We start from the raw sequence: 144179 nt of genomic DNA, 5'->3' as shown, positions 1-144179 counted from the left end.
AACATCAACTCAATGTTACTAGAGTTAAGTGGAGAAGTGAAATGTATGTATACCTATGCCATTTGAGAGAAGCTGTGATCGCTTCAATGGCACATGAAATTGCTTTGTCCAAGTTCACTAACTGAGCCCTTACTTCTAAATCTAATGGATCCTCTCAGATGTTATCTCCCTGAGCTCCTTTCCTCCCCTCCACCTTCTCCTCCCCCCCCACCCCGTCACTCCCTCCCTCCCTCCGCCCTTGGCCCTGTCCTAATACCCTGACAACTTCTTCCTCCATCCCTCTCTCAACACTGCTTCTGTTCAGACACCAGTCATTCCCCACCAACACTGGGACAGGTTTTAACTTGAATCCCTACTTAGTCCTGCCTCCAAAAATTGTTCTCCATGCTGCTTTCAGATGAATTTTGCTAAAATACACGCGGTGACTTGTCTCTTCTGCGCTTGGCTGTCTCTAGTGACCCTGTCACTGCAGCAAAGTGAAAGCCATAAAAAGCCCTGTCCTCTCCCTTGCACCCTCGTCTTCTGCACACTTTGCTCACACTTTGCTCCAAGGGACTGAACTCACCGTGGCAGCTGTCAGTTACCAACTCACAATGTTCCATCGTGTGACACCCTCACAAATACCCTGTGAGCTACTATTATGATTTGGGCATTTCAGGTGACATTCAGAAGGGCTCAGTAACCCCTATTGGATTTTTGTCCAAAATCACATGCCTGCCCTAGTGGGGTGGAAGCACAATTCTAACCCAGGGATCACACCCCAAGGCTGTGAACTTTTCCCTTTGCCTTGCCGTCTTTTCTGACAATTTCCTGAAAGGATTTGTGCATCTCTGTGCTTTTGCACAGAGCTCCTTCCTCTCCTTTCTCAGCAGTAACCTCATCCCTCCCACAATGGGCCCACGTATGACCCTAAGTTCCTCACCTCTCTGTGGTCAGCTCCATCTACCGAGCACACTCAATGACCCATTATTGGCTCAGGTCCTTCTGCAACTTTAATATTTGTGTCCTTAGTGCTGGTGACAATCCTAACATAGAAACCATGCTCGGAAAGTGTCTGCTCAAGTAAGAAATGAACAAATGTGAAGGGCCCTGAGGCCTTTGGGAGGTCGCTGCAGGCCAGATGCCAGAGGGGGACAGAGAACGCTGAGACCCAACCCAGCTTTCCACCTCGGGACAACCAAGCCAAGGAGCAAGGGTGTCTACTGTCCTTTGAGGTCTCATCAGACTGAATTTTACAACCATCAGCAACAACCCCCTAGACTTAGCGTCAAGCATATTGCATGTTTGCATTCATAAAAAGTACTGCAAAGAACAATATTGCATTGTGGGCATAGCTAAGCAAGAATTGTCTAAAAATATCTTTCTAACCCTTCCTCTTGGACACTTGAAAGATTTTTACCCAACTAAATTCCCTGCACTTATTAAGGAATTTTCTATTCCTGTGATCTCTATTGTATCATTTAAATTTTGATTTAGATTTTAATTAATGATCTGTAATTACTAAGAGCTCAAAATAGTATTATGAATTCACAAGAATTACTGTCCTGTTTGAGGTGCTCAGAGCTTAAAGCAAGGTGGGCAATTTCCTTTACAGTGGCCTGCCCTGCCCAGGCCACTATGTCAGCTGCCATTTGTTAAGTCAGACCAAAGGCAGTTCAGACCTGAGTGTCTCCTAATGTGATGCTGGGACCTCCTGCCTGGTAATGGTGTTTGGACCTCAGTCATTCCCCAGAAATTCCACTTATACTACAGACAGCTCATCAGTGAATTGCTTTTCAAATAGACCATGGTTTCTTTGAGGACAGAGGTAGGGGAGTGTGTGATGTGTGGTTAGCTCTGTGCCTGCAGCACAGTGCCATGCTCAATGGTCTAATAATGTTTGTCCAATGAATACAGTGAATGAGTCAACATAATAGTGGACATGGGACCACCAACATCCCCAGATGACACAAAATTGGCAGCACTTGATTCAGATAAGGAAACTGAAGTCACTTTTAGTTGGCCTGTGAAAAATTTCCACATATATATATATATTTTAAAGTATATATATATTTATAAGTATAAATATATACATTTATAGTGGAAATATCAAAAACAGCATTCAAAACTACATGGCTACCAAGACATGGAAACAACCTAAATGTCCATCGACAGATGAATGGACAAAGAAGAGGTAGAATATATATATATATATAGATAGATAGATAGATACATGGAATATTACTCAGCCATAAAAAAGAACAAAATACTGCCATTTGCAGCAGCATGGATAGACTTAGATATTATCATACTAAGTGAAGTCAGACAGAGAAAGACATATACCATATGATATCACTTATATGTGGAATCTAATATATGACACAAATGAACTTATCTATGAAACATAAACAGAGTCACAGACATAAAGAACAGACTTGTGGTTGCCAAAGGGGAGGAAGTATGAGGGAGGGGTGGCTTGGGAGTTTGGGATTAGAAGATGCAAACTATTATAATGGATAAACTACAAGGTCCTAATGTATAGCACAGGGAACTATATTCAATATCCTATAATAAACCATAATGGAAAAGGATATGAAAATCACTTTGCTGTACACCAGAAACTAACACAACACAGTAAATCAACTATACTTCAATAAAATAATTTAAAAAAACACCTACATGGCTACCTTTTGCCTTTTTCTTCCCCCACCCACCCACGCAGCAAAGAATTGAGGTTTGCCTTCTCTGCAGGGTAGCATAAAGCAGTCCTGGATGCAAGTTCAAGAGGTTTGCCTGTCCTCTAATTTTTGAAAAATACCTCAGCTTTTCTGAACAGGCTATAAAAATCTGTAATAAGTAGTCTTTATATCATGTAGTTTTAATTTCATAATTGTTATTATAACAGTAGTCCCTTAAGATTAGGGTTTCCAAAAGCTGGTGAAATATATTAATAGGCTCTTAATATCTAAAGAAAAAGTTAAAATGATCATCGGAGCACTTCTTTGTAGAGACCAGGGGAAGCAAGGTGTGGTGTCCATCCACAAAGGGATGTGATCCAGGACCCCAGAGCCCCTGGTCAGCAAAGCTCTTTAATATCTTGTCTAAATGCAAACTTATTATATTTTGTTCCCTTAGTAATACAAGTTCCTTTTGAAATCAGTTACTAGAGTATTTTAATAAAATACATTTTAACTGAATCTGTGTGACCGGTTGCAGTGGGCCATCTCCGTGAGAATAAAACTGCAGCCATGTTTAGCTGGTAATAATTTTTGTTAGAAGGGTCATTTTTGCTTAAAGAAAGAGGTTTCCTGCAGCAAATAGGAAACAGTTGCATGAGGGAGCAGAAGTAGCACCTACACTGTCCCTGTACCACACGGTCCTCTGCTCCCAGGATTAGAGCCGTCCAAAGAAGGCATGTTCTGGGGACAGCCAGCTCTATCCTCCGTTGGTACTATTGAGATCAATGAAATGCAAACAACCCACCCCAATGTCATGAGACATGATGGAAACTGACCGGGAGCGGGGATCTCGGACAAGAAGGTGAGACCATGGAACAAGATACTCTCCTGTTTCAAACCCGAATAGAAACAGTGGGAAAGTGCTAGGTTTAAAGTGCTGAAACATGGTGATTGGGTCCAGGAGGAGAATGGTAAGTGAGGGCAGGCGGCTCCCTCCTCTTCCCGCTCAGGGCAGCGCTGCCAGTGGAGACACAATGGAACCTACACCCTGCCTCTGCCCCCAGGGAGGGCCTAGACACACTGATGTGCAAAGGGGTCCCTGCTGGTTGACAACTCAGAAACCAATTATTGACAATGACACCGAAGATCAGAATGTCAGTTTAGTGGGTTGTAATAGATAATAGTCTGACCTTAGTCTACATCCTGGCTATCTCAAAAACCCTATGTCTCTGGGACTTGTTGGAAATTGACTGAATCTAGGACTTTGGGGCAGGGGGCATAATTGAGACTGGCCTCATCCTGCTACTTGGATACTGTTGACAGTAGCCTTAATTAAATACTGTATGGGACATGTCAAAAGGCTTTGGTCCCTGCATCAGCTGGCCAAATTAATCAGAACAGCTGGCAGAATGGCATACTCTTGGAAATTTGAGTTTGGGAAAGAATATTTTGGGACCAGCGTTGGAATGATCAGAAGACTCTCCTTACTTCCCTCTAAACACACAGGCACAAATTCTCACTGGGAACTTATATTTCAAGTTCAAAAAAGCTTTCAAGAACCTGAGAAATAAAGTAACCATCTTGCTGTATGATAGTTTGGGGCACAAACTCTGTGAGAATCATTCTCAAATGACAGCACATGGGTTCTCCTTCTACTTAAGCAGCCGGACGGAACTTGCTGCAGAATTGTCAGTGGAAATGGTTCCATTTTGGAAGTTTTGTATTTGGAGAACAATGAAACCTTTCGTGAAGTTGACTCTGATAAATATATGATGTTTGTATTGCCATCAACAGGGTTACCCTCAATGGAACCCTCCAACCTATTGGAATGTGGCAGGAGGGGGAACTCGAGAAGGAGGGGGGAAAAGGGGGGAAATCCCATTACCATTGAAGAAAGGAGTCAGGGCTGCAGTTTGGAGATGGAGACTGTAAGGACTCTGTAGATTTGGGCATCCTTTCTAACTTTTTAAAAGTTTGTTTTGTTATTTTATTTTCCTCTCCTTGATTCACTTTCGGGCTTAGCACTACATGGTTCAAGTAAAAATGTGCTTGTTTTCAGAGAAAAAGGAAAGCAGGAGTGGGAAAATTGTATTCCAATTGGGCTCCTTGAACAAGGAACCATTCCCTAGGAATAGAGTGGGTAGTCACAGGTGCAGAGAAGAGAAAAACAAGTTAAACTGTGCTCTGCAGTGAGCAGGAAAGGGTGGTTGGGGACTGAGCTTGGCCAGAGAAGATGTTTGCTGGAAAGCTGATGGAATTTTCCAACATGAACTAGAGGAGAGGGTACCCCCTGTATATAAACGCTAGTCAGTTCCCACTAGGTCAGCTAGTGGAGACTTATGAAATCCCCTTCCGGGTATCTACAAAGAAGTCATTTGCTCTCTCCCCTGAAGGGCAGGTCTTTTCCGAGTCTCTTAGGGATGTCTTCAGTTTTAATACAGCATTAATTTATTTCACTTTGTTAATTGGTTTTGTGGCTGGCCCCTGGGATACCAATTAGCTTGATTTTATAGTTAGAAAACAACAGGACCATTAAGATGATAGCCTTATGGTTTGCCAGACACATTTCATATTTTAATTGTAATCTACTATATTCATTGTTTCATGAAAGCTTTTAGACAAACCATCCCTTTGACCAGACCACACATGAGGCTCTGCAATACCCATTATTCCAACTCAAACACCTGTGCATCTGCAAGTCTTTTTCAGCACATGACACTTACCAAATGTCATGCAAAAAACATAATTAATATATGGAGCTGTAACCTCCAGTATACTTGGAGAATTAAATGTCCATCTGTAACTATTTGCTAATGTTGAACTAATAAAAATGAAGAAAAGGCAGTTTGACTGAGGAAATCCATATTAACTGTTGAGTAGAGGGGAAAAGGTAGTTTACTGCACATAGAGAAACATCAGGATGTTATTTCTCCTAAAGAAAGTATTATGTCTATTATATTTGTTAATTACACCTAGGGTTTTTAAAGACTGGGAAAAATGTTAGCATGTTATTTTTTAAAGATTCTATTAGAATGAGTTTTTAACATTTTCCCGAAAAGGAAGTCTATTATAAATGTGTGAAGCTGTTTTTAGGGACCTTTTTGGAGCTAAGTAAGATCTTAACTCACAGAATAATTTTCAAGTGGAAACTTGGCCTGGACATGGGAAAGATGTGAATTCATTGAGTTAAATCTGTGGGTTGTCCCAGAGGGTCAGTGGTGAGCTGGAGTCTCCCCCTTTCACAGGACAAGACTTTGGTCTAAGAGGTTTGGTGATTTAATGAATATTTTTGACACTTTGGGCAGTAATGACTTTTACTGATTTCTCTAAATTCCATGCAACCCTTCATCATCAGATGATTTAACAAGGCCCAGAACTTAAATCACATCTTTGCTGTGAGCAAGAATCCTGAGTATAAGTCAACAAACATGCTCAGGTTTCTGTAAGTTAAATGTCTCAGTAGAAGGAGGCCTGGAGCACCAGGCTGTAGAGAGAGATACAGGTACAGACATTCCAAGATATATTATTATTATTATTATTAAATTATTATTATTATTATTATCTGTACTCTGTGATTATCTAGCACAGAACTTTGCACATGTGGAACTCAGGAAGAGTTTTTGAATTGACTGATTTAATGAATTACCTGAATGACCTTGTAAAAGTAGTTTGCCTTCTCTGGATCTATTTTTGCACATGACAAATTATTTTTTTAAAGTTCTTTACAAAAATAATTTGGAAATAGGAATCAGAAGATCTGAGTTCAAATTCTGGGCATGTCATTCACTTGCTTTCTGCTCATGGACAAGTTACTTAATCAAGTTACTTCTCTGAAATAAACTCAACAGTACCCTCCTTCCATTGTTGAGAGAATTAAATAAATTGGATGACCCCAGTGCCTACAAGGTGCTTGGCATATAGTGCAAATTTCATAGGCACTCATCCACTCCTTTTAAGCTGTAATATTCTCTAATTCAATTCCACTTAGGAACTTGAACTCAGAGGAAAACAAATAGTTTTAAATTATTAGCCCCTTTCTGCGCTGTAAGAACTACATGACATATTCAAAGACACAGAAATACATTTTCTCATTTGGAAGACTGAATGGAGAAAGGCCATTTCATTTCCCTTTCCTTTCTGAGAACTCATTTGACTTTCAAACAGTTACAAATTTCTACTTGTCGGTGATTGCTCTCATATAGCACATGGGAGATGTGGGTCCTTGTAAATTGCCATGCCATGGCTTCAACTGGTTGTTTCCATTTCTACAGGGTTTAATGATTCAATAAAGTCATCTCATACTCACACTCCAATGTTCTTCTCACAACTGCGCTATGAGGTGGGCGGAATTGTATGCTTCTTTTTTTGAAATGAAGACATTAAAGTATAGGGAGCCAAAGAGATTTCCCTAAATTCATCTGATAAACATGGACAGGGAAAGAACAATCCGTATTGCCCAATGAGCCCATGAACTCACTCCTAGATGAAAAAGGGAAAAATAATTTGCAGTTTTATAATAATTAGTCTTCTCAATATCACCATCCAAATGTTTAATATTAGGTGGTCTTTTCAAATAACCAGACCTTGTTTTTCATATATATGTGAATGTGTATAAATATACATGTGTATGTATATCTAGGTCTATGTCGATATGACTGACAAAATATTATGATGCATGCTTAATTATTTAAATAGTCCTCTTCAAAAATACCAAGTTCAGGTAGATGGGGTAAGAATAGGGTTACCATTACTGAGATGCAGCAGTGTGCATTGGAAAAGAAATCATATTTAACTCTACCTTTACTTTTTATAGGTAGTATGTAATATACTTAACCACTCTGAAACTCAGTTTTCTCATTTGCAAAATAAGGTTAATAATGCTAAAAGGATCAAAGGAGGTATGTGTCTAACTAAATTAGAGTGTATAGTAGATGCTTAATCAAATGCCAGCCCTTCCTTCCTCAATTTTAACTTTTTAAATGGCAAAGTGTGGTACACTTACAATAAAGAGCAAAGACATAAAGGAAACGTTTGATAAACTATTACAAAATGAGTCACTAAGGTTAAGAAGAAGAAGTTGGCAGCACACGGAAAGCCTCTCTTGTGCCCACTTGGAGGTTTAAGCCCTTCACTTCTCCCCAAAGGTGAACTCTATCCTGAATTCCAGAGTTAAGTTTTTCCTGTTTTTGAACTTTATAGAACAGAAATGATACAATACACATTATTTTGTGTCTTGCTTCTTTCACTCAATAATAGTATGCTTCTGATACCACCCATGCTGTATGCTGCTACATTTCATTAATTTCATTGCTGTGTATTCTCCTATATGTATGTTCCACCATTTATTGATCCTATCTCATGTAGAAGGACTTATGGGCTGTTGATGGCTTGGGGCTGTCATGACTATGCTGCCTTAATTGTCCCAAGTACTTGTCTGTCTTTGTACACAGGCACACTCCTGTAGGGCTAGTGTTACTTAGTTACAGGATATGCATATTTCCAACCAGAGCAAGTAATAAACAAAACTGTTTACCCAGTTTTGCAGGATACATCCTCACCAGCTGCATACAAGAATTCCCTTGTTTCACCTCCTAACCAACACTTGCTACGGTCAGTCTTGTAAACCTTAGCCATTACGGTAGGCTGGTGGTGGTACCACATTGTGGTTTTGATTTGCATTTCCTGATAATGAAGGAGTGTGAACACCCTTTCACATGTTTATGGACTGAATGTTTCTGTCCTCCTAACATTCATGTGTGGGGCATTTGGGAGGTAATTAGGTTTAGATGAGGTGGCGAGGGTAGGGTCCCCATGATTGGATTAGCACCCTCATAAGCAGAGAAAGAGACCAGAGCGTGTGCTTTCTCTGTCATGTGATGGCACGGCAAGAAGGTGGCTGTCTCCAAGCAAGTAAGAGGGCTCTCACCATACTCTGAATCTGCTGGCATCTTGATCTTGGACTTCTGAGTTTTAAGCCATCCAGGCTCTGGTATATTGGGATAACAGCTTGAGCAGACTAACAGACTCAGATATCCTCTTACAAAGTGCCTGTCCAAGATTTTTGTTCATTTTTCTATTGGGTTGTGTTTTACTTAAAGACTTCTTTGTGCATACTGGATACAAGACTTTTCTGTTTGCTTATATGTTTTGCTAATATATTCTCCCATTCTGTGTCTGAGACCCCAAACACAGTAAGTTAAGCCTTTTAACACTCTTAACACTATCTTTTGTTGAACTGAACTTCATATTTTAATAAAGTCTAACTTATCAATGTTTTTGTTTATGGTTAGTGCTTTTTGTGATTTAAAACATTTTACACCCTGATGTCATAAAGATATTATCCATATCATGTTCTAGAAGAACTACTGTTTTGGCTTTAGATCTACAATCTACCCAGAACTGATTTCTGTGAATGATGTAAACTAAGGTATATTAGCTTGTGAGGGCTGCCATAACAAAGTACCACAGACTGAGTGGCTTAAACAAGAGAAATATATCATCTCACAGTTTTGGAGGCTGGAAGTCCAAGAACAAGCTGTCAACAGATCTGGCTTCTTCTGAGGACCCACTCCTTGGCTTCGGCTGTCCGTTCCCTGTGTCTTTTCATGGACTTTCTCTGTGTCTAAATTTCCTCTTCTTACAACACCCGTCATATTGGATTTGGGCACACCTTAAAGCCCTTATTTTAACTTAATTACCTCTTCAAAGACCCTGTCTTCAAATACAGTCATATTCTGAGGTACTGGGGCTAGGATTTCAACATATGAATTTTCAGGGACATGATTCAGCCCATAACTTAGGGTCATTTTTTTTTTTCTTATGTATGTCCAACTGACCTCTTACATTCATTGAAAATAATGTTTTTCTTTCTTATTTTGGTACCAAATTAATCAGAAATTAAGTATCCATACATATGTGAGTCTTATTTCTCAACATCCTCTTCTGTTACTGTCTTCATAAGTCTTACAGTAACAATACTGTTTTAATGACTTTGGGTTTTTTATGTCTTGCTACTCATGGAAAAAAAATCTTTCTACTTGTCCTTTTTCTTTAACAGGATCTTGGCTAATCTTTTTCTTTTTTCTTTCAATTTTTAAATTTTATTTATTCTTTTATACAGCAGGTTCTTATTAGTCATCAATTTTATACACATTAGTGTATACATGTCAATCCCAACCACCCAACTCAGCACACCACCATCCCCACCCCCTGTGGCTTTCCCCCCTTGGTGTCCATAAGTTTGTTCTCTACATCTGTGTCTCAACTTCTGCCCTGTAAACCTGTTCATCTGTACCATTATTCTAGGTTCCACATACATGTGTTAATATACGATATTTGTTTTTCTCTTTCTGACTTACTTCACTCTGTATGACAGTCTCTAGATCCATCCACGTCTCAACAAATGACTCAATTTCATTCCTTTTTATGGCTGAGTAATATTCCATTGCATATATGTACCACCTCTTCTTTATCCATTCATCTGTCGATGGGCATTTAGGTTGCTTCCATGACCTGGCTATTGTAAATAGTGTTGCAATGAACATTGGGGTGCATGTGTCTTTTTGAATTATGGTTTTCTCTGGGTATACGCCCAGTAGTGGGATTGCTGGATCATATGGTAAATCTATTTTTAGTTTTTTAAGGAACCTCCATACTGTTCTCCATAGTGGCTGTATCAATTTACATTCCCACCAACAGTGCAAGAGGGTTCCCTTTTCTCCACACCCTCTCCAGCATTTGTTGTCTGTAGATTTTCTGATGATGCCCATTCTAACTGGTGTGAGGTGATACCTCATTGTAGTTTTGATTTGCATTTCTCTAATAATTAGTGATGTTGAGCAGCTCTTCATGTGCTTCTTGGCCATCTGTATGTCACCTTTGGAGAAATGTCTATTTAGGTCTTCTGCCCATTTTAGAATTGGGTTGTTTGTTTCTTTAATATTGAGCTGCACGAGCTGTTTATATATTTTGGAGATTAATCCTTTGTCCATTGATTCATTTGCAAATATTTTCTCCCATTCTGAGGGTTGTCTTTTCGTCCTGTTTATGGTTTCCTTTGCAGTGCAAAAGCTTTGAAGTTTCATTAGGTCCCACTTGTTTATTTTTGTTTTTATTTCCATTACTCTAGGAGGTGGATCAAAAAAGATCTTGCTGTGATTTATGTCAAAGAGTGTTCTTCCTATGTTTTCCTCTAAGAGATTTACAGTGTCCGGTCTTACATTTAGGTCTCTAATCCATTTTGAGTTTATTTTTGTGTATGATGCTAGGGAGTGTTCTAATTTCATTCTTTTACATGTACCTGTCCAGTGTTCCCAGCATAACTTATTGAAGACACTGTCTTTTCTCCATTGTACATCCTTGCCTCCTTTATCATAAATTAGTTGACCATAGGTGCATGGGTTTATCTCTGGGCTTTCTATCTTGTTCCATTGATCTATGTTTCTGTTTTTGTGCCAGTACCATATTGCCTTGACTACTGTAGCTTTGTAGTATAGTCTGAAGCCAGGGAGTCTGATTCCTCCAGCTCCGTTTTTTTCCCTCAAGACTGCTTTGGCTATTCGGGGTCTTTTATATCTCCATACAAATTTTAAGATTTTTTGTTCTAGTTCCATAAAAAATGCCATTGATAATTTGATAGGGATTGCTTTGGGTAATATAGTCATTTTCACAGAATTGATTCTTCCAATCCAAGAACATGGTACATCTCTCCATCTGTTGGTATCATCTTTAATTTCTTTCATCAGTGTCTTATAGTTTTCTGCATACAGATCTTTTGTCTCCCTAGGTAGGTTTATTCCTAGGTATTTAATTCTTTTTGTTGCAATGGTAAATGGGAGTGTTTCCTTAATTTCTCTTTCAGATTTTTCATCATTAGTGTATAGGAATGCAAGAGATTTCTGTGCATTAATTTTGTATCCTGCAAATTTACCAAATTCATTGATTAGCTCTAGTAGTTTTCTCGTGGCATCTTTAGGATTCTCTATGTATAGTATCATGTCATCTGCAAACAGTGACAGTTTTACTTCTTCTTTTCCAATTTGGATTTCTTTTATTTCTTTTTCTTCTCTGATTGCCGTGGCTAGGACTTCCAAAACTATGTTGAATAATAGTGGTGAGAGTGGACATCCTTGTTTTGCTCCTGATCTTAGAGGAAATGCTTTCAGTTTTTCACCATTGACACTGATGTTTGCTGTGCATTTGTCATATATGACCTTTATTATGTTGAGGTAGGTTCCCACTATGCCCACTTTCTGGAGAGTTTTTATCATAAATGGGTGTTGAATTTTCTCAAAAGCTTTTTCTGCATCTATTGAGAATATCCTATGGTTTTTCTTCTTCAATTTGTTAATATGGTGTATCACATTGATTGTTTTGTGTATATTGAAGAATCCTTGTATCCCTGGGATAAATCCCAGTTGATCATGGTGTGTGATCTTTTTAATGTGTTGTTGGATTCTGCTTGCTAGTATTTTGTTGAGGATTTTTGCATCTATATTCATCAGTGATATTGGTCTCTAATTTTCTTTTTTTGTAGTGTCTTTGTCTGGTTTTGGTATCAGGGTGATGGTGGCCTCATAGAATGAGTTTGTGAGTATTCCTTCCTCTGGGATTTTTTGGAAGAGTTTGAGAAGGATGGGTGTTAGCTCTTCTCTAAATGTTTGATAGAATTCACCTGTGAAGCCATCTGGTCCTGGACTTTTGCTTGTTGGAAGATTTTTATTCACAGTTTCAATTTCATTACCTGTGATTGGTCTGTTCATATTTTCTATTTCTTTCTGGTTCAGTCTTGGAAGGTTATACCTTTCTAAGAATTTGTCCATTTCTTCCAGGTTTTCCATTTTATCAGCATAGTGTTGCTTGTAGTAGTCTCTTCGCATGCTTTGTATTTCTGCAGTGTCTGTTGTAACTTCTCCTTTTTCATTTCTAATTTTATTGATTTGAGTCCTCTCCCTCTTTCTCTTGATGAGTCTGGCTAATGGTTTATCAATTTTGTTTATCTTCTCAAAGAACCAGCTTTTAGTTGTATTGATCTTTGCTATTGTTTTCTTTGTTTCTATTTCATTTATTTCTGCTGTGATCTTTATGATTTCTTTCTTTCTGCTAACTTTGGGTTTTGTTTGTTCTTCTTTCTCTAGTTCCTGTAGGTGTAAGGTTAGATTGTTGATTTGAGATGTTTGTTGTTTCTTGAGGTTGGATTGTATAGCTATAAACTTTCCTCTTAGAACTGCTTTTGCTGCATCCCATAGGTTTTGGATCGTCATGTTCTCATTGTCATTTGTCTCTAGGTATTTTTTTGATTTCTTCAGTGGTCTCTTGCTTATTTAGTAACGTATTGTTTAACCTCCATTTGTTGGTGTTTTTTACGTTTTTTTCCCTGGAATTCATTTCTAATCTCATAGCGTTGTGGTCAGAAAAGATATGATTTCAATTTTCTTAAATTTACTGAGGCTTGATTTGTGACCCAAGATGTGATCTATCCTGGAGAATGTTCCATGTGCACTTGAGAAGAAAGTGTATTCTGCTGTTTTTGGATGGAATGTCCTATAAATATCAATTAAACCTATCTGCTCTATTGTGTCATTTAAAGCTTCTGTTTCCTTATTTATTTTCATTTTGGATGATCTGTCCATTGGTGTAAGTGAGGTGTTAAAGTCCCCCACTATTATTGTGTTACTGTCGATTTCCTCTTCTATAGCTGTTAGCAGTTGCCTTATGTATTGAGGTGCTCCTATGTCGGGTGCATATATACTTATAATCGTTATATCTTCTTCTTGGATTGATTCCTTGATCATTATGTAGTGTCCTTCCTTGTCTCTTGTAACATTCTTTATTTTAAAGTCTATTTTATCTGATATGAGTATTGCTACTGCAGCTTTCTTTCGATTTCCATTTGCATGGAATATCTTTTTCCATCCCCTCACTTTCAGTCTGTGTGTGTCCCTAGGTCTGAAGTGGGTCTCTTGTAGACAGCATATATATGGGTCTCGTTTTTGTATCCATTCCACAAGCCTGTGTCTTTTGTTTAGAGCATTTAATCCATTTACGTTTAAGGTAATTATCGATATGTATGTTCCTATTACCATTTTCTTAATTGTTTTGGGCTTGTTTTTGTAGGTCCTTTTCTTCTCTTGTGTTTCCCACTTAGAGAAGTTCCTTTAGCATTCCTTGTAGAGCTGGTCTGGTGGTGCTGAATTCTCTTAGCTTTTGCTTGTATGTAAAGCTTTTGATTTCTCCATCAAATCTGAATGAGATCCTTGCCGGGTTGAGTAATCTTGGTTGTAGGTGCTTCCCTTTCATCACTTTAAGTATATCATACCATTCCCTTCTGGCTTGTAGAGTTTCTGCTGAGAAATCAGCTGTTAACCTTCTGGGAGTTCCCTTGTATGTTATTTGTCGTTTTTTCCTTGCTGCTTTCAATAATTTTTCTTTGTCTTTAATTTTTGCCAATTTGATTACTATGTGTCTCAGCATGTTTCTCCTTGTGTTTATTCTGTATGGGACTCTGTGCCCTTCCTGGACTTGGGTGGCTATTTCCTTTCCCATATTAGGGAAGTTTTTGACTACAATCTCTTCAAATACTTTCTCAGGTCCTTTCTCTCTCTCCTCTCCTTCTGGGACCCCTATAATGCGAATGTTGTTGCATTTAATGTTGTCCCTTGAGGTCTCTTAGGCTGTCTTCATTTCTTTTCATTCTTTTTTCTTTATTCTGTTCTGCAGCTGTGAATTCCACCATTCTGTCTTCCAGGTCACCTATCCATTCTTCTGCCTCAGTTATTCTGGTATTGATTCCTTCTAGTGTAGTTTTCATTTCAGTTATTGTATTGTTCATCTCTGTTTGTTTGTTCTTTAATTCTTCTAGGTCTTTGTTAAACATTTCTTGCATCTTCTCGATCTTTGCCTCATTTCTTTTTCCGAGGTCCTGGATCATCCTCACTATCATTATTCTGAATTCTTTTTCTGGAAGGTTGCTTATCTCTACTTTATTTAGTTGTTTTTTGGGGGTTTTATCTTGTTCCTTCATCTGGTACATAGCCCTCTGCCTTTTCATCTTGTCTTTCTTTCTGTGAATGTGGTTTTTGTTCCACAGGCTGCAGGATTGTAGTTTTTCTTGCTTCTGCTGTCTGTCCTCTGGTGTATGAGGCTATCTAAGAGGATTGTGTAAGTTTCCTGATGGCTAATCTTGGTCCTTGTTATTTCCACACAGAAAGGAATTTTGTCAAGTCCCCCGAACTCCCCAAAACAAACTTGTTAGTATTTGATTAGGATGGCATTGACTTTATTGACCAATATGGGGAAAATTTACATCTTAAAAATACTGAGTTTTCTGATGTGTCACCTTGGCACATGCCTCCATTATTTAGTTCTTTTCTAATTTATGTTAACAGTATTCATACTCCCCATGTAGAGATTGTGCACATTTTCATTAGATTTATTCCTGGTTTTGAAATTTCTGTTACCATTGTACATTGTATCATATTGCAAAATTTTATTTTTTAGTGGTATGTTGGTGGTATGTAGAATTTTAGTTAATTTTGTTTCTATTGACTTTAGATTACCAAACTTGCTGACCTCACTTATTAATCAATAATTTACCTGTAAATTTCTCTGAATTTTCTAGAAATATAATCATAAATGAGATGACTGTTTTATCTCTTCTTTTCTAATCCTCCTAATTTTCATTCCTTTCCCTTGACTTACTGAATTGACAGTTTCTTTTCTTTTTTTTTAACGTTTTTATTGGAGTATAATTGCTTTACAATGGTGTGTTAGTTTCTGCTTTATAACGAAGTGAATCAGTTGCACATATACATATATCCCCATATCTATTCCATCTTGTGTCTCCCTCCCTCCCACCCTTCCTATCCCACCTTCCTAGCTGGTCACAAAGCACTGAGCTGATCTCTCTGTGCTATGCGACTGCTTCCCACTAGCTATCTATTTTACATTTGTTAGTGTACATATGTCCATATATACACTACCACTCTCTCACTTTGTCCCAGCTTACCCTTCCCTCTCCCCATGTCCTGACGTTCATTTTATAGTAGGTCTGTGTCTTTATTCCTGTCTTGCCCCTAGGTTCTTCATGACCATTTTGTTTTAATTCCATATATATGTGTTAGCATACTGTATTTGTTTTTCTCTTTCTGACTTACTTCACTCTGTATGACAATCTCTAGGTCCATCCACTACAAATAACTCAATTTCGTTCTTTTTTATGGCTGAGTAATATTCCATTGTATATATGTGCCACATCTTCTTTATCCATTCATCTGTCGATGGACACTTAGGTTGCTTCCATGTCCTGGTTATTGTAAATAGAGCTCCAGTGAACATTGTGGTACATGACTTGTTTTGAATTATGTTTTTCTCAGGGTATATGCCCAGTAGTGGGATTGCTGGGTCATATGGTAGTTCTATTTTTAGTTTTTCAAGGAACCTGCATACCATTCTTCATAGTGGCTGTATCAATTTACATTTCCACCAAAAGTATATGATGGTTCCCTTTTCTCCCCATCCTCTCCAGTATTTATTGTTTGTAGATTTTTTGATGATCACCATTCTGACCAGTGTGAGGTGATACCTTATTGTGGTTTTGATTTGCATTTCCCTAATGATTAGTGATGTTGAGCATCCTTTCATGTGTTTGTTGACAATCTGTACATCTTTTTCGAGAAATGTCTATTTAGGTCTTCTGCCCATTTTTGGCTTGGGTTGTTTGGTTTTTTGATATTGAGCTTCATGAGCTGCTTGTAAATTTTGGAGATTAATCTTTTGTCAGTTGCGTCATTTGCAAATATTTTCTCCCATTCGGAAGGTTGTCTTTTCGTCTTGTTTATGGTTTCCTTTGCTGTGCAAAAACTTCAGTTTCATTAGGTCCCATTTGTTTATTTTTGTTTTTATTTCCATTTCTCTAGGAGGTGGGTCAAAAAGGATCTTGGTGTGATTTATGTCATAGAGTGTTCTGCCTATGTTTTTCTCTAAGAGTTTGATAGTGTCTGGCCTTACGTTTAGGTCTTTAATCTATTTGGAGTTTATTTTTGTATACAGTATTAGGGAGTGTTCTAATTTCATTCTTTTACATTTAGCTGTCCAGTTTTCCCAGCACCACTTATTGAAGAGGCTGTCTTTTCTCCATGGTCTATTCTTGCCTCTATCAAATATAAGGTGACCATATGTACATGGGTTTATCTCTGGGCTTTCTATACTGTTCCATTGATCTATATTTCTGTTTTTGTGCCAGTACCATATTGTCTTGATTACTGTAGCCTTGTAGTATAGTCTGAAGTCCAGGAGCCTGATTCCTCCAGCTCCATTTTTCTTTCTCAAGATTGCTTTGGCTTATCGGGGTCTTTTGTGTTTCCATACAAATTGTGAAATTCTTTGTTCCAGTTCTGTGCAAAATGCCATTGGTAGTTTGATAGGGATTGCATTGAATATGTAGATTGCTTTGGGTAGTAGAGTCATTTTCACAATGTTGATTCTTCCAATCCAAGAACATGGTATAGCTCTCCATCTATTAGTATCATCTTTAATGCCTTTTATCAGTGTCTTATAGTTTTCTGCATACAGGTATTTTGTCTCCTTAGGTAGGTTTATTCCTAGGTATTTTATTCTTTTTGTTGCAATGGTAAATGGGAGTGTTTTCTTAATTTCACTTTCAGATTTTTCATCAGTAGTGTATAGGAATGCAAGAGATTTCTATGCATTAGTTCTGTATCCTGCTACTTTACCAAATTCATTGATTAGCTCTAGTAGTTTTCTGGCAGCATCTCTAGGATTCTCTTTGTATAGTATCATGTCATCGGCAAACAGTGACAGCTTTACTTCCGCTTTTCCAATTTGGATTCATTTATTTCTTTTTCTTCTCTGATTGCTGTGGCTAAAACTTCCAAACTTCTCCTAATTTTCATTCCTTTCCCTTGACTTACTGAATTGAAAGAGTTTCTAATCCATGTTGAATTGCAGTGGGGAGAAGAGGCATTTCTTGTCTATTTCCCAGTGTCACAAGAAATGAAACTGAGTGATGTTCTTCATCAGATTAAAGGCATTCTCTCCTATTCCTAGGAGGCTAAGAGGTTTTATATTAATGGGTGTTAGATTTTATAGTTTTTTGGCATCTATTGAAATAAGTATGTAATTTTTCTTTCATTCTGTTATATGGTAAATTAGAATGATTGATTTTTTTTAACATCTTTATTGTAGTATAATTGCTTTACAATGGTGTGTTAGTTTCTGCTTTATAACAAAGTGACTCAGCTATACATATACATATATCCCCATATCTCTTCCCTTTTGTGTCTTCCTCCCTCCCACCCTCCCTATCCCATCCCTCTAGGTGGTCACAAAGCACCAAGCTGATCTCCCTGTGCCATGAGGCTGCTTCCCACTATCTATCGGTTTTATGTTTGGTAGTGTATATATGTCCATGCCACTCTCTCACTTTGTCCCAACTTACCCTTCCCCCTCTCTGTGTCCTCAAGTCCTTTCTCTAGTAGGTCTATGCCTTTATTCTCGTCCTGCTCCTAGGTTCTTCATGACCATTTTTTTTCTTTATATTCCATATATATGTGTTAGCTGGAATCTAAAAAGAATGATTGATTTTTAAATCAGTCACTTGTTTTAAGTTAATCTTGCACTTATGGAATCCATAAACTTGGTTCTGCGGAATTACTGTTTTTGTGTAGTGCCAGATTTTATCAGCTGTTATTTTGTTTACAATTTTTGCAGCTGAATTTATGAAAGTGTTGGACCTGTAATTTTCTTTTCTACTAATTTTCTTTTTCCCTTGTCAGATTTTGGAATCAAAGTTATGCTGGCTTTATATAAAGCAATAATCTATTTTTTCCAGTTCATGAAATAATTAAGCAAGATTGGTGTGGTTTTATTTCTTAAATTTGTGACAGACTTAACTGGTAAAACCAGATGGGCTTGGAGATGTCTTTGGTGGAAGATTTATAGTTACAGTTTCAATTTCTCTAATAATTGTAGGATTCCACATTTTCTATTGTTAGTTGTATTTTTCTATTGTTTGTCCATTTCACCTAAATTTTCAAATATGTTGGCATTAAATTCCTCCTATGATATTTGTAATATCCTTATGATGTCCTCATTTTAAAAATCATTATGATCTTTGTGATGATCTCCTTTTTATCCTGATATATTTTCTTCTTGATCAGTCTCTCCTGGGGTTTATTAATTTTTTAGTCTTTCAAAGAATTAAATTTCATGTTGATCTTTTCTATTGCACACTTGTTTTCTATTTCATTGATTTCTGCATTTGTCTTTATTATTTTCATCCTTCTTCCTTTTGGGCTAAATTTGCTGTTCTTCTTTTTAAAACATCTTGTGATGGGCTCATTAATTTTCAGCCTTCTTTCTTTTCTATAAATTTTTCTCTGTATCTCATTGTTTTGATGTAAGTTTTACTCTTAAAAGTTTTACTCTTTTCAAATTGTTTTCTAGAAATTTGTTGGAATTTCTTCTCTGACCCATATATTTTTAGATGGATATTTTTAAACTTCCATAAGTGGATTTTCTAGTCTAAAAGTCTTTGATGTTTTATTGAAGTATTTAGTCAATTTTAAAATAGATTTGCATTTAGGTCTACCATTTTATTACTTATTGACTATTTTCAGACTATTATAAATTCATTTTTCTTCTTTCTTACCTTCTTTTAGAAAAATTTTTATCATTCCATTTTTTTTCTATTTTCTTAGAAGTTTTTTGTTCTTTTTGGTATTAGCCTAGATTTTTGACTTACAAATATCTAATATTAACCAATAATTTTCTCTCTCCTAAGACAACACAAAAACATTAAAACCCTTAAATATCATTTACCCTGAACAAGGTGTATATGTAATTTTAAATTCTATGTATTTATGTGTATGTGTGTGTATAAAATATTAAGATCTATATCTTAAATTCTATAAACTATCATTATTTTTTGATATAGTCAATATGCAACTAAATTTACCCAAATAGCTATTGCTTCTTATTCCATTTTCAATTTGATCATCTCTCTGGGAGCATTTCCTTTTGCCTGAAGAGTACTCTTTAGTATTTCCTTTAGAAAAGTATGCAGTAACAAACTCCTCAAATGTATTTAATTTATCTTCTTTCTTAGTATTTATTTTTATTTTCTTCATTGGTGCTGGTAATCACTCTATGGAGATGGGTCGGGCCCCTCACTCCTAATTTGGTTTGGATGTTGAGATTGAAGACATCATATACCCCAAGATGGTATGACAAAGTTTATTACCCACCATAGTGAGGATTTCTGGGGCCAGCACAGCAAGCTGCTAAGGTGGTCCAAAAATGGTTTTAGAGGTAGCAAAAAGTGCACTGGCTTGATATTTTTTTGGTGATTATGAGGTGAGTCAAGATGAAGGTTCTATTGCACAAGCTAGGGGCTTGTACAGATTGAACCTACCCTCCCAGCGCCCAAGGACGGAGCACCAGCCTTTCTCATCAGCTTGCCCAGTTGTGGGATGGAGGGAAAAAAGGATGAGTGAGGCTTAAAAGATGTTTTAGCAGTCAAATATCAAAAATGGAGTCAGACTTCATTACAGTTGCCCTTTGATTATTCCTCTTTTTACTATTCTTTGGTAGTTGTTCTTGGGCTAATACTATGTATTATTGGTATATAAAAGTCTATTTACAGTCAATATTATGCCTCTTCCCCCTTCACTAACAGCAGTTTGATTCTATTTACCACTCCTTACCTCTGTCTTTTGTGCTATTGTCATATCTTTTACTTCCACATACATTATGATTCCAATCTTATAATGTTATTGTCTTTACCTTAATAGTCCTAGAGCGTCCTAGAGTCCTAGAGTCCTATTCTCTGGGGTTCTGAACTAAACTGCAGGGGGCTTGTCGGACCCTGCTCCTGTGGGATCTGGACTCCAACACTGACTCTCCCAGGCTGTCCATGTCCTGCCACCCTTCTCTGCCTCTTTCCTGGCCCTCTCAGAATGGACAGATGCACCAGATTCTGGGCCTGCTTCTCAGGGTTACATTGTTCCAGAGGATCTCAGCTTTATTCTCTGTCATTGTCTTGTTTACTCTCTCTTGTCTTCAAACAGATTTACAATAATATATTTAGTCCTGTTTTTCTGGTTGCTTCCAGGGTTTAGAGTTGCCTATTATACAGTTTGCCATTGTTGAAAGTTAATATTCCCTCCACATTTCATCATCACTAAGAGCATATTTAATCTCTGAGTTTTAAGAGAATAGATAAGGCAAACATTCCACTTGAATAATAATGTAATAATTGAATGTATTACCTTCCACTGGAAAGACATCAGTGTATTGAGTCACATAGTTTTCAGTTCGCTCCAAACATTTTTGCTGCATTAATTTCTTGTGTCCAAATAAAACTCTATGGGTAGCAGGCACCTGGACACGCTGGTCTCATTGCTTATCAGGTGTCCTAAGGACTCGTGTGAAACTAGTGCAGGTAAATGCCTCACACCAACACAGATACCCCATCACCCTTCTCATGACCGAGCTAGTGGCAGGCTCCAGGCTGGGCTGCAATTGCAGAGAAGCAGATGTTTGAACACTTTGTGAGATCTTATGGAAAGCTCTCAACAGGTGGTGGAAAAGATCAGGATTTGATGGAATGTGGAGAAAGTTGAGACTCTCAGCAAGTCGTAAGGATCCAAGTTTATAAACTTTCTTCCTTTTAGAATCCATTTCCACATTTGTAGACAATTCCACAGGACTTGTGGGCCCCTGATGCCCATCTACAAAGTTGTCCAGACTACATTGACCAGGTTTAACTGCACACTCAGCTGCTCAATCTGCATCCTGGTCTTTCTATCTAGGAGTGCCCTCCTGTGCTTCAACACCATCAGTGCCTGGGGCTCTTGAAATCCAGACACCCATTTTATACTTGGAAAATTCTTCTAGGACTGACTTCTTCCTACAAGCTGCAAACTATCTCCTGGTCCATTTCATGATGCCCTGCAGGTCAAGTCCAATATTTCTCCCTTGTGACAGTCGTACATCAGTACCTATCCTCATGTATTGCCTGAGTCTTCTCTTTTCTGGGTTCATCATTCCTAGATCTTTCAGCCATTTCTTAGGCAAAATGACTTAGAAGCCACATAGTTAAATAATTTACAGAATTCAGGTAAGTAAAAAAAAGGAGTGAAGTGGGCCTGGTCTTTGTATTAAACATACAGAAATATTCTTCACTTGCACTTAGGAATCTTTAATTTTGCTGCTTTTGTTGGACACAAGAGCAGAGAAATATCTCTCTGAAGAAAAGTGCCAGCATAAGCCTGAAGGTACTTGATAAATAACAGACAGCCTCATTCCCTAGGAGACACAGGCCAGCAGGGGCCTGAGTCCACTGGGCTTGCACACCATCTAAAGGCTGCAACCCTTCTGCTCTCTGGCCCATGAGTGCCTCATAGGAAAATGGAACCAATGTGACTAGGTCTTCTGATTGTTTGTGATGAAAAAAATCAGGATCTAGATTTGTATGTGATATAGTTTGAAATTCAAATGAAAGTTCAAATCATGTTTGAGACCCTGTGGTTTGTTGTCTAACAAAGCAGTGGTCCCCTGCCTGCTTTCACCTTACCAAACCCTGTCGCTTCCTTCAGCTTGCTCCAGGAAGCCCATCTCCTTCCTGGCATGTGCCTCCCAACTCAGGAGGCTGTTTTCCAGGTATTGTGTGTTCAGTGTGGATTAAAGTTATTCTAGATAAATTTAATTGCCACCTAAAGTCTCTTAAGTCACTGCAGGGGGAGGATAAGTAACACACTCTTATGCTTGGCTCACACTGAGTTTCCTGATGGATACGACCACAAAACCATTTTTTTTTTTTTTTTTGGTCATGTCTAAATCTTGTTTCCCTCCTCTTGTTCTAAGAACTTATGGGTCTTTTGACACATGAACAGAAAGTTATAATGATCAAACTTACCTCTTCTGTAAGGTCAGCACTTTGGCAGAAAGACACTTCTCCTTATCAGTCCAGCTGGAGACAATGTAGCCAACCTTCATCACTCTGAGTTCCAATTAAGTCAATTCACACTCTCTCTCTCCAAGTGAGGACAAGGAGACATTTCTGTAGGGAACCCAGCGCCTCCCACTTGCACTTCCTTTGGTGCTCCATCCTCCTCCCTTTACTTGGGGTGGTTGTTCTTGGGGGCTAAGGGTCTTCTTTTTCACTCATCCCCTGGGGACCTTGGGGCAGACCCTGTTGGTCTGTAATGCGTCCGTTGTTGCTGGTGTGCTCACGTCTCACTAAGTCTCAGGGGATAGAAATAGAAGAGAAATCAGATGACACATTATCTTTAAAGGCCACACTATGACCTGTGTATTTAACTCTTCAGCAGCAGAATGAGAGAAGAGAAAACTGACTCAGGGAAAGTGAACTCCACCCTGGCTCAGAGCTGAATCATGTGCTTAATTGGCATGTCCCAGCCCTCAGAGACCCCGAAGTCAGGAGACCTTCCTCTTCTAGGCAGAGAGAAAGAATACATGTGACCTCTGTATGCAGACCTGTGATTGCTGCATAACAGGACAGGATGAGAGCCAAAGCAGGCAGCAGTTAAAGGATGAAGGTGGCCCTCCTGTTCACGGGCTGTGGGGCCAACGAAGCTGTGATGCACTTGGTCCTTATGGCATGTTTAATTTCAATGATTAATAATGTGTTATAAGTCTTTTTCCTGTTACCGAATTCAAGTTCATGTGCCCTACGTACAGTAAGGCCAAACAAACCAAAACATCGAAGTTTGGAGCAGAGAAAGGTTTATTGTAGGTCCAAGCAAGGAGATGGGTGGCTTGTGCCCCCCAAACCCCAAACTCCTTGAAGGGTTTCAGCAAAACATTTTTAGAATTTTTAAAAAAGATTTATTTATTATTTATTTATTTTATTTATTTTTGGCTTCAATGGGTCTTAGTTGTGGCACACTGGATCTTTGTTGAGGCACACGGGATCTTTTGTTGCCGCGCGTGGGCTTCTTTCTAGTTGTGGCATGTGGGTTTTCTCTTCTCTAGTTGTGGCACATGGGCTCTGCAGTTTGCAGCAGGCAGGCTCTAGTTGAGGTGCGTGAGCTCAGTAGTTGTGGCACGTGGGCTTAGTTGCCCTGCAGCATGTGGGATCTTAGTTCCTTGACCAGGGATTGAACCTGCGTCCCCTGCATTGCCAGGCAGATTCTTTACCACTGGACCACCAGGGAAGTCCCAGCAAAACATTTTTAAAGGCCAGGGGAAGGAAGGGTGTGGTTAGTTGTTGCAAACTTCTTGGTGTAGGAATCTTTTGTTCTTGCAGCTGTCCACGTAGGTCAGGGCACACTGTTCTGTAAACCTCCCACAAGGTAACTGTTATTCTCTGTTCTACAACTTTTTCTCTAAATGAATGGACTCTTAAAGGTCAGATCCCTAAGAATAGGCTAGCTATATATTTCAGGCTATAGGCAACATTCTTTTACAAAAGGTGCAGAGCCAGCATGACTAAGCACAGGCAACAGAGCACAAAGATTAAAGTAAAAGAAACAGACCTAATAGGGAGTCAGATTTGTTTTTCCCTATTACATTCCATTCTGTATAAGTAAACATACGAAGGTTTATATGGACACACAGATACATGAACACCAAGGCTGACTTCCTGGGATGCCAGTTAGAAGGCTGGTTCCTATAAACCTGGAAGAACTGAGACAAGCTGGGACCTGGGCCCCTTTGCTGCATTGCTGCAATGCTTGCACCTGGACACACCTCTCCTTGAGCAACAAAATACAAAGAAACTATATGGGACTAAAAATAACTGCATGCATGTACAGTTGGGGTAAATTCTGGACCCAAAAATACAAAGAAACCGAAAAACCCAACTGCCAATTTTGAAGACCCTCAAGCAAAAACAGGGTGTTGGGAGCAAAAGCAGGGTACTGAGCATGCCCCCTGCACACCACCTAAGGGGTGGGCAAAACATCTAAGCCACCCCTCCAGCCCAACCCCTGGACACACCCCTACCCTCACTCCATGTAAGGAACCAGCTCACCCCCACTCAGGGAGGGAGCAAGCAAGGGAACCTGTTGTTTGTCCTTGCTCCTCACTGCTGCAACAGGGGCCCCAATAAAGCCTTGCCTAAATTTCCTGTCTTGCCTCTAGTCAATTTCTATTGATTGGGGAAGGTCAAGAACACTGGTCAGTATCAGAACCTCCTAAGAGTTTGCCTTGTTTCCTCCCTGCGTTCTTAGACAGCAGAGAGAGCTCAGCAGAGCAACAAGGGGCTGTGGGCTTTGGCAAGAGTGTGACTGCCTGGAGAACAAAGGAAATCAGGGCCCCAGGTGCCGCCCTCCCTTGCTACCTGTGACATCAGGCTGGGGGGGCAGCATCTCCTTGGTCCATTTATGGACTGTATGCTTGCCCAGGTTTCCGGGGCATCTGGAATGCCCCTTTCCCACTGTTAAAAGGGTTTTTTTTTTACTATCTACTCTACCAAGCTCCATGATCATTAAATAAAAACTATGCCTGTAAAACAGAAGAGGCCTTATAAATGCTGTTAACAAACCCTGGTGGCCTGATAGGGTCTGACAGCTGCACTGAATGTAAATGAAGATAAGCCAGAACCCACAAAGGGCTGGGACCTCTGGGGCTGTTGCTCTTAAATTCAGATTCTCTAACCATACTGCACAGAGTGTACACCACAGATTGTTTAATAAACAAGTCTTTATAAATTGTTCTGGAGAAAATCCAGTGGTGTAAAGGGAGTCTTACTAACGGCACCACTTTCTTTTAAGAAGACCAGAATACTTCATGATAAAAAAGATGCATGAGTTTTCACAACATTCAGTGAGTCAAGGCCGTGCTGATCCCTGCCATCTGCTTCCCTGTTGCCTCTCAGCTCCCTAGAACATTTTGCCGTTAAATGAGATAAACAAAGGGCAGTCTCAGCAGCGTGAAGATAGAAAATGAGCAGAAGTACCACGTACCCCACTCACTCCGTGGACCCAGAGCCTGCTGTGCACAGCGCTGGCTGAGAGCCAATGAGTGAAAGGCAGCCCTGTGCCTCTTGGAGCATCAGCTGTGGTGGCCTTTCAGGGAAACACGGGGCAGAGTTTGCAGTGGACCTCACAACAGAGCAGACCTGCCCTTTAGCCAGCACAGAGTAGGTCCTGGGTGCCACCCACAGCTGGAGTAGGAAAGGGTGCGGGAGAGTGGGGGTGGTGGCTGCACACCAGGTGCTTCCCCTTTTCCTGGCAGACAAATGAGAGAGAGGTGTAGCCTTCTGAAAAGCGTCTAAGATGAAGGGAGCAGACAGGTCAGGTCTCACTTCTGATGTCTGCAGAGTGCCAGCACTCTCCCTCAGCCCTCACATCTGGTATCATCTGACTGGGCTAGGGAGGGACACAGGACATTAACTTGGCATCACTCAGGGCTGAGTCTGAGACTGGCTCTTCCACTGGTGAGCTGGGTTCCTTGAGCAAACTCCTAACCTCCCTCTGTTCAATGCACTTCTGTGCCTTCCTCTTTTGAACCAGGAGAGTAACACCAAAAAACTGCAGAGGAAGTACCCACCTCAGGGGTCCCAGCTTCTGTTTGGCACATAGGGGGATGGTTACCTCTCTGATCTGGCCAGCTGGACGTCAGAAGGGCACAATCTCAGTTTAACAACTTCCTCAATCCTGCGAACTTTTGGATTATTTTGGATTATTTTCTTTGTTATTCCTTAAAAACACAAAACCAAAAACAAAACAAAAAAACAAGGGCCCCTGTCATTCTCATCTGCACACAGACATTCTGGATCATTGTTTTTGCCTGGTCCACACATCTCAATTCAACAAGCAACTGACAATCCTTACCAAGTTTGTCTACACTCTTCAGTGGCTGGTTGAGATTTCACTCAGTGTTTGATGCTGACATTCCATTCAGTAAAACGGCACCAAGAAAGGACACAAAGTAAAGCAAGGAGGCATAACTGGAAGGTGAGTAAAACCTAAGATAGTTTTTATGACAACTGCTCCAGAAGTAGATGAATTGTACAGTGATCAGAGATACTCCCATGAAATTGTCTTTTGACAAAATAAAAACTTTGGCCCACGGCCCACTTGTTTACATTTGTTTATTGCTCTAAAAAGTGAAATGTGTGTGTGAAAAAAAAATCAGTTGATCAATGGCTACCTGTGTTTCTATTGACTGAAATATGATGATTCATAGAACCATCATCTTAGTGTTTCCAGACAACTGAATATCAACTTAAAGATGTTTTCTCCACCGTCAGGGCTGGTCTCTTTATTCAGTTAAGCAAGCATTTTTAGGATATTGACCCTATTGTAGACATTGTGCTTGGCACAGCAGGTAGAAAGATGGATCAGGTAGGGTTCCTGCCCACGGAGCTTACAAAGTAGTTTGAGGGTCAGGCATGTAATTAAATGATTCAGGGGGACATTGGTTGAATGAAAGCGCAGTGTAGTTAAATAAATCACTAGGAGGGACTCTTAGCTCAGACAGGTCAAGAAAGGCTTCTGATGAAGCACAGTAGGAGCAGGGGTCAGTGTGGTTGAGGGAAAAGAGAAAAGACACTCCTCGCCTCAGGGAGTGTTGTGGTTTGGAAGTTCTGCTTGGCTGGGGCATGTATCGTGGGGCATGGGATGATGAGTGATGAGGCTGGAGTCACCCTAAGGAGACTTGTCTAGTAGGAAGGGGAAGGCACTAATGGAGTTTAGGCAGGTATGCCATGGCTGTAATTATGCTTTAGAAATCTCTGTCTGGGTGCTCCATGGGCAGCAGGTTTGAGGGATGTATTGGAGTATTGAAGTTTCAGAGACAAGTTTTTAAGTTGATTGCAATAATCCAGGCAACAGTTCATGAGGCCCTGATTTGGGGTAATGTGGTAGAGACCCAGAGCATGGGGAATAAGGGCCATATTTGTTACCTTGCCTGAGCATCCATCAGGAAGCACTGTATTCAAACCAATGCAGAACAGAAAATGCATAGCAGGCTTTTTTTTTTTTTCTTTAAAAAGTTATAAACAGCTGAAATAGGGGAGGATAATAAAGTATGACATTATAATACCCATTGTGGGGAAGCCAGCTTCACAACACGGGGGAGGGACTATGTTACTCTGACACAATGGCAGAAAGAACATAGCTTTAGATGATGAAATTACACTTATTAAACAGAGACACGATTTTAGGCACCACATTCCATTTGACGGGGAGCCAAAAGCAGATGGTGCAATGCAATTTACTGGACTAGAGTTCTTCAAAAGTGTGACTTAACTTGCAACTTGGAATCCTTCTATTTGCCAAATGCTGACAACACGTCCTGCCTATTCCACTGCATATTAATTTGCATCTATCTCGGTGGTTTAGGTTTTTAATTATAGAAGAAATACAAACACATGGTAAAAATTAGAAAGAAACACAGTAGAGAAGACTATAAATTTAAAAGTAAATATTTCTTTTCCCACCCCTACTTTCCCATCCGATTCTCTAGCTATAGCTACACTTATGGATTCTTTTCACATTTTAATGGATATAAAACTTTCATACAAATATATGCTAGGTGAATATCTTTGTATATCTTTGCTTAGATGTATGGAAGTTAACTATTTCTCAGAAGTAGCATTATTGTATCTAAGACTGTGTTCATTAAATTTTTAATAGCTTTCACAAAATAGTTCTCCAAAAATACACAAATTCCTCTCCTATCCACAAGCTGTTATTTGTTTATCTATTTATTTAATGCCGTTTTATTACACATGCAGTGGTGGTAATTGATTGTGATTTCATTTGCCTTCCCCTAATGTGATGTTGTGCATCTTTTCATGTACTTACATGTCATTCATATACCTTCATTGGTGAAGAGGCAGTTCAGATCCTTGGCTCATTTGTTACTGGGCTGTTCATTTTCTTATTGGATTCTGGCAGTTCTTTATATAGTCTGGATACAACTCCTTTGTCATGTGTGTTTTTGCAAACATTGTCTCCCAGACTGTGGTTTGTATTTTTATTCTTTCAATCGTGTGTGTTGTGGAACAGAAACTTTTTGATTTTGGTGATCTCTAATTTATTAATTTATTTTTAATGAGTTACATTTTTGATATTATAGCTAAGAAATCTTTGCCTAACCCAAAGTTATAACATTTTTTAATTGAAGTATTGTCAGTTGATACAATACTCTGTTAGTTTATAATGCTCTGTTAGTTTCAGGTGTGCATCAAAGTGATTCAGTAATACATATATATATATATTTTCAGATTCTTTTCCATTATAGGTTATTACAAGATATTGAATATATATAACAATTTTTTCTATGCTTTCTTCTTAAAGTTTCATATGTTTAGGTTTTACCTTTAGGTCTATGGCCCATAATATTAGCATAAGATGTGAAGGGGTAAGGTATGGGTAAAGATTATTTGTGTGTGTGTGGGGGGGGGGGGGGGTTGTTTTGTTTTTAATATAGATGTCCTGTTGTTCCAGGACCATTTTTTGAGAAGTTTAACTTCTTACTCTTTATCAAAAATTAATCACCATACATTTGTATGTGGGACAATTTCTTGACTCTTTTTACTATATTTCCTTGTTCTTTGTGTCTATCATTTCACTAATACTACATAGTCTTGATTAATATAGTTTTTCAGTCAGTTTTTAAATGAGGTAGTTAGAGTCCTCCAAATATATTCTTTGTTTTCAAAATTGTTTTGGATATTCTAGTTTCTTTTACTTTCCCTATAAATTTAATATTGGTATTTTGTAATACTGGATATTGATATAGATTGCATTGAGTACCTAGATTTATTTTCAGAAAGATCTTCGAATACATGAATCTGCTATATTTCTATTTATTTGTCCTCTTTGGTTTTTATTTAATTAATTATTTAATTAACTATTAGTTAATGAGTGCTTTGTAGTTTCCAACATACAGATCCTATGCATATTTTGTTAGATAACTATTTCATGTTTGGGGGTGCTATTGTAAGTGGTCCTTTTAAAATTTCAATTTCTGATCATTCATTGCTAGGAGGTAGAAATAGAAGTGATTTTTGTATATGAAGTTGTGTCCTGTGACTGTGCTAACCTCACTTATTCGTTCTAGTATCTTTTTTGTACCAATTCCTTGGCACTTTCTATGTAGACAATGATGTCATCTGTGAAAAGTGACACTTTTATTTTTCCTTTCCAATTGATATGCCTTTTATTTATTTATCTTGCCTCCTTGCACTGATTAGAACCTCCATTAAGTGTACAAGTGGGCCTTCTTGCCTTGCTTCTGACTTAGGGAGAAAGCATGCAATCTTTCCCTATTAGGTATGTTGTTACCTGTAGGTTTTTCACAGATGCTCTTGATCAGGTTGAACAAGTTCCTTCTATTGCTAGTTTGCTGAATATTTTTATCATGAGTGGAATTTTTGAATGATTTCTTTCATCCATTAAGATTATTATGTCTTTTTCTTTTTATTCAGTTGACCTGATAAATTACATTCTGACAGTTGAATCAGCCTCACATTCCTGCTATAAATCTTACATGGTCAAGACTTATTCTTTTTTACATTTAGAGTGGTTTTCTTATAAACAGTATATGGTTGGATATTATATTTTTAAATCTAAATAGTCTTTTAATTGTCTCTTTTAATAAATGCCTTTGGATCATTTACATTTAATGTAATTATTGATATTATTAAATTTTATTCTTCCAGTTTTTAATTTGTTTTCTTTTCCTCTCTGATTTTTGTTCCACCATTCCAATTTTACTGCCTTCTATGGATGATTTTAATATTTTTAGTGTATCGTTTTAAATTTAAAAAATTTTTTTTAGTTTATTTTTTTAATGGTTGCTCTAGAGATAATAATATGCACACATAACCCTTCTCAGTTTCCTTAGAGTGTGTATTTTCACATCAGGTAAAAGTAGAAGCCTCACAATCATATTTGTCATTTTACTCCCTCCACTTATGTTACAGTTTTCTTATATAGCACAACATACATAGAAAACACCACCATACAATAAGCTTTATGTTCAATAGTTGTATATATTTTAAAGAATTTAATAAGTGAAAAGCAGTTCTTTATGTTTATCCAAATAGTTAGCATTTCTGAAGCTCTTCCTTCATTCTTCAAATTACTAATTTCCCTCTAGTGTAATTTTCTTAAATACTAAATTATGTTCTTTAAATTGTCCTTTAAAGAAATTCTACTGGTGACAGATTTTATTAATTTCTTCAACTGAGAATGTATTTACTTTTCCTTCAGTCCTGAGAGATGTTTTGGCTGGATACAGAATTCTGGGTGAAGAGTCCTTTTCTTTAGGCACTTTACAGATCACATTTCACTGTCTTCTGGCCTGCATGCTCTCTTCCCTTCCCCCACGGCTTTATTGAGATATAAATGAGATATAACAATGTGTAAGTTTAAAGTGTACAACATGATGATTGGATATACATACCCACTGCAAAATAATTACCAAAATAAGGTTAGTTAACACATCCATCATGTGTATGCAGTGAAAATTTTAAAATCTGCTCTCTTAGCAACTTTCAAGTATAAATACAATATTGTTTATTAGGTCACCATGCTGTACATTAGGTCTCCAGAACTTATTCATCTTGTAACTGAAAGTTTGTGCCCTTTGACCAACATCTCCCATTTCCCCCACACCTCTGCCCCTGGCAACCACCTATCTATTCTCTACTCTATGTTGTTTTGAATTTCTTCTCTCTCTCTCTCTCTTTTTTAAGATTCTATGCATAATTGAGATCATAGAGTGTTTGTCTTTCTCTATGTTACTCATTTCACGTAGCATAATGCCCTCAATGTCCAGCCATGTTGTCACAAATGTCCCTCTTTTTCATGGATGCATAATATTCTACTGTAATACACACACACACACACACACACACACACATATATTTACACATATATTTTTCTTTATCTGTTCATCCAGCAACAGACACCACTTAGGTGCTTCTATGTCTTGGCTATAGTGAATAAGGTCTTCATGTTTTCTGATGAGATATCTGTGGTCATTTGTATCATTGTTCCCCTGAATATCTTCTTTTTTCTCTACTTGTTTATAAGAATTTTTCTTTATCTTTACTCTTGAGAAGTTTAATTATCATCTGTAGGGGCATGATTTTCTTTAAGTTTATCTCATTTGAGGTTCACAGAGCTTCTTGAATCTGTAAATTTATTAATTTCACCAGCTTAGGAAGTTTTTGAACATTATTAATACAATTTTTTTCCTTTACCGATTTCTTTCTCTTCTCTTGCTGGGACTCCAGTGATACAAATGTTAAACAAATGTATCATTAATATTTTTCCACATAAATGCACTTCCCCAAAATTCAATTTAGTTTTTCACCTTTTTTCCCTCTTTCTTTCAGATTGTTAATTTACACTGACCTATCTGCAAGTTCACTGGCTCTTTCCTCGGTTGTTTCTATTCTGCTCTTGAGCCCATCCATTATATTTTTAAGTTCTTAAATTATCATTTGCTTCTCTCTTAGTTTTCATTTCTCTGTTGTAAACTCCTTTCCATTCATTTTAATTGTATCTTTACCTAATTGACAGAGTTACATTTGAAGCTTTAAAGTCTTTGAATATTATGTTGTGTAGACTGTCAGTCCCATTCAAATCTCCTGGAAAATGTTAATATTGTCATTTTAGAAGCTAATCTGTCCAGATAGGATCAGACTCCAAGTTCTGTCCTGCTTTCTGTGAGTACTGGTTCCAATCTTAAATTAATTTCAAACCTTTTGTTCCACTGCATTGGGTCTGTTCTGCGTTTCTGTCACTAAGGGGTTCTTTAAAACTTAGGTGATGATTTAAATCTTACTTTGGTCCCCAGGTCTCTGCTATGCTTGTCTGGGTCTGTCCTCCACATCCACAGCCCAGGGATGAGCTCAAGGGTATGTGGACTCATACAGAGAATGAAGGATCACCTTTTCTGCTGTCTTCTCTGTAGGATCTCCCCCTCTGGTATGAAAGGGTGCCTTTTCTGGTGCCTCTGGCCAGAAAAATTTTAGGTACCCTTGCCATTGCTGCAGGTACAGTTCCATGATTGGGGCCTGCTCTTGGGACAAAGCTACAGAAGAAAAAATGAACTAAATACACACAGGGGCTGCTTCTACCATCTTCACACCACAGGGATTCTTTTCATGATTCCTCTGGACAAAAAATAGGGCTTTTAATTGGAGTTTTAGCCTCCTTAGATGACATATTGAAACTGTGTACAAGCCCCTGTGTTCTTGTCTTTTGAAGTAAAAAGCTGACTCTAGAGTTAATGATTGGGAAACGTGAAGATGGAGAAACAAAGAATAGCTGTTGGGCTGGAGAACTGGTAACGGTTTATACTATAAGTCTGCCATGTGGCAGAATCACCAAACTCATTGTTCCCTGAAAGACATAGATAAAGGCCTGACACACATTCCTAAGTTGTTTTTACAGGAAGCAGACCCCCACCAGATGAAAACTGTTGACCACAAGAACATAGACCCTAGACTGGAATCAGAAGGTTGATGATGCTGACTCCCAATTACCTCATGACCAACCAGTGAGAAGAATGTCCACGAGCTGACCACACCCTGCTCCTTGAACCATTACTATAAGAGTTCTCACTACCCCCTCCAGGGCAGGACACACAGACTTAAGGGCATTAGTCCACTGTGTCCCCCTTTGCCTGGCAAAGCAATAAAGCTATTTTTTTCTGCTTCACCCAAAACTCTGTCTCTGAGATTTAATCCAGCACCAGTGTACAGAGGCTGAATTTCGGCAACAATATGACTCCACATTGGGGACCCACCCTCACCTCAAAGATGTGAGAAGAAAACAATATGGAAACCTCATCCCTTTAGAGTTGCCACTCCAGTTTTAACTCCTCTCCACAATCCACCTTCTTTTGTACTATTAGTAGTAGTAGTATACTACTACTATACATTAGTAGTAATCATAGTGGGAGAGTGGCCATAGAGAGCTCACTCCTTTTTTGTAGGAACTGGAAACTCATCTCATTGTTTGATTTCTTTTTTAAAATTATGAGTTAGGTCTTCTGTGATTCTCGTTAGTCAAATCCTTGTTCATATGTTTTCTTGTATTTGTTATTTTTAAAATATTTGAAATCAAATATCTTCATTACAGAACAGTAACATAAAGTTTTTTCCCCCAGCTGCTCCAAGAATCTGCATTAAAAAGTACATGACAGTTTGTATAATTTTCCTCTAGCAAGTTTCTTTTTATTTTGAAAAATATTTTAATAGACTTTATTTTTTAGAGCAGTTTTAGGTTCATAGCAAAATTGAGTGGAAAGTACGGAGATTTCCCATATATTCCCTGCCCCCACACATGCACAGCCTCCCCCACTTATGCACAGCCTGCATGAGTGGTGCATTTGTTACAATCTATACTGACACATCCTTATCACCTGAAGTTCATAGTTTATATTAGGGCTCACTCTTGGTATTGCACATCTATGGGTTTGGACAAATGTATGGTGATGTGTACCACCATTATAGTATCATACAGAGTAGTTTCACTGCCCTAAAAATCCTCCAGGCTCTGCCTGCTCATCTCTCCCTCCTCAGTTCCATCAACTTTTAATGGTTGTCTTTGTATATAATTATTATTATTTATTTTTTTAAATAAATGTATTTATTTATTTATTTATTTTTGGCTGTGTTGGGTCTTCATTGCTGCGCACGGGCTTTCTCTAGTTGTCGCGAGTGGGGGCTACTCTTTGTTGAAGTGCGCGGGCTTCTCATTGCGGTGGCTTCTCTTGTTGTGGAGCACAGGCTCTAGGCATGCAGGCTTCAGTAGTTGTGGCTCGTGGGCTCAGTAGTTGTGGCTCACAGGCTTCAGCAGTTGCAGCGTGGGCTCTAGAGCACAGGCTCAGTAGTTGTGGCGCACGGGTTTAGTTGTTCCGTGGCATGTTGGATCTTCCCGGACCAGGGCTCAAACTTGTGTCCCCTGCATTGGAAGGCAGATTCTTAACCACTGAGCCACCAGGGAAGCCCTGTATATAATTATTAATATTGTATATACCTTCCTAAGAAATCCACTTAGTAAAGCATCTTATTTCTTTTACTGTGGCAGCTGATTTCTTTTTAACTCTGTATGTATATAATCATATCATCTGTAAATAATGATGATTTTGCCACATACTTTCCAATATTTTCCTGTCACTTATTTCTCTTATGAAATTGCATTGACTAGACACTCAGAAAAAGTAATAAGTGGTGAAATTGTAGGTCCCAGCTGTATTTCTTTCTCAAAATTGGACAATTTTGGAGAATTTAATCAAAGGATTAATTATTAAAGTGTAAGCAGGGATTTGGCAAAACATCAAGAGATGATGGAGAGCCCTGGACTAGTAAAAGTAGAAACATTTGCCCCCCAGGCCTGAAGCCCTATGAAGAGAGCACAGTAACAGGACCTGGGAGGCAGGACTCATTGTGGAGTGATCTATGGAGAAGATGGCCCCCCAGGGAGGCAGTATCTAGGTCCTACTTCCTTTTCAATTAAACATTACAGAAAAATAAACAGAATAATGTAAGAACTCATGTTCTCACCTCCCACAATGAACAATTGTTAACATTTTGACATGATTTATTCAGAGCCAACAAAAATTTTATGACTAATATATTTGTAATCCTTCTCTCTCTGTTTTTCCCTCCCCAGGTCTAATTTCCCCTTCCTCTTCAGAGATACTCTCTACCATGCATTTTTGTGTATTTATAATTTTTACATAGATACAAATATAGATATACACAATTTCTAAATAATCCATAGTAATGTGCAGTGATTTTATAAAAATGATTTCATAATATAAATTGTGTTCTGATACTTGTCTTTTTTAATTTGTTTTTTTTTAATTGAAGTATAGTTGCTTTGCAATGTTGTATTAGTTTCAGGTGTACAGCAGAGTGATTCATATATATATATATATATATATATATATATATATATATATATATATGACTTTTATGAGCCTCTAGTCTCTTTGAATCTAGAATAATCCAGACTCTTTTCCCCTATGGCCTTTAGTTTTGAAAAGTCTGGACTAATTGCCTTGTACTGTGTCCAACATTCTGGATTTGTAAATTATTTTTCAGTATTGTATATTTAACTTCTCCCTCTATTCCTTACGTTTTCTGTGAACTGAAAGTTAGATTTAGATGATTTTTTTAGATTTAAGGTAAACTTTTGGCAAGAATGCTGCATAGGTGATGCTGTGTGCTTCCCATTTCATCTCATCAGGAAGAACAGAACACCTGGCTGTCCCAGGTGTTGACTTGCAGATCCTCCACCATGAAGATACATTGTCTTTTGCAATCAGCTGGTACTCTCTGCAGGGACACCCTGGCATGTTTCAAATATCCTGTTTCCCAACCACCATCCCCCTAATGGCTTAGGCATTTATTAATCCTCATCTGAATCAATCATTATATGGAAGAATCATTTATTTTTTAATTGCTCCATAAATTGAAGGATATATTTATTTCAAAGGAACTTGTAGGAATCACCACTACTTGGTAGAAATTTCCTACGATAGGTTCACGTGGGGAGGTTGTCCTGGTCTTATCTATTGTGGACATCCATGCAGGGACTCAAGGTGGTAGAAAGCAGGAGAATGAGAAGCCTGCCCCATGGGCTGATTTTATAAAAGATTCAAGGCATTCATAAATACTCTCTACCTTTCTTCTGCTGTCACCATGACAACATAAGTGAGCCTGGCTAGAACCTTCCTATTTCATTAGGGCTTCCTATGCTTATGCTCCTTGTTCCACTGAGAGCAATGTCCTTGATGTTTATTATATTCAGAGTAAATATAAATGTCTGAAAGCTGGAAGAGGGTGGAGTGTCAAGATGCAGGCTGTGGATCCTCTGTTTCACCAGGAGTGGGCTCATCACCTTTTTTTCTTTATTTAAAATCACAAGGTTTTTATTTGTTAAAATAGCTAACACCTTGTTATTTTGAAAGTGTTGTTTTGTTTGTTTTTTTGTTTTTTTACAGCTTTATTTGATATTATACTCAATTCGATGGAGTGCATATAAAAAAGAAAGATTTACCTCCTTGGAGAAACGAAGCATCGAAGTGTAGAAAAAGCCAGTGTGAGACACTTCTGTTTTCAGGACAGGACACTTCTGTTTTCAGAAGTAGACACACTTCTTGCTATGTGTCCCTCCTAAGAACAGCTGAAATCCCATCCCTGGCCATTATACATACAATAAACAAGATTCAGAACTGTGGAGAGAAAAAGGCAGCTTACCAGGGGCCTCAGGGCCGTGGAAGGTCACGTCATTGAGTTCCTTTGCTTTTCTTCATGCCTCATACATCGTGGACCGCGTTCCAGAGGAGCCAGGAACCCAGACACGCCCCGGAGAGCGCATAACAGGTGATCCAGTGGGTAAGACTCTGCGCTCCCAATTCAGGGGGCCCAGGTTCTATCCCTGGGCCGGGAACTGGATCCCGCATGCCGCAACTAAGAGTTCGCATGCTGCACGCCTCAAGGAAGATCCCACGGCCGCTACTAAGACCCGGTGCAGCCAAAATAAATAAATAAATATTAAAAAGAAAAAAAAAGAAAAAAAATCCAAGGGAAGCCTGGTCCCTAGAGTCCAAGGGCCAGGAATGGGTCAGCCTAGCAGGACCGAGAAGTTTAGACAAAACTCCAGCCAAACACGCCCTTCCCAGAGCCAGCTCCCTAGTGGGGAGTCTGACCCCCACCCTTGCTCAGCAGTGATGAGGTACACCTGTCTTCCCCCAACCCTCCTTTTTATGTTCTACTGTTGTTATGTAAAGTGTAACAAACAGGGTGAAGGATACAAAGGACCTCTCTGTGCTATTTTTGCAACTTCCTGTGAATCTATTATTTCAAAATGAAAAGTTAAATTGAAAAGTCAGACTGCTGGGTGATTATTCCTTTTTCATCTGGATGCTCTGTAGTCACTTTGGTATACATTGACTGGGTTCAGTGTCTCACAGCAAAACAATTAGAAGGAACAGCTGCTTGCCTGTTTAATTCTGGTACAATGTCCCTAAATTGTAGGTTTGGAAGGAGTACCATTTAGAACCAGGCAACTTGATTTTTTTTAAATTTATTTTTTATTGAAGTAACATTGGTTTATAAGCCTATTAAGTTTCATGTGTACAACATTCTGTTTCTACTACTGTATACCCTACGGTGTGCTAAGTCAGATGGAAAGACCAATACCATATGACTTCACTCATATGTGGAATTTAAAATACAAACAAACAAAAAATAAATGAACAAAGCAGGTTCATTGTTTTTATAGTAAAGTCAATTTTAATAGCCAAACACTACAATAAAGTAGATATTCACCAAGAATAAAATAGATATATAGGTTGTAATATAGTCATACAATGTAATATGTATAATTATACAGCAAGAAAATTAATGATTTGCTGCAACAAAAAATATCACAGGGGATAATTTCAAAAATATAATATCAAGCAATGAAACCACATACTTCTGCATGATTCCATTTATATAGAGTCCTAAAACAGACAATATTAATCTATGGTATTTAAAATGGTACTGACAGTTATGGGTCTTTTATGGTGTTTTAATGTCCCATTTATTTTCTTGGGATATGGTTACAAAGGTGTGTCTTTTTGTGATAATTTATTGAGTTACACATTAGAATTTGTGTATTTTCATCTATAAATGCTACTCCTCAGTAAAATATGCAAGTTCATTTTTTAAGTGGAAGTTCAAGGGGAAATTTTGGTGGTTCTGTGTATATGAGCATTCAAAAGAGAAAGATATCAGGGACAAAGATAGGAAGGCAGGGGAACACTTTTATAACAAAACACCACTCAATTCAATGGAAAGTAATAATGCGTCCCTTTCTTTAATTACTCATTTCAGTGTAATTCAGTACAAATTTTATGTAAGAACAATGACTGCTGAGAGGGACATTCATTAAGGGGAGCTCTGCTTTTGACCTCCAGAAAATGTTTATTTAGCACCTCCTCACTCCTCAAGGTGGAACACATCAGCAACCAAGGTAGAGAAGGTTCCTGTTTCCCTGGATCTTGGAAATGCTCACACTTAGTGTGATGCCTGGAATCTTCTAAAGGCAAAGTAATGTAACAATGTTAGATGGAGTTCAGGGTTTCTAGCCTGAAGCAGAACAAAATATAGCAGCCACAAATGCCCAAGAAGGCTATACTGTGGACAATGAATTAGACTTGCCTTTCTTCATGAGAACTACGGAAAATGGCAAGGAAGTTTTCTAGTCAGGAGAATTGTTCCTAAAGAAACAGGCTGCTTTAAGAAGTGTTGAGCGCCCTTTCATCACACATTTTTGAAAGAGAGAAGGATCACATTTTGTGAAGACTGTGGTACAGAAGGAAGTACCAGCAGGATCCCTCTGATAGCATGATTCTGGGGGTCTAGTGTGCAGTATAAGCAGATAAGTTAGGGGTCCCCCGGAGAAAGAGAACAAGGCATGGTTTTCTTGACATAAGGGAAGCCATTTTGACCTAAGCCATTTTGTGATCTAAGCCTGGCTGCAATGCTTGCCCTAGAACAGGTCTCAGTAACTAGTGATTTTAAGGGAACAGAGGAATGCAGGAACAGAGAAAAGGCAGTCAAACAACAGTGCAGTGATAAAGTAGAGTCCTAGTTCCTCCTTAAGAGATATACATAATAATATATCTTTGAGTTCTGCAGGAACTGAGGCCCCCACCCAGGTGGAGGACAGAATGATTATGTTGACCCTCCTGCCTTCAGTCAACTAAAGCTTGGACTCTGTTGACCTTTGCCCCAATTCTATGTTGAATTCTCTGCACAAACCCCCTTCATGAATATGTATGTACCCTTAGCTTAAACTTCCCCAATTTTGCTGTTGGGGAGACCCTGATTTGGGAAAGATCCTGGTGTTCTCCTTACTAGATGCAAGTAATAAATTGTTCCTTCTTCCGATCTTTGGCTCAGTTGTGTTTATTGGCTGAACACCCACCAAGAGGCGAACCCGGTTTTCAGGTAACATAAGCACACCCAGTCAGCCCCCTCAACTCTCCCTTAGGGGTGCCAGGTATGATAAAGGAGGCAGTTGGATTTGACTCCTGGATCAGTAACAAATAATTTTTCAGAACATGTAAGTCCCATGGAATCTTTGTCTTGTAATTGCGCATGGTCATCTGGCAGCTCTAGTTCCAGTGCACCCTTCTTCCCCGATCTCTGTCTGCTTCTAGAGTTGGCACCTGCAGCTCCTCAGACAAGGCCAGAGGGTTCCTGGAGGCTCTTCACCCTCAAGTGGGTGTTGGGAATTTACAGGCAACCACCCATAGTGCAGGGACACATGACAGCCCAGCTCTCTTGCCTCAGGTGGAGAAAAGTCTGAGGTGTCACTCACGCTGCTCCAGTGCTCCCTGTGGGATCAGGCTGGGGCCAGGCTTTGTCTGAACTTGCACATTTCTTTCCCCTTCCCTGTTTCCCCCACATCCTTACAGGTTTCCTGTGCGAGAAATTCCTTAATAAATCATTGGCATATGAACCCATTAACAGGGTCCACTTCTGGGGAGCCTAGCCTGAGACAATCCTGAAATAAAAAGTGAGAATACAGATTTGGCCCTGAGGTTCCCGTAGTAAGAAACAGTGCCTAAATAAACACAAACTCTGGAAATTATTTCCTCAAATTATTGTTTGATGTTAGTAGATAAGGCTTAGAGTAAAACTTGAAAACCCTACAGTGTTGTCTGTAAAAAGAATGTCTTTTTAATAGTCAAGTATTATATTCAAGAGAAAATCCAAGAAAGGGTCTTAAACATGGGTCTGTTGAGGAGCAGTACCTGGCCCTTCATCCCTGCCAAGGTCACACCTACCAGCCGTTCAGCCAGATGGCACTGGAGGTGCTGACTGGGGATGTGGCCCTTCCTCCCGGGACCTCTAGATTTAGCACATCCCAAAACTGGAAGTATGCAGTCAGAACTTTGCAGATAAGGGTTCAGTGAAGCACCAGAGATGCCCATCTAGTAATTACCTTTGTAAAATTACCTGCTTGTGGATATTTTAACATGCTTCTGGTGGTTTGTTCCCCCCACCCTCATCACCAGTTGAGTTCCAGGAGACTTTGGAGAATCTGTCCCTCACACTCACTCTCACCCTCTCCCCTCTTCAGGCAGTTACCAAGGAACTGAGGCTCCCTTTCTTGTAAATTACTGGGATGAGCTAGAAAATCAAAGGCACTTTATATGATACATTAAACAAGATGTACTTAATTGATATTTATAGGACATTCGACCCAAAAACCACAGAATACACTTTCCTCTCAAGTGCTCATGGAACATTCTCTACGATAGATCATATTGTGGGTCACAAATCAAGCCTTGGTAAATTTAAGAAGATTGAAATTGTATCAAGTATCTTTTCTGACCACAACACTATGAGACTAGTTATCAATTATAGGAAAAAATCTCTAAAAAATACAAACACATGGAAGCTAAACTATAAACTACTAAATAACCAAAAGATCACTGAAGAAATCAAAGAGGAAATCAAAAAATACCTAGAAACAAATGACAATGAAAACACGATGACCCAAAACCTATGGGATGCAGCAAAAGCAGTTCTAAGAGGGACGTTGATAGCAATACAATCCTACCTCAAGAAACAAGAAACATCTCAAATTAACAAACTAACATTACACCTAAAGCAATTAGAGAAAGAAGGGCAAAAATCCCTAAGGTTAGCAGAAGGAAAGAAATCATAAAGATCAGATCAGAAATAAATGAAAAAGAAATGAAGGAAACAATAGCAAAGATCAATAAAACTAAAATCTGGTTGTTTGAGAAGAAAAATAAAATCGATAAACCATTAGCCAGACTCATCAAGAAAAAAAGGGAGAAGACTCAAATTAATAGAATTAGAAATGAAAAAGGAGAAGTAACAACTGACACTGCAGAAATACAGAGGAACATGAGAGATTACTACAAGCACCTATATGCCAATAAAATGGGCAACCTGGAAGAAATGGACAAATTCTTAGAAAAGTACAAGCTTCCGAGACTTAACTGGGAAGAAATAGAAAATATAAACAGACCAGTCACAAGCACTGAAATTGAGACTGTGATTAAAAATCTTCCAACAAACAAAAGCCCAGGACCAGATGGCTTCACAGGTGAATTCTATCAAACATTTAGAGAAGAGTTAACACCTATCGTTCCCAAACTCTTCCAAAATATAGCAGAGGGAGGAACACTCCCAAACTCATTCTATGAGGTCACCATCACCCTGATACCAAAACCAGACAAAGATGTCACAAAGAAAGAAAACTACAGGCCAATATCACTGATGAACATAGATGCAAAAAACTGAACAAAATATTAGCAAACAAAATCCAAAAGCACATTAAAAGGATCATATACCATGATCAAGTGGAGTTTATCCCAGGAATGCAAGGGTTCTTCAATATACACAAATCAATCAATGTGTTAAACCATATTAACAAGTTGAAGAATAAACACCATATGATCACCTCAATAGATGCAGAAAAAGCTTTCGACAAAATTTAACACCCATTTATGATAAAAACCCTCCAGAAAGTAGGCATAGAGGGAACTTTCCTCAACATAATAAAGGCCATATATGACAAACCCACAGCCAACATCGTTCTCAATGGTGAAAACCTGAAACCATTCCCTCTAAGATCAGGAACAAGACAAGATTGTCCACTCTCACCACTATTATTCAACATAGTTTTGGAAGTTTTAGCCACAGCAATCAGAGAAAAAAAAGAAATAAAAGGAATCCAAATCAGAAAAGAAGAAGTAAAGCTGTCACTGTTTGCAGATGACATGATATTATACATAGAGAATCCAAAAGATGCTACCAGAAAACTACTAGGACTAAGCAATGAATTTGGTAAACTAGCAGGATACAAAATTAATGCACAGAAATCTCTTGCATTCCTATACACAAATGATGAAAAATCTGAAAGAGAAATTAAGGAAGCACTCCCATTTAGCATTGCAAAAAAAGAATAAAATACCTAGGAATAAACCTACCTAAGGAGACAAAAGACCTGTATGCAGAAAACTATAAGACACTGATGAAAGAAATTAAAGATGATACAAACAGATGGAGAGATATACCATGTTCTTGGATTGGAAGAATCAACATAGTGAAAGTGACTATACTACCTTAAGCAATCTACAGATTCAATGCAATCCCTATCAAACTACCAATGGCATTTTTCACAGAACTAGAACAAAAAATTTCACAATCTGTATGGAAACACAAAAGACCCCGAATAGCCAAAGCGATCTTTTTTTTTTTTTTTAACATCTTTCTTGGAGTATAATTGCTTTACAATGGTGTGTTAGTTTCTGCTTTAAAACAAAGTGAATCAGTTATACATATACATATTTTCCCATATCTCTTCCCTCTTGCATCTCCCTCTTTCCCACCCTCCCTATCCCACACCTCTAGGTGGTCACAGAGCACAGAGCTGATCTCCCTGTGCTATGCGGTTGCTTCCCACTAGCTATCTATTTTACGTTTGGTAGTGTATATATGTCCATGCCACTCTCTCACTTTGTCACATCTTACCCTTCCCTCTCCCCATATCCTCCCCATATCTTCAGGTCCATTCTCTAGTAGGTCTGTGTCTTTATTCTTGTCTTGCCACTAGGTTCTTCATGACCTTTTTTTTTCCCCCTTAGAGTCCATATATATGTGTTAGCATACTGTATTTGTTTTTCTCTTTCTGACTTACTTCACTCTGTATGACAGACTCTAACTCCATCCACCACACTGCAAATAACTCCATTTTGTTTCTTTTTATGGCTGAGTAATATTCCATTGTATGTATGTGCCACATCTTCTTTATCCATTCATCCAATGATGGACATTTAGGTCAAAGCAATCTTGAGAAAGAAAAAGAGAGCTGGAGGAATCAGGCTCCTGGACTTCAGACTATACTACAAAGCTACAGTAATCAAGATGATATGGTACTGGCACAAAAAACAGAAATATAGATCAATGGAACAGGATAGAAAACCCAGAGGTAAACCCACACACATATGGTCACCTTATTTTTGATAAAGGAGGCAAGAATATACAATGGAGAAAAGACAGCCTCTTCAATAAGTGGTGCTGCGAAAACTGGACAATTACATGTAAAAGAATGAAATTAGAACACTTCCTAACACCATACACAAAAATAAACTCAAAATGGGTTAAAGACCTAAATGTAAGGCCAGACACTATAAAACTCTTAGAGGAAAAGATAAGCAGAACACTCTATGACATAAATCACAGATCCTTTTTGACCCACTTCCTAGAGAAATGGAAATAAGAAAAAAATAAACCAATGGGACCTAATTAAACTGAAAAGCTTTTGCACAGCAAAGGAAACCATAAACAAGATGAAAAGACAACCCTCAGAATGGGAGAAAATATTTGCAAGTGAAGCAACTGACAAAGGATTAATCTCCAAAACTTACAAGCAGTTCATACAGCTCAATAACAAAAAAACAAACAACCCAATCAAGAAACAGGTGGAAGACCTAAATAGACATTTCTCCAAAGAAGATATACAGATTGCCAACAAACACATGAAAGGAGGCTCAACATCACTAATCATTAAAGAAATGCAAATCAAAACTACAATGAGGTACCACCTCACACCAGTCAGGATGGCCATCATCAAAAATCTACAAACAATAAATACTGGGGAGGGTGTGGAGAAAAGGGAACCCTCCTACACTGTTGGTGGGAATGCAGATTGATACAGCCACTATGGAGAACAGTATGCAGGTTCCTTAAAAAACTAAATATAGAACTACTATATGACCCAGCAATCCCACTACTGGGCATATACCCTGAGAAAACCATAATTCAAAAAGAGTCTTGTACCACAATGTTCATCGTAGCTCTATCTACAATAGCCAGGACATGCAAGCAACCTAAGTGTCTATCAACAGATGAATGATTACAGAAGATGTGGCACATATATACAATGGAATATTACTCAGCCATAAAAAGAAACGAAATTGAGTTATTTGTAGTGAGGTGGATGGACCTAGAGTGTGTCATACAGAGTGAAGTAAGTCAGAAAGAGAAAAACAAATACAGTATGCTAACACATATATATGGAATCTAAAAAAAAAAAATTGTTCTGAAGAACCTAGGGGCAGGACAGGAATAAAGACACAGACATAGAGAATGGACTTGAGGACACAGGGAGGGGGAAGCATAAGCTGGGACGAAGTGAGAGAGTGACATTGACATATATGCACTACCAAATTTAAAATAGATAGCTTGTGGGAAGCAGCCGCATAGCACTAGGAGATCAGCTCAGTGCTTTGTGAACACATAGAGGGGTGGGATAAGGAGGGTAGGGGGGAGACGCAAGACGGAGGGGATATGGGGATATATGTGTACATATAGCTGATTCGCTTTGTTATAAAGCAGTAACTAACACACCATTGTAAAGCAATTATACCCCAATAAAGGTGTTAAAAAATAGAAAAGAAAATCAACAGCAAGAAGCTTCACAAAAATGGAAAGGTGGCATTCGACACTCACTAAAGAGTAACTTACTCCTCCAGAAGGAACTCACTTTACAGCAAAAACATCTTCACAAAACAAGCAAGCAGAGAGGTCGAATTGGTCGTTTCTGGTCACTTAGTTGTGTCTGAACCTCTGGGAGGTGCATGGGTGCCGTTGCCATGTGAGCTGTTTGCTGGTAAGGCAACGATTCCACTTTGGTTTTCATTTCCTCAGTACCTCATGTCAGTGTTGCTGGTAAAGAATTTTTTTTCCTTATCTCAAGCAGAATGGCTTTTCCTGTTCCTGAAACCCACACTGGGCTGGACTTGCACAAGTAGGAAAAAATTACAAGTAGAGAAATATAACACCCCTAGGAAACATGAGTAAATCACTGGAATTGTTTCCATTTATTGGATGACAGCAACATACCAAAGGCTTTGTGTGTATTATCTCATTTAATATATTATTATTGCATTTATTTTATAGAGAAGGAAATCAAGACTTCGGGGAGTAAAGAACTTAGCCAACTTCAGTTAGGTAGAGAGGGATGGAGCCGGGATTCTAACTCCCTCTGTCTGTTTACAGACACCACATTTAACCGTTGCACAAACCATCCACCTGACAGAGAAGTCACAGAAGGTTGACCTAAAATAAGATCATATTTCCCCAGATTCCACTGGTGGTCCCAGCTTCAGTTTCCATAATTGACTTGCTGTATATAAACCTTGTATGTGCACTGCCAAGATTTCCATCACCATCTGTCATATACCCTTTACTGCAGAAGAGATATGAGAAAATATAAGGTTCTCAAGGGTACGACACTTCTGCAGATGAAGCAATTAGAGAAAAAAGGTAAACTCTTTTTTCTGCTCTGGATTTAAAAGGAATTGTCCCTGTACAAAGAAAGAGTGAGCTTGTCTTTGGATCAATGTGTTTTTACTTAAAGACAGCGTCGAGTGACAACTGGAATGAAAGATACACTATGCTCTGGGATTCAGGGTTCCAGAAATTGTCTGAGGTATGGCTGCACTGATGAGCTTATCTTTTAATATCCAGCAGCACACTGAGACACACCCATGCAGAGTCCCAACCAATTCTTTGTGCGTGTTATAGAAACGTGTTTACCTTTGGTTAAAAAAAATGTTGGTTTCCACTCTCATCAAGATTATACCGAGTGGATGGCTGACCTACTTTTGCTGCAGTGTTTGATTTGCTTTTAATTATAGCAATTACAGTGCCCTGATCACTGGCATCATCCCCAGGATGTTGGTTTTTTCTTAATGTTATTGTTACCCAGATTACACAGCTGTGGTGCCAGTGTGATGCTTGAGAATGTTCCAGGGGTGATGTGAGCTGTCTTAGAAACTCGTTAGAGGTCAGCACTAGTTCGTTATCAAGATTTCTCCACTGGCTGCTGGGTTGACCTCATTGTAAAGAGCTACCCCTTGACATGGCCTTGGGAAACCTGAGTTGCCCTGATCATGTCCTGGAAAAAGAAGGGTTCTTTTGGGAGACCCAGCAGAGTCAACCATTCGAGGTCTACAGAGTAGAGTTTTCCAAGTGAAATTAAAATCTTCCCAGAAAAAAACTGACTTTTAGATGCCTAGTTCTTCCATTCCCCTCCCTCCCTGCCTTCCTGCCCTTCATCCCTGTATTTGTCAGTTTGGCAGCTACAACAAAGTGTCACAGACTGGGTGGCTTAAACAGAAAATATTTATTTCTCCCAGTTTTGGAGGCTGGGAATCTCAAGATCAAGGTGTAGTGGTTCTGTTGTTGGGCGAGGGCTCACTTCCTGATGTGCAGATGGCCATCTTCTCACTGTGTCCCACATGGCAGAAAGAGAGAGGAAGCACACTTTCTTTCTGTCTTTTCTTATAAGGGCATTAATCCCATCATGAGGGTTCCACCTTCATGATCTAAATACCATCATCTTGGGTATTAGGATTTCAACATATGAATTTGGGGGGAACATAAACATGTGGTCCATAGCAATCTTCAAATTCAAAACATCTATTGTAAACTTTGTGAAATAAAATTCATATTTATGACAAGACAAAAAAAATTAACACAAAAATTCTTCTCTGCCCTTTGGCCTCCCCTCTCCCCTAACTGTACATTGTGTATCAGCATTATGCATGGACCAGACCTTTCCCGTCAGCAGGAATACCTGCTCAGCCATAAACAGCAACATTCTCCCAGCATCAATAAGACAACTTTTTAAAAGACAACATTCCTTCTTGATCTTGTAAAGGGTCACATGACCCACCATTATGGTGCTTAAATCTGGATTACGTAAACTGTCAAAAATATGTCATTTGATGTACAGCCCTCTGTCTCAAAAAACTTATATAAACCGTGTCTTGACTTCTAACGGAGGAACAGTTCTCAGAACTTTCTGAGACGCTCTTCTTGGGTTATAATCCTCAAATTTGGCTCGAATAAAACCTTCCAATCTTTCCTAGATCGACTGATTAATTTTTTTTGACAACCTGTATAGGATTACTGACTATAATAGCAGTAGGTAGAATTTATAAAGACTATTCTATGCGCAAGTATTAACAACTTTCGTGTTCCCCAAGAAGTAGGGACTCTGTCATTCCTGCTTGTCAGATTTAAAAATTGCCATGGGGACGGGATAAGTAACTTTCTGAGTTGTGGGGACTGGGTTCCAATGCAGGAGACCTACTGCCTTACCAGGGACCTCCTCCCATGCCAGGATGCAGTGAGGACACCCATCTGTGTGAACAGACCTGTCAGGGGGCCTCCTCCCACCCTGATGGAGCTCGGTGGAGGCTGGGACTCTAATGTCACAAAGCTTCACCACCCCAAATTAATTAAATTGATACTATAAAAAATGGTGGTGCTTGATGTTTTTTATTCTTCTGGTTTGATGAAATGCACATAGTCAAATCTAATCAATCTTCACCTTCTCAAAAGTGGAATGATGACTCAGAGAGCAAGGTGTGGAATTACAGGATGCTCGGATGCTGCTCGCAGGAAGGCTGAGCACTGAGACCCAACCTAACTCAACTAATTTTCAAAGCCCCCTCTGCAGAGGGAAGCACTAATTTACTTACAGTCCTTTGATATGTTATTACAAATCACTCTTACCTACTCATTAGAGGAACTCCCCCACAGAATTTCCCCATTCTTTTAATTCTATGCTAATTACAGGTCTGTTCTTAAAGTACAGTAGAATGGTGAAGAATGAGACAGACCTGTGTTAGAATCTAGACTCTTCAATTTACTGACTGTTAATTTTGAACAAGTCACCTAGCCTCTGAAAGTCCCATTTTCTTTACCTGTAAAATGAAGATAATCATATCCTTCCCTGGTTTGAAGGCTGTAAGGAAGAAATGAAAGCCAACCTCACTGACAGGACTATGTTGAGTTTGCAGTAGAAACTGCTGGTTCTTGCATTTAACTAATCTTCATTTTTCACTAATCCCAAACTGATCTCTTTGCAATAAACATAAATATAGCAAAAATTTTCTTTTCATGTTTCTTTGACTCTTAGTACAGATTTAATTGAATGGAAAGTTCCAATGCTATGCAGTAATCCTTTGGTAATTCCATTGAAATGACCTGAACTGGAAAATGGTGAAATCGATTTCAGAAGTGAGACTAGTGTTTCCTCTGCACATCAGTAGGTACAGAGGAATGTCTCCTGTGGCATTCCATGGATTAGTGTAGTTTTAAGGAAGCTGTAGGAGTTTTGTGTTTATCAATACATCTTTTGTTCTTTGATTGTCAGCAGTTTTCTTGCCTTTTAGGGTATTTTAAGACTTTTTACTCCATGAAACATTGGGATTTGTCAGAAACCACCTGCCCATGACTGTCTTTCAATCCAAAGGAAGGTATGAGGGTAGATAGAGCACAGTGATCTTCCAGGGGAGGTAAGGCAAAGTGCGGAGGAACTAAAAGACAGGGAGACAAAATCCCACTGAATGGATGCGGGAATGCCTAGTGGCAGATGTTCATTTGGAGCAGAACTTGGAGTCATCAGCAGACTCATTGGAGGAGATGTTTCTTGTGGGTCAAATACAGGACTGTTCCTGCTCTCCATGAGTTTCAAGATCCCAGATGATAGAGACACCTCGGAGAATACAAAAGCACCACCTGCTCAGATTCGCCAGTTTGGGGACAGTTAAGATGAAACCCAAGGAATATCAGCCAAGAAATGGGTGAAGTGGGAGAAATTGGTCATGAAAGTGAACAAGTGTGTTGGTGAAGGTGTGTGATCTGTTAAGTTCTTGACACATTGAGCTGAAGCAGTTTGTGAGACATCCTAGTAGGGATTTCAAGTGACACATTCAGGGGAGAGACCTGGGCTGGCAATGCTGGCCTGAGATTCATTAGCAAACAGATAGAAGTTGAAAACAAGAAGGGAAAAAGATCCTCCCAATGAGTATGTGGTTCAAGAGATGCAGACCCAGGTGCCTGTGAGGAACCAAGGCTGGAGGAACCATGAGAACATCTATGAACAGGAGTTGGGTAGATGCAGCGTGCTAACATCCTCTACCTCCACTTCACCCTCCTTCCAGAGTCAGAAGTTGAAAGGGTAAAAGTAAAAACAAAACCAAACATTTCCCCGATGCACAGGCCACTAGGGTTTCAGATGACAATTAGTTTTTGCTAGTTAGATGCACTGATGCAGGACATGGATGGCTACAGGGAGGCAGAGGCCATATTCCTCCTGCTGGCTCTGCTGGCAAACAAGCAGTGAGGCCCTGAATGTTGGGGGCAGCTATGGGGGCTGAACTCAGTGGTCCGATGTGTGGTCACCAGCTCTGTGAGTGCTAAGAGACTGGCAGGGAGGGCACAGGTGTGGGAACACAGGTGTGACAGCTACACCACCCTGCACCTCACCTACATCATTGTTTTGGTGATGTTCCTCAACTCTGCATCCCGGTGGAAGCCCCCTGACTTCTACTTTTCTGGTTCATCCAGTGATTTTAGGTAAACAATGAATTCCCTGGATTAAAAGCTTCTTTCTTCAGAAATACCTAGAATTTCTGTTTTCTTGCATGGAACTGGGATGAATAAAGGAAATTTAAGCAAGCTGGGAGAAAAGACTATTTCAAATGGAAGGTGTGAGCTACAGTATTACATGTCATCAAGAGCTAATAAAAGTAAGAACTAAAAGATGTCTACTGTATTTGGAAGTTGTTCTCTACCAAAGAGATTCCAGTGGTGTCTGGATAGGGCAGGTGGCAGGGCCACCTAGACAAGTGTGCGCCCCATGGCAGGCTGATGATTTGGTGTTCTTTCAGGTTTCCTTAATTAATTAACAGCTTCTTAAAAATCAACTGGTTTTATTAAAACTCATGCTCATTAAAGAGAGTTTAGGAAAATAAGACAAAAAGAATAAAAAGTATCTATAATTCCCCGACTTTTAAAAAAACTGCATGAATATTTAACAGGTTCTCTTTTGGACTTCTTTTCAAGTCATTATTTTTTGTCTTTTAAAAAACATTTTTATTGAAATATAGTTGATTTACAATGTTGTCTTAGTTTCAGGTGTACAGCAAAGTGATTCAGTTATGTATACACACACACACATATATTCTTTTTTAGATTCTTTAAAATATACACATTACTATATATAAAATAGATAACCAACAAAGACTTACTGTATAGCACAGGGAACTATACTCAATAACTTGCAATAACCTATAAGAGTTTTTTTTTTCCTTGAATAGACATTGTAAACTCTATTAGGCTTATAACCCAGAGGTCAGTTGTCCCCTAGGTCTGTTCATTGGGCTTTTCCAAAACAAAACTCCCTTTGTGTGAAAGCATTGTTGAAAGACAAAAATTAGTGAAGAATGTGTTGGGGAGATAGAGAAGTAGTTTACATTGCATCAAGCATTTCACGTGAGGGCATCTTCAGTAGATGTTCTTCCTCCCCAGGACTCTTTGTTTCTGTGACCTGGTGGCTATGTCTACTCAGCCTTTCTTTGCTGCTTCAGTGCTCAACCCATAAGTCCCCTAACTCTTCCTTTCCATATTGCCCTTTTCAAATTCTATCCCTACTTCCTGCAGAGCAATTTAGCACTGTGGAAGCAACAGTCTTCAAGCTTGCATACATCCAACCTTGGTCAATACTCTTAAGTAGGCTTAACTTGCTCTGAATAAATCAGCAAATCATATTTTCAAGAGCAGCTCTTCCGAGATGCTAGTGGATCATTATAAAGAACTAAAAAACTTTGCCTTTCACATGTTCAAATCCACATAAGGAATTTATTACATGCAGTGAATGACAGTATAAGCAATATACATTTCACTGATTACATAAGAAGACTCCAGTAAATACTTGGGTTAATTGGTATGATAATTCAAAATTTTAATTGTGATTTTTAGTGCTTCCTTATAAGGAAATGGATAATGAAGGGGTAAAAGAAGTCATGAACTATGTGAGTGAGTGGGTTGGAACAGAGGATGTGCTAAGCACTATATGATGAATGCTCTTGTAATGTAACATCAGTAGCAGTGGGAATTGAAAAGAGGTCAAGATAAGATGGGCTACACTGCAGTAACAAACTCTGAGATCTCTTAACAGAGCACAACACAAGTTGAATGCTAAGCTTGTGCAAAGCCCAGTGTTGCCCAGGGGCTTCTCCACAGTGTGACTCAGGGCCAGGACCCTCCATTTTGTGATGCTGCCTTCTCAGTACATTCTTCCAGGTCAAGGTGAAGTGTAAAACAGTAAAGCGTGAGGACTTATTATTTCACAAGAAAAAGAAAATAGGGAGAAACAAAAGAACATAGCTATAGGGTGTGGTAGGCAATGGAGTAAAGGGGTTAGAGTTGGGAGGAAGACATCTCTGAGAAATCTTCTAAATAATTTTACTTTTGAACTATGTGTGTGTGTATTTACATATATACCCTCATCCATACATATATAAAATCTCCAATAACTTAAATCAGACAGAAAAAATAAGCCCTAATATTGAGCACAAACGGTAACAAATAAATCCAAATTTATATCAAATTAATAACATAAAGTTGTAGAGAAAATATTGTGTTTAGAAAATATTGTGTTAAATAATCCTTAATAGAGTCCTCTGGTTAAATATATTTATCAGGTTATATTCTAAAGGCAATGAGAACTAAAAATAAATTTTAAAGCTCACTCAGCAGTTTTATTGTTAATAATAGTAGTGGTGTTGTAATTTAAATTTTAAATGAATATCATTGGATAAAGCAAATAAATATTTTAACATTATTAGGAACTAACATTTTAATGTAAGATTTAAAATAAAACAAAGGAAGTAAGGAAAAACTTTGTGATATTAAATTTTAATTGGAAATACAGTATGAATTCATGTTTTAAAAAAAATTTCTAGCTCTGTCCATTGAAAGGGCTTAGAAGCAGTGACACCCTAGTAGCAATGAACATTGGCAGTATATAGATTTCCCATATAAAAGAACTAGGCCTCCTTTGAGAAATGCTGAGTCACAGTTGGGCCAGAAAAAGAATAAAATGAGTCTGATATATTGTGTAAAATGAGTCTGATATATTGTGTTGAGCTGGAAATCAAGGTAGAACCCAAAGATTCCCAGAGCGATATCAGAAGAATGTGGGCACAGGTTTGAAGGGACTCACACTGCAGCTTTTGGGTCAATTGGAACAACAAAAGAAATAATTAATGTAATTGACAGTCATACCTTATGGCTGGCAAATATTTTTCATAGCTGTATTTTTCATGACAGCTATGCGTGTGTGTGCATGCATGTGTGTGCCTGTGAGTGTTCCCATATGCTCTAGGTTCTTATTACAATGTGACTGAAAGTCCTTCTACTGAGTTGGAGGGTCTGTGACTCTTCCTTGAATGTAGATCTGTATTTGTGACTACTCCAACCTACAGAGAATGCAAACATAGCAGTCTATGTGGCTTCTGAGGCTAGGTCATAAAAAGGATAAAGTGTATGCCTGCCTCTCTCTCTCTCTTAATGCTTGTGTTTGACGCTGTTCTTGGTGGGACAGCAGTGAGTGGTGGCTTGAAGCAGGATCTTATTTCCCTGCCCAGTAGTTGAACCTGAGTAGCCTGGATGAAAACCAGGAGTCCTAGCTGCTAGACCACTAGTGGCTAAAAGCTAGAAGCAAAGTAGCCCTGACCCTTGCCCCTATTGTAACAAGAATGTTCTAAGGAGGAAAAAAACTGCAAAAGCAGGTACAAAGTTTATCATTAGAGACACAGCATAACTTGGGAGGGCACACAGAGAAACAATTTATTTATTTAAGACAGAAGCAAGGCAGAAATACTCACCCAGAGAGGAGGGCGGCCATCCTGAATGAGGAATGTGCCAGAGATGTGATTTAAATCACTTATATGAGGCAGTTCTTCTGGGTCTTGTTTCTCCTCTAACCAATTATCTCGCTTCTTTTTCCATATCTGACCTGCCCTAGAACCCTCCCAATACGTGTGCACATCTTTTTGCCAAGATGGATTCCAGCACAGAGGCTCAAAGGAGTATGACCACATATATTATGAGATGATGCCCCCTACCTTTTTGACTCCCCGAGGAGCCTTCCTTCACATCTGCAGTCGGGGAGGTTTCCTTGATCTCAGGAGTAATAGATGTGGTCGTTTAATCTCTTTACTCCAGCAGATCTCAGATCCTGCCATTAACTTTGTCCTTGGAGTGTCAGGGAAAACAAAGCTTCAATTTACTCCACTTGACAAACTCCAGCTGCTCAGCCCAGGGGCCCATCTACCTCCTACCTCAACACCATCCTAGGAGGAAACCAAAACTAGCCGGTGCAGAGCGACCACATGGAGAGGATCTTGCTGAGAGGAGCTGAGGTCCCCAGCCAAGAGCCATGATCAACAATCAGACATGTGAGTGATGACCCAAACCTTCGAATGAGATGAGCCATCCCTCTGTTCAGATGCTTTGTTCAAATTCCTGACCCACAGAACCAGTGAGCACAATAAATGGTTGTTTCATGCTACTATATTTTCAGATAGATTTTATTTGTTTCGTATTTTTTTAAAATCATGGTAAAATATACATAACATAAAACTTACCATCTTAACCAACTTAAAGTGTACAGTTCAGTGGCATTTAGGACATTCACACTGTTGTGCACCCATCACTGCCGTCCATTTCCAGAACTCTTTCATCTTCCCAAACTAAAACTCTGTACCCATTAGATAAAAACTCCCAATTTCTTACTCCCCCCTGCTCCTGCAGCCACTGTTCTACTTTCTGCCTCTGGGAGTGTGACTGCTTGAGGTACCTCATATAAGTGGAATTGTACAGTATTTGTTCTTTTGTGACTGGCTTACTTCACCTGGCATAATGTGCTCAAGGTTCATCCATGTTGTAGCATGTGTCAGAATTTCCTTCCTTTTTAAGGCTGAATACTATTCCATTGTGTAGATAGATAGATAGATATAAATATAGCTTATCCATTGAGATAATAGCACAGCCATAACAACTAAATAAATACAAATTAATGAATTCAGAAAAGATATTCCAAAAAAAAGAAAGAGAAAAAAAGGAAATCTCTTCTTTTTAAAAGAATGTTACCTAATAAATGCAAAAAGAATAATAGAATGTGAAAATAACCATTTTGCAAATCCAACTGTAATGACTAGTTCTGGCAAGAATTATCAATGAATGCTAAAATTGTTATGTGAAAGATCTGGGGGAACAGGGTATCTAATGGTGACAAAGTATCACTCCTCCGAATTTTTTCAGATTCCAAACAGGAAAATGTAGTGTTAATGTTGAGGGATAAAGCAGTCACCACCTTAACCAAATGATCAAAGTCAGCATTTCCTATGGTGGGAACCCTGAGATTGTGCACTTCCTGATTTAATGCCATAGGAAGTACCTCGGGGCATCTGTGTAGTACTTTTTCCAAAATGTTTAATCCAGAAGTATCACATCTCTAGACATAACTTAGAATTTACAGGAAAAATAAAGGAGAAAAGAACATATTAAATGACACTCTGTGGAATTTGTCAGGCACATCCAGAATGTGGTCATTCTGAAGATAAAATAAATCAATGCTTAGGAAAACTTGGCCTTGTTCCTGGCATACCTTCATGTTCAGTAAATAATAGTTGCTACTGTTACGTATTTAGAAACTCTGGTGATGATGGCAGGAGGAACGGGGAATTAGGTTGGCTATTCCTTGGTTCCTTCTTTATCATTTCAAAACTGAGACTTTTGCCATCAACTCTGGAATGAAAAAGTGGAAATGGAACCACTCTGGCAAGTCACATGTCTAGCAATCCCTTAAGTACAGTGTTTGATGTTAACAAAACTTGTAGATCTGCCTGATTTCATCATGGAATCATATGTATGACATTCAGGGTATCTGTAGGCTGCCTTGCTACCTTCTGAGCCTCCTGGGAGCATCTTGTAAAGTGCTTGCTGTGCACAGGTCCTCAGTGGGTGACTGAGCTGGCTGAGGTCAACATGATAAAAAGCACCTGGGGCCCTCTCTCCATCATGCCCTCCTTTTCCATCATCCTCTCCTCCTTTTATATTTTTCCTTACGTTATTCCCCTTCAGGCAGCCCATCTTTGACTCTTTTGACACCTCCTCTGCTATTACCCTGCGGAAACTATTTTTACTTCCATTTTATACGCTCATTTAAAAAATTGCCCCCAAACTCTAGCTCTGCCAGACAGATAAATCTGATTGTATAACCATGTTAGAATTATGTTTGACTTCATTTTCAGTCTGTGTGTGGAAAATAAATGGGGACCAAATGAAGGATGTAGTACTGGTTTGTCATTGTTTCATTTGAGAAAATAAATAAAAACAATTATTAATTTGGAAAGTTGGATCCTCAAGAAAAAATACAAGTAACATCTGACTCAATATTGTCATTATTGATAGGTAGCTAAAAAATGAGTTTGCCACATTGTTTTAAATCTGTAGTAATAAAATCAATAGCTCTTCAAATAAACATATTTTTAGTTTGGTATTCATTCAACCTAATAATACTTTATCCCTTTTACTTTTAGTACTTTATTTTAGTCCTCCTGTGCTCCTGTCATTAAAACACATTGGTTACTATGGCAATGAAAGAGTGAGAGATGTGAAAGGCACACAGTAGTACCCACAGCCATAAATGAGACATGATTTATATGCCAGGTGAACACTGGCATATATGATAGGAAATAATTAAGAAAGTGCTTTTCATAAATTCCTTTTGTAAATGATGTGGGTATTCCACTTGATTATCTGATGACTAAATTTAAATCAAATTTAATAATTTAAATTATTTTTTGACCCTCATTGCATGAAGAGGTATCTGAATATTTTCTCTTTTCTTGTGAAACCTCCCTTTGATGCAGCATTTTCATCGTAACCCTCCCATCATCTTTTCTGATGACATTCTGAGAGATTATCTTTGGGGCTGAGATTTATGTTGTTCACTCAGGCAAATGCTAAATACTCGTAAGTCAAAGGCTTTCACGAGGATTTCATAGTGTAGAAAATGTTAGCTTGATCGCTGTAGTGGTTGTGGTTAACATTTTAATGGTGGATTCAGCAAAAACAATTCACTATAGGGAATAGTGAAGCAGGGAGAATTAAATGAGTAGCAAAGTCAGATTTTTCTTCTCTGTTAGGAAAACTTGGCCACCTACCCCATTGTTTGCCACCCTGTGCTGTGAGAAAGGACTGATACAGAGAATGGGCAAAACAAGCTCTTTCAATTCACACACTACTCCCTGTCTCTTCCCCCACATCTGTCATGATGTGCAATGAGCCCAGTGACCAAGCACCATCACTGAAAGTGGGATGTGTCTTTCTGCACAGATGAGTCACACTGTTTCCCATCAGCACACTCAGACTGAGACCTGTACAACTCAGTGAGCTCCTGAAAGTTCAGAACTGTGGATTTTTTCAATTGTGTTCAATTTCCCCCCAGTTTGGACTTTATTCTTACATCTGCTTACATCCATGTAGCTTTCCCTGTCTTATGGATGGATTTTCCAATCTGAATGTGTTTCAAAAATAGCAACATCCATTGTATGTGTCCCTTTGTCAGGGGCTAGAAGTACTTTCCAGAGAAGGCACTCATGTATGTAGGACCTTGTTGGTTACCCATGAATGCCAGAGGAAGAAGTGAGATGGAAGGATGATTTGAAGGATGAAAGGTACTAAATTTCTAAATAGCACAAGGGTAATTTCAGGAGTAAGTGAATAAACAGAAAGAGTTCAAGGCACAAGAATTGGATGGAACAAATGTTATTCCAAAGCAGGTAGACAAAATTCAGATTAAGAGTAACTGTTGCAGAGGCTTCGACACTTAAAAGTCTCCAAGAGTGATGAAAAGTTAGAAGAGATGGAAAATGTTTAGTTGATAGGTAAGAGGATAACATAGGAGAACAATGAGCCATGGATATATTTATAGGAGAAAAATTCAACAGTCAACAAAGGCAGGTGGAATGTGGCTGTTTTAAACGAAGGACATAGAAGTTTTGTTTGAAAATATGCTTTCTATGGTCTTAATACCCCTTCTGAGATGTAGATCTTGTGCCTTAGGCTCTGAAAACATGATATCCATCCTTTGAGTTAAAGGGGACATTTCCTTTACTATACAACTGTAAGACATTATGACACAATTACTCAGGCAAAGAGACTTGTAACTAATCAGAAAAAGAACTATGAGCAGAATTTAATCAATCAAAAGTAGAAGAAAACACCCATAAGATTTGTAAATTGTTACACTTAATGGTTGCTCTGTGATTGAGAGGCCTGCCTTGAATTCTAGTCAAAGCACACAGGTTGATTGATGTTACTAATCTGGACATAAACTCTTAAAGGCAATGTAGCAGATGAAGCAAATAATCAAATTGTACAGCTTCTACCTCATAGAGTTATCATGAGAATTAAGCAAAATAATGTATGTCGAGCCTAGCACAATATATAGTAGTACATGGTAAACACATTATACATAAATCTGGTTCTTGTTCAAACTAGTAGTTACCAATGGGGAGGGGGAAAGGAGGAGAGGCAAGGTGGATGTAGGGGATAAAGAGGTACAAACTACTATGTATAAAATGAGTAAGCTACAAGGATATATCGTACAACACAGGGAGTATAGCCAATGTTTTATAAAAACTATAAATGGAGTATAACCTTTAAAAATTATGAATCACTATGTTGTGTACCTGAAACCTGTATAATATTGTAAGTCAACTATACCTCAATAATAAAAAAAAAAGAAAGAAAAAAAAGGGGACATTTCTTTCATTGCATTTATTGTTATCTTATTCTGTTTATGCATTTCCATTTAAAATCTGTGTACACAAATATCAAAATAGCTTGGTTAGTTGCTTGATGAGTTCTTTTCCAACCTTGAGCTCTCTATGAATTTCAAGGACAGTAGATTATGGGTTATTTTACCATAGAACAATCATTCATTAGATGTCCCATTCCAACAACAGATGGCAAATATCTGGTTACCAGCTGTTTTCCTAACCAGCTCAATAGCCAGATGTGGCTGGGAATACTTCATCCCTATTGGTCCATATTAGATGTGTGATGTTTGGGTGTTTGAATCAGCAGTTCCTTCTAATATTAATTTTAACAGTAGAGACAAGATAGCCTGAAAAGTCAGACAGGTCTTCCTAAAACCAAGATCCTGCTAATGAAAAATCTCCATTCTAGTTGCCTTTAAGGACTGTAATGATTACTTCTAGTTGTTTAAATTGAATCTTACACACACTTTGGTTTCACTTAGTGGCCAGAGCCCCATTGAATACATGAGGCATTCTTCATGCACATAGCACTCTCGATCTGTGCCCAGATGGATGCCATTTTACCGATGGAGTTACTTTCCGGGTTCTTCAAGGTACATGTTCAATGCTATTTCTGACAATTTTCTAAGAGATCCTTATGTACTTCAGTCATGTGTGGAAACAGTCTGCTGTAGTGGAAGAGCTTTGGGATTAGAATCAGATTCAAGGGTCATCTCCTCTTACTAGAAACTTCACCCACAAGAGAAAGGGGGGCAGAGTCAAGATGGCAGTGTGGGAAGACACTGAGTTAGCATCTCCCCACAACTAGGACACCTGCTGGCCGCTGGTGAGGGACCCTGATGCCCAAGGAGACGGGAGGAACCCCCAAGTGAACCAGTAGGATGTGGGAGGACTGAGGGGGGAGAAAAAGTGGAGGTCAGACAGGATCGGTGCCCCTAAGGCCAGGGAGATCAGGAGAGACAGGCAGGAGGGGTCTTCTAGGAGGAGTGGGAGAGGAGCAGAGGGCATTTGCCCTGCTCACTCAGGCCTGGGGAGCCTGCTGAGCTCCCAGACCAGTTCCCTGCCCTCCAAGTTCCCCTCACCCTGTGGCTGCATTGGTCCTGGGGGAATAGGAGGGAGGCCTGGGAGATCAGGAGAGGCGAGCAGGAGGGGCCCTCCAGGACTGGAGGAGCAGGAGAGGAGAGGAGGGCATTTGCCCAACCCATTCGAGCCCAGGAAGCCTGCTGGGCTCCCAGGTGAGTTTCCCCACCCTCTGAGAACAAGGGTGGGGAACATGCCTGGGCTCCTTTTGTTCCTTGAGCATAAGCCCCATCCCCCCACAGTCCCCCAGGGCCTTTTCCAGCCCTGTGGGTCCTAAGCATAGGCCCCACCCACCACCCAAAACTTGCCCTTGCTTAGGCCCCGCCCTCCACAGCCAAGACCTTTCTCCCCACTTTTTTTTTCTTTTCCCTCCTCCTCTTTTTTATTATTGTGGTACTGATGTACCTTCTGGTTGTTGATTCATCTATATTTTAATTTTTGTATTCTTTCTAACATATCTGTTAGTTTCCTAGTCTAATTTTATTATTTACTTTGTTATTGTTCTCTTTTTTCTTTTTCTTTTTCTTTTCTTTGCCACCCCACGCAGCTTGCAGGATCTTTGTTCATGAGCTGGGGATTGGACCGAAACTCCTGCAGTGGGATCTCCAAGTCCAAACCACTGGACTAACACAGAACCTCAGAACCCAGGGAATATTCATCAGAGTGAGGTCTCACGGAGGTCCTCATCTCAGCACCCAGACCCAGCTCTACCCAACAGCCTACAAACTCCAGTGTTGGAAGCCTCACACCAAACAACCAGTTAGACAGGAACACAATCCCTCTCATTAAAAAAAAAAGTCACAGATGAAGGAGCAAGGTAAAAACCTACAAGACCAAATAAATGAAGAGGAAATAGGCAATCTACCTGAAAAAGAATTCAGAGTAATGATAGTAGAGATGATACATAATCTCAGCAATAGAATGGAGGTATGGAAAGAGAAAATACATGAAGTGTTTAACAAAGATCTAGAAGAACTAAATAACAAACAAACAGAGATGAACAACACAATAACCGAAATGAAAAATACACTAGAAGGAATCAAACAGAATAACTGAGCAGAAGAATGCATAAGTGAGCTGGAAGACAAAATGGTGGAGCATTTATTCTGCCAAGGAGCAGAATAAAGAAAAAGCACGAAAAGAATTGAAGACTATCTCAGAGACCTCTGGGACAACACTAAATGCACCAACATTCGAATTATAAGGGTCCCAGAAAAAGAAGAGAAAAAGAAAGGGTCTGAGAAAATACTTGAAGAGATTGTAGTTGAAATCTTCCCTAACATGGGAAAGGAAATAGTCACCCAAGTCCGGAAGTACAGAGAGTCCCATATAGGATAAACCCTAGGAAAAACACACAAAGACACATATTAATCAGACTAACAAATATTAAATTCAAAGAAAAAATATTAAAAGCAGCAAGGGAAAAACAAAAAATAACATACAAAGGAATCCCCATAAGGTTATCAGCTGATTTTTCAGCAGAAACTCTGCAGGCCAGAAGGAAGGGTCAGGATATACTTAATGTGATGCAGAACAAAAACCTACAACCAAAATTACTCTACCCAGCAAGGATCTCATTAGATTCGATGGAGAAATCAAAAGCTTTACAGACAAGCAAAATCTAAGAGAATTCAGCACCAAACCAGCTCTACAACAAATGCTAGAGAAACATCTCTAGGCAGGAAACACAAGAGAAGAAAAAGACCCACAAAAAAACCCCCAAAACAGTTAAGAAAATGGTAATAGGAACATACATATGGATAATTACCTTAAATGTGAATGGATTAAATGCTCCAACCAAAAGACACAGGCTCGCTGTATGGATACAAAAAAATGACCCATATATATGCTGTCTACAAGAGACCCACTTCAGACCTAGTGACACATACAGACTGAAAGTGATGGGATGGAAAAAGATATTCCATGCAAATGGAAATCAAAAGAAAGTTGGAGTTGCAATACTTGTATCAGATAAAATAGACTTTAAAATAAAACTATTACAAGAGATAAGGAGGGACCCTACATAATGTTCAAAGGATCAATCCAAGAATAAGATATAACAATTGTAAATATTTATGCACCCAACATAGGAGCAGTCTAATACATAAGCCAAATGCTAACAACCATGAAAGGAGAAAGCAATGGCAAAACAATAATAGTAGGGGACTTTAACACCCCACTTACACCAATGGACAGATCATCCAAACGGAAAATAAATAAGGAAACACAAGCTTTAAATGACAAAATAGACCAGATAGATTTAATTGCTATTTATAGAACATTCCACCCCAAAGTGACAGAATACACTTTCTTCTCAAGTGCACATGGAACATTCTCCAGGATAGATTGCATCTTGGGTCACAAATCAATCCTCAGAAATGTTAAGAAAATTGAAATCATATCAAGCATCTTTTTTGACCACAACATTATGAGATTGGAAATCAATTATAGGAAAAAAAAACTGTAAAAAACACAAATACATGGAGGCTAAACAATGCACTACTAAACAACCAAGAGAACACTGAAGAAATCAAAGAATAAATAAAAAATACATAGAAACAAATGACAACAAAAACACGATGACCCAAAACCTATGGGGTACATCAAAAGCAGTTCTAAGAGGGAAGTTTATAGCAATTCAATCTCACCTCAAGATACAAGAAAAATCGCAAATAAACAATCTAACCCTACACTTAAAACAACTAGAGAAAGAAGAACAAAGCAAACCCGAAGTCAGTAGAAGGAAAGAAATCATAAAGATCAGATTAGAGGGAAATGAAGAAAACAATAGCAAAGATCAATAAAACTAAAAGCTGGTTCTTTGAGAAGATAACCAAATTTGATAAACCATTAGCCAGACTAATAAAGAGAAAAAGTGAGAAGACTCAAATCAACAGAACTAGAAATGAAAAAGGAGAAGTAACAACTGACACTGCAGAAATACAAAGGATCATAAGAGATTACTACAAGCAACTATATGCCAATAAAATGGACAACCACGAAAAAATGGACAAATTCTTGGAAAGGTACAATTTTCCAAAGTTGAGCAAGGAAGAATTAGAAAATATAAACAGACCTATCACAAGTAATGAAATTGAAACCGTAATTAAAAGTCTCCCAACCAATAAAAGCCCAGGACCAGATGGCTTCACAGGTGAATTCTATCAAACATTTAGAGAGGAGCTAACACCAGTCCTTCTCAAGCTCTTCCAAAAATTGCAGAGAGAGAAACACTCCCAAATTTATTCTACAACGCCACCATCACCCTGATACCAAAACCAGAAAAAGATATCACAAAAAAAGAAAATTATAGACCAATATCACTGATGAATAGAGGTAAAAATCCTGAACAAATTACTAGCAAACAGAATCCAACAGCACATTAAAAGGATCATACACACATGATCAAGTGAGATTTATCCCAGGGATGCAAGATTCTTCAATATATGCAAATCAATCAATGTGATACACCACATTAACAAATTAAGGAATAAAAACCATATGATCATCTCAATAGATGCAGAAAAAGCTTTTGAGAAAATTCAACACCCATTTATGATAAAGACTCTCCAGAAAATGGGCATAGAGGGAACTTACCTCAACATAATAAAGGGCATATATGACAAATGCTCAGCAAGCATCATACTCAATGGTGAAAACTGAAAGTAGTTCCACTAATATCAGGAACAAGACAAGGATGTCCACTCTCACCACTCTTATTCAACATAGTTTTGGAAGTCCTAGCCATGGCAATCAGAGAAGAAAAAGAAATAAAAGGAATCCAAATTGGAAAAGAAGAAGTAAAACTGTCACTGTTTGCAGATGACATGATACCATACATAGAAAATCCTAAAGATGTCACCAGAAAACTACTAGAACTAATTGATGAATTTTGTAAGGTTGCAGTATACAAAATTAATGCACAGAAATCTCTGGCATTCCTATACGCTAATGACAGAAAATCTGAAAGAGAAATTAAGGAAACACTACCACTTACCATTGCAACAAAAAGAATAGAATACCTAAGAATAAACCTGCCTAAGGAGGCAGAAGATTGTACTCAGAAAACTGTAAAACACTGATGAAAGAAATCAAAGATGACATAAACAAATGGAGAAATACACCATGTTCTTTTATTGGAAGAATCAATATTGTGAAAATGACTATAATACCCAAAGCAATCTACAGATTCAATGTAATCCCTATCAAACTACCAATGACATTCTTTACAGAATTAGAACAAAAAATTTTACAATTCGTATGGAAACACAGAAGACCCCAAATAGCTAAAGCAATCTTGAGAAAGAAAAACGGAGTTGGAGGAATCAGGCTCCCTAACTTCAAACTATAACACAAAGCTACGGTAATCAAGACAGTATGGTACTGCCACAAAAACAGAAATATAGATCAATGGTACAGGATAGAATGCCCAGAGATAAACCCATGCACATATGGGTACCTAATTTATGACAAAGGAGCCAAGAACATATGACGGAGAAAAGACAGCCTCTTCAATAAGTAGTGTTGGGAAAACTGGACAGCTACATCTAAAAGAATGAAATTAGAACACTACCTAACACCATACACAAAAATAAACTCCAAATGGATTAAAGACCTAAATGTAAGACCAGACACTATAAAACTCTTAGAGGAAAACATAGGAAAAATACTCTTTGACATAAACCACAGTAAGATATTTTTTGACCCACTTCCTAGAGTAACAGAAATAAAAACAAAAATAAAAAGATGGGACTTAATTAAACTTAAAAGATTTTGCACAGCAAAGGAAAGCATAAACAAGACGAAAAGATAACCCTCAGAATGGGAGAAAATATTTGCAAATGAAACAACAAAGGATCAATCTCCAAAATATATAAACAGCTCATGGAGCTGAATATCAAAAAAACAAACAATCCAGTTAAAAAATGGGCAGAAGACCAAATGGACATTTCACCAAAGAAGACATACAGATGGCCAAGAGGCACATGAAAAGATGCTCAACATCACTAATTATTAGAGAAATGCAAATCAAAACTACAATGAAGTATCACCTCATGCCAGTCAGAATGGCCATTATCAAAAAATCTAAAAACAATAAATGCCGGAAAGGGTGTGGTGAAAAGGGAACCCTCCTGCACTGTTGCTGGGAATGTAAATTGATACAACCACTATGGAAAACAGTATGATGGACGTTTCTTAGAAAACAAAAAATAGAACTACCATATGATCCAGCAATCCCACTACTGGGCATATACCCTGAGAAAACCATAATTCAAAGAGACATGTACCACAATGTTCATTGAAGCACTATTTATAATAGCCAGGACATGGAACCAGCCTAAATGTCCATCAACAGATGAATGGATAAATAAGATCTGGCACATATATACAATGGAATATTACTCAGCCATAAAAAGAAACAAAACTGAGTTATTTGTAGTGAGGTGGATGGACCTAGAGTCTGTCACACAGAGTGAAGTAAGTCAGAAAGAGAAAAACAAATACCATATGCTAACACATATATATGGAACCTAAAAAAAAATGGTACTAGTTGCAGTGAAGGAATAAAGATGTAGACATAGAGAATGGACTTGAGGACATGGGGTGGGAGGGGGAAGCTGGGGCGAAGTGAGAGTAGCATCGACATATATACACTACTGAATGTAAAATAGTTAGTTAGTGGGAAGCAGCAGCATAGCACAGGGAGATCAGCTCGGTGCTTTGCAATGACCTAGAGGGCTGGGATAGGGAGGATGGGAGGGGGGCTCAAGAGGGAGGACATATGGGGACATATGTATGCATATGGTTGATTCACTTTGTTGTGCAACAGAAAGTAACACAGTATTGTGAAGCTATTATACTCCAATAAAGATCTGTTAAAATAAAGAAAAAATAAGAAGACACTTCACCAGAGACAAACCAGTTCTTTTCCTGAGACTTCACATCTTCCTGTAAATTGCACATGATAATTCTTGTCCTGCAAACCTCACAATTGTTATAAGAATAAATGCATACTTTTTTGTGGATCTGTTTATATGTATTTTATGTAAGCATGCATTCTCTTCCTGCCTCTCTCCTTCCTTCCTCTCCTTCCTTCCTCTCCTTCCTTCCTTCCTTTCTTCCTTTCTTTTTTCTTTCTTTCTTTCTTTCTTTCTTTCTTTCTTTCTTTCTTTCTTTCTTTCTTTCTTTTTCTCTTTCTTCCTTCCTTCCTTCCTTCCTTCCTTCCTTCCTTTCTTTCTTTCTTTCTTTCTTTCTTTCTTTCTTTCTCTCTCTCTCTCTTTCTTTCTTTCTTTTTTCTTTCTTTCTTTCTTTCTTTCTTTCTTTCTTTCTTTCTTTCTTTCTTTCTCTCTTTCTCGCTCTCTCACTCCCTCTCTTTCTTTCTTTCTTTCTTTTTCTTCCTTACTTTTTTTTTCAGTGATTTTGTTTTATGCTCTCTGTTGTGTTCCTTCCAGAGCTCTTTATCCATCTCAGTTCCTCTAGGAAATCTATAATGGCATTATGTAATGGGCATTGTGTGGAATATTAATATGTTATTATGTAATAAAAAAGTTGACCCCATGGTCAAATGCCTCTGAGAAATTCTGAGTAAAGAAAGTTGGGGAAGGACCTTTGACTGAGGGGTTTCTGTGTCTCTGGTATGTTAGTGCATTGTACATCTCCAAAAGGTGGACGTCGGATGTGTGTCAAATTCTGCCAAATGCTCTTGAGCTTATTCGCTCATGGAAGCCTCTTATTACCCTGAGGTCGCCTCCCATGCACAGACTTCTAAGGAATCTCTTTTGGGAAATATAACTCTGTTGTGTCTCCTGACCCTTTTGCATCATGGCACATGCAGGAGGTGATGCTGTAACAGAGCAGGACCCCATGTGACCTTCTCAGAACAGATTCCCCTCCCGCACATCCTCTGCCTGCCCCTTGTCGGTAAAAAACTTTAGCCTCCTAGGCTTTCCCCAAGTTCCAAAGAGTAAATTTAATCAGAGAAGTGAGAAAATGCAGAAAGAAAGGAAAACAGTCAAGCAAGACAAAATAACAATAGTTTAGCCATTAAACAAAGTCAAGGACTTTCAGTTCCTCCTCAAGGGCTATAGATAATATTCTGAGCCATATCCTTTGAGCTGTTTTGCATATACTGAAACCCCCACCAGGTGGAAGAAGTTAACTGCATACTGCCCACAAGCATGTAGACCCCAGACCAGTTGGAACCAGAGGTTGATGATCTTGACCCCCAATTACCTCACCACCAACCAATCAGAAGAATGTCCACTAGTTGATCACACACCGCACAACCCCCTTTCCTCACCCTGTCTTTAAAAACCTTTCCCTGAAAGCCACTGGAGAGTTCAGGTCTTTTGGACTTCTTGCTTGGCTCCTGCAATAAACGCTGCACTTTCCTTCACCACAACCCAGTGTCAGTAGATTGGCTTTACTGTGCATGGGCAAGCAGACCCAAGCTTGATTCAGTAACAATGCTATTTGTTCAGCAGGCGGGGGTGGAAGAGGAGGTATGGACAGATGGCACAGCCTGGGATCTCCAGCAGCCCTCGATTCCCTCCAGCTTCCTTGGGGGCCAAGGGATCCATATTCAAGGGTACACTTGCAGGGCGGCTCCTCTGTCCTATTCTTTCCCCATTTCAGAAAAAGCCCTGAAGGTAGAAACTTAGGCAGTTGGTGCTGTAATGTCATTTTCTCCAAAGTTCTAACCATCCCCTCCTGGTCCCTAGTGGCCTTATTACAGCCACTTGAGGCAAGAAACCTTCGAAGTCTGACACAACCACGGTCAAACCATGACCACCTGTTCAGAATGGGCTCCATTCCAGCCTCCCTCCAACCTCTTCAAAAAAGTTAGAGTGATCCTATTATAAACATGAATGTCTTGGTGGCTGACCATCCTGCTGAGCACCCTTCACTGGCCTTCATCTCACCTAGAGCAGAGTCACAGCTCCTCACCAGTCTCAGGATCTGGATCCATCCACACTTGCACGTACTAACCTCCACTGTGCTGACATGTCCCCAGTTTCTAGAACAATCCCCACCTATTTGTCAGCATAGGCTTTTGCACTCACTATTCCCTTTGACTATCTGCTTTGTTTTTTTCTTGTCCCATAGAAGGGCTAAACTCCTGCTGTCCTTCAGGGCAGCTCTCCCTGGCTGTACGTTGCAGCAGCGTGTGCTCTGGTCATTCTCCCTCCAAGCATGTGCCGCCTCCACGCAGCCCAGCTGGCCCCACTGGACCCTTTGCTTATCCACTGGGCTGCCTCTCCTAGGAGCTTAGCAGTCTCCTTCAGCACTTTGTCCTCAACGCCTGGTATTCAGGTGCTTGATAAACTTATTTTTGAATGGATGAATGGATGAAAGGGGTATATGAAGATGAATCATGCAGACATTTCCCACAAGGAGCTTCTGGGCCAGCTGGAGAAGAAGTTACTTACCCAACTAACCCACCAGAGGTCGGGTCTGAGTAAGTGGGCGTGGTGCACAGAAAACCCCACAGAAGTACAGGTGGCTGGTGGTGGGCAGGGGTGGCTGTGAAGTCTGTAAAGCATTACAGAAGAGGAGGTGACATGTGAGTTCTGTCCTTAGTGGCTTTTTTTAAAAAAACAAATACAATGAAGAATCATGCAATGCTGCCAGCATTGGCTGCAATCCTGGGCTACAAGTCTGCACACTCCTTTGTAACTGGTCCTGGCTGGCAGAAACTTTCATTTTGCATTTACTGTTTACTATGACCCCTGCATTATCTTCAAAATAAAGAAACATGCCATCTTTTCTCTGACTTGACTTTTTACATATGAATTCTCAAAGAGCACTGTCCGGAGAAAGTGCTCTTATGGGTTCAAGAGAAGAGGAAGATGTTAAGTCTTCATTGAATAAATATGCTATAAAAGGATTAGAAATATAATGTTTAAATACCATCAGCATCCAAAATCACATTAATAAAACATATGATCAGAAAACATGTTTCCTGGTATTACATATAAAACTTGAGCACCAGCTGTTCTAAATCTAAAGCGGATTATTATGTACCTGCCTGCTACAGAATGACCAAAACCCTGACATGTGTCTTTTCAAACCATTTCTTCCCTTTCCTGGTCATCTTCCAGCCCACCAAACCAGACTCCAGGAGTGGTCACCAGGCAACATTGTCACTGCATGTCTATATAGCCCCACAAGAGACATCTTCAAAACTTCTTGACATCATTACCACTCCGTCGGTACATCCACTGTACAGCAAGCACCGTGATCACTAAGACAAAAGTGGAGGGAAGGCTGGAGCTGGGCCCACTCTCCAGTCTGGCAAGAGAAAATCTGAACACCCAGCACTGGGCCCAGCTCTGATAAGAGACAGGCCCAGGAAACGATTGTTGTGATTAATATGATTACTAGAGTTGTTGATTTTTGTTGATGGTGATTTTTGTTGTGATTAAGTAAAAAATGAGTTTCAAGAAAGCTAGATGAAGAACAGAACATCACGTGTTCGTTTCATCTTAGCCAGCCCCAGCATGGTGCTGCATGGGGTAGGGCCAACAAAGGAAGGGCTACTTCTGGGTTGGCATCTTCCCAAAGCCCGGCTTTCAGAATGAGAGACTCTCCCCCGGGATGACTGGCTGCCTGCTCCATCTCCTGGGTGCTGCTGTGTTTCTGAGGATGGGCCTATCTGCTCTCAGGCCCTAGAGGTGTTTTAAGAGCACAACCCATGAGATTTCCCACTCACGCTGCCAGAGCAGACTTGCAGTGGTCACAGCCCACAGCTCACCTTGGCCACACAACTCTGTAGTAGTGTGTAAGGCTTGGCCGGTAGTTATAGTCTTTCCTCCCCCAAAACAAACCCTGGCTGATAATCCACATTCATGATTTCGAGCAGTGAGGGCCCAAGCAGTCTCCATGGTGATGATTCACGCTTGGGTCTCCTAGGAGACAATCACACGTGCGACAGACTTCAGATTCATTTTACTGCCCAAAATATGAAGTGATTTTCTTTTCACACTGAGACACGCTCAGAATCTGTAAGTTAAAATTTAATTTTTTCTAACCACCTTTTCCCCATGGCATAAAAAGGTGCGATATTCCGAAGAGGAGAGAGAGGCCTTAAAGGTAAGAAAAAAAGCATACTGTTTCTTGAATTGTATTATAAATAAGCTTCAGGAGTAAGTGATGAGCCCAGGGCATCAGAGGTGGGACTTTCGTGTTGTATTTTAGGGACAGTTTGGCCCAGTGGATCAGGTTCTCTACTTAAATTTGGTGTTTCCTTCAATTTAATCTTGGATGATTTATAACAAAGCTCCAGTTGGGGCTGGGTTTGAGAACATGTAGGACTTCATTCATCGTGTTGATTAACAGTCTGAAGTTATTACTCACCACCACAATTCCTGCTTTGCCAGCAACACAGCCATGGAGAGTTTCCTGGTCAAAACACAGAAAAAACTCCTTTCTTAGCAGCCAAAACATTCCACTTTCCTGAAAGCTCAGACACCCACCAAGCTAACACACAGGCCTCATGAGTGATGCCCTAATGCCCCTGCGAGGGGTCAGTGCTGAAACACAAGGCAGGACAGCCCCAGGGTGGTGGCAGGAAAAACGCCATATGTGTGTCTTATCAAGAAGGCTTACCTATTTCTCAAAAATAGGAATTGGTTCGTCTCACGCTCATCCACAAGAGGGCTACCTGTTATTACTTCTTGTTGCAAATTCTCCCTGCAGCACTTTTAGAAAGACAAAGAGACAGGTGACAAGGAGGCTGACATGGAGGGTGCACAGCGGCAGTGGTGGATGGCTCTCTTCCTGCTTGAGTCAATACAACCCAGGATGCATTGTGAGGACCTACAGTGGCCCAAACGCTGAAAGGACGTAGCGTGGCCAGGCTCTTCTTTCCAGAAGGTCCTCTTCTAATTGGAAACAAACATAAACCACAACTGTAATAAAATGGGGCAGCTGCTCTTAAGAGGTGTGTTCTGTCTTTCTCTGTCTGACTTACTTCACTTAGTATGATCACCTCTAGGTCCATTCATGTTGCTGCAAATGGCAGTATTTCATTCTTTTTTATGTCTGAGAGAAAGAAAATGCCATATGATATCACTTATATATGGAATTTTTAAAAAGTGATACAAATGAACTTATTTACAAAACAGAAATAGACTCAGACATAGAAAACAAAGTTATGGTTACCAAAGGGGAAAGGTGGAGGGGATGTAAATTAGGAGTTTGGAATTAACATATACACACTATTATATGAAAAATAGGTAAACAGCAAGAACCTACTGTATAGCATAGGGAACTATATTCTGTAATAACCTAAATGGGAAAAGAATTTGAAAAAGAATAGATATATGTATGTGTATAACTGAATCACTTTGCTGTACACCTGAAACTAACACAACGTTGTAAATCAACTATGCTCCAATATAAAATAATTTTTTTTAAAAGAAGAGGTGTGTTCTGAGTGTTTGGGGAGCTCAGAGAAAAGAGTGATTGATTTTGTCTGGAGGAAAGTTGTGGGCAGTTTGGGAAGTCTGATAAAGGAAGAAGGACCAAGGGAGGCCAAAGAGAAAGGGCCATGTGTTAACTAGTTGTCAAAGAACAAGTTTAAATCATTCTATTCCAGGAGCCCAGAAAGGGGACAGCAGGAGCTGAGCTCTGGCTGAGCAAAGGCCCAGTGGTGTCAAGGTGCCTGGCATGAGAAATGGAGTATCTGGATATCTGAAATCCACGTTACACTCTTGGCTTCATGCTGTGTCTCTTTTAATTCCAGTAGCTTGTCTTTTGGACTGGACTGTTATCCCCCAGGGAACAGGGCTTTTGTTTCAATTATCTTTGACTGACACATAAAACATATTCAAATTTGTCGAATAAAGAAATGAAATAATGAATAAATAAATGTCAATACAATTTTTGAAAAAATAAGGAATTTTACTTATTGATTTTAAGTTGGTCATTAGTTTCTTTAGATCAGGACATGGGGTTCTGGGTTTTTCTTCTTTGATATTATTTTGGCAGTATATTGATGCAATATAGACACAAGAAGAACCCACCATGCCATGCAGCTTTGATGGATTAGAACTTTGCAGTTATGTCCTGATATCAATTTTAAAAAAAACCAAAAGAGTATAAAGTAGGCATTTCTATTTATACCACATCTCTCTTCTATTTTCTCTAGTGAATCAATTACCTGGGATAAGGTTTAACTGAATTACTCAATATTCTGGCACATCAACCCATACACAAATGAAAAAAAAATTAAACTGTTGGACCAAAGCAAAAATAAAAACATTTTTCAGTAAATAAAAATAAAATCAATTTCATATATGCAACTTGGATAAAAACTAACATTATGGATACAGTGCTTAAAAATACATTAGGTGGTGCTCTCCTAAGGTGGTCATGTAGACACAGTGTCTGTGAGCTGCAATCAGGCACTTAGGGTAACTTTCCATTTGTGGGATGACCAGGAAGGTCATTGCTGAGAGCAGAAGACAGTAAAGTTAACTTTAACACATCTTTAAAATGTGTGTCGATATAATGACCCTAGTTCAATGACCCACAGGTAGAATGTGGACCCTTGAAAAACTCCAGAAATAAAATTTCTGATTTGAATCTAACAGATTGCATATATATATATATATATGATATTTTAGGGACTATGGGATAAATTATAATCTTAAGAATAAATCAGGAAGGAAGGAAGGATAGATGGAAGGGGGGAAGAAAGGAAGAGAGGGAGGGAGGGAGAAAAAAAGAATGGGAGAATAGAGCAAAAGAGAAAAGAGTAACAGTTCTAAAGCTATAGAAAGGAAGAAATAATTCTGTGACTGTAGAGGTTATTGGGCCGGGCTATAAATCCAACAGGATACCACACAGCCACTTGGAAGAAATTCTTCTGTCACATGTAAGGTTCATAATAGAAACTGTATGTTTCTAGACAGATGATGGCCATTGTAGATATGTGGTAATGACAAGAATAATTACAACAATATTGGGGATAAATAAACTCACTATTAAAAGCAGTAAGTAATTTATCCAAGGTTAATAAGACTAAATAGAGATGCAAGATTCTAACCCAGGATTGTCTAACTCATGTTCTTACACACTGTAAGAAATAGTTTAAAATTTAGGTTAGAGAATCTATGAAGAAAAGGAGACTTTGGTTCATGCTCTTTAAAGAGTGATTCATGGAATATTTACATCCAATGATATGGGGTATTTTTCAAAATGCAGATTTTTTGGTCCAACCTTGACCCAATTAATCAGAATCTCTAGGATAGAGCTCAGGAATCTGCATTTTAACAAGCTCTCTGGTTGATTCATAATCACATGAAAACTTGGGAAACACTGACTTAACCAAAATGAAGTCATGGATAATCCCTTATACTGGAGGTGAGTGTTGGTACCCTGGTGCAGTATTGAATGGGAAGGGTCAGTCAACGTGACCTCTTCATTTACAATTAAGGATGTAGTACAATTCTTAGATTTGATTCTATAGTTTCACCAGTTAAAAATTTTTCCCTTTATAACAAGTCACATACTACTAACTCCCTGAGAGTTTCCTGCATTTGGGGCTATTTCCTAACTCTGGGCCTACACTTGATGCCGGTAACCCAATATCACCATCTTTACATGAGTATTTTATTTTGTCACTCGAGCAAAAGACTTCTTAACATAGCAGAAATAGTTGCAACTAATTATTGAAATTAATCCTGATAATTTCATTCCAAGTATACTTGTTTGGAGACTTATATACAATTTTTCAATTAAATTTGTATGCTAACTATAGTAGCCAGTTCTTAATTGCATGAGGGCAACATGAAGGCATCTTAACAAGAAGAAGAGAAACATGCAAACCTTGCAATTAAATATTATTATCATTTAAACAAAGTACATAGATAACTTTGGGGACATTGAATTTTGATTGATGTTATGTGTGTGTGCGTGTGTGTGTGTCAGGGGAAGGATATTTTAATCAAATCTATGTACTTCATATTGTAAATTTTCTAAGGCTTTATTTTGGTTTCTTCCTTAATGCACAATGATCTGCACCTTCCGGGCACTTAATATTTCCAATGGGCAAAAGAACTTTTCTGACAAAGACACTGAGACATTAAGAAAAGGTGGAGAATGTTGAAGCAAAACTGGATTTGTTCTATGTGACAACTTGAATACACATTTCAGATATATAATTCCACAGTTCACTATTCATGTAAAACAACTATGTCCCAAGAAGTGAAATATGCCCCAAGGATAAAAGTAACAGCTTACCTCTGAAATAGGATGTCAATAGGAAATATTGGAAATGAAAATGTTGGAAATGTTCTGTATCTGTACTGTCAATATCAGAGCCACTAGCCACATTGAGCTCTTGAAATGTACCTAGAGCAATGGAGGAACTGAATTTTACTTTTAAATTTAAATGGCTATGTATGACTAGTGTTGGCTAGCACAGCTCTACAATGTAGACTAGTCCAGATATTTAAGATTTTCTCAACTTACTAACTTGTTATATTTTGAAAGTGTATATGTAAGAAGGTGAGAAGTAAAATGTGGTAAAAGACAAGGTTTTTTAAAGGAGTTTTTCACAAAAGAAAATCAACATCATATAAATTACATATAGCACAATTTCACACAGTAACAGGGTTGAAAGTCATCTCCAACTTTCGGAAATGTTCCAATGTCAAGCTGCTCTGTGTCCTCCATGTTGGGGCCACAGGACTTGAGGAAATGTGTCACTGTGGCTAATAGTTGGTTTCTTCTACAGTGTCTAGATGTTCTTATTGTCATTAATTCTAGCAAGAGATAAAGCCTGGGGCAGGAAATGAGGACTTTGATTCAGGTGAGGAGGGAAAAAAACAAATTTTTTATTTTCTTTGGGATGAGGATTATCGGGGGACTCTGTCATGTTTTACTAGATATAAAATTATAGGTTGACAATTCTTTCAGCACATAAAACAATGTCATACCACTTCCTCCTGGCCTCCATAATTTTTCATAAGAACTCTGCTGTCATTCAGTTGGTCTTCCAGTATAAGTACAGTATAGCTTTCATGAATTTTTTTTTTTTTTGGTCTTTAGTTCCCAGAAGTTTGGCTATGATGGATCTTCATGCAGATTATTTTGGGTTTATCCTAGTTATGGTTTGTGCAGCCTTGCGTGTCTCTATGTTTATGGATTTTGCAAAATTTAGGATGTTTCCAGCCAATTTTTGAGTTTTTTTTCAGCTCCTCCCTCCCCCATCAGCCTTCATCAACACCTGAGGTAAGGAGTGCCTCCTCGTTATGAGTGGGTTGGGTGGGAGTTTCAGCTCACCAGTACACCTCTGTGGATGTCAACATACCTGGAATGCGCAGGAGTGCCTTTACTGCTACCCATGTGGTCTCCATGGGAATGGGATGTGTAGTGTTGTCTCAGTACCACTGGGAAGTGATGAAAGTCCAACTCTCCATCAGGCGTCCTCTGACAGCACCCAGCTGGAAGGGAAAAGGTGCTTCATACCAACATGATGACCTGGAAGTCCTGCCTCCTTATATGGTCTCCACTGACATTATGTGGGAAGGGGGCTCATTACTACCTATTAGAGATGAACATCCTAGCTCCCTATCAGCCTTCTCTGACACCGCCCCAGCAGGTTTAAGCTTCCCAGTTGGCTTTTACTGTCCTGGGTGGATATGTGTCTGCAGTGTTTGGCTTCAGTAGAGTGGTTACTGTCTAAATGTTTTCTATCCTACTAGGCTGCCCCTTTCTAGCTCCTTTGACTAGAGAAAGCAGCCTTTTCTTGGGCTTTTTTTTTTTTTTTTGTCTGCTCCTGTTGGGATTTCTGACTCATCAGCTTTTTCAGCTACAAATCTGGGATATATGAGGCAAAAAGAAAGCCCAGAGAACTCACTGCCATGTTGTCCTTGGGTTGCCTGGTCCCTAACTAGTATATCTTTTTCTCTTACCCTTCAGAGTCTTCTTATGATTGTTTCACATATATTTCTACATTTTTAGTTGTACTTAGTGGGAGGAAAAGAAAAATGTATGTATACTCCATCTTCTCATGTGAGAAAGTACCTGGTATAATTTTTTAATATTAAATTTAAAAAAATGATAACATGGAGTTCTTGCTATGGGGTTAGGAATTATTCTGAACACATTACATATATTTTATCCTCATGATAACCCTTTGAGGTGTATGTTTTTATTAGTTCAGTTTTCCCAAGAAGGAAATCAAGTCCCAAAGAGGCTGAGTAATGTGAGCACAAAAGCTCAGCAGGCTTGTGTGCTCACATTCCCAAGAAAGGACTGGTCCCTGGCTGGCTCCTGTGAGATGACCTCTGGGTTTTGTATGGCTGAGGCACTGGGCCAGGCTGTATCAGTGTGATGCTAACAATGTGACTTGTGATCACCTGTTGTTGTATGCCTGAGACTTTGGGCCATGTTATATCAGTCTGACTCTTCTGCTGGAGACTGAGTAGCTGAGGTCATCTTATGGTTGCTACCTGCCTACGTGACTGACCCCAGTACAGCGCTGGACACCAAGGCTTGGGTGAGTGTCTCTGGTTGGTAACACTTTGCATGAGTTGTCGCACATCATTTTTGGGGGGAATATTCACTTTCCAGGACAACTGGAAGCTTGCCTTTCTTTGTGGACCTCACCTTATTTGCCTTTCCCATTGGCTGACTTTAATCTGTGTCCTTTTACAGTAATAAACCATGACTGAGTATAATGAATTATTCTGAGTCCTGTGAGTCTTTTGAGCAAATCACCAAATGTGAGGGTTGTCTTGGAGACAACCAGCACACCAACCTCAGGTCCTATTAGTGGAGACAAAGGTTCATCTTTATCCAGAGCCTTACTTCCAAGACACTCACTTCAATACTTAGGCTCAGTTAAATGATTGGATTATTATGTCTGCAAGTTGTTTCTCTTAGTCGCTGTGCTTATGTGTTTTATGACAGCTAGGAAAGAATCACTGTTTCATATTAATACATCTTGTTTTCTCCATAGTGATGTTTCAAACATTATTCTTGCTGGCAGATATTTCTTTTCATTTGAAAAATAAAAAATTGAAGATCTTCCTTAATCTGGAAGAAAAAACTCAAACAAAAACGATCATTTGCGAATTTTTGGGAGGAAGACAGACCACTGACCATATCACAATGGGAATGCTTTGAATCACCTGGACAAACCCTGGGCTTGTGACCTGTGACAGAGCATTGAGTTTCAGCATTAAACTGATTCTCTATACCATGGATCTCCAAATTATATTAGAAATGGACTGGAAGACATTATTACAGTAATTTGGATAGTAGATACATCATCAAATCTTACATTTAGGAAAGAGCATCATGATTATGTTAAATAAATTACCACTTGTATAACTTAAGCCTGATAAAGTTTACAAAGCAGTCAAAGGGCTTACCTTTTGGCCCTTGAAAACATTTTCTTGCCACCAGCCCACCTTTGGGAGAAGCTGATCCTCATCCACCTTCACCCCTGCCCCAGGAGCCCAAGGATCCATGACATTTACATACACACCTTGTGTTCTTCCTGTGTTTCTTGGATCAGAGTTCAGACCCAAGAAGCCATTGCTCTGGGCCTGCAAACTTCAGGCCGACTCTGTTGTTTCCCCGTGGGCCTCTCTGGGGACTGCGTTCTTCTCAGACATCAATTCCAGAAGGATCCCTGGGCTATTAAAATTAATTAATATAATTTTACAATTAACTTTCATAATATTAATCTCTTAATTATCCTGTAAGCAGCAATTATGGAGCTCATGGTTCTTCTGCCACCACCTCCATGACTTATATGTGAAAATTAGCATTTTAACATGAAGTTCTGCTACTTTATTGAGAACTCAGGACACTAGAGGTAATTGGAAATTGCATTTTATTAAAGGGCAAGTGGGTGAGTGGAATTTGATCCCTGAAAGCTCAGTTCTGGGTTGTTATTTTGGTAACTTTCAACGTTTGTTTAGCCAAATGTGTCCAAACCAGCATTCCTTTTATTGCTCTTGAATTTTACTTTTGTCCCTCTGTCTATGACCATTTGCAGTGTACAGAAATTAAAGTTGTCAAAGGTTTTAGGCACTGTACCCCCTGAATCCCCTTCTGCTTGCACTGGTATTTGTGCACCAGGACTGTATCAAGCAGGCCAGAGTGATGATCTCCCTGCTCCTGATCACTTAGTCTGTGGGGGAGGGGTTTTTTTTGACTCCTAATTGCAGGAGAATGAACCCAGAATGCTCAGGTTGAGCAGTCCTCTCCTTTCCCCTGAGAAGTGGGTTTGCCAGTGGGGAGCACCCCTTGTCCTTCTCTGTCACCCATGGAGATGCCTGGAGGCATGTGTGTCTCATCCGGGACACAGTTTGAAAAGTTCTCATGCCCACTGATTTAGGCCACATTCCTCAATACTTAAGTGTTGTTCTGTAAAAGTGTTGTTCTGTAATTCTCAGTTGATTCAGGTACCAAGTGGGTAAGAAGGGCATCTTGGAAGTCCAAACCCAGTTCTTTCCACTAATCCACCAGCGTTGGAGACTTCATGGGAGCAGAACACAAGAGCAGCCCCCACAGTGTGGTAACCATTGCAAATGAGCCACAAAATCACCTTCCACAACAATAGACTGAATTTTATTTTATGTAATGTAATATTTAATAATAATAATAAATAGTTCTTTTATATCCTAATCTAAAAATTATTTAAAAGTATATTCATCTCTCCTTTTTTGTAACATATATCATGTTTCCAACCAGAATCTAAAATTCTGAAGACTGTAGTCATGTCTTATGTCTCGATGTATCCTCCCCAGATCTTAAAATGATGCTTTTACCATAACAGACACTTGTTTAATGTTGGTGACGATTTCTCACTTGGGGTTACATATGTAGGTATATGGTGATTTTTTAATAAATGAGACCATACCTGGATACATGCCATCCATCTCCCAACTTACAAACTCTCTTCCCTGGGGACAAGACATCTATTAAATGTACAGGTTCACCATCATCATATCACAGTTATTGCGAGTTGTTTTTCTGACACCCCTCAGGTGTCTTCCCCACTAAAAACTCAGTCACTGGGACAGAAATTTCGGTTGTAGTCTAACAGAGATTCAATGACATAGTGGTGAGTCTGTGAGTAGCGAGTCTTTATATTTTATACAAAGACACAACCCCCTTCGTCTTCCCACCCTCTCTGCTTCCAACACCTCCTTAGAAGCCACCACCATGGATTCTTGGCAATCAAGTGCCAGCCATTGGAGGCTCACATCAATTTACCATTTCTTTCATTATCTCATTCTAATTATTAGCTGGAGCCATATAAAACTGCCTATTTTTGACCCACAAAAAGCTTATTTCATAGTGTGAGCTATTAGTAATTCAGAAGCTTTCTGAATTGTGTCTATAGAGCTATCCATCCTCTTAGTACAGTTGGTTAATCCATCGTTTCTCATTCCTCTTTCCCCCAAGTTTTGAGGAGTGATCATCAGTGCTGATCAGCTCTTCCTGCCTACTGCAATTCCTAATTTTTTGGTACTTACTTAACTGGCTCATGGTCCATCCTTCCCTGTTTATGCAGGTGAAAAGAAACTAATATGTTTTAGACAAACATTTACTCCACAGGCATAGAAGAACAAAGCTAACAAAGCTGCCTACAGAGAAATGCACTGCGATAATCTATGAGCTAGAGAAACAGAGGAGGCAAAGTCAGCAAAATACATGTTGGGATTTTAAGAACTGTATGCTTAATACGAAAGTCCTAAACTCAGTGTGTTCAATGCTGACATCTGTGTCTCAGAAGTAATTTAAATTCAAACTTTTCTTCAGGAAACAAAGTGTGAATAGAAGGGCAATTAATATATGTAGAGTTGGTCCTCATCATTTGCAGGTTCCCTATTTACAAACTTTCCTACTCACTAAAATATGTTTGTCACCCCCAAATCTACACTCTCAGTACTTTTATGGTCATTTGTGGCTGTGTGCAGAGTGACAAAAATCTGAGTCTCCCCACGTGCCCATTCTCAGCCAAAGTCAAAAGAGACATTAGCTCTGCCTGCTTGTTTCAGCCCTCACACTGCAAACAAGCATCCTTTTCATGGCCTATTTAGCTTTTAGTGTATTTCTTCTTCTTCTTCTTCTTCTTCTTTTGTTGCATTTTTGTGCCTTTTGTTGGTAATTTTGCTGTTTAAAATAGTCCCCCGAGTATAGTGCTGATGTGGTGTCTAGTGTTCCTAAGTACAAGAAGGCTGTGATGTGCCTTACATAGTACATCAGTGTGCTAGAAAAGCTTCGTCCAGGCATAAGTTATAGGACTGTTGGCCATGAGTTCAATGTTAATGAATCAACAATATATATTAAATAAGGTGTCTTTAAATAGGTATACACTGTTTAGATACGATACAAGGTTATCTATTGATCAGTTAAAATTTTTGTGACCATAGCACAGGGAGATCAGCTTGGTGCTTTGTGTCCACCTAGAGGGGTGGGATAGGGAGGGTGGGAGGGGGATGCAAGAGGGAGGAGAAATGGGGGTATATATATATGTATATATATATATATATATATATATATATGTATAGCTGATTCAGTTTGTTATACAGGAGAAACTAACATACTACTGTAAAACAATTATACTCCAATAAAGATGTTAAATAAATAACTAAAAGGGAAAAAAAGAGAAAACATATCTGAATATGACTTCAAAATAAAACAGGAAAATTTCATTGTAAAAAAAAATTAGTACAGCCACTGTGGAGAACAGTATGGAGGTTCCTTTAAAAACTACAAATAAAGCTACCATATGATCCTGCAATCCCACTCATGGGCATATATATGGAGAAAAACATGGTCTGAAAAGATACATGCACCCCAATGTTCATTGCAGTACTGTTCACAATAGCCAGGATATGGAAGCAACCTAAATGTCCATTGACAGAGGAAAGGATAAAGAAGATAGGGTACATATATACAATGGAATATTACTCAGCCATTAAAAAGAATGAAATAATGCCATTTCCAGCAACATGGATGATTGTCAGATTGTCATACTGAGTGAAGCAAGTCAGACAATCCTATGATATCACTTATATGTGGAATCTAAAAAAAAATGATAAAAATTAACTTATTTACAAAATAGAAACAGACTCACAGACTTAGAGAACGAACATATGGTTACCAGGGGGAAGAGTGGGGGGAAAGGATAGTTAGGGAGTTTGGGATTGACATGTACACACTGCTATATTTAAAATAATTAACGAACAACAACCACAGAAAAGATAAAGTTATGGAGATGGATGGTGGCAATGATAGCCGAACAATGTGAATAGACTTAATGTCACAGAACTGTAATATAAAATGGTAAATTTTATGTGTATTCTACTACAATTAAAAATTCTTTTAATTTAAAAAGCAAAAAAAAAAAAAAAAATTTAAATTAAAATAAAAAAAAATTTGTGACCAGAAGCTCATGGGAACCAATCTCTGTATTTTCCCTAGAAGTCATGGTTCTGTACTCATTAACTCAGGGTTTGTGGTGAGTTTAAGAATGTAACTACTGTGAATAATGAGAACTGACTGTATTATGTATTTTTCTTTGATTGGTTTTCAATCATTGCCTAAATAAACATTTATGGGCACTACATTAGGAAGTAAAAAATATGCAAATGAAGAAAATGTAGACTTGCTTTTGAAACAGAAACAACAAAAAGTAGTAAAAATGCAATGTGATAAGGATTGATAGTTCCTCACAGCAATGAAGAGGCAAGAGTAATGAGCTTGTTGTTGCTCTTCATAACAAAGATAGCCAGGAATTTTTATCAATATCAATATTATCGAGATGCAGTTCAACTATTCCAGTTTGACATGGGAAGTTCTTAATTTAAAGCCTATTTAGGGACTTCCCTGGCTGTCCAGTGGTTAAGACTTCGCCTTAATGCAGGGGGTGCGGGTTCAATCCGTGGTCTGGGAGCTAAGATCCCACATGCCTCGTGGCCAAAAAGCCAAAACATAAAACAGAAGCAATATTGTAACAAATTCAATAAAGACTTTAAAAATGGTCCACATCAAAAAACAAATCTTTTAAAAAAAGCCTATTTATAGGGAATGACCTGGATGAGGTGACTGGGGAGGGTTTCTCAGAAGACAGAAAATTGTTGCAATCCTTTCTCAATGATAAAAATACTGTTTACTATGAGAAGATGAAGGAAATTCCAATCACTCTTTGGTGTAGTGACTACTTAGGTTTTCAAAAACTACCCTAAATAGCTTAAGAATAATGGTCTGCTTCCTTATCATTTCAAATATGTACAAAGTAAGAAAAGAAATGGAAATAAAGGGTGATTCTGCTTCCCAAAATTATAAAACAAATCATAAAAATTTCTTGGTGTTACAGGATAGAAAAATGGAAATATGCCAACAACAATAAAAATAAGAATTTTCTCACTTCCTAAACTTCATTCTGATCTAAATCAGTCCTCTTCTGTTAATTTTTTCAGGCATGTCCATAGGTATTCTCTCTCTCTCTCCCTCTTTCTCTCTTGTTTTTCTTTCTGAGAATTTGAAGAGTCTAAAGTTATAACAGTATTATTCTTTTGTGGTTGCAATAAATTATCTTTAAGACAAAGAATTAAAATCTTTCAAGTCCAAAATTTCATTAATTATTAGATGTGCTGTTAAGGTAATGAAACTTTTGGAGAAAAACAGATATTTTACATCGAACATACTTTATAAACCTAACAATAACACACTTTTGCATTCAATTACCTCCCACTTTCCTCATTTCTATAATCAAAATTTTGTTCTAAATCTTGTTTGTATTTGTATACTCAAAGTTTTTGTGAATCTCTTTTGGCCATTAGCAATTATAAACATACATACTTTTTTTCCCCATATCTGGTGCTTGAGATTTTGACCTCTTTATTACTTTCAGAATTGATAGTATAATTTTCAAAGGGATATCAAAGAACATCAGAGAAAATTCTGTATACATTTCTGTCAAGCTACACCCAGTTCTATTTTTTTTCTTTAACTGAATAATATATTGCTGAGAGTTAAACTGCTTATATTTTGGGAACTGTGAAGGGTCTGAGGCTTCACCGTACTTGCAAGCTAACACGTTAGCCTTTCCCTGTTTCGTGGATGCTGGCAGAAGACAACTGGGTCAGAGATGACGAACAGTTTATTATCACAGCAATAGCAGGAGCCAGAGTAATAGCGTTTTTGTGACAATTCCTTGAGCCCAAATCCTATAGGGTAGCACCAAAAGAGCCAGATGACATTTACACATACAGTGGGTGGCTTTATAGGAGAGAAACCCTGCTCTTACATCAGTGGCTGTTTCCACCTGGATAGAAAAGGACTTGTCCTGGGGTGTCACAATTTATTCCTTACTTTATAGCAGTATAATGTTTCTCAACTCCAGAAATGCTAAAACATAAAAATAACATGTATTCTAGAATTGGAGGAAATGTGGAATGTGAGACTTTTAGAAGCCTGGGGTTAAAGAAAACAATAAGACCTCAAGATTCCAAAGATGAAAGGGAATTTAAATGATCTCAACCAAATATACTTGACATCACTTTCTTTGCTTTTCACAACTCTCCTTATGAGTACCATTTTAGCCAAAATAACACATCATGGCATTTCAGATAACCACATGTTGTTTTAGGTTTTGAAAAGATTCTAAAATAATTTAAAATTGAGGGTAGTTGGAGATTTTCTGGGTCTATGTGTGCGTCTTCAGTACTAATCATGGCATCCTCAATTTCCTTCTACAGATTTTGCCAGAGAACTAAATCTGTTAATTGTGAGAGGATTCTGTCCTCCACCAACATAAAAGTACTATATTAAGAAAAACAGTGTCTCTCATGCACTCATAATCCATGAATACATGCAAATGGTATTCTTTTTAAAGTGAGATGGATAAAATTCATAATGACTAGAGATATATTTATATCACTATTCAAATATTATACTTGCATAATACAGTGTACTTTCTGTGTACCAATTACATATAAAAGATAAAAGAAGGGCTTCATATAAAAGCTACACAGCTATATTTTTTCTATTATGTGCAAACATATATATTGTAAAACCAGAACACCAAGCATCTTTCCTTTCTAAAAATAATTAAATTTCATTTTTACAACAATAAAATTTAATTGCAGTTGGCATTTTTAAAAGCCAATACTCTATTTCATCAGAAGTAGCTATAATTAATCTTTCCATATTGGATGCTACCATACCCAAAATAGTTCCAAGAAGCACATACTGTTTGGGGGAGAAAAGAGAAGAAAAATTATACAACTTTACATATGACTACTAAAAATTAATTTTTTTTCTTAATTTACTTTCTTCTTTGAAATGCTGATAAAATATTTTATGAAATGTCTTTTAACAGAAATTTTAAAATAAATTAAAAATCCATAATGTGTAACCTGAAAAATGGCCCACTAAAAGACATCCAGGTGCTAATCCCTTAATTCCTGGAACCTGTAAGCATTACCGTCTAAGGCCAAAAAAAAAGAGTCTTTGCAGATATGATAAATTAGGATCTTGTGATGGGGAACTTATCCTGGATTACCTGGGTTGTTCCTAAGGGTAATCACACATATCCTTATAAAAGGGAGAAAGAGGGAGATTTGAAACACGCACACACAGAGGAGAAGGTGAAGAGAAGATAGAGCAGAGAGAGTGTTGAATATCCTGGGCTTGAAGATAGGAGTGATGCAGCCAAAAGCCCAGGAATGCTGGCAGCCAACAGAAGCCTGAAGAGACAAGGAATGACTTTCCCCTAGAGCCTCTGGTGAGGTGGGTGCTGGTGTCCACTGGGCATTTACACTGGAACTAGGGTAAGGGATATTGGCTAAGGAGACTTCAATGCAGCGATGAGGGACTTACCCCCATGAGTATCTGGGAGGAAGAGCATTCCAGAAAGAGGTGATGGTAAGTGCAAAGGGCCTGAAGTTGGCACATGCTTGGTTCCTGGTGCATCTGGAACATATCAAGTGAGGAGGAAAGAAGGTACCAGTTGGACAGAAAGGCCTTGCATCCAAGGAAGAGCCATGGCATGGCCTTTGGGGGGAGGGTTTGAAGCAAAGGAGTGGCATTATTACCCAGTCCAATCTCATAATGCTTGCTTCATGACAGGCCAATAAATCAAGAGATGAGGTGTTGGGGCAAGGAATAGAAACTTTATTCAGAAAACCAGCAGATGGAGAAGGTGGTGAACTATTGTCCCAAAGAACAATACCTGAGTTAGAATTCAGGCTTCTTTTATGCTAAAAGGGGAAGGGGTGTGGCTGGTTGTTGCAAACTTCTTGGTGCCGGCCAGATACCCCAGAGGGGATGTGATAATCCTTTGTTCTTGCAGCAGAACACATAGGATGTTCATAAATCTCCAACAAGACAAATGTTATTCTCTGTTCTGCAACTTTTTATCTCTATATGAATGAAAAGAGTTATACCTTTAAAGGGCAGAGCCTTGAGAATGGGCTATACCATATATTTCAGGCTATAGGTAACATTCTTTTACAAAAGGTGCAGAGCCAGTATGACTAAGCTCAGGCAACAACAGAGCACAGGGGTTAGAGCTAAAAGAATAGATCCAATATGGAGTCAGGTTTGTTCTTCTCTGTTACAGGCCTGAGACTGCATTTCTAACATTGTTCCACCCTGCTGATGCTACTGGTCTGCTTTTGAGTAGCAAGGCCTTCTGGTGGGTCAGAGTCCATTTCCACATCAATGGATGTTCTTTCTGAAAATTTAAAGATGCAAAGTTCTAGCGAAAATTAGAGTAGCTATTATTTTATAAACTGTGGGCTTCATGCCTTTAAGAATGCCTTTCATTGCTGTTTCTTTCACTTCTCTGTTGAGCTATTTCACTCAATGTAAGGTTTTTGTTTTTATTTGTTTTGGTTGATTGCTTATCTGTATTTTTACAATGTCTGTGCAACTTTGGGGCAGAAACATTTCATTCGATGATCGATTGAAATGAAAGAATAGATGCTACAGCTAACATGGTCAATAGCCTCTGATGTTTATTGATATGATATATGAGAAGTATTTCAAAGGTTTATACTTTAATACCAGGCATACTATAAGTAGGGCCTACCAATACTAATACATACATATTTTGAAATATAATAAAAATATTTCTATTTGCCTTTCAATTCACAAAGTGGTGAGTTAGATAATTGGTCTTAATTGAACTGGTTAAGCAGAATTAGATTTGAATCCTAAATATTTTAATCTCTCAAGTAAGCATATTCTACTCAAGAAGGATAATTTAGCTGATGTATCCTTGGAGCTCTTATATTTTCTTTCTTGAATAACAATGTGTGTTGCAAGAAGACAGGCTTAAGTGTTCTTGAACCCTGGGGCATTTAGAGGCCACCCTGGCTGAGAGGATATGGGTCGACAAGAAGTGCATTCACCTGAAGCAGGAGACCCTAGCAGGCCATCCAACTCCAGGATCCCATTCTTCCAGGGTGAGCGGAGCCCTGCCTTGCAGTTCTACTCCCTGAAATAAGTGCCCAAGTTAGTGGGCTCTGTGGAATCCACAAGCAGGTCACCACGTATCTGGTGAGAGCTCCTCCTTAAAAGTCAGACTGACTCCAGAAATTGAGCTGCCAGAAATTTAATGTAGTATAGTATAGAAACCCCAAAGAGTCTCTAGTCTGCCTTGTCTTGACATCAAGCACATTCTTTGTCAGGGAGTAGCCTCCATGCTCACTGGTTCTTCTGTAATTTAGCACCGATTTTGGCAGGCAGGCTCTTCAGGACTTCACTCCAGCCAGGTACATGGGGAAGACACCTCCTCAAGGAACAGGCACAAGTAGGTGGGGGTGAGGCAGCAGCTTCCTCAAACCAGAGGCCTTCCTTATTCCTGGTCCTGCACCTACTTCCCACTTTTCTAGTCCTGCTTCCTCAGGTCCTGTAATAAGTTTGTCCCCTGACTGTGAGTGGTGTTGGTATTCAGGCTGCAGGAAAATGCTGAATTGGAAATGAAAAAGATCCAGACTTTACTTCCAGCCCTTCTTTTCAGACAAACCACTTCTGCTTTCTGAGAATCACATAGTGGGCAGAAAAGAAACTTGGGAAAGGATGGGACACAAGCACATGTAAGTAATTATACTAGTCTGCTCAGGCTGCCATAACAAAATACCATAGACTAGGTGACTTAAACAACAGGTGTTTACTTTCCAACAATTCTGGAGTTTGAGGGTGTAGAATCAAGGTGCCATCAGATTCAATTCTTGGCAAGGGCTCCTTCCTAACTTGCAGTGGCTGCCTTCTTGCTATGTTCTCACTTGGTGGAGAGAGAGAGCTCTTAGGTGTCTCTTCCTGTAAGGGCACTAATCCCATCACACCAGGGCCCCACTCATATGACCTGCTTTAACCTTAATTACTTCCTTGTAGGTCCCATTTCCAAATACAGTCACATGAGGATTAGGGCTTCAGCATATGAATTTGGGGGGACACAATTCAGTCCATAGCAGTAATCAATACAAAATCTTAACCTATTTCCTTCACCATTGGCATTTTAGGTTGACCGCCTATGAAAATGAGTCAACTAATTTTGATCTTTGAAAATGGCAGTTTCACATGGTTCAACTTCTTCATCAGGCTGGTATTTTCCTCTGTAGCTGATAATCCTTGATCACAGTGGGGCTATTTCCCTGGAGACCTCTAAGACCCCTTTGCTCCTGGTGGGGGCCTTGGTGCAAGTGTGTGTGGGGGGCCCAGGGACACTGGAGGGATCTGTATTTGATCTATGAATGTCCATATGCCCAAAGGGATGCAGCATTAAATAGCAAATTAAAAATCCTGTGACAGGCTGAAAGATCATGGAAGAAGGGGAAATGTTTTATCCTGATGTTTGAACAAAGTGCCCACATTTTCATTTTGCACTGGGGCCCTCAGTAGTTCTGAGGCTGGCCCTGAGGGTGGACATAGAAGAGAATCCACCATGGGCCCAGCAGACAAGCCTCAGCATCCTGACTTGGAGGCTCAGGTTCCTTTCACCTCCAGTCCTCTGTCTAGGACTCTGGATGATATGCATTCAGCCCCCAGGACTGGAAAGAATATGGCAGATGGTGGGTGGGAAGATTTGTAGGTCAGCCTGAAAAGGACATCCACCATTTCCCTCACATCCATTGCCAGAACTCAGTCCCATAGGTACAGAGGCCACCTTCTCACGGAGGCTGAGATGTGGGCCAGGTGTGCACTTGGTGAAAGAGGTATCTGGTAGTAGGAGGGCTCAGAGCTCTGCCACACAACCACCCACCTTTTAAAATACCCATCTCTTGTGGTACATAGCCATAAAAAAGAATGAAATCATGCCATTTTCAGCAACATGGATGGACCTAGAGATTGTCATACTAAGTGAAGTAAGTCAGAGAAAGACAAAAACCATATAATATCACTTATATGTGGAATCTAAAATATGATACAAATGAACTATTTACGAAACAGAAACAGACCCACAGACATAGAAAACAAACATGGTTGCTGAAGAGGAAAGGCGGGGAGGGATAAATTAGTCTGGGGTTAGCAGATACAAATTATTATATATAAAATAGATAAAAAACAAGGTATTACTGTATAGCACAGGGAACTATATTCAATATCTTGTAATAAACTATAATGGGAAAGAATATGAAAAAAAATGTACATACACTGTATATGTATAGCTGAATCACTTTGCTGTACACCAGAAACTAATACAACATTGTAAATCAACTATATTTCAATAAAAAAATAAATTAATTAATTTAATTAAATACCCATCTCAGGTCTTACTCTTAAGTTTTGAGCACTTCTTTGTTACTTCCCCCCACTAGAATGTACAGTTGGTGGGAGAAAAGCCTGTGTCTCTCTCTTAGAGTTGCAGCCCCAGTGCTTGAAATGGTGCCTAGAACCTGATGTCCTCATGAGATGTTTGTTGACTGGCTGTTGCAGCAAAAATAGAAATGGGACTTTTCTTAAATAGAAATGAGTTTTTTTTTCTTTTCTGACAAACAAGGAAAATAAAGGAACAATGGACAGGCCATGGAAGCTGCATAAACTGGCCTGAAAGAGTTAATGGATCCTAGTTTTATTTTAATTGTTACTAATCTGTAGTGCCTGTAGCTAGACTTGTCCTTCACAAAGCTAACATCTGACATTCTCTGACTCCATATGAATTACACTCTGCACCTGGCATTTTTCTCCATTTACACTCCCTTATAGCACTCTTCATTTCAGAAAGAAGGTCACAGGCCAATAACTTCAGGGACAACAGACCGTGTTGCTGAGCCACCTGATGCCAGTTTTGGCCATGAATTTGCAAAAGAAAAAAAATGCAAGACCTTAATTACTTTGAGCCTTATCACCTACCCCAGACCATGAGCCCTGAGCTATAAAGCCTTTCCCTATTCCCCAGGGAGGGGGGCACAGTTCTTGAGGCGCTGGCCCACTGTGTTCCCTCTTTGACTGTCAAAGAATAAAGCTACTCTTTCTTGTTCCTCCAAAAATCTGTCTCCATATTTCTTTTCGGGATCAGTCCACAGAGAGCCAATATTTTGGGATCATGGCTGACTGACTGACTCAATGAACAAGTTCCACAGCTCATGAGACCTGCATACCCTGTTGCTGCTGCCCACACAGACTTAACACAAATCTTGGTCTGAACTTGAATCCCATATACACCTTTACTAAGGTTAATCTACATGACTGGCCTGGCCTGACTGCTACTCAAACCCATCTTTACTTTCCTGACCTACAAGACCTCAGGTCTTCCCAGCTGACTCCTATCTCTGTTTCAGGGATACACTGGTGCTTGCAGGAAATGAAGAGAGGCAGATGGTTTCAATGATGTAATTCCTTTGTCCTCAGAAGAATATTAATAAGAAGAAACTTAAAATATAGGCAAGACTAGTTTGTGAGTACATGGTCTGGCTTTACAAATATTCAGACTTTTATGACTTGCTGATAAAGGACCATACACATAAATTTTTGTTTATCCATAATATCCCAACTTTGGAGAAAAAGTACAGACCTAGTAATGTGAAAAAAGTTTAAACTTATCCTGAGCTATTGATGAAACAGGAACCTCAAATGAAAACATCTACTAGGAATGTGCCATTTAGGGAGCAACAGACTATTGCACAAGAATCAACAAAGAACATGGTTTCAGGTTTCTGGCAGAAAAATTAATTTCTTGATGGACATTATGAGGCTGAAGATTAAGTGTTGGTAGAGAGGAGTTCAGTTCAAGCCTGCATGGTGCGTCTCCCCCAGATGGTGGTGTTTAGGTCACTTTTGGGAGGTGACACACACATGGGAATGGGATAAGTATTCCTAACAAGGCAAATGGTACATGCAGGCCAGTGTCCTTTTCCAACACACTCCACACCATTGCACATGCACAGTAAATAAACATACACACACAATATACACACACACACAGAGTTTTATAGTTCTGGTGTGGTTAGGATAACCATATGCCGAGCAGGGTAAGCCTTTCAGGACGTCTAGGCTGCTCCCATCCCTGATGTTTCAGACGTGTAATCTCAAGAGCTGAGTGTTTCTTACTCCATGTCCCAGTATTGACAGGACTCAGGCTGGCAGCCAATGATATTAGGTGCGGTTGAGTTACCAGTGTGATGCCTTGGGTCTGTGCTTCGGAAGCAATTTTATAGACCAATTGATTCAAAAGCAAAGCAGAGTAGGATGATTGAAAATCAAGTTCTCTACTCTATTACTCAGATAACTTCTCAGATGTCTCCCCTCCTTCACTGCTTTGGCACATGTTATCAACTTTTCCAGGGTCTTCTTCCTGCTAGCCACAGACATGCCTGAAGTTAGAGGTAGCCTAGGAAATGTGTGGAACTGGGTGGAAGCACTTTCATTCCAGGGCACAAGTCTCCTCCCTCTACACCTCAAAGGCAAACCATAGAGCCTCATGGTCAGATCACTGGACGCTGTGAGCAGATGAAATCCCTGTCAGGCTAGGTTCCTGATGAGTTAAGCTCTTTCTCCCACAAACCCTCCCATTCACAACCTCTGTTGGAAATGAGGCATAACCAGGAAACAAACTATAGTTTCTTAACCCCACTGAGACTTGGGTCTTCTTTGTTATGTAGCATTATTGAATCTATCCTGACATATACAGGAATGGTCAGATGGAAGAGGAACACAGCTGTAACAAAAAATATTTTTGTGGCATTAGCATGATAATTAGGTGGCAGACAGTGAGGAAACCATTTTGAGAGTTTTAAAAGAGGGTTCTCTTTATTATGTTGCAGCAAAGTATTTGCTGAAATCCTTACCTGTGATAACTTAGGAGGAAGTTGTACCTAGTGAAACTAATGAACCACGTACCTGAAAGATTTATAGCTCTAGAAGTTAATACACATAACATTGTAGTGTTGTTGATTGCTGTCAGCTCTGTTTGGTAAGGTATTACATGATAAAGGTGCACTTAGGAAATAACTGACTAGTGCAGAAGTGAAAAGGAATGTAGAGCATCCTGAAACTCACAGCCTGTTAAGGTGGACAATGATATTCTTGATCCCAAACAGAAAAGATAAAATTAAGAAAGTCTTCCTGCTTCAAATGCCCACTAAAACTTTTCAATCATTCAAAATGCTCCAGGGAAAGGAACAGAGATAGAGTGTGGCACCTAGTGTGTTTTTCAATTGGATTAAAATCAGAGTAGAGGGTAAAGCATGACCATGGTGGCCCTCCCCACTCAAGCTAGATAAGGTCCAGGTCCCTGCCCCTAAGTTGAATGAGACTCTCCTTGGAGGAAAGAAATCAAAAAAGTACAACAGTTCTGGAGACCATCTCAAAAACAATGTGGGCATGGCTACTGGCAGATAGTACTCATCGGGTCAAACTGGTAAGAAACTGGCTAAATTTTTGATGAGGGGACCAGGAAGCTGAGCTTGTTCTAGGTGTAAGATGACCCTTGGGTACCTAACTCTCTAGGCAGGACGTGACTGTAGAAATCTTCACAGCCCCTCTCTCCACTGCCCACTTCCTGAGGGAGCCCATCCCCAGCATTTTCTTTACATGTGGTTGAGGAAGAAAATGGAAGAGAAGACTGTTTAAGCTGAAGGCAGGAAATGTGGAAACATGAAGAGTCTTTTTTGAAAAGTGGACTGGAGAATTCTTCTTAAAGAGAAGAATCAAGATATACTCTCCCTTCATGGTTCAGGACACCCACGTTGTCCACCTGGTGGGGTCTCAGGGTTGCTCTGGACCAGTGACTATATCTACCAACTGTTCCCCTCTCCAAAGGGGAGTGTTTGCTGCAGAGATCCTGTCCTTGTTCAACCTCTGTATGGGGGCTCCAGGGGACAGAAAACCGAGTTTTTCAGTTTATTGGTCTCTGGATCAAAAGAAGCTCTATTCATACCCACTGAAGATATGACTATGCACTCTTGAGAGCCTGATGATGCACTGAAGGGAACTTTGGGCACTTTTGTGAACAGGGGATGAGTGTCAACAAGTTGTATGCGGAAAAGAGAGTAAATTAAAAGGTTGACTGCAGTAGACATCCGTGGGTGCCATTCACCCTGATTCTCCCCTCTCCCGAGGCACCACCCTCCCTTGATGTTAAGGGTGACCCTGTGGCTTGCTTTGATCAATGAAATGTGATCTGAAGAGATGCATCCCTTCCCAGTGGATGTAGTTAAGAACTGGTGACTGATTTTCCACACTCTCTCCCCCAACCATGGCATACCCAGAATTCTGGGTTGAGGTAGCAATCGAACCTCTGTTAGCGTGAGTACCCAAGTGACATCAGTGAAATGAGCAGAGACCTCCTGTGAATGGCAAAAAAATTTGTTGTAAGCCATCTGGATTTTGAATTGTTTGCTACTGCAGCGTGACCTCCCATCTTGACTAATACATCACTCACATATTGTAGTATCATAATAACTTGTCAATGCATGTGCTAAATCCCTAAGTATATAGCTTAAAAGGGGAAATGTCAGGATCAGATATTTACTTCTGTAGGACTTAGTGTCTGACATTCCTTTGGTAAGGATCCTTAAATTTTAAATTTTTAGGTGAATTGTTCACTATACACTCTGTGCTGTTGATTATTGTGTAAGTCCCTTGAGAGGATTTTCTACAGTGTGCTTAACAAAAACTTCAGTATTGAAAGAAGTAAGCATCATCTTCATAAGGAAAAAGGAATCAGGGGAATTGAATTTCCAAGGAAATCACAAACACTTTCCTACAGAGGAACTTTCAAATAGAAACAAAATGAGAATTTGAAAATGACATTAATGGAGCTGAGATGGAAAGTTCCTCCACTGTATCTCATAGTTCTTCACATATATAGGTTTTTGGACATATGGGTAATGCTATAAATAATTTCATATACAACTTCCCCACATATACAACTTCTCTGAGTTCTTTGAGGGGTGGGAAGGTGCTTACTCCCTGGTGTGTCTGCATAACATAGCACATTCTTTATACATCACAGGATCCCAGCCCTGCAACAGAAACTTGCATGTATCATCACTTGCTCCTTACCACAACCTAGTGATGTAGGAATTGATATCCACACATCATAAATACAGAAACCTGGGCTCCAGGAAGTTAGGGCACTTGTCCAGATTTGCACATATTTGCATAAGATCTTACGCAGTGATGTCTCTCTTTAAAGCTCACATCGTTCATTCGTTTATTTGTTTATGATTCAACATTGTTGAATGAATGATTGAGGTAGATATAAAATATATTTCAATATATAGGAAAGCATGGAAAAGGCAGGAGGCAATCCCTCTAGTGTAAAGATTTAAGAAGGAGATTTTTTGGTTGAAAATGAACTTAAAGAATATTCCCATTAATACCAATTACCTCATCATTTGACCTCATTGTTAATTGGTCTCTCAGTTCAGGGAAAAGTCCAAGATCACTCCTCTCAGGTGGCTGTTTCCTCGTGATGTCACCAGGCTCCAACTTTGCCTCTCGGTCCTTATTGGGCCTTCTTCTTTCGAGAGACAGATTTTTTAGGCAAACAGAATGCCCTCCAATAAAGCATTTGAACATGCAAATGTTTAAATCATGGCATGTAGGTCACTTACAAAAAGAGGACAACTATTTCTGGTATCATTTTAAATTTACTGTGATGAGTCAAGGCTAGCGCAAGGTGAACTCCTTTTACCATCATCTGCACAGCTACATTAGCTCATCCATGTATTAAAAAATGGATCTCTCGACAGTTAGTTGGCAATTTGGCAAATTGCTCATGTATAATGCAAGAGAAGAAAGTCTAGTTTCAACTCATACCAATTCTACCTCTACATGTCATGAATAATTTTTATTTTATGGTAAAATATGTCACATGTTTATTCAACAAAATGGAAATTTGAAAAATCCCAGCTATATATTAATTTTATTATCATTAGCTCAATTTTTTATAGTCACAGATTATGTGAAGAGTGCCTACCTTTAGCTAGATGGATTTATTTATTTATTTATTTATTTTGAGAAACAAATACATTCAAGATGTTGACTTTATTTTTCTCTTTTCATGCTACATGCTTTATCAAACTTTACATCTATGAAATGGATGAATTTTAAATCCCTTGGAACAAAGGGTCTTTCCTAAGCTTTTGTGCAAAACAAATGGTTTATTAGCCAGCATATTTTCCATTCAGGAGAATTCACATTTGAACCATTAGTTTGATGAGCTTTTACACTGGATAATTAATTCCATTTTCTTTTCTTGTAAAGTCACTTTTCCTTTTCAGTTTCATTCATTTATTCATCAATATTTGTTGGCAAACTTTTATAGAACACTTGCTTTAGGGAAGACATGATGTTGGCATTGGGGCTATAGTCATAAATGAGACAGATCCATTCTGCCTATGGATGCCCTTATGGTTGGGGTGGGTGACCGGAGATTGATTAGTGCTGGAAGAAGGATTATATATTCTCAGAAATATAACAGGAGAAAATATGTAATAAGAAAAGCCTCTACTTACCTTTCCAGGATAAGGTGGAATTAAATTCACTTCTCAAGGTGTTGCTAAAGCCAAAATGTTTGCTTTGGTGCCTAAATGAACGTGGGTCTGCACTGTACTAGGATGACTAAGGCAGGAGCTGGTGTGAGAAGTGGCAGCACCAATTCTGGAAGTGAGCCCGGAGGGAAGGAGGCAAGCTGAGTGGTTACATTGCTACCATTTGCCAGCACTGTGTTCTCTATGAATTCAGCAATTTAGACACACTCACCGTCCCCATCTGCCTCCACATGCCCATCCCTAGAGAGCACTGTGGACCCACTCGTCACCCAGAATCATTGTCACATGAGAGAAAGAATGAGGAGTGGCTTCATGGGGCATCAAATCTGCATGTGTATAGGAAGAAGGCTTACTCCTCTTCATTAAGGCCTTCCAGAAGGCAACAACTATCAGCTTTTCCCTTGTTTTTAAAAGTCTTTTAAGGATGATGATGATCGTGATGATACAGAGAGGAGATATCTAGAGCCACCTTAAGTCATTTCTCTCTGGGAAGGCATTCCCAGAAGGATTAATTTTCCTTTCTTTATTATACACACAAAAAATGATTACGATAAGATCTATCACTATGTTCTTAGGTTTCTTTCAAATATTCAGAGAGAAATGCTCTGAATTATTCTGCAGGAAGAAGTAAGGAGGGCTGGAGTGAACTGTGGAGACAATAATTTAGGGGGCTTAGACGAGCTTGAGAAGGCATATCGTGTCTGTACAAACACCCAAGCACAATGGCATGAGAGCATTTCCATTGTAAAGTTGCATTATCAGGAAGCTGGAACTGGCAGTGCCATCCAATTTGAGCATAATATCCAGTTGGAACCCATCTTGCATGCAGGCAAGTGTTCCTTCTCATCCTTCAATGATTCGTTCATATCCTTTGGTATTGGTTCTTGAATGCTTATCAATATCCAAATCCAGGTCTTCTATTTTATCATTCTTGATTTTAGTTGATGGAGAACCTGGTCTTTATATTGCCTTTTTCAGCATAATGAACAATGTGTATTCTAGGTACATTCCATGGTATTTAACCTTCATTATTTATTCCATCAACTCTCTGAAGAAGCTTGGTAAGCCGATGTAAGGATCTCATGATCAAATACATATGTCTGCCCTTCTAAGGGTACCTCCTGCCATACCAATCTACCTTTCATTTCCAGAACATTCTTTACATTTCTTGATTATGGTCCTTTGCTTGCTCTTTTATCTACCTAGAATCCCTTCCTTTTTCTTAGAGTGCTATTATCCGAAAACCTACCAAGAACTCCTCACTCCCTCAGAATTCATTTCATCCACTCTCAGTGGGCCAGCAGTAAATATATAGCAAGTATTAGCTGTGATACTCTGACCCCATTTGAGTTTCATTTTAAGTTGTTGGTTCTTAATTTTGACACATATTAGAATAATCAGGGAAACTTTAAAACATATAATTGTTTGGGTCAAACTCTAGACCAAATGAATCAGATTTTTGGAGGTGGGGACAAGGCAATGATATTAAAAAGGAAAAGAAAAACAAAACATATCCAAGTAACCTCCCTGAGTAACTATAATATGTATCCAGGGTCAATATAGTTCAGTCAAAATGTTAATAGGACAAATGGTGATACCCATGTAGTCCATTTAGCTTTGAACACAGACAATTTAATCCACTGCATCTTTAAAAACCATTACACAGCGGTCCCCAACCCCCAGGCCATGGACTGGTACCAGTCTGTGGCCTGTTAAGGGCCAGGCCGCACAGCAGAAAGTGAGTGGCAGGCGACAGAGCGAAGTTTCATCTGCCACTCCCCGTGGCTCCCCATCTCTCCCATTATAGCCTGAACCATCCCCCCACCCCCCTCCCCCATCCATGGAAAAATTGTCTTCCATGAAACTGGTCCCTGATGCCACAAAGGGTGGGGACTGCTGCCTTACAACAAGGTCAACAATGGGAGTCACTTGTAACAGGGAAGAATCAGCACATGCAATGCAATCTGTTACCATTCCTGGAATCAATGTAACATAAAGTAAAGCCCTCCTGATTGGACAGTAGAATTCCTGTCATGCGTAAAGCTCATTTAAGATACCAAATTGTGGGTTTGGGCATTAGAAGTGTGCATCAGAGTGTGAAAGTTTAGAATCAGAAGTCTCGGCAGAACTGAAGGTCATGAAAAAATAGATTATCTGAACACAGGAATGAGTAAGGTTTGGTCGTGTTTGGGTCAGGCATTTGGGGACATAGGTCTGAAACTGGATGATCAGATCAAAGTAGGAGGGAAAAGTAGGGTGTAGAGATCAATATTGTAAGACCCCAACTCAACCTGAGATCTTAGAGGGGTCATAGCAGGTGAGTGATGGAAACCTAAGACACAGGTTCCAGCAAGGAGGCCACTCATGTTCAGCTAAATAAGGAGCAGCTGTGGAAGACCTGACTACCCCACCAGACATAGAAGGACTAGCTTTGAGGGTACAATTGTCAGATCAAATACAGTGTGCCTAGTTAAATTTGAATTTCAGATAAACAACACATTTTTTAGTGTAAGTATGTCCCTAATTTGCATTAGACCTGCTGCCAGGATTGGGGAGCTTGTGGAACAGAAGGAACTATTCATCTAATTCCTCCTGATAGCCAATTCCTTCTTGCAGAGAATACCCTTCTTCTTGTATGTCCCATGTGCAGCTGGCTGTACCATCACCCAGTTGACTCCCATTAAATCCATTGAAATAATATAGGAATGTTGTTAGTAACAGATGGGCCCGAACATGTAGTTGTGGGAGTCTAGATTCAGTTTCTCAGTGAAAGGAAGTCTGGATCTGAGCTTAAATCAGATCTGGCCGCATGTCTAAAATTTACTTAAGCAAATTTTTGTAATTCTGAAAAAAAATTTAACTTATTTGAATGATTTTTGCCCTGAATTTTCCATATACAAATATGAATAAATTACTCTGAATAATGTACTCTTTATTCTAACAGCAGTTTAACCATTTAAACTTGAGGTCTCTTTAATCAATAGAAATTGACAGAAATGGCTTTTAACTTTCTAGTGATTTTGCATTAAAATTGCCATCTAAGCAAATCTCTGGAGAGTCTAACTTTAACCTCCTTCAGTTATTGATGAGTAAATCACTGGGTCCTTGGAGAAATGGTGGTACAAGGAACACAGGAAAGTTCAAAGTGAACTTGGGCTCTTATGCCATAAGGCAAAATAGTATTGAAAGACTGATGAGGTCACATCAAAAGGACCCAGGTATTCTGTTGGAGTCGATGGGAATATATTTAATCAAGGGGATACGCGGGTTCATGGAACTCAGAAAAGAGAATGCCAGATAAAATAATTAAAACTCATGCTATTGCTTTGAATATTGGTGTCTTGCTTTGCTTTTTTAGTAGTAACTTTAGATGAGGTGAACAAATAATCCTATGTGATGAAGAAAGCTCTGTGCTATATGAGAAAGCAACTAATGATAGGAAAGAAAGATAGGAAAGAAAGAAATCACAGAATTCAAAAAATCATCATTATGGAACCACATGGGGAACTGGGTATTTGCATAGTGCTAACACAATCTTACATAAATTGTTGACAGTTTCAAGAAAACGGGGGGGGGGGCTCCTGACTGTACATGAAAGCTCATATTGTTATCACCCTATTTCAGGTGTCAATTTCCCATCATCACTGGTCAACCAGATGTTCTGCCACTTGATGTGATGCAATAAGAAGTACACATCACAGAGAATGACTGTTAACAAATTATGTTTTGCATGAATTTATCATGCTTTCAGATCTAACTGCCAATGTGTAGAAACTACAGGAGTTATACGATTAAACTGAGAGAGACTATGGAGAAATAACCAGACAAATCCAGAAGGTTGAATATTTTTCTCAGGGTAACTAGCTTGTAAATTTTTTTTCTATAACTTGGTGTCATGAATAAAGAAAGGGGGCAGGAGGTGTGCTGTACCAAGGTAAAAGAGATGTAAAAGTCATCGCCGCCAAATTCAACCTATAGTCATATATTTGGATTGTGATTTGGACAAAACAACAGTAGAGGATATTTTTCAGACAGTTGAGGAAATTTAATACTGCATTGGATGAAAATTTTGACATAAAATGTACATTGTAAGCTTAAAAATATCATTTACTGTATGACCTTTTGTAAAAGAAGTGAAAAGAAAAGATCTGGAGGCATCCACTGGGGGTAGACAGTGTCACCTCTGGGTGGCAGAATACAACATTGTTACTTTCTTAGTTTTGTGATCTCTATTTTCTAACTTCATATAGGCATTATACAGCTTTTGAAGTGGCAAACATTTATTTTTAATTAAAAAGGTAAATAAAACAAATATTCTTGATTAGCACACATATCCACTTCTTTTTTTAAAAAAAGGTTAATAATTGGATTTTTCTTTCTAGAACTTTGACTTAGGTTTCGAGACGAATCCATTCTCCTTAGAGTTTCTAAGTGGCTTAAATAACACGTTTCTCCTCCTTTGGATTTCGAATGGTTTTCCAACCTAGCCTGGAAAAAAAATCCCTTGAGAAAACTCTATTTTCATTGAACTTTTGATCCTACAAGAAGCAATGTTTGTAAAGCCTACTGCTTCTCTTTACAAATTCAGTCTGATGTTACATCAAAGAAATTCAGATAAACATTGAGGCAATAAGTTTCAAGCTCAAGATAAATTCTTAAACTTCTAAAGAAATTTTTGAAGTTTTTACATAACTATAACAAAAGCTTCAGGGAATAGAATAAAAGACAAGCTTAACAGTAACAGTCATAACAGTAGTAAAGGTATTAAGAGCTTAATGAGCTTTATCTACATGTTTAATGATAAAGGGAAACTGAGGCAAGGTAAAACTCAGTTGATCCAAAATACGTGGAAGAGTTACAGTTCTAAGATTTATGTAAACTTTTATAGGAGTGTAATAGTTTTTTTCTAGTGTCTATGTAGCCAATAGCTTTCTTTTCCAACAGTACCTAACACAGGGCCTTGCAGGAGAGGATATACTCAACACATATTAAATGAATATATGCAATTCCTTTAACTAAACAAAGACAATTTTCCCTGCTACATTTTAAAGCTGTTTCTACCCAGTTGTTTGAAAATGAAAAAATGTAGTTAGGCAGTGCTCATTCTTAAAAATAGTGCACAATTACTTTTGCTTTTTTATGGATTTGTTCATTATGTGGAGTACTTTGTTTGGTAGCATGTAGTTAGTAGCCAAATGTAAACTTGCAGATAGCTAAATCTTTTATTATAAAGTATTATTGCCAAATCTAGTCCACAGTACCTTATTCAAAGCTCTTCCAGCCAGCTATGTTTGGTAATTTAAAAATTTTAAAACTAAAATGTACTATTACCATGTATATAGCAACCAGCAGCATCTAAGACCACCATGCAATCAAACACATTAATATTTCTGCAGTAAAATATAGAAATATCCAAAAGTAGTATAAATAAACTCTGCAAATAGCTTTCCACTAGATCAGATCATGTTTTGCTAGCTCATGAGCTTTGGTGCCAAATGTAACGCAGCTTTGGATTTTCAGAGATTTGAGGATTTCAGAATTACAGTAAGTACTAGTACTGGGGCCTAGCATCATTAATCAATGATCTGTTTTATAAAGCAAATTCTATTCCCTTCCTTTTCAGCTGAAACATACAGAACAGTTATTTCAGTGCTTAGACAAAATTGTCTTAGGACATGTTTTAAATATAACCTTAATAATAAAGATCACTTCAGACTTGATTTTTGTGTATTACTTCTTGAGAACACTTACAGATTGTGATTACAGATAGTGATTACAGATAGTGACTTACAGATAGTGATTGGTGAGAATTCTGACCAAAACTCTGTCACAGACTAGCTGTTTATGCCCTAGCATAGATGCAGAGCTGGTTGGGTCTCTGGCCAGACCAATATATGATTTGTCATATTCTCACTGTCCTTTGGGAGTAAATTGGCATTCCATGAGTAAGTAGACAATTTATGTCATTATTAGAGTAATTAAAATAAATTACTGCCTCAGACAATGAATGGTTTCCAATGTCTCTGAAGAATAAAATAGCACTCAAAGAGAGCACAGATAGTTCTATCTTATGTAAATATAAATATTATATTGGTTAGTGAGACCTGTAATGAATGTAAAATGTTTGCCATATGAAACAAATTGATCCACTCACTAAAACTCAAATTATGTAAACATTTACCACTTTTAGAGGAAGTTAAGCTTCCTCCAAAGGTTGTATAATGTTCTGATACTGGAAATATAAAAGGACCTCTTTTTCCCAAACACCATCTCCAGGCAAAGTTAACACTACATATAATTTCTCTAATTTCAGCCTCTTCTCTATATATTGGACAAAGAGTCAAAGAGTAGGGTAGGACCCAAAACAGACCTAGAAATGGGACAAAGGATGAAGAAAGAGGTAAAGTCATTTGAGTTTACTGGGAAAGGGGTGAAAATATCTTCTGCCCAGGGATCAAATGGGATGGAGGCTATTTTTCCTCCATTCTCCCCCAAAAGTGAGGGCAAGAGCTTGGGTAGGAAGGAAAGATAAAGAGCTGGTGTGGTGGACCACAGGGACCTCTGAACCTGTGGGACCTTCAGGGTAGAGGGTCCTCCTTTGGGGAGATGTCCTTGCTTCTTCAGAGACAGAGAAGGTCCAGGAGGAGAAGTGAGGAAGAGGGTTTGCCCTGGCACAGAGTAGGCTGTCTGCCTTTGTTCACTCAGGAGTCAGGTCAGAAGGTGTCCATAAACATAAAATGTGCGCCGTTAGTGAAAAGTTCTTTGTCTTTCATACCTTGAGAATGTTAGTGCTGTGGGCTGAACTGTGTCCCCCCAAATCCATATGTTGAAGCCCTAACCCCCAGTACCTCAGAATGTGACTGTATTTAGAGATAGGGCCTTTACAGTGGTGATTAATTTAAAATGAGGGCATTAGGGTGTCTCTAATCCAATGTGACTGAGGAGAGTTGGACACAGAGAGCCGTCAGGGATGCATGTGCACAGAGGGAAGACCATGTGAAGAGGCAGCAAGAAAGAGGACATTTGCAAGACAGGGACAGAAGCCTCAGGAGAAACCACCCCTGCAGACACCTCTATCTTGGACTTCCAGCCTTCAGAACGGTGACAAAAGAAATTTCTGTTTTTTGAGCCCCACAGTGTGTGGTATTTTGTTATGGCAGCCTGAGGAGACTAACACACTTAATATAACAAAAGTGCTGCAGGAGCACGAGGAACCCATTAAAAGAAAATCTTTTTTTTTTTTAATTAATTAATTTATTTATTTATTTATTTTTCGTTTCTGCGCGAGGGCTTTCTCCAGTTGCGGTGAGCGGGGGCCACTCTTCATCGCGGTGCGCGGGCCTATCACTGTCGCGGCCTCTCCCGTTGTGGAGCACAGGCTCCAGACGCGCAGGCTCAGTAGTTGTGGCTCACAGGCTTAGTTGCTCCACAGCATGTGGGATCTTCCCAGACCAGGGCTCGAACCCGTGTCCCCTGCATTGGCAGGTGGATTCTCAACCACTGCGCCACCAGGGAAGCCCAAAAGAAAATCTTACTTGGGTGGATAGAAAGCACAAGTCAGAGAGCACCCCAGAATCTAAGAGAGTAAAAGAATTTACTGGTTAATAATAATTCATCCATTTGAAACAAGGTTTCAAAACCCTTTCTGTGGGAGGCAGAGTAATACCCACCCAAAGATGTCCATGTCCTAATCCCTGACACCTGTACATGTTACCTTACATAGCAAAAGAGACTTTGTGGATGTGATTAAGTTAAGGACCTTGAGATGGAGAGATTATCCTGGATTATCCAGGAGGAAGGTCCAATGTAGTCACAAGGTCGTTAAAAGCAGAAGACCCTTCCCAGTTGGTCAGTGAGAGATGTGATGACAGAAGAAGGGTCAAAGTAATGGCAGGCTTTTGGCTTTGGGGATGGAGAAAGGAGCCAGGAGACAGGAACTGGGGGCAGCCTCTAGAAGCTGGAAAAGACAAGGGAATGGATGATCTAGAGTCTCTAGAAGGAATGCAGCCTTGCTTGATTTTAGCTCTTCAAACCCTATTTCAGGGCTTCCCCTGTGGCACAGTGGTTAAGAGCCTGCCTGCCAATGCAGGGGACACGGGTTCGAGCCCTGGTCCGGGAAGATCCCACATGCTGTGGAGCAACTAAACCCATGCGCCACAACTACTGAGCCCGCACTCTAGAGTCCGTGTGCCACAACTACTGAGCCTGCACTCTAGAGTCCGCGTGCCACAACTACTGAGCCCAAGTGCCACGACTACTGAAGCCCGCATGCCTAGAGCCCGTGCTCTGCAACAAGAGAAGCCACTGCAATGAGAAGCCCACATACCACAACGAAGAGCAGCCCCTCCTCGCCGCAACTACAGAAAGCCCACGTAGCAACAAAGACCCAATGCAGCACCCCCAAAAAAACAAAAAACAAACCCATTTCAGACTTCTGACTTCCAGAACTGTAAGACAATAAATTTGTGTTTTAAGCCACTAGGTTTTTAGCCCTTTGCTACAGGAAAAACAGGAAACTCACTCATGTACCTCCCAATGATTCCCCAAGTCCTGGATTATTTTCATGGATGGGAAGAGGCTGTGGGGTGGGGGCAGGGCTCATTTTTTCACCGTGCAGTCTGTCCCACTGTTGGATGGCTCTTTCTTCCAGAGCTCCCTTGTTCCCCATCCTCCTCCACCTGGCATCTGGCAAAATAAACACAATTTCTCTTTTCTCAGTGTGGTGCAGCTGGAAGGTTGTTGTTGATCTTTAGTTAGAAGTGATGTTTCTAGTGTTAGGCTGTATGTGCTTAGTTCATTTTCAGCAGCTATTGACTGGGTAAGTGGACAAGTGACTATTCCAGTTTTCTCTTCTGCAAAGTGAGGTGATAACCATTTGAACCTCACAGCATTGTTGGGAGGATTAAATGAGTTAATATATACAAATATTGTTTGTAAACTTTTTCTTATGCTATTTTTTTAATATACAGTTGGATTCAGTTTGCTAATATTTTACTTAAGATATTTATCTGTGTGTGTGTGTGTGTGTGTGTGTGTGTGTACTATCAGTACAAGACTGTGTTAAAACAAGTTCACAGGTTGAAATTTTTGTACCCACTGAAGGTTTGCTCAGATTCAGGGTACCAGTATACATGAGGGCAATAAATAGCCATAACCTTTCAGAGACAGCTTATCATTTTTTCTTTTATTTTTTGTTTACTTCTTTGCTCAAGGCAACTTCCATCTTACCCTTTGGGTATCAGCTTAATGTGGGAAAGTCATCCTATGAGATGATCCATGTTGGGCAAGCCCTGGATCATGACTCCTGACATCTTCACCCAAGAAGCCATGAAACCAAAGCTCAAGTTCAGATATGGACCAAAACCTCAAGGCAAAGGTGGCCTTGGGATAGTGAGTTTCCACTAACCTCTTTGGATTCAGGCTGCCTCAAGAATATGGCCTGTCCCCACAATATTCTATTTTTTAAAATTTAATTTAATTTTATTTTTATACAGCAGGTTCTTATCAGTCATTCATTGTATACACATCAGAGTATTCATGTCAATCCCAATCTCGCAATTCATCACACTACCCCTCCCACCCCCCACTGCTTTCCCCCCTTGGTGTCCATACGTTTGTTCTCTACATCTGTGTCTCTATTTCTGCTCTGCAAACTGGTTCATCCGTACCATTTTTCTAGGTTCCACATATATGTGTTAATATAAGATATTTGTTTTACTCTTTCTGACTTACTTCACTCTGTATGACAGTCTCTAGATTCATCCACGTCTCTACAAATGACCCAATTTCATTCCTTTTTATGGCCGAGTAATATTCCATTGTATTTATCTACCACATCTTCTTTATCCATTTGTCTGTCGATGGGCATTTAAGTTGCTTCCGTGACCTGGCTATTGTAAGTACCTCAGCAATGAATATTGGAGTGGATGTGTCTTTTTGAATTATGGTTTTCTCTGGGTATATGCCCAGTAGTGGGATTGCTGGGTCATATGGTATTTCTATTTTTAGTTTTTTAAGGAACCTCCATACTGTTCTCCATAGTGGTTGTATCAGCTTACATACCCACCAACAGTGCAAGAGGGTTCCCTTTTCTCCACACTCTCTCCAGCATTTGTTGTTTGTAGATCTTCTGATGATGCCCATTCTAACTGGTGTGAGGTGATACCTCATTGTAGTTTTGATTTACATTTCTCTAATAATTAGTGATGTTGAGCACCCTTTCATGTGCTTCTTGGCCACCTGTGTGTCACCTTTGAAGAAATGTCTATTTAGGGCTTCTGCCCATTTTTGGATTGGGTTGTTTGTTTTTTTAATATTGAGCTGCATGAGCTGTTTATATATTTTGGAGATTAATCCTTTGTCCATTGATTCGTTTACAAATATATTTTCCCATTCTAAGGGTTGTCTTTTCACCTTGTTTGCAGTTTCCTTTGCTTTGCAAAAGCTTTAAAGTTTCATTAGGTCCCATTTGTTTATTTTTGTTTTTATTTCCATTACTCTAGGAGGTGGATCAAAAAAAATCTTGCTGTGATTTATGTCAAAGAGTGTTCTTCCTATGTTTTCCTCTAAGAGTTTTATAGTGTCCAGTCTTACATTTAGGTCTCTAATCCATTTTGAGCTTATTTTTGTGTATGGTGTTAGGGAGTGTTCTAATTTCATTCTTTTACATGTAGCTGTCCAGTTTTCCCAGCACCACTTATTGAAGAGACTGTCTTTTCTTCATTGTATATCCTTCCCTCCTTTGTCATAGATTAGTTGACCATAGGTGTGTGGGTTTATCTCTGGGATTTCTACCCTGTTCCATTGATCTATATTTCTATTTTTGTACCAGTACCGTATTGTCTTGATTATTGTAGCTTTATAGTATAGTCTTAAGTCAGGGAGTCTGATTCCTCCAGCTCCGTTTTTTTCCCTAAAGACTGCTTTGGCTTTTGGTGTCTTTTGTGTTTCCATACAAATTTTAAGATTTTTTGTTCTAGTTCTGTAAAAAATGCCACTGGTAATTTGATAAGGTTGCATTGAATCTGTAGATTGCTTTGAGTAGTATAGTCATTTTCACAATATTGATTCTTCCAATCCAAGAACATGGTATATCTCTCCATCTGTTGGTATCATCTTTAATGTCTTTCATCAGTGTCTTATAGTTTTCTGCATAGAGGTTTTTTGTCTCCCTAGGTAGGTTTATTCCTACGTTTTTTATTCTTTTTGTTGCAATGGTAAATGGAAGTGTTTCCTTAATTTCTCTTTCAGATTTTTCATCATTAGTGTATAGGAATGCAAGAGATTTCTGTGCATTAATTTTGTATCCTGCAACTTTACCAAATGCATTGATTATCTCTAGTAGTTTTCTGGTGGCATGTTTAGGATTCTCTATGTATAGTATCATGTCATCTGCAAACAGTGACAGTTTTACTTCTTCTTTTCCAATTTGTATTCTTTTTATTTCTTTTTCTTCTCTGATTGCTGTGTCTAGGACTTCTAAAACTATGTTGAATAATAGTGGCAAGAGTGGACATCCTTGTCTTGTTCCTGATCTTAGAGGAAATGCTTTCAGTTTTTCACCATTGAGAATGATGTTTGCTCTGCATATGGCCTTTACTATGTTGAGGTAGGTTCTCTCTATGACCACTTTCTGGAGAGCTTTTATCATAAATGGGTGTTGAACTTTGTCCAAAGCTTTTTCTACATCTATTGAGATGATCATATGGTTTTTCTTCTTCAATTTGTTAATATGGTGTATCACATTGATTGATTTGCGTATATTTAAGAACGCTTGCATCGCTGGGATAAATCCCACTTGATCATGGTGTTTGATCCTTTTAATGTGTTGTTGGAGTCTCTTTGCTAGTATTTTGTTGAGGATTTTTGCCTCAATATTCATTAATGATATTGGTCTGTAATTTTCTTTTTTTGTAATATCTTTTTCTGGTTCTGGTACCAGGGTGATGGTGGCCTCATAGAATGAGTTTGGGGGTTTCCCTTCCTCTGCAATTTTTTGAAAGAGTTTGAGAAGGATGGGTGTTAGCTCTTCTCTAAATGTTTGATAAAATTCACCTGTGAAGCCATCCAGTCCTGGACTTTTGTTTGTTGGAAGATTTTTAATCACAGTTTCAATTTCATTACTTGTGATTGGTCTGTTCATATTCTCTATTTATCCCTGGTTCAGTCTTGGAAGGTTATACCTTTCTAAGAATTTGTCCATTTCTTCCAGGTTGTCCATTTTATTGGCATAGAGTTGTTTGTAGTAGTCTCTTAGGATGGTTTGTATTTCTGCGGTGTCTGTTGTAACTTCTCCTTTTTCATTTCTAATTTTATTGACTTGAGTCCTCTCTCTCTTTTTCTTGATGAGTCTGGCTAAAGGTTTATCAATTTTGTTTCTCTTCTCAAAGAACCAGCTTTTAGTTTTATTGATCTTTGCTATTATTTTCTTTGTTTCTATTTCATTTATTTCTGCTCTGATCTTTATGATTTCTTTCCTTCAGCTAACTTTGGGTTTTGTTTGTTCTTCTTTCTCTAGTTCCTTTAGGTGTAAGGTTAGATTGTTTATTTGAGATTTTTCTTGTTTCTTGAGGGAGGCTTGTATAGCTATAAACTTCCCTCTTAGAACTGCTCTCACTGCATCCCATAGGTTTTGGATCGTCGTGTTTTCATTGTCATTTGTCTCTAGGTATTTTTTGATTTCCTCTTTGATTTCTTCAGTGATCTCTTGGTTACTTAGTGATGTATTGTTTACCGTCCATGTGTTTGCGTTTTTATGTTTTTTTCCCTGTATTGATTTCCAATCTCATAGCATTGTGGTCAGAAAAGATGCTTGATACGATTTCAATTTTCTTAAATTTACTGAGGCTTGAATTGTGACCCAAATTGTGATCTATCCCGGAAAATGTTCTGTGCACACTTGAGAAGAAAGTGTAATCAGCCTTTTTGGATGGAATGTCCTATAAATGTCAATTAAATCTATCTGGTCTATTGTGTCATTTAAACCTTGTGTTCCCTTATTTATTTTCATTTTGGATGATCTGTCCATTGATGTAAGTGAGGTGTTAAAGTCCCCCACTATTATTGTGTTACTGTTGATTTCCTCTTTTAGAGTTGTTAGCAGTTGCCCTGTGTATTGGGGTGCTCCTATATTGCGTGCATATATATTTTTAATTGTTATATCTTCTTCTTGGATTGATTCCTTGATCATTATGTAGTGTCCTTCCTTATCTTTTGTAACATTCTTTATTTTAAAGTCTATTTTATCTGATATGAGTATTGCTTCTCCAGCTTTCTTTTGATTTCCATTTGCATGGAATATCTTTTTCCATCCCCTCACTTTCAGTCTGTATGTGTCCATAGGTCTGTCGTGGGTCTCTTGTAGACAGCATATATATGGGTCTTGTTTTTGTATCCATTCAGCAAGCCTGTGTCTTTTGGTTGGAGCATTTAATCCATTCATGTTTAAGATAATTATCGATATGTATGTTCCTATGACCATTTTCTTAATTTTTGGGGGGTTTGTTTTTGTAGGTCCTTTTTTTCTCTTGTGTTTCCCACTTAGAGAAGTTCCTTTAGCATTCGTTGTAGAGCTGGTTTGGTGGTGCTGAATTCTCTTAGCTTTTGCTTCTCTGTAAATCTTTTGATTTCTCCATCAAATCTGAATGAGATCCTTGCCGGGTTGAGTAATCTTGGTTGTAGGTTCTTCCCTTTCATCACTTTAAGTATATCATGCCACTCCCTTCTGGCTTGTAGAGTTTCTGCTGAGAAATCAGCTGTTAACCTTATGGGAGTTCCCTTGTATGCTATTTGTCGTTTTTCCCTTGCTGCTTTCAATAATTTTTCTTTGTCTTTAAATTTTGCCAATTTGATTACTATGTGTCTTGGCGTGTTTCTCCTTGGGTTTATCCTGTATGGGAGACTCTGCACTTGCTGGACTTGGGTGGCTATTTCCTTTCCCATGTTAGGGAAGTTTTCGACTACAATCTCTTCAAATATTTTCTCAGGTCCTTTCTCTCTCTCTTCTCCTTCTGGGACCCTTATAATGTGAATGTTGTTGTGTTTAATGTGTCCCAGAGGTCTCTTAGTCTCTCTTCATTTTTTTTTCATTCTTTTTTCTTTATTCTGTTCCGCAGCAGTGAATTCCACCATTCCGTCTTCCAGGTCACTTATCCGTTCTTCTGCCTCAGTTATTCTGATATTGATTCCTTCCAGTGTATTTTTCATTTCAGTTATTGTGTGTTCATCTCTGTTTGTTTGTTCTTTAATTCTTCTAGATCTTTTTTAAACATTTCTTGCATCGTCTCGATCTTTGCCTCCATTCTTTTTCCGAGGTCCTGGATCATCTTCTCTATCATTATTCTGAATTCTTTTTCTGGAAGGTTGCCTATCTCCACTTCATTTAGTTGTTTTTCTGGGGTTTTATCTTGTTCCTTCATCTGGTACATATCCCTCTGCCTTTTCATCATGTCTGTCTTTCTGTGAATGTGGTTTTTGTTCCACAGTCTGCAGAATTGTAGTTCTTCTTGCTTCTGCTGTCTGCCCTCTGTAGATGCGGCTATATAAGAGGCTTGTGCAAGTTTCCCGATGAAAGGGACTGGTTGTGGGTAGAGCTGGCTGTTGTTTTGGTGGGCAGAGCTCAGTAAAACTTTAATCCATTTGTCCTCTGATGGGTGTGGCTGGATTCCCTCCCTGTTGCTTGTTTGGTCTGAGGCGACCCAACACTGGAGCCTACCCAGGCTTTTTAGTAAAGCTAATGGTGGACTCTTGGAGGGCTCACACTAAGGAGTACTTCCAGAACTTCTGCTGCCAGTGTCCTTGACCTCACAGTGACACACAGCCACCCCCCGCCTCTGCAGGAGACCCTCCAACACTAGTAGGTAGGTCTGGTTCAGTCTCTTATGTGGTCACTGCTCCTTCCCCTGGGTCCCGATGTGTGCACCACTTTGTGTGTGCCCTCCAAGAGTTGAGTCTCTGTTTCCCCCAGTCCTGTCCAAGTCCTGCAATCAAATCCCGCTAGCCTTCAAAGTCTGATTCTCTAGGAATTCCTCCTCCTGTTGCCAGACCCCCAGATTGGGAAGTCTGCCATGGGGCTCAGAACCTTCACTCCAATTGGTGGACTTCTGTGGTATGGGTTCTCCAGTTTGTGAGTCACCCACCCAGCAGTTATCAGATTTGATTTTATTGTGATTGTGCCCCTCCTACCATCTCACTGTGACTTCTCCTTTGTCTTTGGATGTGGGGTATCTTTTTTGGTGAGTTCTAGTTTCTTCCTGTCGATGATTGTTCAGCAGTTAGTTGTGATTCTGGTGTTCTTGCAAGAGGGAGTGAGAGCACATCATTCTACCCCACCATCTTGAACCAATCTCCTGGTTTGTAAACTTTCAAGTGTTGAAAACTTCTGTTGCTATATCTAGTAACAGATTATTTTTTTCACACAGGTTTTAAAATACTTGAAGGTAACCAGGATGTATCCACTTAATATCCTTTTTTGTTACATACCTCTTCAACTATCTCTTATTCACACAATTTCTAGTCCATTTGCCAACAAAACTCTTTTATTTAAGTATTAGCCAATATCTTCATGGAAAATTTTATACCAATTAAGTATCAAGGGTAATGTAGAACTACATGCTCATTTCTCTTCAAAATTTCTGGCAAAAGAGTTACCAAAGACAACTGCACTCACCTATCATCCTGAAGGCAGGGGTTATCTTAGTGGTGCTGGGCCCCAGAGCTGAAGGCGGGCTCTGGCCCCAGCTAGCATGTGTCTGTCTGTTGGCTTGCGAACCTTGAGGGGCTTTGTCCCAGCTGGAATCCTGAGCCTGGTCCCGAAGCTCCTCACTGTACGATCTTCAGTCCCCATTCTTCACCCTTCTCTTTCCTTTGCTAAAGGTGTAAAACATCATGGTGGCAAAGGGAGGGCATATGAATAGTTGCTGCAGGAGGTTTCTTTTTATGATACTTGCCCCCCAAAAATATATTAAGTATGATCTCTATTTCCACATCTTCCAATGTCAAGCCCCTCCTTCACTAACACCCTTGCATTTCCTCCAGGGCATGAGGTGGAGGAATTTAGGGAACCGTCATGGCATCCATACATGGGGATGAGGGTGTTAGTGACACTGATTACTAATCTCCTGAAGATTGATTAATGTTGTCAGGAGCTAAATAAATGTTTGGTATTGAGGAGGCTTTTCAAGAAAGCAGGGGAAAAGACCAGGCAGCTTAGTAACTCTGAAGTTTGAGGATTGGCTGCATGAGGGACAGTTCTGTTCCTCCAAGAACTCAGACACGTTTCTTCAGACTTTGGGCTTGTTTAGACAATGGATATCTCAATGGTAGCTGAGTTAAGGCTGCAAAAGTCACGAAACACCCAGTGTTGATTAGTTACAAAAGTTTTCCAAGACTTTCAGCCACCAGTCTTGACAAATGGCCTGTATCAGTGCCCTCTATAGCAAAGTTAATGATTCTGAATATGGATAAAAGGAAAAACTGGAATAAAGAATAAATTAAGTAGATCTGCTTTGTTGGAAACAGAAACTAACACATTATTCTGAAGCAATTATACTCCAATAAAGATCTATTAAAAAAAATAAATGAAGTAGAGGACATTCTTATCAAATATATTTCTTTGGTCATAAAATTATCCTTTAGTCAGATCTATTAGGCCAGGAGGAGAGATTTTGCTTTTCGTTTCTTTTTTTTCAAAAGCAGGTCCAAAAGTCAAAAGATGATTTTTTAATGTCTCTCTCAGAATCAGGTAAGACCACAGGTGGATATGCAGTGTCACAGCGTGAAGCCAGGGACTATGTCTTCTGCATTTTAATGGCTTTATATTGGGTCATACAATGAGCCCTCTATATGCGAAGGGCTGTTTCAATTCTCTCTTTAAAGATCAGAGAAATAGTAAAGAACATGCAAAAGGCACTGTATTAAATGAGTTAGAATGGAGTGTTAAGTGTTGACTCCTTCCTTCAAGGAATTTAAACATACACCACTGACAAGACGAACAAGCAGAAAGATGCAGAGAATGGCAATGCAGGAAAGGTCTCGTGGCATTCATCACAGAGTGACTGTCACAGGCAGTGTGGGACTATTGCCAACTAAATACAAAGGCTGTCTGCTCGGCTGAGCTCAGCTCTGCTGCATAAGACAATTGGGCCTCTGGGTCTGTGGAGATCTCTCCACCAAGAGCAGCAGGAACTTTGTGGACTCCACCCTGTTGTTCAGGATTAGAGTTAGCTCTAGCGGCCTTGCTAGCTGTTTTCCACAATCTGGTTTGAATTGCTTTGTTTTATTGCATATTCTGATGGCACATCCTCATGACTTTGGTTCATCACCCAGGAATACAGGGTTTGGGGTCACAATATCCTCAGGATCTAAAACAATGTCACTTTACTGTGAAAACCAGTACTTCATGTGTTTTCCTTAAATTGACCATTTCTGGACTTGCATCCTTGCCAAAATCCCTCAAAATATGACCAAAGGACACAAAATTTTAAATTAAGGTGCCATCATTTACTAATAATCTACATGCAGGAAGGAAAGTGCAAGAACAAGAGAAGCGGGGAGAGAGGAGAAGATGGCAGAAGAGTAAGACACGGAGATCACCTGCCTCCCCACAGATATATCAGAAATACATCTACACGTGGAACTGCTCCTATAGAACACCCACTGAACGCTGGCAGAAGACATCAGACCTCCCAAAAGGCAAGAAACTCCCCACGTACCTGGGTAGGGCAAAAGAAAAAAGGAATAACAGAGACAAAAGAATAGTGACGGCACCTGCACCAGTGGGAGGGAGCTGTGAAGGAGGAAAGGCTTCCACACACTAGGAGCCCCTTCACAGGCAGAGACTGCGAGTGGCAGAGGGGGGAAGCTTCGGAGCCACGGAGGAGAGCGCAGCAACAGGGGTTCGTAGGGCAAAGCGCAGAGATTCCCGCACAGAGGATCGGTGCCGACCAGCACTCACCACCCCGAGAGGCTTGTCTGCTTACCAGCCGGGGCGAGCGGGCGCTGGGAGCTGAGGTTCCGGCTTCGGTCGGATCCCAGGGAGAGGACTGGGGTTGGTGGCGTGAACACAGCCTGAGGGGGTTAGCGCACCACAGCTAGCCGGAAGGGAGTCCGGGAAAAAGTCTGCAGCTGCCGAAAAGCAAGAGACTTTTTCTTGCCTCTTTGTTTCCTGGTGCACGAGGAGAGGGGATTCAGAGCGCTGCCTAAATGAGCTCCAGAGACGGGCGAGAGCCGCGGCTGTCAACTGGGACCCCAGAGACGGGCATGAGACGCTAAGGCTGCTGCTGCGGCCACCAAGAAGCCTGTATGCAAGCACAGGTCACTCTCCACACCTCCCCTCCTGGAACCTGTGCAGCCCGCCACCGCCAGAGTCCTGTGATCCAGGGACAACTTCCCTGGGAGAACACACGGTGTGCCTCAGGCTGGTGCAACGTCACGCAGGCCTCTGCTGCTGCAGGCTCACCCCGCACTCCGTGCCCCTCCCTCCCCCCGGCCTGAGTGAGCCAGAGCCCCTGAAGCAGCTGCTCCTTTAACCCTGTCCTGTCTGAGCGAAGAACAGAAGCCCTCAGATGACCTACATGCAGAGGCGGGTCCAAATCCAAAGCTGAAACCCGGGAGCTCTGCGAACAAAGAAGAGAAGGAAATTTCTCCAAGCAGCCTCAGAAGCAGTGGATTAAAGCTCCACAAACAACTTGATGTACCTGCATCTGTGGAATACCTGAATAGACAACGAATCATCCCAAATTGAGGAGGTGGACTTGGGAGCAAGATATATTATTTTTCCAACTTTTCCTCTTTTTGTGAGGGTGTATGTGTATGCTTCTGTGTGAGATTTGTCTGTATAGCTTTGCTTTCACCATTTGTCCTAGGGTTCTGTCCGTCCGGTTTTTTTTTTAATTAAAAAAAATTTTTTTTCTGTTTTTCTTAATAATTATTTTTTTTTATTTTAATAACTTTATTTTATTTTCTCCTCTTTCTTTTTTTTCTTTCTATTTTTTCTCCCTTTTATTCTGAGCCATGTGGATGAAAGACTCATGGTGCTCCAGCCAGGCATCAGGGCTGTGCCTCTGAAGTGGGAGAGCCAACTTCAGGACACTGGTCCACAAGAGACCTCCCAGCTCCACATAATACCAAATGGTGAAAATCTCCCAGATACCTCCATCTCAACACCAAGACCCAGTTTCACTCAACGACCAGCAAGCTATAGTGCTGGACACCCTATGCCAAACAACTAGCAAGACAGGAACACAACCCCATCCATTAGAGAAGAGGCTGCCTAAAATCATAGTAAGGCCACAGACACCCCAAAACACACGACCAGACGTGGACCTGCCCACCAGAAAGACAAGATCCAGCCTCATCCACCAGAACACAGGCACTCGTCCCCTTCACCAGGAAGCCTACACAACCCACTGAACCAACCTTAGCCACTGGGGACAGATACCAAAAACAACAGGAACTACGAACCTGCAGCCTGCGAAAAGGAGACCCCAAACACAGTAAGCTAAGCAAAAGGAGAAGACAGAAAAACACACAGCAGATGAAGGAGCAAGGTAAAAACACACCAGACCTAACAAATGAACAGAAATAGGCAGTCTACCTGAAAAAGAATTCAGAATAATGATAGTAAAGATGATCCAAAATCTTGGAAATAGAATAGACAAAATGCAAGAAACATTTAACAAGGACCTAGAAGAACTAAAGAGGGACCAAGCAATGATGAGAAACACAATAAATGAAAATTAAAAACTCTAGAAAGGATCAATAGCAGAATAACTGAGGCAGAAGAACGGATAAGTGACCTGGAAGATAAAATAGTAGAAATAACTACTGCAGAGCAGAATAAAGAAAAAAGAATGAAAAGAACTGAGGACAGTCTCAGAGACCTCTGGGACAACATTAAACGCACCAACATTCGAAATATAGGGGTCCTAGAAGAAGAAGAGAAAAAGAAAGGGACTGAGAAAATATATGAAGAGATTATAGTTGAAAACTTCCCTAATATGGGAAAGGAAATAGTTAATCAAGTCCTGGAAGCACAGAGAGTCCCATACAGGATAAATCCAAGGAGAAACACACCAAGACACATATTAATCAAACTATCAAAAATTAAATATAAAGAAAACATATTAAAAGCAGCAAGGGAAAAACAACAAATAACACACAAGGGAATCCCCATAAGGTTAACAGCTGATCTTTCAGCAGAAACTCTGCAAGCCAGAAGGGAGTGGCAGAACATATTTAAAGTGATGAAGGAGAAAAACCTACAACCAAGATGACTCTACCCAGCAAGGATCTCATTCAGATTTGATGGAGAAATTAAAACCTTTACAGACAAGCAAACGCTGAGAGAGTTCAGCACCACCAAACCAGCTTTACAACAAATGCTAAAGGAACTTCTCTAGGCAAGAAACACAAGAGAAGGAAAACACCTACAATAACAAACACAAAACATTTAAGAAAATGGGAATAGGAACATACATATCGATAATTACCTTAAATGTAAATGGATTAAATGCTCCCACCAAAAGACACAGAATGGCTGAATGGATACAAAAACAAGGCCCCTATATATATGCTGTCTACAAGAGACCCACTTCAGACCTAGGGACACATACAGACTGAAAGTAAGGGGATGGAAAAAGATATTCCATGCAAATGGAAATCAAAAGAAAGCTGGAGTAGCAATTCTCATATCAGATAAAATAGACTTTAAAATAAAGACTATTACAAGAGACAAAGAAGGACACTATATAATGATCAAGGGATCGATTCAAGAAGAAGATATAACAATTGTAAATACTTATGTACCCAACATAGGAGCACCTCAATACATAAGGCAAATGCTAACAGCCATAAAGGGGGAAATTGACAGTAACACAATCATAGTAGGGGACTTTAACACCCCACTTTCACCAATGGACAGATCATCCAAAATGAAAATAAATAAGGAAACACAAGCTTTAAATGATACATTAAACAAGATGGACTTAATTGATATTTATAGGACATTCCACCCAAAAACAACAGAATACACATTTTTCTCAAGTGCTCATGGAACATTCTCCAGGATAGATCATATCTTGGGTCACAAACCAAGCCTTGGTAAATTTAAGAAAACTGAAATCGTATTAAGTATCTTTTCCAACCACAATTCTATAAGACTAGATATCAATTACAGGAAAAGATCTGTAAAAAACACAAACACATGGAGGCTACACAATACACTATTTAATAACGAAGTGATCACTGAAGAAATCAAAGGAGAAATCAAAAACTACCTAGAAACAAAAGACAAGGGAGACATGACGACCCAAACCTATGGGATGCAACAAAAGCAGTTTTAAGAGGGAAGTTTATAGCAATACAAGCCTACCTCAAGAAACTGGAAACATCTCGAATAAACCACCTAAACTTGCACCTAAAGCAATTAGAGAGAGAAGAACAAAAAAAAACCAAAGCTAGCAGAAGGAAAGAAATCATAAAGATCAGATCAGAAATAAATGAAAAAGAAATGAAGGAAACAATAGCAAAGATCAATAAGACTAAAAGTTGGTTCTTTGAGAAGATAAACAAAATTGATAAACCATTAGCCAGACTCATCAAGAAAAAAAGGGAGAAGACTCAGATCAATAGAATTAGAAATGAAAAAGGAGAAGTAACAACTGACACTGCAGAAATACAAATGATCATGAGAGATTACTGCAAGCAACTCTATGCCAATAAAATGGACAACCTGGAAGAAATGAACAAATTCTTAGAAAAGCACAACCTGCCGAGACTGAACCAGGAAGAAATAGAAAATATGAACAGACCACTCACAAGCACTGAAATTGAAACTGTGATTAAAAATCTTCCAACAAACAAAAGCCCAGGACTAGACGGCTTCACAGGAGAATTCTATCAAACATTTAGAGAAGAGCTAACACCTATCCTTCTCAAACTCTTCCAAAACGTTGCAGAGGGAAGAAGGCTCCTGAACTCATTCTACGAGGCCACCATCACCCTGATACCAAAAAAAAGACAAAGATGTCACAAAGAAAGAAAACTACAGGCCAATATCACTGATGAACATAGATGCAAAAATCCTCAACAAAATACTAGCAAACAGAATGCAACAGCACATTAAAAGGATCATACACCATGATCAAGTGTGGTTTATTCCAGGAATGCAAGGATTCTTCAATATACACAATTCAATCAACATGATACACCATACTAACAAATTGAAGGAGAAAAACCATATGATCATCTCAATAGATGCAGAGAAAGCTTTCGACAAAATTCAACACCAATTTATGATAAAAACCCTGGAGAAAGTAGGCATAGAGACCATAATATATGGCCATAATAAAGGCCATATATGACAAACCCACAGCCAACATTGTCCTCAATGGTGAAAAACTGAAACCATTTCCACTAAGATCAGGAACAAGACAAGGTTGCCCACTCTCAGCACTATTATTCAACATAGTTATGGAAGTTTTAGCCAAAGCAATCAGAGAAGAAAAAGAAATAAAAAGAATCCAAATCGGAAAAGAAGAAGTAAAGCTGTCACTGTTTGCAGATAACATGATACTATACATAGAGAATCCTAAAGATTCTACCAGAAAACTACTAGAGCTAATCAATGAATTTGGTAAAGTAGCAGGATACAAAATTAATGCACAGAAATCTCTTGCATTCCTATACACTAATGATGAAAAATCTGAAAGTGAAATTAAGAAAACGCTTCCATTTACCATTGCAACAAAAAGAATAAAATATCTAGGAATAAACCTACCTAAGGAGACAAAAGACCTGTTTGCAGAAAATTATGACACTGATGAAATAAATTAAAGATGATACAAATAGATGGAGAGATATTCCATGTTCTTGGATTGGAAGAATCAACATTGTGAAAATGACTCTACTACCCAAAGCAATCTACAGATTCAAGGCAATCCCTATCAAACTACCACTGGCATTTTTCACAGAAGTAGAACAAAATATTTCACAATTTGTATGGAAACACAAAAGACCCTGAATAGCCAAAGCAATCTTGAGAACGAAAAATGAAGCTGGAGGAATCAGGCTCCCTGACTTCAGACTATACTACAAAGCTACAGTAATCAAGACAGTATGGTACTGGCACAAAAACAGAAACATAGATCAATGGAACAGGATAGAAAGCCCAGAGATAAACCCATGCACATATGGTCACCTTTTCTTTGATAAAGGAGGCAAGCATATACAGTGGAGAAAAGACAGCCTCTTCCATAAGTGGTGCTGGGAAAACTGGACAGGTACATGTAAAAGTATGAAATTAGAACACTCCCTAACACCATACACAAAAACAAACTCAAAATGGATTAAAGACCTAAATGTAAGTTCAGACACTATCAAACTCTTAGAGGAAAACATAGGCAGAACACTGTATGACATAAATCACAGCAAGATCCTTTTTGACCCAGCTCATAGAGAAATGGAAATAAAAACAAAAATAAACAAATGGGATCTAATGAAACTTAAAAGCTTTTGCACAGCAAAGGAAACTATAAACCAGACCAAAAGACAACCCTTAGAATGGGAGAAAATATTTGCAAATGAAGCAACTGACAACGGATTAATCTCCAAGATTTACAAGCAGCTCATGCAGCTCAATAACAAAAAGACAAACAACCCAATCCAAAATTGGGAAGAAGACCTAAATAGACATTTCTCCAAAGAGGATATACAGATGGCCAACAAACACATGAAAGAATGTTCAACATCACTAATCATTAGAGAAATGCAAATCAAAACTACATTGAGGTATCACCTCACACCGGTCAGAATGGCCATCATCAGAAAATCTGCAAACAATAAATGCTGGAGAGGGTGTGGAGAAAAGGGAACACTCTTGCACTGTTGGTGAAAATGTAAATTGATACAACCACTATGGAGAACAGTATGGAGGTTCCTTAAAAAACTAAAAATAGAACTACTATACAACCCAGCCATCCTACTACTGGGCATATACCCTGAGAAAACCATAATTCAAAAAGAGTCATGTACCAAAATGTTCATTGCAGCTCTATTTACAATAGCCAGGACATGGAAGCAACCTAAATGTCCATCATCGGATGAATGGATAAAGAAGATGTAGCACATATATACAATGGAATATTTCTCAGCCGTAAAAAGAAACGAAATGGAGTTATTTGTAGTGAGGTGGATCGAGTTAGAATCTGTCATACAGAGTGAAGTAAGTCAGAAAGAGAAAAACAAATACAGTATGCTAACACATATGTACGGAATCTAAGGGAAGAAAAAAAAATGTCATGAAGAACCTAGTGGCAAGACGGGAATAAAGACACAGACCTACTAGAGAATGGACCTGAAGATATGGGGAGGATATGGGGAGAGGGAAGGGTAAGATGTGACAAAGTGAGAGAGTGGCATGGACATATATACACTACCAAACGTAAAATAGCTAGTGGGAAGCAACCGCATAGCACAGGGAGATCAGGTCTGTGTTTGTGACTACCTAGAGGGGTGGGATAGGAAGGATGGGAGGGAGGGAGATGCAAGAGGGAAGAGATATGGGAACATATGTATATGTATAACTGATTCACTTTGTTTTAAAGCAGAAACTAACACACCATTGTAAAGCAATTATACTCTAATAAAGATTAAAAAAAAAAAAAAGAACAAGAGAAGCCCGTGGGTGTGTCCACCCTCAGGCCAATCCTCTCCCTCACCTGCCCAGGCCCCTACTGCACCTGTATGTAGAACCCACGCAGAAGTTGCCTGGCAATCAAAGCATGATGTCCAGGGGCTTTGCCCAGGAACCTCCTTTCTCCATGGCTGAGAGGTGTACTGCATTTCCAGAGAATTTCTTTTTCTTTACTTGTGCTCAGGGATTCTTTGTAACACAGGGAAGATTTGGAGAGAGGTAGCTTGTGCTGAGGTGGTTATGAATCTCTGACAAGGGAAAAGTGAGTCAACTCAGATTTCTGGGGAGTTTTCTCATTTGTGCTCATCAAAATGTGATCCCTGGTGACATAAAGTCCATGGGCGCTGGTCTCTTTAGGGAGTTCTGACATTTTGTCTAGGTTTACCACTGCAGCCAAGCTGTTGACAGCCTGGAATCTTTGATGAAGCAAAGCCTTGTGAGCCCAAACTGGGCCTTGGGACTCAGCCCCTCCAGCAGAGAGCATCCAGGAAAAGCCAGGAAGCATCTAATGCCAAGTTGTGTAGGTGGAGAAGTCACTTGGAGTGTCTACCCATTGGGCTGCATGCAGTTTGAAGAACATTCTGGAAGACAGTGTGGGACTTGCAGAGATTACAGAAACAGATGAGAGCAATATGCCTGGTTGCAGAAGACAGACTATTCCTAGCTACACTTGGCTGATTGGTTACTGTTGTTTCTGCTATTTTTAATGAGAAAAATAGAAATCAACATCAAAACCTCACTGTAAAATATTAAGGACTACAACAGTTTTTAAGCTATACAAAATGATATAGAATTCTCATTCTGCAGGATAGATCCACCATTCTCAATGATTCCATTGACTGCCCCATGGATCGTGTGGGCTGGGTAGGCTCCACTGACTTTTACAATTGACCTTTCTGTTGCTCTGAAGGCTCCCCTGAAGCCTTGCCACTGGTCAGACAAAGTGAAGGGCAATTCATAACAAATGCTGTCTAAAGAGGGATATTTTTAAACCATAAGATAATTCTTAACAGCTTCAAAAATAAAGCTTGTCAAGGGAAAGAACGTTTCCGCCCAATATCCAGACTTAGTTCAATAAACATTTGTTCTGCCTTTCCCCTGTGTCACATGGAGAGGGAGGAGCCGGGAAAGTCAGTGAGAGACAGTCATTGCCCTGGAGGACCTAATATTGGTTTCCTCCAATGAATGGCACCCAAATGGAAAAATGCACAAGCATGAAAAATTGTGCGTGATATTTCTCATGCTATCAAATGACAATGTTTCAGAGGAGGTGTTTACCATGAAAATTGCATTCACCAATACAGATCTCCACAATGTTACACACATACCTAGAATTGTGGCATTTTTTAGGAGAATTTCCTAAGTTTAATAGATAATAACTAATTAGTGACTGCAATCACAGGTGTACACAGGAGCAGCTGTGGACCTTAGCAGTGGCTGCTGGGAAGCCACTGCTGGACCATTCATGCCTCTCATAACTGGAGCAAATGTAACTGCCACATCTGCAGCTGTGGATGTGTCTAACCAATTCCAAGGTGAGACCTGGGTGTAACAGCGATCTTCCTCTCGTTTGCAGTGAAAGCCCTGATGTCCTAAAATTCTATAAACACTCCCCTGTAGTTGGGTGTCTCACCACATGGCTACACATTAATGTAACAAAGCTTGGTTTTCTTCATTGTTTATCCTTCCCACATTCTGGACCCTGTCTGTTGGAAACTTAGTAAGAAAATGTAATTTATTCTTACATGTGAGGAAATAGAGATTTGAATAGCAATGGTTTACTGGGTTTCAAACGACAAAACAGAGGTCTAGTCTAAGATTGCTAATTGATCAAACAGATATAGAGCCTCCTGTTGTCTGATTTCAAAGAGTCCTCTCTCAATAAGTCTGCCTTCCAGGTCTACCTCACCCCCTCTTGTGAACCACTCTCTGGAAGACTCCTTATGCTTCATGAACAGATTATCACTGTTGATAACACAAGGACAGCAAACTCCAGAGCACAAAAGCCCGGCTCCCCCAGAAGGGACAGTGGAGACGCTGCTGTTACCTGCTCTTGGGTGGAGACACCTCCACTAGAAATACTTGCTGGAAGGTTGTTCTGTAAATGGGGTTTTCCTGGACACTTATCTGCATTTGGAAGGAGAAATCCTTAGACCTCTGACACAGACATGGCTCAGAAAGGCCACAGATGAAGAAGAGCATAAACAGGAAGATGAGTGAGATGAGTAAAGCCACTTTACTCTTCCAGGCAATAATTCTTTCAGGAAAGTCAAACTGTGAATCTCTCAAGCTGCAAGGATGAGAATTCTCTCCTTGCAACCCTCTAGCTCTGGGCTTCCTGAGTTGCTAGCAACAAAGTCTCAATTTCTATCTCTATTTAAAACATTTTTTAACTACACAGGTGAACCTATCTATGAAACAGAAACAGACTCACAGACATAGAGAACAGACTTGTGGTTGCCGTGCTAGGGGAGGGGGGAAAAGGATTGATTGGGAGTGTGGGGTTAGCAGATGAAAACTGTTATATTTGGATGGATAGACAACAATATCCTACTGTATAGCACGGGGAACTATATTCAATATCCTGTGATAAACCATAATGGGAAAGAATATGAAAAAAGAATATATATTTGTATGTATAACTGAATCACTTTGCTGTATAGCAGAAATTAACACAACATTGTAAATCAACTATACTTCAATTAAAAAATTTTTTAATCCTTCAGGAAATGTAGTATTTCCTACAAAAATTGCTTTGCAAATTTCTCATAAATGGAATCTTTCAAGCAACCTGGGAATCCATAGGGGAACCCAAACTCTTAGTATTGAGCAGATTTCTGTCTGAAATATCTTGAGATGGTAATTCTCTGGAGTTTAAGTTGACTAGGTCTAATCTTGGTTAGACCATAAAATGTTGTTTATTTTTCTTCATGAAGAATTTGATCATTAGATATACAGCTTGCAAGCTTTTAGATCACTCTTCTTCTGTAATTGGCAGATTCCACAATACAATACAGTAGAATCTGTGTTTAAGAAGGAAAAGGAAGTGTGTGGTATTTTTTCTGTCATTATATAGGATGGCTAACAGCAATTGAAATGCTTCCCTCTCAATATTCTTCATCTATTTTCACAAAGACTCTTTCTACCTCACAGGAATCCTTCCTATTTAAAGGCTCCACAAGAAAATGATTGTTGTCCCTAAAACCTACAATTACAAGTTTCTGCCTAGAAGGTATAGTATAGTTTATTAACAATATATCAATATTTCTCCTCTTTCCTGTAGAATACAGAGCAATCGCTTCAGAATAAATGAGAAAATAAGCACAAGCAATGATACGGAGGACCAGGAAGCAGCAGAACTCAGGGCTGCAGACAGAGCCAATAGATTTTTCCATCCCTGATATGCTATGAGTATAGGGCTTATACTATGTTTGTGATGAAGTAATCAAAGCATAACTGGATTGTAGCCATACCAGTACTCTTTGCTGGTATTGATCTGAATAAGACAGAGCCTGGGGAAGGCATATCTGAAACATGGGAACCCTGAGAAAGATGCTAGAAGCTCAGTAACATGGGGTTTGAAGGTAGATTCAGTCCTTCCCAGAAACCTGGCATTGAAAATAAGCCCTCTGAGAAGATGAGGGAGGCAGACCTCTCTGCTTTCAAAAACAACAGATGTAAATCCCTAAAACTGAGAGCTGCTAGGAGAGTTGACTCCTCTGGCTGGTTGCCCAGGCAAAGAGGAGTTCATGCCCAGGGAGATGCGACAGATGAATCCTAGGCTGGTATCAGCGTGGATCAGTGATTAGAGGTAGTATTTTCAATATGCGCCTGGGAAGTGCCAGGAAACAACTTGCATTTCTAACAATCAAGATCAATAGCGCTGGCCGTGCCTGGGGTATGGCGGTAATGAGGGACCAGTGATGGAAGTGGAGCAGCTGTGAAAGCCTTAATCCCTTGGCCATCCAGCACTCAGCTGTTTCTGGAGCAGCCTGGGCCATGCCCTGTAATGACATCATCTTTATATATAGACCAACCCTAAGTAAGTTGTGGTCTAATAGTTTCTTAAAAGATGGCTGTACAGCACAGGGAACTATATTCAATATTTTGCAATAACCTATAAGGGAAAAGAATCTGAAAAAAATAGATATATATGTACATATAACTGAATCACTTTATTGTAAACCTGAAACTAACACAATATTATAAATCAACTATACCTCAAGTAAAAAAACTAACTAAATAAATAAATATTTAAAAGATGGCTGTTTGTAACCAACAACAGAGGGTTTTGATGGTGGTTACATCGGTAAGATTTCTCCCTCTTTTTGTTGATTGGCCTTATAATTTGTGTGCCGTGGATCAGACCACTACCACCCCACCCCAACTGCATTGCCTCTTGGCCATTTCTCCATGGACATCTTGGACCTCACACAAGCAAGGCGCTTAGTGTTCTGCATTAATTCTGAGGAACCAAAGGTGGGTGTATGTAACATCCTTTGTGAGAAAATGATACTTTCCTTAATAAACTAATACTAGTAACATGAATATTATGTATTACTATGTATTATACACAGTGTTAAGTACTTTATATGTATTAAATTCATTTAATTTCTTACAAGTTTATGAATTAGGTAATATTATTTCCCCTAAATGAAAGAACAGAGCAGTTAAATCATTTGTCCAAAGACATTAAGCTAGCAGGTGGCTGAGCTGGCATTTCACCATGTCAGGCTCCAGAGGTCAAGCTGTTAAACACAAGGTCACACCAGCGAGAACATACACACACAGCCCTCTTGGTGGGTGAGATCTGTGGTCCCCAGCTCTGTCTACCTGAGCTGCTTCTGAAAATATCTTCTTTGTTACCACTTTATAGGCATTTTAGATTTAACAACGAAAAATTGGGGTGCTAAAATGTTAAAAGTTTGAAAGACATTTATAAAGGCTACAAATTGGTAATAAAAAAACAGTGGTACAGTACAGGGAATCACTGCAGTCTTATTAAAAAATTGGAGCTCATCTTCTGGGATACAGGTCCAGTTCAGCTGTACCTGAGAGCTCAAAGGAGAACCTAGGAAGGTGGTGTTTCCAAGCTTCAGGCTCCCTCTCTGTGGGCAGCACTGTCTTTAACACCTCTTGACCAGGAGAGTTTATCTAGATGCCCTGACTCCACAAAATCCAGACCAAGAAGGTCATGTTCTTCTTCATATCTACATCCCACCTGACAGATAAAAGTTTTTCCTCTAGTGGTTCTCACTGACTAAGGGTTTACTATGTGTTGGGCACTGAACATTTTGTAAATATTATTTCATTGATATTTGCAACAACCTTGAAAAATTGGTAACATCATCTCATTTTACTGATGAAGGAACCAAGACCCATAGTAGCTAATCAACTTGTTTTTGTTCTAAGAGAGGGAAAGTGAGAGAACAAGAGTAAGAGGAAGATCATAGGATAATTTAAGGTGCAAAAAATCACCTAGAAAGTAAATTAGATGCTTGGAAATAAGATCCTGGTGTAGGATGAAACTAACTTGTTATCGTTTCTGGACATTTGGTCTACTCCAAATCTCAGACTCAATTATCCATGTTAAATATATATTATAATACATGTATTATTTTCTATATTGAATGAATTGTTGGCTTCCATTGCTGATCAAGTTGGAGTAAAGCAACTGGATTTAACTTCCTGTCAAAAACAACTAAACCAGCCAAAATGTATAAAACAATGGTTTTCAGATATTGGACATCAAGCATCATAGTACAGTGATCCCTGAAAGAAGAGAAACACACAAGCTAATCATGATCACCCAGCTTACTGCCTGGAGAAATTTCTAGGCTTCAGCACAAGATGGAGAATGCAGGCTGTGTTCAATGGTCTCTTTGAGTTGAAAGGATATTCCTTGTTTATAATATAATATAAATATAATATAATATATAATACTTATAATATAAGTATTGCTACTCCAGCCTTCTTTTGGTTTCCATTTGCATCTTTTTTCACCCCTTTATTTTCAGCCTGTGTGTGTTTTTACATTTGAAGTGAGTCTCTTGTAGGCAGTATGGGTCTTGTTTTTTAATCCATTCAGCTACTCAATGTATTTTGATTGGAGTGTTTAGTCCATTTACAGTTAAAGAAATTATTGATAGGTATGTACATATTACCATTTTGTTAATTGTTTTCTAGCTGTTTATCCAGTTCTTCTCTGTTTCTTTCTCTTTTGCTCTCTTCCTTTGTGATTTGATGACTTACTTTAGTGAAATGCTTATATTTCTTTTTCTTTTTCTTTTTGTATTTATGCAGGCTTTTGCTTTTTGTTTACCATGAGGCTTACCTATATTAACTTCTAACAGTCTATCTTAAGTTGATAACAACTTAAATTTGATCCTACTGTAAAGCTCAACATCATTACTCTCCCCTCACAATGTTTTGTGTTTTAGATGTCCTATGTCTTATGTATTCCTTAAATAATTATTGTAATCATAGCTATTTTTACTACTTTTGTCCTTTAATCTTCATACTAGATTTATAATAATTAATCTAATACTTTTACTATATATTTACTTTTCCAGTGAGATTTGTTCTTTCATGTATTTTCTTGTTACTAATTAGTGCCCCTTTTTTTCAGCCTAAAGAAGTCCCTTTAACATTTCTCATAATGCTGTTTTAGTGGTGATGAACTCCTTTAGGTTTTGCGTGTCTGGAAAATCTTTTATCTTTCCTTCAACTCTGAATGGTAGTTTTGTTTGGTAGAGTATTATTAGTTGGAAGTTATTATTTTCTTTCAGTGATTTGTATACATTGTGCCACTCCCTTAAAGCCTTCAAAGTTTCTGCTGAAAGATCTGCCGATTATCTTATGAGGGTTCCCTTGTATGTAACAGTTGCTTTTCTCTTGTTGCCTTTAAGATTCTCTCTTCAGCTTTAATCTTTGCCATTTTAATTATAATGTGTCTTGGAGTGGACCTCTTTGGGTTCATTTTGTTTGGGACTCTCTTTGATTCTTGGATTTAGATATCCGTTTCCTTCTCCAGGTTTGGGAAGTTTTCAAATATTATTTCTTCAAATAAGTTCTCTGCCCCTTTCTCTCTCTCTTCTCCTTCTGGGATCCTTATACTGTGAATGCTAATATGCTTGATGGTGTCCAAGGGGTCTCTTAAACTATCTTCATTTTTAAAAATTCTTTTAAATTTTTTTCTGTTCAACTTGGGTGATTTCCACTACTCTGTCTTCCTGTTCACTGAGCCACCTCTCTGTATCATCTAATCTACAGTTGATTCCTTCTGGTGTGTGTGTGTGTCTGTGTGTGTGTGTGTGTGTGTGTGTGTGTGTGTGTGTGTGTGTGTTTTAATTTCAGTTATTGCATTCTTCAGTTCTGGTCCTTCTTTATATTTTTTAACTCTTTGTTAAACATCTCACTGTGTTCATCATTCTTCTCCTGAGTTCATTGAGTATCTTCATGATCATTACTTTGAACTCTTTAGTGGGTAAATTATTTCCACTTCACTCAGCTCTTCTGGAATTTTGTCTTGCTCCTTCGTTTGGAACATATTCCTGCATCTCCTTATTTTGCCTAATTCTCTGTGTTTATTTCTATGTATTAGGTAGGTTGGTTACATTTCCCAATCTTAAAGAAGTGGCCTTACGTAGGAGATGTCCTAAGGTGCCCAGGAGCAGAACTATATGCTCTGGTCACCAGAGCTATATGCTCTAAGGGTGCCATCTATGTGGGCTCTGTGGGCCCTTCTTTTGTGGTAGGGCTAATTAGTGTGGGTGCACTGGTAGGTGGGGCTGGCCCCAGCCCACTTGGCTGCCAGTGTGGTGTGCCACTGTGGCTGCTTCACATGGCATTGCTGGCCCATTGGTGAGTGGGACTGGGTCTGTTCATGGCCTACTGGGTGGCCTGGGAGTCCCAGGCCCAGTGCTGTCTTGCTGGTGCTGGCCTGGACATAAGAAAGGTTAACAGGAGAAGAGCATAGAGATTTTATTCTATGTTTACACATAAATAGGAGCCTTCACAAGAGAATGAAGATCCAAAGAAGTGATGAGAGAAGGAAGATTTTATCCTTTTAGATGAAGATTTAATAATTTTGTAAAAAATCGATAAGACAAGGGATTTGTAGGTAGTACATGGTGTAAAGGTAACTAGGAAGGTGGGGCTCTCTGGGTTTCCTGGATCTGGATGTCTGTTTCCTTCCCCAATTTAGGGAAGTTTTTGGCCATTATTTCTTCAAATAATTTTTCTGTTTCTCTCTCTCTTCTCCTTTTGTAAACTCTACAATGTGAGTGTTAGTCCAGTTGATGTTGTCCTATAAGTCCCTTAAGCTATCTCCCCCCTGCCCTTTTATCTGCTCCAGTTGGCTGAGCTCCACTGCCCTGTCTTTGAGTTCACCAATCCTTTCTTCTGCTTTACCTAGTTTGCTGGTGAACTCTTCTAGTGTATTTTTAAGTTCAGGGATTGTACATTTCAGCTCTGTGACTTCTATTTGGTTCTTTCTTATATTTCCTGTCTCTTTGTTGAAATTCTCACTGTGTTCATCCATTCTTCTCCCCAGTTTGGTGAGCTTCTTTATAATCATTACTTTTATTGCTCTATCAGGTAAATTACTTATGTTCATTTCATTAGGTTTTTTTTTAAAATTTCTGAGGTTTTATCTTGTTCTTTCCTTTGTGACATATCCTTGTGTTTCTTCATTTTTCATGAGTCTCTGTGTTGGTTTCTAGACAGTAAACAAAAAAACCCACCTCTTCCAGTCTTGAAGGAGTGGCCTCCTGTAGGAGATGAATATTGTCATTCATCCCTGAATCATCTCTTGGTTCTCTCAAACCTCTGTGCTTGTCCAAACAGGCTATTATATTTTTAATAGCTCCCAGTAGTTTAAAATGTACCAAGACCCGTCAGTGTCCCAAAGGGGAAGATCTCAGCAACTAGTCTCAAGCTGACTGGAATCCAGACCCTCAGGCAGCAGCTTTCAAATGTATGCAAGTATATACAGTTTTGAAGGGCAGCAAGCATTAGTCCTGTTGACCACCAGGGTCAAGTGATCTGGAGATGTCTCCTGGGTGACAATCACAAAAATCAGGGCTCCATAAGCTCCTTTCTGGGAGATATTGGTGAGCTGCAGGGAGAGAAAGAGCACCAAGATAGTGTCCAGAGCCTATGTTCTTAAGATCAGCTTCATTGACCCCTAGATGTTTGCCAAATCTGAAGCCTCCTCCTCAGTCTGAATCTCCAGGACAAGCAAAGTGACCTCCTTCACATAAAGACTGGGAGAGGAGGAGGTGTGTCTCAGTCCACTGTCTGTGCAGTGCCCTGCATGTGGCAGCCTGCCTTCTAAAAATAGAAGAGAAGAGAACTCTTCCATACACGTTTTATGAGGCCAGCATTACCTGATACTAAAATAAGACAAGGATGACACAAAAAAAGAAATTTACTGGTTAATATCACTGATGAACATAGATGCAAGAATCCTTTACCAAATGGTAGCAAACTAAATTCGATCAATGTGATACACCACATTATTAATTTTTTTTTTTTTTTCATTTTTGGCTACACTGCATGGCTTGTGGGATTTTAGTTCCCTGACCAGGGATCAATCCCAGGCCTGAGCAGTGAAACTGCTGAGTCCTAACCACTGGACCACTAAGGAATTCCCAACAAATTGAAGAATAAAACCCATATGATTGTGAGGGACCTTCAATATGGTGGAGGATTAAGACATGGAGATCACCTTCCTCCCCACAAATACATCAAAATACATGTACATGTGGAACAACTCCTACAGAACACCTACTGAATGCTGGCAGAAGACCTCAGACTTCCCAAAAGGCAAGAAACTCCCCATGTACCTGGGTAGGGCAAAAGAAAAAAGAAAAAACAGAGACAAAAGAACAGGGTAGGACCTGCACCTCTGGGAGGGAGATGTGAAGGAGGAAAAGTTTCCACACACTAGGAAGACCCTTCACTGGTGGAGACAGTGGGTGAGTGGGGTGGGAAGCTTTGGAGTCATGGAGGAGAGTGCAGCAACAGGGGGGCAGAGGGCAAAGTGGAGCTATTCCCACACAGAGGATTGGTGCTGACCAGCACTCACCAGCCTGAGAGGCTGGTCTACTCACCCGCTGGGGTGGGTGGGGGCTGGGAGCTGAGGCTCAGGCTTCGGAGGTCAGATCCCAGGGAGAGGATTGGGGTTGGCTGCATGAACACAGCCTGAAGGGGGTTAGTGTGCCACAGCTAGACCGGAGGGAATCTGGGAAAAAGTCTGGACCTGCCTAAGAGGCAAGAGACCATTGTTTCCGGGTGTGTGAGGAGAGGGGATTCCTCCCCTGTCTGCCCACAGAAGGCAGAACACTGCCTGAACAAGCTCCAGAGAAGGGTGCGAGCCATCTATCAGTTCAGATCCCAGAGACGAGCATGAAACTCTAACGCTGCTGCTGCAGCAACCAAGAATCCTGTGTGCAAGCACAGGTCACTATCCATAACCACCCCCCCCCCCCGGGAACCTGTGCAGCACTCCATTGCCAGGGTCTTGTGATCCAGGGACAATTTCCCCAGGAGAACACACAGTGCGCCTCAGGCTGTTGCAACATTGCGCTGACTTCTGCTGCCACAGGCTCGCTCTGCATTTCAATTATAACTATACCATACCCCTCCCTTCCCCTGGGCTGAATAAGCAAGAGTGCCCTAATCAGCCGCTACTTTAACCCTGTCCTGCCTGGGCGGGAAAAGATGCCTGAGGGTGACCTACAGGCAGAGGTGGGCCAAAACCAAACCTGAACCCCAGGAGCTGTGTGAACAAAGAAGAGAAAAGGGAATTTCTCTGTGCAGCCTCAGGAGGAGTGGATTAAACCCCTACAATCAACTTGATGTACCTTGCATCTGTGGAATACCTGAATATACAACAAATCATCCCAAAATTGAGGTGGTGGCCTTTGCGAGCAACTGTAGACTTGGGGTTTGCTGTCTGTGACTGATTTGTTTCTGATTTTTATGTTTACCTTACTTTAGTTATTAGGACATGTTATCATTGGTGGATTTGTTTATTTGTTTGGTTGTTCTCTACTTTTTTTTATTATTACTAATTTTTAATTTTCATATTTTTAAAAATTTATTGCTATTATTTTTTTTTATATTTTTTCTTTCTTTTTTCTCCCTTTCTTCTGAGCCCTGTGGCTGACAGGGTCTTGGTGTTCCAGCCAGGTGTCAGGCCTGTGCCTCTGAGATGGGAGAGCCAAGTTCATGACATTGGACCATCAGACACCTCCTGGCCCATGTAACATCAATTTTTGAAACCTCTCCCAGAGATCTCCATCTCAGCACTAAGACCCAGCTCCACCTAATGGCCAGCAAGCTCCAGTGCTGGATGCCCCATGCCAAACAACTAGCAAGACAGGAACACAACCCCACCCATTAGCAGGGAAGCTGCCTAAAATCATACTAAGTTCACAGACACCCCAAAACCCACCAACGGATAGGGCTCTGCCCACCAGAAAGACAAGATCCAGCCCTACCCAGCAGTACACAGACACCAGTCCCCTCTCCACCAGGAAGCCTAAACAAGCCACTGAACCAACCTCACCCACTGGGGGCAGACACCAAAAACAACAGGAACTACAAACCTGCAGCCTGCTAAAAGGAGACCCCAAATACACTAAGTTAAACAAAATGAGAAGACAGAAAAATATGCAGCATGTGAAGGAGCAAGGTAAAAACCCACCAGATCAAACAAATGAAGAGGAAATAGGCAGTGTACTGGAAAGAACTCAGAATAACGACAGTAAAGATGATCCAAAATCTTGGAAATAGGATAGAGAAAACACAAGAAATGTTTAACAAGGACCTAGAAGAACTAAAGAGCAAACAAACAATGATGAACAACACAAAAAATGAAATTAAAAATACTCTAGAAGGAATCAATAGCAGAATAACTGAGACAGAAAAATGGATAAGTGATCTGGAAGACAAATAGTGGAAATAACTGCAGCAGAGCAGAATAAAGAAAAAAAATGAAAATAACTGAAGACAGCCTCAGACACCCTTGGGACAACATTAAATGCAAAAACATTCGAAGTATAGGGGTCCCAGAATAAGAAGAGTAAAAGAAAGGGACTGAGAAAATATTTGAAGAGATCATAGTTGAAAACTTCCCTAACATGGGAAAGGAGATAGTTAATCAAGTCCAGGAAATGCAGAGAGTCCCATACAGGATAAATCCAAGGAGAAACATGCCAAGACACATATAAATCAAACTACCAGAAATTAAATACAAAGAACAAATATTAAAAGCAGCAAGGGACAAACAACAAAAAACATACAAGGGAATCCCCATTAGGTTAACAGCTGATCTTTCAGCATAAACTCTGCAAGCCATAAGGGAGTGACAGAACATATTTAAAGTGATGAAAGGGAAAAACCTACATCCAAGATTACTTTACCCAGAAAGGATCTCATTCAGATGTGAGGGAGAAATCAAAACCTTTACAGACAAGCAAAAGTTAAGAGAATTCAGCAACACCAAACCAGCTTTACAACAAATGCTAAAGGAACTTCTCTAGGCAGGAAACACAAGAGAAGGAAAAGATGTACAAAAACAAACCCAAAACAATTAAGAAAATGGTAATAGGAACATACATATCGATAATTACCTTAAATGTAAGTGGATTAAATGCTCCAACCAACAGACATAGACTGGCTGAATGGATACAAAAGCAAGACACGTATATATGCTGTCTATAAGAGAACAACTTCAGACCTAGGGACACATACAGACTGAAAGTGAGGGAATGGAAAAAATATTCTATGCAAATGGAAATCAAAAGAAAGCTGGAGTAACAATTCTCATATCAGAAAATATAGACTTTAAAATAAAGACTATTACAAGAGACACTACATAATGATTAAGGGATCAATCCAAGAAGAAGATATAACAATTGCAAATATTGAGGCATCCAACATAGGAGCACCTCAATACATAAGGCAAATGCTAACAGCTATAAAGGGGGAAATCTACAGTAACACAATCATAGTAGGGGACTTTAATACCCCAATTTAACCAATGGACAGATCACTCAAAATGAAAATAAATAAGGAAACACAAACTTTAAATGATACATTAGATGAGATGGACTTAATTGATATTTATAGGACATTCCATCCAAAAACGACAGAATACACTTTCTTCTCAATTGCGCATGGAACATTATCCAGGAGCGATCATATCTTGGGTCACAAATCAGGCTTCGGTAAATTTAAGAAAATTGAAATCATATCAAGTATCTTTTCTGACAACAGTGCTATGAGACTAGATAGCAATAATGGGAAAAAAACTGTGAAAAACACAAATACATGGAGGCTAAACACTGTGCTGCTAAGTAACCAAGAGATCACTGAAGAAATAAAAAAATACCTAGAAACAAATGACCATGAAAACACAACGACCCAAAACCTATGGGATGCAGCAAAACCAGTTCTAAGAGGGAAGTTTATAGCAATACAATCCTACCTTAAGAAAAAAGAAACATCTCAAATAACAACCTAAACTTACACCTAAAGCAATTAGAGAAAGAAGAACAAAAAAACCCCCAAAATTAGCAGAAGGAAAGAAAACATAAAGGTCAGATCAGAAATAAGTAAAAAAGAAATAAAGAAAACAATAGCAAAGATCAATAAAACTAAAAGCTAGTTCTTTGAGAAGATAAACAATATTTATAAACCATTAACCATTAACCAGATTCATTGAGAAAAAAAGGGAGAAGACTAAAATCAACAGAACTAGAAATGAAAAAGGAGAAGCAACAACTGACACTGCAGAAATACAAAGATCATGAGAGATTACTACAAGCAACTATATGCCAATAAAATGGACAATCTAGAAGAAATGGGCGAATTCGTAGAAAAGCACAACCTTCCGAGACAGAACCGGAAAGAAATAGAAAATATAAACAGACCAAACACAAGCACTGAAATTGAAACTGTGATTAAAAATCTTCCAACAAAGAAAAGCCCAGGACCAGATAGCTTCACAGGGGAATTCTACCAAACATGTAGAGAATAGCTAACACCTACCCTTCTTAAACTCTTCCAAAATATAGCAGAGGGAAGAACACTCCCAAATTCATTCTACAAGGCCACCATCACCCTGATTCCAAAACCAGAAAAAGATCTCACACACAAAAAAACTACAGGACAGTACCACTGATGAACATAGGTGTAAAAATCCTGAACAAAATACTAAAAAACAGAATCCAGCAGCATACTAAAAGGATCATACATCATGATCAAGTGGGGTTTATCCCAGGAATGCAAAGATACTCAAATCAGTCAATGTGATACACCATATTAAAAAACTGAAGGATAACAACAAAATGATAATCTCAATAGATCCAGAAAAAGCTTTTGACAAAATTCAATACCCATTTATGATAAAAACTCTCCAGAAAGTAGTCAGTGGAGGGAAGTAGTGGAAGGAACTTACCTCCACATAATAAAGGCCATATATGACAAAGCCACAGCCAACATCGTCCTCAATGGTGAAAACTGAAACCATTTCCACTAAGCTCAGGAACAAGACAAGGTTGCCCACTCTCACCACTAATATTCAACATAGTTTTGGAAGTTTTAGCCACAGCAATCAGAGAAAAAAAAGAAATAAAAGGAATCCAAACCAGAAAAGAAGAAGTAAAGCTGTCACTGTTTGCAGATGACATGATACTATACATAGAGAATCATAAAGATGCTACCAGAAAATTACTAGGACTAAGCAATGAATTTGGTAAAGTAGCAGGAAGCAAAATTAATGCACAGAAATCTCTTGCATTCCTATATGCTAATGATGAAAAATCTGAAAGAGAAATTAAGGAAACACTCCCATTTACCATTGCAACCAAAAGAATAAAATACCTAGGAATAAACCTACATAGGGAGACAAAAGACCTGTATGCAGAAAACTATAAGAAACTGATGAATGAAATTAAAGATGATACAAGCAGATGGAGAGACATACCATGTTATTGGATTGGAAGAATCACCATTCTGAAAATGACTATACTACCCAAAGCAATCTACAGTTTCAATGCAATCCCTATCAAACTACCAATGGCATTTTTCACAGAACTAGAACAAAATATTTCACAATTTGTATGGAAACACAAAAGACCCCGAACAGCCAAAGCAATCTTGAGAACGAAAAATGGAGCTGGAGGAATCAGGCTCCCTGACTTCAGACTATACTACAAAGGTACAGTAATCAAGACAGTATGGTAGTGGCACAAAAATAGAAATATAAACCAATGGAACAGGATAGAAAGCCCAGAGATAAACCCACGCACCTATGGTCACCTTATCTTTGATAAAGGAGGCAAGAATATACAATGGAGAATGGCAGCCTCTTCAATAAGTGGTGCTGGGGAAACCTGGACAGCTACATGTAAAAGAATGAAATTAGAACACTCCCTAACACCATACACAAAAATAAACTCAAAATGGATTAAAGACTTAAATGTAAGGCCAGACACTATACAACTCTTAGAGGAAAACATAGGCAGAACACTCAGTGACAGAAGTCATAGCAAGATCCTTTTTGAATCACCTCCTAGAGAAATGGAAATAAAAACAAAAATAAACAAATGGGGCCTAATGAAACTGAAAAGCTTTTGCACAGCAAAGGAAACCATAAACAAGACACAAAGACAACCTTCAGAATGGGAGAACATATTTGCAAATGAAGCAACTGACAAAGGATTAATATCCAAAATATATAAGCAGGTCATGTAACTCAATATCAAAAAAACAAACAACCCAATCCAAAAATGGGCAGAAGGCCTACATAGACATTTCTCCAAAGAAGACATACAGATGGCTAACAAACACATGAAAGGTGCTCAACATCACTAATCATTAGAGACAGGCAAATCAAAACTGCAATGAGGTATCACCTCACACCAGTCAGAATGGCCATCATCAAAAAATCTACAGACAATAAATGCTGGAGAGGGTGTGGAGAAAAGGGAACACTCTTGCACTGTTGGTGGGAATGTAAATTGATACAGCCACTATGGAGAACAGTATGGAGGTTCCTTAAAAAACTAAAAATAGAACTACCATACGAGCCAGAAATACCACTACTGGGCATTTACCCTGAGAAGACCATAGTTCAAAAGTGTCATGTGCCACAGTGTTCATTGGAGCACTATTTACAATAGCCAGGACATGGAAGCAACCTAAATGTCCATCATCAGATGAATGGATAAAGAAGATGTGGCACATATATACAATGGAATACTTCTCAGCCATAAAAAGAAACAAAATGGAGTTATTTGTAGTGAGGTGGATGGAGTTAGTCTGTCATACAGAGTGAAGTAAGTCAGAAAGAGGAAAACCAATACCGTATGCTAACACATATATATGGAATTAAAAAAGAAAAAAAAAGTTCTGACGAACCTAGGGGCAGGAGAGGAATAAAGACGCCGACGTAGATAATGGACTTGAGGCCATGGGGAGGGGGAAGGGTAAGCTGGGACGAATGAGAGAGTACCGTCAACATATATACACTACCAAATGTAAAATTGATAGCTAGTGGGAAGCAGCTGCATAGCACAGGGAGATCAGTTCAGTGCTTTTTGACCATGTAGAGTGGTGGGATAGGGAGGGTGGGAGGGAGATGCAAGAGGGAGGATATATGGGGATATATGTATACATATAGCTGATTCAGAAACTAACACCACATTGTAAAGCAATTATACAGTAAAGATGTTAAAAAAAAGAAAGAACAGAAAAGAAGTTCTTTTCCTAGGAAACAAAGAGGAAAAAAAGTGATCACCTCAATAAGTATAGAAAAAGCTTTTAACAAAATTCAGCATCCATTTATGATAAAAACTCTCCAGAAAGTGGGTATAGAGGGAACATACCTCAACATAATATAGACCATATGTGATAAGCCTACAGTGAACATAATGGTAAAAAGCTAAAATCTTTCCTCTAAGATCAGTAAAAAGACAAGGATATCTACTCTTGCTGCTTTTATTCAACATAGTATTGGAAGCCCTAGCCAGAGCAATTATGCAAGGAAAAGAAATAAGAGGCATCCAAATTAGAAAGGAAGAAATAAAACTGTCACTATTTGCAGATCACACGATATATATAGAAAACCCTAAAGATTCCATCAAAAAACAGAACTAAAAAATAAATTTAGTAAAGTGGCAGAATACAAAATCAACACACAAAAATCTGTTGTGTTTCTTTATATTAGTAACTATCAGAAAGAGAAATTAAGAAAACTATCCTATTTAACATCAAAAAAAAAATAAAATACCTTCGAATAAATTTAACCAAGGAGGTGAAAACCTGTGTATTTCTTTTTCTTTTTCTTTTTTTAACATCTTTATTGGAGTATAATTGCTTTACGATGGTGTGTTAGTTTCTGCTTTATAACAAAGTGAATCAGCTATACATATACATATATCCCCATACCTCCTCTCTTTGCATCTCCCTTACACCCTCCCTATCCCACCCCTCTAGGTGGGCACAAAGCACGTAGCAGCTCTCCCTGTGGTATGTAAGCCTGTGTATTTAAAACTACTAGACATTAATGATAAAAATTGAAGAAGACAGAAATAAATGGAAAGACATTTCATGCACATAGATTAGAATAATCAATATTGCTAAAATGTCCCATACTACCCAAAGCAATATACAGATTCAATGCAATCCCTATCGAAATTTCAATAGTATTTTTATATAAATAGAACAATCCTAAAATTTGTACAGAATCACAAAGATCCCAAATAGCCAAAGCAATCTTGAGAACAAAGAACAAACCTGGAGGCATCACGCTCCCTGATTTCAAACTAAATTATAAAGCTATAGTAATCAAAATGGTATGATACTGTTATACTCCAATAAAAATGTTAAAAAAATGGTATGATACTGGCATAAAAATAGACACGTAGATGAATGGAAGCGAATAGAAAGTCCAAGACTAAACCCACACATATATGGCTAATTAACTTACAACATAAGAGCCAAGAATAAACAATGGGGAAAGGCAAGGCTCTTCAATAAATGGTGTTAGAAAAAGTGAACAACCATATGCAATATGATGAAACTGGACCATTATCTTCCACCATACACAAAAATTAACTCAAAATACATTAAACATTTGAACATAAATCCTGAAATCATAAAACACCTAGAAGAAACCATAGGCGGTAAACTCCTTGACACAGGCCTTGGCAATGAGTGTTTTTTTACTCTGACTCCAAAAACAAAAGCAACAAAAGCAAAAATAAGCAAGTGAGACTACATCAAACTAAAAAGCTACTGCACAGCAAAGGAAACCATCAAATGAAAATGAAATCTACTGAATGGGAGAAAATAACTGCAAATCATATATCTGATAAGGAGCTAATATCCAAAATATATAAAGAACTCATACAATGTAATAGCCAAAAAAAAAATCCAATTAAAAAATGGGCAGAGGCTGTGAACAGACATTTTTGCTGAACATCATTGTTCATCAGGGAGATGTAAATAAAAACCACAGTGAGTTATTACCTCACACCTGTTAGAATGGCTATTAGCAAAATGACAAGAAATAACAAGTGTGGTGAACACATGCAGAAAAGAGAACACTTGTGCACTGTTGATGGGAATGTAACTTGGTGCAACCATATGGAAAACAGTATGGTGGTTCCTCAAAAAATTGAAAATAGAACTACCATATGATCCAGCAATTCCAATTCTGGGTATTTATCAGAGGAAAATGAAAACACTAACTCAAAAACATATCTGCACCCCTATGTTCATATGCAGCATTGTTTACAATAGCCAAGATGTGAAAACAACCTGTGTCCAACAATGGATGAATGGATAAAGAAAATGTGGTACATTTACAATGGAATATTATTCAGCCATGAGTAAGGACATTTTTGTTGTTGTTGTTCAAATTAGCTTTATTTACGATAGCCTTAAACTGGAATCATCTCAAATGTTCATCAACAGGTGAACAGACAAACAACTGTGGCACAGCTATACAATGGAATACTGCTCAGGGTTAAAATGGTTGAACTACTGATTTGTGCAACAATGTGGATGAATCTCAAGAACAGTATGCTGAGTGAAAGAAGCCAGACAAAAAAGAATATATATGATTCCATTTATATGAAACTCTAGATAAGACAAATCAAATCTATAGTGATAGAAAACTGATCAGTGGCCAGGGGTGGAGATTGGGGAAGGGGCACAGAGAACCATTTGCTGATGAATATGTTTCATATTTTGATTGTGGTGGTGGCTTCATGGATGTATATATTTGTCAAAGCTCCTTTTGAACTGCAATCTGGTTGTCCACAAGAGGCATCCCAAAGGTAGAGTGATTGGAGTGCTCCACTGGAAAGTAGAGGCAATAAGTGCATTTATAATCTGGAGAGAATTTACAATAATAATAAAACTGATTAAAAGTCAGTCTGTTTTTTATCATCTCTATGCATTGGCAATCCTAACAGTGTCAATGATAAAATACTTCTCTCCGAAAAAATCTTTTGTTAGTCTAAGTTCTAAACGATTGTTGCTGTTGCTACTGATTTTTAAAATAACATATATCCAAACTTCAGGTTAGCATCTGTAGTTCAGGCTTTCACTAACTATATGCTAGATTAATGCAGTAGCTTCCAAAGGCAGTTGTTCTCATTTCATTCTCTTCTTATTCCAATCTGTCCTTCATACTGCCACCAACAGCTCTAAAAATCTCTACTGGTTAAAGGTCCCAATTATTTCTCTTCCCGAAAGTGTGAGGATAATTCTCTAGCTAGGAAAACTGGGACCTTTAGGTTCTGGATCCAGCCCTTCCTTTCTAGAGCCTCACTAGTTCCTTCTCCTTGCACTTTCTATTTTAGTGTATCTCATGGCGTGGTCCTTGGACCTCCTTCCCTGGAATCACAGAAAGATATAGAGGGTAGGGATGGATGTATCTAGGTCCTGCTCAAAATCTGCAGAATCAGTATATCTGAGGATGGGGCCCCAAGCTCCTCAGGAGACTCCTAAGCATAATACAATTTAAGCATTGCTGCTCTATCTTCCCCAACTACTTCCTTGCTGTCCTGAACATGCAGGAGACCTTCACGGCAGGAGCCTGTTTTGTAGTTCTCTTCCCTCTCCTGGAATACACTTTTCTTTAAAAAGCGAATCCTTCCAGTATTTTAAGGGCAAATCTAATTGTCACCTCTTGTATGGAATCTTCTCTGCTCCTCCTTCTCTATGCTCCCACAGCACTTTTACACACTTAGACTGCAGCTTACATGACTCGGTGTTGTAGTTATTGCGGTAACCATTAGTATGATTTCTCAAATGTTTCTGGTTTCCTCTCTTCCATGATAAGATTGAATTCTTGGCCCCTGGTGTTAGTGGTCGTATGATCAATTTTTATCAATGAGTTGTGAGTGAAAGTCATCTGTGCCACTTTCAGGACAGAAAGTTTAATAGAACCCTATTTCTATCTGCTGTGGTGACTTGGTTATATCCCGGAAAGTGATGATGGACCTCAATCTGAAGGGTCAATTGATGGGGTGTTTTTGTGAGCCCTTATGTCTACTGCCCATAGACATATGTTACTTAGAGATATCAGTAATGCCTACGTGTGGTTAAAGGATTTTGTCTTAGTCCGTTCAGGCTACTATAATAAATAACATGGATGGGGTGACTTAAAAAACATACATTATTTCCCATGGTTCTGAAGTCTGGAAGTCCAAGATCAAAGTGTTGGCAGATTTGGCCTCTGGTGTGGGACTACTTCCTGGTTCATAGATGACCATCTTCTCATTGTGTCTTCACATGGAGGAATGGATGAGGGACCTCTCTGGGGTCTCTTTAATAAGGACACTAATCCTATTCATGAAGATTTCATCTTCATGACCTAATCATCTGCAAAGCCCCACCTCTTAGTACCATTACACTGGGGATTAGGTTTCAACATATGAATTTGGGGGTGGGGGCACAAATATTCAATTCATAAAAGACCTTATAGAACAATTTGATCCCATTACTTTGGCTTTTCCTTTACTCTTCCTTAAGCTGGAGCATGTGCGAGAGCATGGAGGCAGCATACTGTATTGGTTAAGAGCACAGGCTTAGATATGGATTCACAGCCCAGTTCCACCATTTATTGGCTGCATATCCATAGTCAAGTCACTTAAGCTCCCCACATCTCTATTTTCTTATTCTTAAAATGAAAATAAGAATTTCTACTCTAAAGGATTGTGGTGAGAATCAAATAAGATAATGTGTGACTCTACGTTAGCTCTTTGCTGGGTATCAAACAGTACTATCTATGGTAATCGTGGAGGACCCCCTGCATCCATGTGACCATCTTGCCTAAGGGATTTTGCTTTCTGAGGCTGCACATCAGATAACATAGTTCTTTCATCAGAGCTAATACTTCTGGTTCAATTGAGTAGTTGAGCAGACAAATTACTTAAATTATACGGAGAAAAAAATCAAAGTGATGCCAACTATACAAAACTAAGAGTTAAAAAAACGGCTAAAGCCTTTGTTTAACCATTTTTTATGTTTTAAATACCAAACTATCTAACTTTCCTTAACAGACACAGAGAATTAGTACTATAAATGTCTCCATACATTGAGAATATACTATTTATTGTAGCTGTTTTACTGGCATTCTCACGAAAATATAAAACTTAATCCTAAAATCAAAGACATTTATAATTTAAAACTGCTTCAGAAATAATCAGATTCATTATTTTCATTTCACAGGTGAAGAAATTGAAACCTATTTGGCATATGAGATTATTAGGACTAAACTTCCAAGTGTCTTGAATCAAATGATTTTACCCTAACACCATACTGCCCTAGACCTGGTACTTTAGTTATTGTTTACTAACGCCTGTATTCTTTTTTTATTTTTTCATTTTTAATTGTATAAGTATAGCTGATGTACAATATTATATGTTACAGATGTACAACATAGTGATTCACAATTTTTAAAGGTTATATTCCATTTATAGTTATCAAATATTGGCTATATATTCTGTATTGTGCAATATATTCTTGTAGCTTATTTATTTTATACATAATAGTTTGTACTTCTTAACCCCCTACCCCATCATGCCCCTCCTCCCTTCCCTCTCCCCACTGGTAATCACTAGTGTGTTTTCTGTACCTGTGTGTCTATTTCTTGTTTTGTTATATTCATTAGTTTGTTTTATTTTTCAGATTCCATGTATAAGTGATATCATACAGTATTTGTCTATCTCTGTCTGATTTATTTCACTTAGAATAATACCCTGCAAGTCCATCCATGTTATTGTAAATGGAAAATTCTGTTCTTTTCTACTGCTGAGTAGTATTCCTTTATATATATATATATATATATATATATATATATATCACATCTTTATCCATTCACCTGTTGATGGACACTTTGATTGCTTACATATCTGTTTTTTTTCACATGTCATCCCATTTATTTAAACATATATAAAACTTCAGTGTTTTATTTTACTAAATGTATATACTAGTTTTTTTAAAACAAAAGAAAATACAACCAGCTAAAGAAGTTAATAGCATTCATATCATTCTTCTCAGTTTTATGAAACCAGTAAAATGAGGCCCAGAAAAGTACCCTGAGTCACACAAGCTATTATAGATCAAGCTGCTGTAAAAGATCCAAATACCCAGTGGTTCCCCAAATTGGAAGCTTTTTTCTCTCATGTAAGCCACCAGTGGTAGAAAGGAGTAGGAAATGGATAAGCTGCTTTTTTCCAGGGATCATCCAGCACCCCATGTTTCTTAGGTCTTCGTCTTTACTCTTCCGTAGTGTATTGCTCTTTGTTTTTTAAATTTTTTTTATTTTTTTAAATCAGTCATCAATTTTATACACATCACTGTATACATGTCAATCCCAATCGCCCAATTCAGCACACCACCATCCCCACCCCACCACAGTTTTCCCCACTTGGTGTCCATACGTTTGTTCTCTACATCTGTGTCTCAACTTCTGCCCTACAACCCAGTTCATCTGTACCATTTTTCTAGGTTCCACATACATGCGTTAATATTTGATATTTGTTTTTCTCTTTCTGACTTACTTCACTCTGTATCTGTTGATGGGTATTTAGGTTGCTTCCATGACCTGGTTATTGTAAATAGTGCTGCAATGAACATTCGGGTGCATGTGTCATTTTGAATTACAGTTTTCTCTGGGTATATGCCCAGTAGTGGGATTGCTGGGTCATATGGAAATTCTATTTTTAGTTTTTTAAGGAACCTCCATATTGTTCTCCATAATGGCTGTATCAATTTGCATTCCCACCAACAGTGCAAGAGGGTTCCCTTTTCTCCACACCCTCTCCAGCATTTGTTGTTTGTAGATTTTCTGATGATGCCCATTCTAACTGGTGTGAGGTGATACCTCATTGTAGTTTGGATTTGCATTTCTCTAATAATTAGTGTTGTTGAGCATCTTTTCATGTGCTTCGTGGCCGTTTGTATGTTTTCTTTGGAGAAATGTCTATTTAACTCTTCTGCCCATTTTTGGATTGGGTTGTTTGTTTCTTTAATATTGAGCTGAATAAGCTGTTTATATATTTTGGAGATTAATCCTTTGTCCATTGATTCGTTTGCAAATATTTTCTCCCATTCTGAGGGTTGTCTTTTCGTCTTGTTTATGGTTTCCTTTGCTGTGCAAAAGCTTTGAAGTTTCATTAGGTCCCATTTGTTTATTTCTGTTTTTATTTCCATTACTCTAGGAGGTGGATCAAAAAAGATCTTGCTGTGATTTATGTCAAAGAGTGTTCTTCCTATGTTTTCCTCTAAGACTTTTATAGTGTCCAGACTTACATTTAGGTCTCTAATCCATTTTGAGTTTATTTTTGTGTATGGTGTTAGGGAGTATTCTAATTTCATTCTTTTACATGTAGCTGTGCAGTTTTCCCAGCACCACTTATTGAAGAGACTGTCTTTTCTCCATTGTATATCTTTGCCTCCTTTGTCATAGATTAGTTGACCATAGGTGAGTGGATTTATCTCTGGGCTTTCTATCTTGTTCCATTGATCTATGTTTCTGTTTTTGTGCCAGTACCATATTGTCTTGATTACTGTAGCTTTGTAGTATAGTCTGAAATCAGGGAGTCTGATTCCTCCAGCTCCGTTTTTTTCCCTCAAGACTGCTTTGGCTATTCGGGGTCTTTTGTGTCTCCATACAAATTTTAAGATGTTTTGTTCTAGTTCCATAAAAAGTGCCATTGGTAATTTGATAGGGATTGCATTGAATCTGTAGATTGCTTTTAGTAGTATAGTCATTTTCACAATGTTGATTCTTCCAATCCAAGAACATGATATATCTCTCCATCTGTTGGTATCATCTTTAATGTCTTTCATCAGTGTCTTATAGTTTTCTGCATACAGGTCTTTTGTCTCCCTAGGTAGGTTTATTCCTAGGTATTTTATTCTTTTTGTTGCAATGGTAAATGGGAGTGTTTCCATAATTTCTCTTTCAGAATTTTCATCATTAGTGTATAGGAATGCAAGAGATTTATGTGCATTAATTTTGTATCCTGCAACTTTACCAAATTCATTAATTAGCTCTAGCAGTTTTCTCGTGGCAGATTTAGGATTCTCTATGTATAGTATCATGTCATCTGCAAACAGTGACAGTTTTACTTCTTCTTTTCCAATTTGTATTCCTTTTATTTCTTTTTCTTCTCTGATTGCCATGGCTAGGACTTCCAGAAATATGCTGAATAATAGTGGTGAGAGTGGACATCGTTGTTCCCTTCCTGATCTTAGAGGAAATGCTTTCAGTTTTTCACCATTGAGAATGATGTTTGCTACGGGTTTGTCATATATGGCCTTTATTATGTTGAGGTAGGTTCCCTCTATGCCCACTTTCTGGAGAGTTTTTATCATAAATGGGTGTTGAATTTTGGCAAAAGGTTTTTCTGCATCTATTGAGATGATCATATGGTTTTTCTTCTTCAATTTGTTAATATGGTGTATCACATTGATTGATTTGCGTTTATTGAAGAACCCTTGCATCCATGGGATAAA

The sequence above is a fragment of the Balaenoptera acutorostrata genome, chromosome 3 (assembly GCF_949987535.1).
Source record: "Balaenoptera acutorostrata chromosome 3, mBalAcu1.1, whole genome shotgun sequence".
In the NCBI taxonomy this organism is placed as follows: domain Eukaryota; kingdom Metazoa; phylum Chordata; class Mammalia; order Artiodactyla; family Balaenopteridae; genus Balaenoptera; species Balaenoptera acutorostrata.
This window is presented reverse-complemented; position numbering follows the sequence as displayed.